The 113,114-nt window shown below is 40.2% G+C and overlaps 10 protein-coding genes and 2 long non-coding RNA genes across 21 annotated transcripts; 6 read left to right on the top strand and 6 right to left on the bottom strand.

The window, feature by feature from the left end:
* Positions 1-12,862: 12,862 nt before the first annotated feature.
* On the top strand, positions 12,863-14,370 carry LOC120288982. Its single transcript, XR_005546920.1, has 2 exons — positions 12,863-13,060; positions 13,979-14,370. It is a non-coding gene; the product is annotated as an uncharacterized LOC120288982 (long non-coding RNA).
* A 7,805-nt stretch (positions 14,371-22,175) lies between these two features.
* Positions 22,176-44,074, top strand: LOC104444630 (glucan endo-1,3-beta-glucosidase, acidic-like). Of its 3 annotated transcripts, none has more exons than XM_018877048.2 (2): positions 22,176-22,477; positions 42,979-44,074. In XM_018877048.2, the coding sequence occupies exons 1-2, from the start codon at positions 22,330-22,332 to the stop codon at positions 43,920-43,922; spliced, it is 1,092 nt and encodes a 363-aa protein (XP_018732593.1). In that variant the 5' UTR covers positions 22,176-22,329; the 3' UTR covers positions 43,923-44,074. The 3 variants fall into 3 exon arrangements, with proteins under 3 accessions (XP_018732593.1, XP_010056661.1, XP_010056651.1); XM_010058359.3 differs by lacking the exon at positions 42,979-44,074 and adding an exon at positions 23,364-24,448 and having other exon boundaries at positions 22,323-22,477; XM_010058349.3 differs by lacking the exon at positions 22,176-22,477 and adding an exon at positions 41,922-42,077.
* A 2,965-nt stretch (positions 44,075-47,039) lies between these two features.
* LOC104444620 (probable inactive purple acid phosphatase 16) lies at positions 47,040-49,755 on the bottom strand. Its single transcript, XM_010058341.3, has 5 exons — positions 49,447-49,755; positions 48,832-49,047; positions 48,233-48,503; positions 47,808-47,976; positions 47,040-47,364 (listed from the first exon to the last, which is right to left on the bottom strand). Exons 1-5 carry the CDS (start codon positions 49,700-49,702, stop codon positions 47,152-47,154), a joined length of 1,125 nt encoding a protein of 374 aa, XP_010056643.3. The 5' UTR covers positions 49,703-49,755; the 3' UTR covers positions 47,040-47,151.
* A 5,620-nt stretch (positions 49,756-55,375) lies between these two features.
* On the bottom strand, positions 55,376-58,376 carry LOC104444599 (probable inactive purple acid phosphatase 16). The gene is made up of 5 exons (XM_010058308.3): positions 57,985-58,376; positions 57,219-57,443; positions 56,617-56,887; positions 56,170-56,338; positions 55,376-55,729 (listed from the first exon to the last, which is right to left on the bottom strand). The coding sequence occupies exons 1-5, from the start codon at positions 58,238-58,240 to the stop codon at positions 55,517-55,519; spliced, it is 1,134 nt and encodes a 377-aa protein (XP_010056610.1). The 5' UTR covers positions 58,241-58,376; the 3' UTR covers positions 55,376-55,516.
* Positions 58,377-58,512: 136 nt separating this feature from the next.
* On the top strand, positions 58,513-59,413 carry LOC120294905. The gene is made up of 2 exons (XR_005552264.1): positions 58,513-58,896; positions 59,004-59,413. It is a non-coding gene; the product is annotated as an uncharacterized LOC120294905 (long non-coding RNA).
* LOC104444615 (probable inactive purple acid phosphatase 16) lies at positions 59,280-62,255 on the bottom strand. Its single transcript, XM_010058327.3, has 5 exons — positions 61,847-62,255; positions 61,157-61,381; positions 60,577-60,847; positions 60,121-60,289; positions 59,280-59,661 (listed from the first exon to the last, which is right to left on the bottom strand). The coding sequence occupies exons 1-5, from the start codon at positions 62,136-62,138 to the stop codon at positions 59,449-59,451; spliced, it is 1,170 nt and encodes a 389-aa protein (XP_010056629.2). The 5' UTR covers positions 62,139-62,255; the 3' UTR covers positions 59,280-59,448.
* Positions 62,256-63,184: 929 nt separating this feature from the next.
* Positions 63,185-67,563, top strand: LOC104444579 (U4/U6 small nuclear ribonucleoprotein PRP4-like protein). 3 transcript variants are annotated; one of them, XM_010058291.3, is made up of 7 exons: positions 63,190-63,345; positions 63,582-63,652; positions 63,735-64,629; positions 64,956-65,418; positions 65,522-65,719; positions 65,817-65,898; positions 67,168-67,563. In XM_010058291.3, exons 3-7 carry the CDS (start codon positions 63,740-63,742, stop codon positions 67,260-67,262), a joined length of 1,728 nt encoding a protein of 575 aa, XP_010056593.2. In that variant the 5' UTR covers positions 63,190-63,345; positions 63,582-63,652; positions 63,735-63,739; the 3' UTR covers positions 67,263-67,563. The 3 variants fall into 3 exon arrangements, with proteins under 3 accessions (XP_010056600.2, XP_010056593.2, XP_010056587.2); XM_010058285.2 differs by having other exon boundaries at positions 63,193-63,345; positions 63,551-63,652; XM_010058298.3 differs by lacking the exon at positions 63,582-63,652 and having other exon boundaries at positions 63,185-63,345.
* Positions 67,564-68,821: 1,258 nt separating this feature from the next.
* On the bottom strand, positions 68,822-73,865 carry LOC104444570 (UDP-N-acetylglucosamine--dolichyl-phosphate N-acetylglucosaminephosphotransferase). The gene is made up of 11 exons (XM_010058276.3): positions 73,418-73,865; positions 72,751-72,838; positions 72,101-72,192; positions 71,809-71,927; positions 71,242-71,357; positions 71,045-71,172; positions 70,863-70,949; positions 70,125-70,185; positions 70,000-70,040; positions 69,784-69,904; positions 68,822-69,353 (listed from the first exon to the last, which is right to left on the bottom strand). Exons 1-11 carry the CDS (start codon positions 73,786-73,788, stop codon positions 69,294-69,296), a joined length of 1,284 nt encoding a protein of 427 aa, XP_010056578.2. The 5' UTR covers positions 73,789-73,865; the 3' UTR covers positions 68,822-69,293.
* Positions 73,866-75,800: 1,935 nt separating this feature from the next.
* LOC104444562 (glycosyltransferase-like At2g41451) lies at positions 75,801-81,655 on the top strand. Its single transcript, XM_010058268.3, is given in 12 exon segments — positions 75,801-76,184; positions 76,186-76,290; positions 77,645-77,794; positions 77,929-77,981; positions 78,437-78,545; positions 78,653-78,787; positions 78,880-78,924; positions 79,354-79,541; positions 79,771-79,912; positions 80,099-80,145; positions 80,717-80,804; positions 80,920-81,655. Coding segments are annotated over 12 exon segments (1,599 nt in total). The 5' UTR covers positions 75,801-75,941; the 3' UTR covers positions 81,214-81,655.
* On the bottom strand, positions 81,500-93,034 carry LOC104444539 (folylpolyglutamate synthase). Of its 5 annotated transcripts, none has more exons than XM_039315153.1 (18): positions 92,638-93,034; positions 91,941-92,103; positions 90,697-90,905; positions 90,243-90,308; positions 89,860-89,969; positions 89,066-89,126; positions 88,546-88,629; positions 87,128-87,184; positions 86,871-86,931; positions 86,663-86,709; positions 86,432-86,509; positions 84,876-85,034; positions 84,164-84,523; positions 83,922-84,000; positions 83,209-83,367; positions 82,586-82,779; positions 82,194-82,249; positions 81,500-81,920 (listed from the first exon to the last, which is right to left on the bottom strand). In XM_039315153.1, exons 1-18 carry the CDS (start codon positions 92,926-92,928, stop codon positions 81,896-81,898), a joined length of 2,259 nt encoding a protein of 752 aa, XP_039171087.1. In that variant the 5' UTR covers positions 92,929-93,034; the 3' UTR covers positions 81,500-81,895. The 5 variants fall into 5 exon arrangements, with proteins under 5 accessions (XP_039171087.1, XP_039171086.1, XP_039171090.1 ...); XM_039315152.1 differs by having other exon boundaries at positions 84,164-84,529; positions 92,638-93,032; XM_039315156.1 differs by lacking the exon at positions 92,638-93,034 and adding an exon at positions 92,512-92,567 and having other exon boundaries at positions 84,164-84,529.
* A 5,360-nt stretch (positions 93,035-98,394) lies between these two features.
* On the bottom strand, positions 98,395-106,166 carry LOC104444532. 2 transcript variants are annotated; one of them, XM_039308388.1, is made up of 14 exons: positions 106,028-106,166; positions 105,802-105,903; positions 105,547-105,603; positions 105,364-105,452; positions 105,068-105,165; positions 104,820-104,871; positions 103,676-103,768; positions 102,952-103,062; positions 102,370-102,700; positions 101,540-102,021; positions 100,769-100,878; positions 99,808-99,866; positions 99,535-99,722; positions 98,395-98,727 (listed from the first exon to the last, which is right to left on the bottom strand). In XM_039308388.1, exons 1-14 carry the CDS (start codon positions 106,164-106,166, stop codon positions 98,530-98,532), a joined length of 2,109 nt encoding a protein of 702 aa, XP_039164322.1. In that variant the 3' UTR covers positions 98,395-98,529. The 2 variants fall into 2 exon arrangements, with proteins under 2 accessions (XP_039164322.1, XP_010056526.2); XM_010058224.3 differs by having other exon boundaries at positions 98,395-98,718.
* Positions 106,167-108,342: 2,176 nt separating this feature from the next.
* On the top strand, positions 108,343-111,786 carry LOC104444519 (GTP-binding protein BRASSINAZOLE INSENSITIVE PALE GREEN 2, chloroplastic). Its single transcript, XM_010058212.3, has 4 exons — positions 108,343-108,560; positions 108,680-110,013; positions 110,435-110,602; positions 111,110-111,786. The coding sequence occupies exons 1-4, from the start codon at positions 108,437-108,439 to the stop codon at positions 111,461-111,463; spliced, it is 1,980 nt and encodes a 659-aa protein (XP_010056514.2). The 5' UTR covers positions 108,343-108,436; the 3' UTR covers positions 111,464-111,786.
* The last annotated feature ends 1,328 nt before the right edge of the window (positions 111,787-113,114 follow it).

Genomic DNA, 113,114 nt, shown 5'->3' with positions numbered 1-113,114 from the left:
TATATGCAAATCTCTCAAGAATCATATCTTCCAACACTCCTCCTCAAGCTGGTGGCTTGTATATGTTCAAGACGCCTAGCTTGCTTAGAAGATATGTGTGTTGCCTTTGACAAAGAGGCTTGGTAAAAATGTCCGCGGGTTGCTCCGTGGTTCTGATTCCTCTTGTCTTGATGACTCCTTCTTGAATCTTCTCTCGAGTGAAGTGACAATCAACTTCTATGTGCTTTGTTCTCTCATGAACTATAGGATTTGCTGCAAGCTTGAGTGCTGAATCATTGTCACAGAATAATGTGGTTGGACCTTTAACTTCTGCCTCGAGATCTAGAAGTAAACCCCTTAACCAAACTATTTCACAAACTGTTTTGGCCATGGATCGATATTCGGCTTCTGCTGAGGATAAGGATACAGTGGATTGTTTTTTTGTTTTCCACGAAAGTAGTGATTCCCCGAATTTTATGCAGAAACCAGTAATAGATCTCTTGCTCATTGGACATGTAGCATAATCTGCATCACAATAAGCTATCATCTCCATGTTGCATATCCGGGAAAGAAGTATCCCTAATCCTGGACATGTCTTCAAATATCTCACAATTTTCATGGCCGCATTTAAATGTGACTGTTTATGGCTGTGCATAAATTGACTGAGAGTCTGAACTGCATAACAAATGTCTGGCCTAGTCATAGTGAGATATATGAGCTTCCCAACTAGTCTCTGATATCCAGATGGATCCTTTAACAATGGGTCATCAGAAGTAGATATGCCAGAATCATAATCAGCAGAAGTTAGCTTGGCATTCTGCTCGATGGGAATAATAGAAGGTTTGCAACCTGATAAACTTGCCTCTGAAATAATCTCCATTACGAACTTTCGCTGACTGAGTGAAATTCCCTGATTCGAACGAGCTATCTCAATTCCAAGAAAATACTTAGGTGGCCCTAAGTCTTTGATATGAAATGTGGAATGCAGATATTCTTTCAGCTTCTTCACAGCGGAATCATCATTTCCCATAATTAAGATGTCGTCAACATAAATCATTAGATAAATAGACGACATACCTTTCTTCCAAGTGAATAGTGCATAATCATACTTGGATTGTCTGAAGCCAGCAGCCGTAAGAGCACTCGTAAATTTGGCATACCATTGTCGAGATGCCTGTTTTAATCCATAAAGAGATTTACGGAGACGACATACCTTAGACTCCCCCTGTCTCCGTAATCCGGGTGGAAGATCCATGTATATTTCTTCGTCTAGATCACCATGCAGGAAAGCATTATGGACATCCATCTGGTGCAATGACCAATTACGAAAAGCAGCAACCGATAGAAAAGAACGAACTGTAACGTCCTTGGCTACTGGAGAAAATGTCTCATGATAGTCAAAACCTTTTCTTTGTGTAAATCCCTTGGCAACTAACCGGGCCTTGTACCTTTCTATAGAGCCATCTGCTCTATATTTTATTTTATATACCCATTTGCATCCAATTGGTTTGCGATGAGTGGGTAAAGGTATAACATCCCAAGTGTGATTATCTACAAGGGCTTTTAGTTCTGCCTCCATAGCCCGTTGCCAACGTGGGTCATGCATTGCTTCATTATAACTAGAAGGCTCATGCTCCTCAGAAATACGACTCATGCAACATAAATGCTCCGATGACAACCTATCGTATGAAACGTAGGAAGAGATAGGATAATGAGTACCTGATGACCCAGAAGATGCACAGACGTAGTCCTTTGTCCAAATTGGTGGACGACTAGCTCGACCAGATTGCCTTGGTTCTTCATGTTGAGTCAAGGAGGAGTTGTCAGTGTGACTTGGTTCTGAAGGAGCTGCTATTGGGGAATCCCTTTCTGTTGATGGTTCTTTAGGTGAAGTTGCCTGAACAACCTCATTGGAAATTGTAGTTGGTGCATTGGAGAATTCCTGAAGTCTTGGAGGAGGAACAACAATATAAGATCCTCTTGGAGAAAGATCATCTTCTGATAGAAAAGGCTATTTAGTTGTCCTCTCATCTTCAGAAGAATGATTCATGTCTTTGAATGGGAAAACATCTTCATGAAATATCACATCTCTGCTTATAAAGAATTCTCCTGAGGATGGCTCATATATCCTGTATCCTCGTTTCAGATTTGGATACCCCATAAATATACACTGGTGAGCACGAGGTCCCATTTTATCTCTGTGCCCTACTGTAGTCACGTAGCATAGACACCCAAGAACTCTGAGATGACTCAGATCCGGCTTCCTTCCATATAGTATTTCAAAAGGAGTTTTTCCTTTAAGAATACAGGACGGCATACGATTGATTAGATATGCTGCTGTGACCACGCAATCTCCCCAAAAATTTTCAGGGATAGATCCCTAAAACTTAAGAGCACATGCTACTTCAAGAAGGTGGCGGTGTTTCCGCTCAACAACTCCATTCTGCTGTGGTGTGTATGTGCAAGAGCTCTCATGTAAAATCCCATTCAATGTGAATAAAGAATTACATTCACTATTAAAAAATTCTCTACCATTATCAGTGCGAATGCGTTTAATGGATTTCCCAAATTGATTTTTAGATATGGCAAGAAAAGTCTTAATGTGAGAAAGAGCTTGATTTTTGGACTACATTAGGAATATCCATGTAGCTCGCGAAAAATCATCTACAATGGCGAGGAAAAATCGGGACCCATCATGATTCAAGGTATAATAAGGTCCCCAAACATCGATATGAAGTAATGAAAAAATTTCATCGACTTGAGAAGTACTGTTATGAAAAGAAGGACGTGTCTGCTTTGCTAATGGACAAATAGGACATTGTGGATAAGGGAATAAAGCAGAGTGACCTAGTCTTTGATGATTAAGAAAGATCTTATTATTGATAGCAGAGTTACACAAAGATTTATTGGAAAGAAATTTGAGACTCTGCGAAACATCCATCCAGAAATATAGCCTTTGGAATACTTTACCCAAGCCCATTAGTTTCCCAGTCGAAAGGGCCTGAAACAAACATTTATCATAATTGAATAAGATTTGACAGGAATTTTCTTCACAGGCTCGGGATACTGACACGAGATTGAAATGGAAATTAGGAATATAGAACACATTTTTAAGCACAATGAGTGGACTAAGGACTACTGTGCCTATCATTTCAACTTGTGTGGTATTTCCATTTGGGAGCTGCATTGATATGGAAGAGGATAATTTTTTAATAATTGAAAGTAAATTCTTATCACAAACAATGTGATCACTAGCACCTGAGTCAATAATCCATGCACTCCTTGAAATTGAATTCATCAAACAATAAGAAGTACCTGTGAAACCCTCAGTCTTGTCAGAAGTGTCCAGTTTCCTTAGTGTCTCCATCAGTTCTTGATATTGATCATGAGTAATTGTCTTGTCTGATGGTTGTCCTGACACCTGAAAAATGGTAGAAAATTTTCCTTTTTCCTTTTCTCTAGGTTTCCCATGTAGCTTCCAACAATTCTCTATTGTATGATGTGGGCGTTTACAATATTCGCAATACAGTTTACCTTTGCCTTTAGGATTAAAATTCCTCCCAGTCGAGATGGGCTTATTCATGGGCTGCAGGACTTGGGCCAGAGTTGGCCCATAGTTATTCTCCATTCCGCTTGCTGAATTTCTAGACAGAATATCCAGCCCATACGAATTGTTTCCGCGCGGCCCATTCGGCCCATGAAGAGCGTGGCGTCGTGAACCGTTGGATCCACTCGCTGCCAGCGACGAATGGAGACCATCGGATCGCCCTATAAAAGCCGAATTGCTAGGGTTTCCGTCGAGGAACCCTAGCTCTCCTTCTTGCTGTCCTCTGTTTCCTCCGTTCTTCGGCGGAGGTCGAATCTGCCTTCTTGTAGCCAGAGCGACTCCATCTCCCCCAGAAACCTTAAGATCCGCGGATCTTTGCTGATTCTCCTCTTGGATGGCAAGTTGGTAGATTCGATTGAGGCTCGGCATGGGTTCCATCGTTAGGATTTGAGAACAAAACGAGAGGTAAACCTCGTTGAGGATGAGCAGGAATCTCGTTGTCTTCTCCCTTTCTCGCATGGCTTTGTACTGCTGTAAAATTGGCTTCGGGCATTCGAATTTTTCCTCGGCTGCTTCGAGCTCGTTCCACAGAGCCGAGAGTTTGTTGTAGAGGGCTACTATGCTCATATTCGCTTGTTTTAATTCTGAGATTTGCTGTGTTATTGTAAAAATCTTCACCTGATCAAGTTTTCCAAACATTTCTTTAATGTTATCCCACATTTGCTTTGAATCCTCCGTCGGGGGGAGAGCAGCCGCGACTTCGGATGAGATGCAATTTCCTATCTAAGTCCTGGTGAGTTGGTTGCATTTTCTCCATAGTCGTGCCATCCTCTCGTCGGCAGGAATCGGGATTGTTCCGTCTAGAAAACCCTCTTTATCTTTTGTTACTAGCGTGCGCCGGAACTCGCGCGCCCAATTCGAGTAGTTGTTGGCACCAGTTAGCTCTCTGCTAATGAGTTTTAACTCTGGTCCGTCTACGTTTGTTGTGTGAAGTGGGTCGCCGGGCTCCGGTCGACCGCCGGTAGGAAAGATGTGATACGGAAAGAATCCAGGGTTGGGGTAAGGACTTCCTCCCATGCCTGAATTGTTCGGTCCTGTACCCTGGTTTGATTGCCCCGCATGACCCGTATTGAGATAGGTTGAGTGGGCATTTGATCCCACCCCGACTCCTATTGATCAGCCCGTCTGCTCTGGACTGATGGCAGAGTTTGCCCCATCGACGGTTGGCGGACCTCCATCAGTCCCAACGCTGCTCTGGTAGCTTCTTGATTGTGATGAATGGAACCATGGATATGGTATCCACTGGTATGGATGGCCCATGAAGGGCTGCCCCAGATTGAACTGAGCCGGGAACTGTTGCCATTGCATGTTTTGGGTTTGTGCCTGGCTGGATTGCTGTTGAGTAGCAGAAGTAACATTGGACAAATCCTGGATGCCTTGTTCTTCTGGCGTGATCTCTTCAGCAGGTTGGTTATTTGAGGTAGAGGTAGGATCTTGTGTTTTAGGCATGGTAAAAGTTTCTTCCCTCTATAATAACGATTCTTGTGGTAACTCTGTTTTGCAGATGCAGTTCCACGAGCAGCAATCGAGAAAAGAAGAGCGGAAGCGACTATAGAATCAGAATTTCGTCTGCTTTGATACCATGTCACGAAACTAGATTCAAAGATAAAGGGAAGAATTTCTGAGAGGAAAATTGTGCCTCTGTTTTCATTGATTGTAATATGATGTACAATGCTGTATATAATCACAAGAAGGGATGATAATAAAAGAAAGTGTACATTCCTGTAATCCCTCTATTCCTAAGATATAAACAATTTCATCTATTTATGATATATGCAAATCTCTCAAGAATCATATCTTCCAACAGAAACCTAAAGTGCCAAATCCACCGAGTTCACTAGTTGCTGGAAAACTTGGTGAAATCACTTGTGAGAGAAATGCCAAGCGTATTAAAGACAATAAAATTGCCATACTAAATTTTGTCGTCCGATATCAAGATATTGGAAATATTACTTGGTACTTGCAGCCTAGGCTAGCCAACTCTACGTCGGTCATTTAAAATGACCTGCTTACTTAAAAGCTCCTCATCTGCCATTTTTTCTGATCAATCTTTACTAGATTCAGCGGTGCCACTTTTTTATCTCTCTCTTTTGCCCAAGCTTCACCTTGCCAGAAAAACCATAGACATATTTGGGGTTAACGGGCTTGAGTAAGGAAGCTCGGCCCAAGAGAGAGAGAGGGGCAGGCCTACAAACGAAGAAAGCAGAGTCAGATGCAAATGGCAAAAAACACAAGACACGAGGATACGGGACTGATATTGAGATCCCATGTTTATGTTTCGAGTCCTTTCGTGGGTATACTCCAGCTCACCAGTTTCTCGTTTCAGCTTTGTGAGCTAGCATGCAACTCCTCTTAGGTTCACCATGACTCGCTAAAATTCACAGTCGCAGTCGCAGTCGCAGTCGCAGTTGCGGTCTTAACATGCACCCGAGCTTTAGTAGGTTCTTGCCGCCTGCAATGGGGTCTTTGAATAGCAGAAGAAATGTTCAAGTTTATAGGTGGGAGTGTCATTAGGATCGCGAGTAAACGACCCTTCATTGGACGCCTCGACCTTGGAGGAAAGGTAATGGCATTTTGGGAATTTTCATTGAGCTTTGTAGTTGGGTAGTAGATGAACGAACTTAAAGAAGCCGGAAGTTATAAAGACGTGTGTCGGTTTACTTCATCCTGTATTTGGTGCCTGCTCAAGATAAAACAAAGTTGTATATAAGAAAAATATAGCTCGGATAAAATTATTTCATGGAGAGGTGAGATAAAGATGGATAGTATTCTTAATATTAATAACGGGAAAGTTATTTTTCTCTAATAACAAATTTCTTAAATTAATAAAATTAAAATTATATTTCAATATAAATAACATTTGAATTCTAATATAAGAAATTCAAAATAATAAAATATAACAATAAAATATTTGTTAATTTAATCTTATTTTTTATTATATATTGGAATTTAATTCTATCTTATAATATAAATTCAATATATAAATATAAATATACAATTATATTTATCACATATTTTAGTATTTTAGGTATATTAGTACAATTTATTATTTAATTTTTATATTAGAGAATGACGGGGAAAGAAATAAAAAAGAGAGTAATTAAAAATGAGAGAAAAATAAAAACAAAAGTAGGCAAGAGTGTTGCGAACGATTTTTGTCATATTCATTTGTGTAAATTTTAAGTTCAATTATACAGATATGCTGTTTATATCAAATAATGTATATGATATAATATGAATATATTCAAATTTTTATGGATATAGCAAAATCTCTGAATTTCATATTTTATCATATTTAGTCATATCCTAATTAAAAATCCAAACAACCAAACATAACTTTAAAGTATTTTGTGGCATTGTTTTTGCTATAAGTTAATGCCTCAGATTCAAGAAGTGGAAAAGACAAAGGAGGGAATCAATGGAGTGGACCAATGGTTGAAGAAGTTATTTGATAAGGTCTATTCATGAAGATAAATTCTCTTGGTTAGAAGCAAAATTGAAGGCTCGCCGTGTCTTGGAAGGGAAATATGATTTCTTGATCAGTGTCATCATTAGTGTCATGTTTATTTTCCCAGTGATGGAATAATATCGTCATTTCTAAGACCAGCGTCCGCCAATTTTCCAAAGTCCTAAAGACTTCTATGCCACGATAGCTTGGAGTTCCACTCGGCAGTGGAATTCGTGGGGTCTTTGAATAGTCTTAGTCACTTGAGTGGAAATTTCCTTTCGACTTGATAGATGGAGAAAACTCCAACGTCTCGTTTGACTGTGCAAAGATCATCCAATGGCTTCATTTCGTCAGTGAGATGATGGCCCAAATCTATTTGCTTTTTAGTGGACTATAAAGCCTACTCATTTAATCTAATGATTCTGTGTGCGTGTTGTCGTGCTGTGTTTTCTTCTTCCACAACCAGGATATCTGAGGTAGCTAGATGAGTTATATGAGCAAGTTTTTTTTTTTTTTTGGTCGGACGATTATATTAGCAAGTTAGTCACTTACATAGATGGTGATATGCAGAGATTACACTGACCTGTTCTCTTGGTTTAGCAATTATAAGGGAAGCAATGCATCGCATCTTTCTTCACGGTTCACGATAGATTTTATGTGCTTAATATGTCATGCATATCTAAGTAGAATGGAGCCGAATCAACCCGCGGACGTACCTTGTGACCTTGAAATGGATTCTCATCAAGGTTGAAGACTGTAATCTTGGCATCACTAATGCAGATAAATTCAGTTTATCGAATATAAAACATGCATGGGACGGAATGGTATATAGATGGGCGTTGCCTATTCTACCCTTAGTCCAAAATTAAGAAAATTGCAAGGAAAATCCACGGAAGAATTTCTAGAATTGATGTCCTTCACAAAGTAAGATGTGTACTGCGGAAAATCTGTGGCCGCTCAAAAATTAGGCTTACCGGACTTTTTTGATTGACCATACCAGAAGTTGTAGCTGGTAAGGTCACAAAACTAAGCTTCTCATTAGATGTACAAGATATGAAACCTTGCACGTGAAGCAAGGGACTTCCAAGAGGCCTGGAAAGCCGATCGAAACTTACATATTTGTTACGTTCGATGAGAACAAGAAGAAGCCGGTGGAGCATGAGAAACACTGGGGCCTCTATTTCCCCAGTAAACCAACGGGTGCACATCGACTTTTATTAAGGAATAAGGGCACACCTATCTTGAGCTCAATGATCTTAAAATAAGAGAGTTGCTGCACTCTGTAACATACAAAAACAGGAAAGAAGAGGAAATGGCAATCACAATGAATAATGAAAATTTTCATATAATTTCTTCCGGTAATGCATATGACAGAGTGCTCAATTGAGTATTTAGTTAAGGAAGTTTATTCTCAGATGCCCATCACATATGATCAACTATTATTTAACAGATGAGTGTACATAATCATAAACTTCTATTTTGACGGAATCCAACCCCAAGAAATGAAATCTGATAATTGTTGGGCGGGTGTAATGCTTAGCATCTTGTTTCAGGACGACCGGTTGTTACAAGACTAAGAATAGCGGTTGATCTGTGGTCGTATAGCAATTCAGTTTGATAGTAGGAGTCCCCACATCATAGTGCAGCGAGCTAGATTTGTCCATTCATTGTCCTTATCTTGGAAAAGGCATCATTCTAGGTTTGTGAATGGAAATAAACTTGTCAAGTTGCATTGATGGAAATTAATTTTGTCATTTGATGAATCGATATTATACTTTGCTTGGAGGAGGTAGAACTCAGTTACAAATGATTGCAAGGATTTTACTCTTCGGGTATCAAAATGGGTTCGGTGTTATGATCGAGATTATCATGAATGGGTGACCTACACGATGTAATCAAGGATTTATAATACTGCATTCTTTATAAGAGCTTGAAAGAAGATGAAGAAGATGAGAGGAAGGAAAGCAAGAGGGGAAAATTTTCTATGTATTTCGGTATATTCATGTAATGTACAGAGCATGTCTATTATAATACATGTTGTATGTAAATAAAAGGAAACAATATTATATACAAAATCAGATTCGATATTAATTGATCTTGACTTGTGTAATGATATCTGAATGATTCGGATAAATATCCTTGCGTATCTTCAACACTCCCCCTCAAGCTGGTGGCTTATAAATGTCCAAGACGCCTAGCTTGTTCAAGAGATACGCATGTTGTCTCTGACATAAAGGTTTGGTGAAGACATCTGCTGGTTGTTCTTCTGTCCCAATCCCTTGTGTCTCGATCATCCCTTGTTGAATCTTTTCTCGTGTGAAGTGACAGTCCACTTCTATGTGCTTGGTTCTCTCATGCACAATAGGATTCGATGCAAGTTTGATGGCTGCATCATTGTCACAAAATAGTTTGGTCGGTCCTCTAACTTGTACTCCAAGATCTCGAAGCAATCCCCTTAACCATACTATTTCACAAGTTGTTTTGGCCATAGCACGATATTCTGCCTCTACTGAAGATAGTGAAACAGTCGGTTGCTTTTTTGTCTTCCATGAGAGTAAAGAGTCTCCCAATTTGATGCGGAAACCAGTTATGGATCTTCTGCTCATCGGACAGGTTGCATAATCCGCATCACAGTAAGCAGTCATCCTCATGTCGCATTTCCTGGAAAGAAGAATCCTGAGTCATGGACAACTCTTCAAGTATTTCACCACTTTAAGCGCTGCATTCATATGAGATTCCTTCGGTTGATGCATAAATTGATTGAGTGTCTGGACTGCATAACTTATATCTGGTCTGGTCATGGTCAAATATATGAGCTTTCCAATGAGCTTCTGATATCTCAATTGATCTTTGAGTATAGGATCAGTTTGTTGAGATAAACAAGCATCATAATTTGCCGTAGTCAATTTAACGTTCTGCTCGATTGGAATTACAGCTGGCTTACATCCTAATAGACCTGCTTCCGATATAATCTCCAATGCGAATTTCCTCTGACTGAGGGAAATCCCTTGGTCTGAGCGTGCGATTTCGATTCCAAGGAAGTACTTTGGTGATCTTAAATCCTTAATATGGAACGTTGAATGCAAATAGTCTTTGAATTCCTTGATAGCTACTTCATCATTGCCCATAATAAGTATATCATCTACATATATCATTAAGTAAATAGATGACATACCTCTAGTCCATGTGAAAACAGCATAATCAAACTTGGACTGTTGAAATCCGATAGCTATCAATGACTCAGCAAACTTCGCATACCACTGTCTTGAGGCTTGTTTGAGTCCATACAAGGATTTGCGGAGACGACAGACTTTATCCTCCCCCTATCTCCGTAAACCTGGTGGCACTTCCATATAAATCTCCTCATCTAAATCCCCATGCATAAATGCATTGTGCACATCCATCTGATGCAATGACCAGTCCCGAAAAGTCGCTACAGAAAGGAATGATCGAATAGTGACATATTTGGCCATGGGGGAAAAGGTTTCGTGGTAGTCAAAACCTTCCCATTGTGTGAAACCTTTTGCCACTAATCGAGCTTTGTATCTCTCAACAGACCCATCTGCACGATACTTGATCTTGTAAACCCATTTGCATCCAATTGCCTTGTGGTGTGCAGGTAGGGTAACAAGATCCCATGTCTGATTATCCATCAAGGCCATTAACTCTGCTTCAATGGCCTTCTGCCAACGCGGATCAGTGTGTGCCTCCTAAAAACTCGATGGTTCTCGCCCATCAGAAATGCGAGTAATACATCTATGTTCTGGAGAAAGTCTATCGAAAGAAACAAATGAGGCAACTGGAAACAGAATACCTGGTGATTTCTGGACTCCGCATATGTAGTCTTTGGTCCAGGTCGGCGGACGTGTGCTACGTCTAGATCGCCTTCGTACATGGTGCCTTGATGATGAATGATTATCATTTGAATCCCCAACAGTACTCGAAACTGGAGAAGTTACTTCCTCCTGGTGTGATGCTGTCACTTCAGTTGAGCACGTCATGTCCATAGGTGTCATAGTAGATGGCCTGATATTTGCTGATGGAGGAAGGAGAACATAGCTTGGATCTTCCATAGTCTCCTCCGTCTGAATAGTACGAAAAAGATCATTATGTTCTATATCTGATGCAGAGATGGCAAAAGGAAAAGAATTCTATTGGAACGAAACATCCTGACTAACTATGAATTCTCTTGTGGAAAGATCAAAAACCCTGTATCCCTTCTGTAGAGTGGGATATCCCATAAAGATGCATCGACGAGCACGAGGTCCCATTTTATCTCTAGGACCTACTATGGTGGCGTAGCAAAGACATCCAAAAATCTTCAAATGTCCCAGATCTGGTTTCTTTCCATAAAGCAGCTCAAAAGGTGTTCACCCGCCAAGAAGTTTACTTGGCATATGGTTGATTAAATAAGCTACAGTTAAAACACAATCGCCCCAAAAAGTGTCTGGAACAGAAGCTTGGAATTTCAAAGCTCGCGCCACTTCTAATAGATGACGATGTTTCCGTTCTACCACCCCATTTTGTTGTGGTGTATAAACACATGTGCTCTCATGTAGTATCCCATGTGACAAAAAAAGGGCAGTACATTCATGATTGAAAAACTCACTACCATTGTCTGTCCGTATTTTTTGAACATTTTTCCCAAATTGAGTTTTTGACAAGGAAAGAAAGGTCTTAAGATGAGACAGAACTTGACCCTTACTTTGCATGAGAAAAAGCCATGTGGCCCTGGAGTGATCATCTACGATGGTGAAAAAGAACCGAGACCCATCATGATTTAATGTATGGTATGGCCCCCAAACATCAACATGTAACAAAGAAAGAATGTCACTTGAGCAATGTTGACTTAGTGGAAAGGGTGTTCGCGACTGTTTCGCAAGTGGGCAAATAGGGCATTGAGGATAAGGAAAAGAAGAGCTGTGACCCAATCTGGAATGTAAAAGGAAATTCTTATCATTGGTAGTCAAATTACACAATAATTTATTACAAGAGAGTAAATCAAGATTTTTGGGTGAATTTCTCCAATAAAACAATCCTTCAGAGAGGTTACCCCAGCCCATCAGTTTCCCAGTCGAAATGGCCTGAAATAGACAGACATCAGCATTGAAAAATACTTGGCATGAATTTTCTTGACAGGCTTTGGACACTGAGATAAGATTGAATTGGAAATTTTGAACGTAAAGAACATTTTTTAGAGTAATTCGTGGGCTAAAAGTGACAGTCCCAGTTAGGGTGACACAAGTGATATTGCCATTTGGCAGTTGCACAGTAATAGGGTTAGTTGAATCTTCATGAATATCAGAAAATAGCCCTTTATTGCATGTAATATGATCACTCGCTCCAGAGTCAATAATCCAGGCATTTCTTGATATACTACTTGTCATGCAATAAGAAATACCTGTAAAACTGCTCCCCCTTTTTGGTACCTCCAATTTTTGCAAAGCCTGCAATAATTGTTGGTATTCTCCATGTGAGATTGGTTGATTTACATCTGTGGATGGAGTGGGCTGATAAGCTGCTGCTGAAATCTCATTCCCTTTCCTGTCAAACCTCCCATGTAATTTCCAGCAATTGTCAATTGTATTGTGGGGCCTTTTATAATAATCACAAAATAACTTCCCTCTATTTTTAAAATTCGGCCCATAATTTCTCGAATAATTTGGACCGTTGGATCCCTTTAAGCCGAGCGCATCTCCACCGTCGAGATCACCCAAGTGTCGCGCCCCTTTCTGACCGTCAGATCGCTGGAGTCGATCTTGGCCATCCATGGAGCCTTTAAAAAGGCCTTTTTGCTCTACAAACCCTAGCGCCCCCTTTGGCTCTTCGAACCCTAGCGATGTCGCCTCTCTTCTTTTGGCTAGGGTTTTCTGCCTCTTTTAGACTTTCGCCGCCAAGGCTAGGGTTTCGGTGGTTTTGGCCTCGGATGCAGTGAGCCTCTGGTTTTCCTCCTGTACCGTGAGCTGAAATATCCAGCCAAGGGGAGGAGCTGGTTCCATTGCCAAGATCTGCGATTTGAAATGAAGGTAAGAATCGTTGAGAATCAATAGAAAACGGGTCGCTTTTTCTCGATCCTTCATTGCTTTGTATTGCTGGAGTGTTGCCTCCGGTCCTTCGAGTCTCTCTTCTGCCACTTCTAGCTCGTTCCAGAGGGCGGAGAGCTTGTTGAAGCATGTTTCCCTGCTTGAGCTCGCTGAGGGCTTGATGTAGCGAGAAAATTTTTGCCCTATCGAGTTTTCTGTACATTTCTTGAATATTTTGCTAAATTGTTTTTGAATCCTCTGTGGGAGGTAAACCTGCTGCGATTTTGGGGCTGATGCAGTTACCTATCCACGTTCTTACCAATTGGTTGCATTTTTTCCATTGTCGCCCCATCTTCTCATCGGCCAGAATCGGAATAGTTCCGTCGATGAAACCTTCTTTATCTTTGGTGACGAACGCTCTCCGAAACTCTCGTGCCCAGTTCGAGTAGTTTTCGGGTCCTGTGAGAGGGTGACTAATAAGTCGCAACTCCAGCCCGTCGGAATTGGAAACATACAGGGCGTCACTAGGTTCTGGGCGACCCATGGTGGCTCCCAAGGAGATTGGTAGGAAACCAGGTGGAAAACCCGAGTAAGGGTTTGCTTGCTGACCCTGATTGAAAGTGCCCTGAGTCCTCGCATGCGAATCGCCTGGGTTTTCACCCGCATTAATCGACCCGATTGTTTCTGATTGGTCTGTCCCGCTCGCGGCTGGTGGACCATTCTAAGTCTGACTTCCAGAGAATGATACATTCGGATTTCCTCCATAGTATACTGGCATTGGCACCCACTGGTAGGAAGTCCCTGAATGAGGATACCCCAGACTGGGTTGCCAAGGAAAAAATTGCCCCATCGCGGGCTGATCAGACCGACCTATGATGTTATGCACTTGATCTTATGCTTCTAAGGTCGTTGTATCCACAGGTAATTGCCCCGATTGAGGTTGATTGTCAGCCATGACGGTATGGAGATCTCCCTCTCTTCCTTTTTCCTTCGTCTGTTTCAATGTGATTTCCTCAAGGTGCTGATTCTTGCGCCAGAGTGCTAATGCGTTTTGCAGGTTAGCTAGATTTTTTCGGTAGAAGATCAGAAGACCAGAAGAGGATGATCGAGGCGGAAGACGTGAGTTAAAGGTGCGTAACCCGCTCTGATACCATGAAAGAAGATGAAGAAGACGAGAGGAAGGAAAGCGAGAGGGGAAAATTTTCTTTGTATTTCGGTATATTCATGTAATGTATAGAGCATGTCTATTATAATACATGTTGTATGTAAATAAAAGGAAACAATATTATATACAAAATCAGATTCGATATTAATTGATCTTGACTTGTGTAATGATATCTGAATGATTCGGATAAATATCCTTGCGTATCTTCAACAGAGCTAGATACATCTGCCCATGATAACGCTATCCTTTATCATCTAGCATTTATTTTTCACCGTACATCGAAAGCTTTTAAGAACTCAAATCAACTACCCTGTATATATCGTGATTCTCCATCCTTGTCCAATACTTGATAGAGAAAGGTTGTTGATTTATCTCAACAATTCTCACGCCTTTAGCCCAAGTGCCATAGCCACGGTACCCAGTATGCCTGGCACAGCATAGCCACAGCTTGTTGTCGGGGCAGCACCAGGGGTTTCCGTGGTTGTGTTCGACAAATACTGCCTGCCATCATGACAAAAGATTACAATTTTAATCATAACGAAATGCTATATCGCAGAACTTATTGCAGGAAACTTGTGGCATATGCTTCCACCGGCAATTTTTCATGCCAAAGAAGTTTGAGAAGCAAGATTCCTTTCTTTCTTCTTTTTTCTCAAGAAAGCACTGGAGACCTTACCGGAGTAACTTGTACATAGCCACATGCATTTATACCTAGAGCAAGAATGTGCTGACCGGGGAAAAAAACTAAAGAAGAAACCAGGCAAGTCTTTGAAAGTGGTCGAAACATTTAGTGGTGCCGCTATTTATTTGTTTCAATGCCTATCTAGCTTAGAGATGATAACTGCATGCGGACAATGAAGAAACCAGATGATTGTCAAAGTAATAATAAAATTCATAAATTTCATATAATATCTTATCTAGATTAGAAATCCAGACGACCAAATGTGACCTTTCCAACTTTCGATGCCGGATATAAGTTTACATTAAGTGGGTTAACAAATAATAAGCTCTAAAAGACACTTGATAAGTAAGACTCCAAGGCAATGACGCTAATCAAGGTGCTTGAATCGGAATGTCGATGTACCATGAGGCTTGAACGTCAACCTTGGGATTCATGAATCTAGGCCCAATCTCAACAGCAAGATCAATCTCGATACCGGTATAATTTTATGACTTTGACTATTGTGGCAGCCTAAAATTCCGACCCTCCTAACAAGATTTTCCACAGGGAATCAATGGAGTGGGCGAACGGTCGAATAGGTTGTTTGATGAAGTCTATCCATGAAAATAAATTCTCTTGGTTAGGAGCAAAACTTTGAAAGCTATTAAATACACGCTTTTTCAAAATGTAAAACCCCCTGCAAGAAAACATCATGGAAAAGTATAACATGATTGTAAAATGTAATGAGTTAGATGGCTTTATGAAATTGAGATTCTCAATATGAATGTGTTTTCACATTCTAAAAGTTTAATAACCATAACAAACACCTCGAGTACAAGGAAAAAGTTATATTTTCGATGTGTATAAACATGTTTGAAGAGGGCGAGAATTGGTGGTTGACGTTAACAACCTCTCCTGGCATTACTTAGAGAATCTCACATTCGTTACAGAATTTGGTTTCCACGTGCAACTTTAAGGATGAGCTTGTGACCATCGCTCGACTACTATGTAAGCGTGCATAGAACCAAAGGCTCACCATGTCCCAGAAGGAAACATGATTTCACATCACTAGATCAACAAATGATCTGTTATTACTAATATAATCCTAATTCATGGGATCGCCAATCGCATGAATTGGGTTCCCATTGTTGTTGATTTTTCTCAACTAGCTTAAGTCCCATTCCCCTCGATGTATAGTCAGAGGATCAGCCGAATCCACTTTTGACTTTAAAAAATCAATAGACACAATTCCATTTTTAAACAATTGTTGTACTACATCACACCTCAATTATATGTGTTTCTTTTAGCCAATGAAAATATTGCCATGGCTATTGCCACTTGACAATCACAATGTCTAGATACAGAATGTGTCGGTTTCATTCTCAAAGGAATATTTGCTAAGAACTTTATTAACTATTTAGTCTCATTTCCAAATATGAGTTAGAGAAGAACTTTTTCTCTCCCAAAAACTTGAGCAGTTCTTGAATCACTAAAATAAATAATCTCTTCTCCTTCCTCTAATAAACTGTAGGAGGATAAAATATTTTCTTTGTGCATTTATGCTTGGTAGCGCCCAAGTCCACCATCTATTCTTTCACATTGGCCACAATATTAGCTTAAGGAATAATCTCAACAATTATGTCATCGGAATAATCTTCTTCACCCAAGTTGACTTTTGGGTTAACAGGACTGCTATTTCCCTCATAATTTTGTTTAGTTGATTTCTAAGATACAAGACTTCCACTTTGTGTGAAGACATATCCACCGGTGGATTTTGTCCCATCTGAATATAAGATCCAATTACCATCATTGTATCCTTTTAATACATCAAGAAATCCACTAAATAAATTGCTTTGTTTTCTTTATGCATTGTGCTGTATTCTTTGTCTCGGCTATTGTGTTACTACCAAACATCACTTTTTAATATAGGAATTCCATATGCAACATCATGTTCAACATGATCAATAAATGTGGCTACAATGTAAAGTGACTCAACAGTATTCGTAAAAAAAGTATGGGGGATGAAGTAATTCAATTTCAATGATGCACACGTAGACTCAATCGAGGATACATTATCAATATCACCTTGTAACAAGATTGAGTTTAAATTGGACTCAAATTTCATCACATGTAGTTAAATATGGTAGTGATTCTTTTCAATAACCATCCAAAGCTGATGTATACAAACATAGTAGTAAATAAAACTCAGAATATACTTGGATGCCAAATCAACTTAGGGACAAACATGAATCACGTAATGCCAAATTGACGGAAATTTTTGTTATTTCTTTTGATATCTAGCATGGACACATCACAAGAAAAACTAATTCGCATCAACTTTATTGGCTAATTACAAATAATCAAGAACTAAGAGATTAACATATCACGATTTCCAATATCTTCACTTGACAGTTAATACATGAAAGCGAATGATGACTTAACATATTCTTTTGTGTGTGTGTGTTTCCGCCCATGGTTTTGCTTGGGGAAAATTGTCCAAAAAGTCCTAAACCTATTGTAGTTTTGCTAATTCAGTCATAAACCTTTTAACTTTGTCAATTGAGTCCTAAATCTTTTCACTTCTTGCCGATTCAGTCCATTCGACCAATTATGGCCAGAAAATACTGATGTGGACGCCGGCGGTGCCATGTAGGATTGTCTATGCTGATGTGGACAATTTTTAATAATATTTTAATATTTAAAAAAATTGAATTTTCTATTTTTTCCTTTTTCTTATAATTCTTTTTGGATTTTTCCGATGGCCGACTAGCCTTGCACGCCACGGGCGAGGCCCGGCCCGGCGATGGCAACCCCGACGAGGGCACCACCGGCCCCGGTGAGGGCCGACCTCGCTAGATCTGGTGAGGGGAGCCCTCGCCGGGGGTTGCCCTCGCCCAGGTGAGCGTCGGCCTCGCGGTGGCTAGCCGACGCCCGGCCGGCCAAGGGCAACGCTCGCCCTGGGCAAGGGAGCCCTTGTCGGGGTCGTCCTCGCCCGGTGAGTGTCGCCCTCGCCCTTGGTCGGGCGGGCGACGGCGGCCACGAGCCACGAGCCGACACCCGGTTGGCTAGGGCGAGGCCGGCCTCGTCGGATCTCGGTGAGGGGAGCCCTCACCGAGGCTCGCCCTCGCCCGGGCGAGCGTCGGCCTCACCTGGACCAGATTTGTCGAGGCCGACCCTCGCCCCCGGCTAACCGAGCGTTGGCCTATGGCCGTGGCCAATCGTTGCCCCTTTGGCCGGGGTGAGGCCGACGCTCACCGGGCGAGGGCGACCCCGGGCAAGGGCTCCCCTCGCCGAGATCGGCAAGGTCGGCCCTCGCCGGGGTTCCGTCGCTGGCCAGGGCCTCACCAGTGGGCTGCCAAGGCCGGTCGGCCATTGCACTGTGGCCGATGGCGGCCATCGGAAAAAGCCAAAAAAATTTTAAAAAAAGAGAGGAAAAAAACAGAAAATAAAAAAAATAAAAAAATAAAAATATATTAAAATATTATTAAAAATTATCTACATCGGCGCCGACAGTCCTACGTGGCACTGCAACGTCCACGTCAGCATTTTCCGGCCAAAATTGGCCGAATGGACTGAATCGGTAAGAAGTGAAAATGTTTAGGACTTATTTGGCAAAGTTAAAAGGTTTATGACTGAATTGGCAAAATTGTAATAGGTTTAGGACTTTTTGGACGATTTTCCCGTTCTGCTTGAGAAGACACAGAAGCAAAATATAAAACCAAGGTAGTGGAGAGGATATCAACATAAAATTGATTCTAAAGTTCGATTAGAACATGAATGACATTATTATTGGGAATCCGAATTATCCTTAACATTGTCGGAAAATCTATTAGAAAAGATGAAAAAAACAAATAGACATTTGAGGCATGTAAACACCGTTTTAATTCCATCCTCAAAGATGAGAACTTGTGTATCCGATTCTTGCGGCTATCCTCCCGGGATGTAACAAATCTTCCTCTTTACTTCGCATAGAGTAATCGAGGGAGTAGAAACAACATCATATATGTAAAACCCAACAAATAAATAGAAAGAAAAGAGAGAATTTTTATTTTTGGTATATTTTTATTGTGATTTGGAGATTCTCTTTATAGACAAAAAAAGGAGAGGGTTCAAAAAAATAAATCAAATCAAACGTTACAAAGCTGCTGCAAGTTGATTGCAGTCATACTTTCCATTGAAGCCTTCACAAAGCAATTGCTTTGAACAATTCAAAACTGTCGGCATATCCAACAAAACTAATGAAGTAAAACAATCCCAATGATAAGCGCTAGGCATTCCTGGTATCAACTAAGGTAATTCATGTATCATCCTCCGAAATCTTATGACATCCGCCATGATATCAGCGAAGTGGTCGCAAAAATTGACACTTTTGTGTCTCAGCACTCTGGTATCGATCCATTGGCAATCCATGATATGGTTAAACAAGCTGTCTTGCTAAGACCACGTCCCAGAATATGTGGACATCGACCAAGACAAAAGCGTCGACCTTGACTTGGGATATCTCAATTCATTTCCTCATCATTAATGCTGGTGACCCACGAATAGCATGCGGATACCGTCGCTCGCTTCCACCGCTCGATCCGATGCACGGACGCGGGGAAAATAGTTCGATGTTGACGAGACTATAAGAGTGGGGCTTGTCTTAGAGACTCTGCCCCCCACCTCGAAGTTGCGATCGTGTGGGAAACGGAATGAACACGCAACCACAGACGCCTCATTTAGGTACATGTGAACAGGTGGAAAACGGGTGGTTTTAAGTCAGCTATCGCGTACAAACAAGAAGTTCACCAATCGCGTTGTCTGATGATTTCTGGAGCTGTGTGACAGGCTAGATGAGACGTCGAGATAAGGGCGGGAAGGAAGGGAGGCTCTGCGTTTTCTCCATGTTTGGCTCGTGGCCCATCCACCGTCCCTGGAGCAGAACTTATCATCATCGTCGTTGCTGAGGTTGAACGGTTCCAAATTCCATACAATTTTCATGTAAAACTTAGAACCTACTTGTTAAAATAAATCATTTATTTTTTGAAATCTAAAATCTACCTCGTATACCCTAGAAACAGATTCATCATTTTTTGGAAGCTGAAACTTACCATACATGCTCTAAAACTTGAAATTTATTTTGTTATAAGTACCGCAGTCAGTTCTAGAGTCTACTTAGGTTCCATCTATATTATTAATTAAACAATTATAATAAATTAAAATCTTTAATGACCACCACTTATCGTTTCAATTCACTAACCATAAAAACACATGGAATATATGAATATTAATAAAGCAAAAGTCTCAATTATAAAATGGAAATTCGGATTAGTACATCCAGATTATACAAGCATGGAATATCATAGGATAGTGTGAAGACATGAACCAAGAAAAATATTAAAACTTATTATAATTCTAAGTTACTGGTTATAGGTTCCAGGTTCTTCTAACTAAGAACCTACCTATCAAAATAGGTTTATCATTTTTTGGAACTTGGAACTTACATTGCATACCTTGAAACCTAAAACCTACAGATTCCCACCATTTCTATTTTTAGGTTTCAGGTTCTACTTTGAAATCATGCTTATCCTTAGTCATTGCGTTCCTTCCTTTTGCTAGAGTGAATGCTAATAGGTACGAAGTGGGGAAAAAAATAATTCAGGGGGGCTAAATGACGGTGATTTGGAGAAGGATGGGGACTTCTAATGCAACATGATGATCTTGATTAGTGTTGGGAACGGATTCCTAATAAAAATGGATACTCAAACTATCAAGTTATACTAAAATACAAATGCGGAAATGTGCGAGAGGATTCTTGTATCATCAATCATAAAGTACATCACCAAAACGGACATATTTTATTTTCCACAGATTAAATATTGATGCAGTCTTGAGAGGGAATGATCCTTTGATCGTCGATCGAAATCTCTTTTACTTCTTGAGTAAGAGAGTTCTTAGACTTGAAAGAGAGAATTCACAAAATACAAACTTGCAAAACATTGTCTTTCTTTTTTTTTTTTTCTTTTTTTTACTGCAGTTTCTTTAACACAAAAATAACTACATTCTCTTATGGCCCCCTTCTCTTTAGGAATTACAGGATGAGTTTGGCTCAACATCTTTTATAAAACTCATCAACTAGAAATAGGATGAGAATATACTATGGATAGTTTACTGTGTTAGGGCTTCTCTTGTTTCACGAAGAATAATTTTCAGCTTAATTTTTTTTTTGAATTTTCCAACTTTTGGTTCAAAAATTAGTTAGGGAAAACATTTTCTTTATCAATGTCATCATCAGCTAGGAAGTACCGACACTCTTCAGAAGCCTTTGTGCCGTATCGGATATTTCGACACGTGTCCAACACTTTCCGACATTCTCGTATACTCTCTGACACTCGGTTAACACATGTCGAAAAATTCGATAACTGGTAAATCTTTTTGACATTCAAGTCGGAATTCTAACTTGCTAGTTTCCGATACATGATTCCGACGTGCGAGATCAATTTTAAATTTTTTCAATAAATGAAGGGTCAAATATATGTAAAAAAAATAAAAATCTATAATAAAAATAGCAAATTATGAAAGAGAAAAAACCTAATATTTTATTATCTTCTCTTTTGACTCTCACTTTCCGTGATACACAATTTATCCTTAAATTTTTTTTTCCGACATGTCTGATATGCAAGTCTAGAATGCGAATTACTATTTATCCTCAATTTTTTTTTCCGACATGTCTGATATGCAAGTCTAGAATGCAAATTACTTTTATTTTTCTTTCAAATTTTTATGGATTTATTGAAATGAAGTTGAATTTGTCAAAATGAAACAATAAAGGATATTGACAAATGGTGGATTAATAATTTTTAGTGTAAATTTATTACTACGATTTTATTATTATTTATTTATTTGTAAATTTGAATTAGATTAATTTGATTGAAATAATCATAAAATAACAATTTATTATTTATATATAAAATATACATATAATATACAGTGTATCCCAACGTGTTGGAATTCTCTATTTTTTGAAAAATGACATGTCGGCATATCGTGTCGTGTCATGTTACGTATCGTGTGTCGGTGTTGGTGCTACTTAAACCATCAGTATCGTGTTTATTTTTTCCCAGTCGTGGAAGAATGTCCTGATTTCCAGTGCTAGCCTCCGCGCCAACTTTTCCAAGTCCTAAAGATATTCATGCCACGATAGCTTGCGGTACCACTGAGTAGTAGAACTCGTGGGATTTTGAATAGTCTCAGTCGCTTGAGTGGAAAATTTCACTCCGCTTACTAGAATACCTTATCATCTCGTTGGGCTGTACCTGAAGATGTCTTGGTTGGGACTGCGTCCTTGACCTGTCAGATGATGAAGTCTTGATCAGATGGACGTGAGAGAGAGAGAGGGAGAGAGGAAGACTGTGCTTAGTCTTCGCATGTCACTACTCAGACATCTGCATATGTAGTGATACAATAATGCACCTCTCCCTCTATAAAAAGGAGCCTCTTCCGGGATTGCAAAGTGCAACTTTCTCACTCCGTCCCCAAATGGCTTCGTTCATTTCTCCCGCATTCTCTGCGATGCTGGCACTGGCTCTTTTGGCAGCTAACTTTGATACATCAGGTATCCGGTATATTCATTTCGTCAGTAAGATGATGGATCAAATCTTTTTTCTTCTTGATGGACTAGAAGTCTACTCGTTCTTATCTTGTAATTCTGTGTGTGTGTTTTCTTTTTTCGCAACTGAGGATCTCCATGGTAGCTAGACGAGTTATATAAGCAAGTTAGTCACTCACGTACATGGTGACATGTAGATATTACACTGACTTGTTCTCTCGGTTGAGCAATTGTGAGGGAGAGTAATGCATGGCATCTTTCTTCATGGCTCACAATTGATTTACGTGCTCATTATTTTATGCATATCTAAGTGGAATGGAGCCGTACCAGAGCGCCGGTGTATCTTGACCTTTAAATGGTTTCTCCTCGTAGCTGAAGATTGTTATCTATGCATGAGTAATGCTGATAAATTCAGTTCATCATATATAAAACATGCATGGGATGGAATGATATACAGATGGCCATAGCCCTATTCTACCCTTAACCCAAAATAAAGAAAATTACAAGGAAAATGTTTGGAAAAATTTATAGAAATATGTCATTTACAAGGTAAGATGTGTACTGGGGAAATTCTGTGGAATCTCAAAATTTAGGCCTACCAAACTATTTTGATTGACCATGCCTGCAAGTTTTAGCTGGTGAGGTCACAAAACTAAGCTTCTCTTACACTAGGAGTGCAAACATGCTTTGACAGTACTAGGTACACAAATAATATTAATCTTATTTTTGGGCCAATCAATAATCATAAATTTGAAACCGCATGAAAGACCACTTTTCCTGTCAACAATTTTCATTCAACTGATGATGTTAGGTCTTGCAATCTTTTCATTCACATAATAAGAAGAGCCAAGAATTATGCTGAAGCAATAACTCTCCTGTCCATTCCATGCAGGTGCTCAAATAGGGGTTTGCTATGGAATGCTCGGCAGCAACTTGCCTTCGCGGGCAGATGTGGTTGCGCTCTACAACCAGCGCAATATCCGCAGGATGCGGCTCTATGGCCCGGACCAGCCCGCTCTCCAAGCCCTTAGGGGCACCAACATTGAGCTCATGCTGGGCCTCTCCAATGAGGACCTCCAGAGGATTGCCTCTAGCCAAGCCAACGCAAACACTTGGGTCCAAAACAATGTGAAGAACTATGGCAACGTCAAGTTCAGGTACATAGCAGTTGGCAATGAAGTGCAGCCTTCTTCTCAATATGCCCAGTTTCTCGTCCCTGCCATGCAAAACATCCAGACTGCCATCTCGAACGCCGGACTTGGGGGCCAGATCAAGGTCTCAACAGCTGTGGACACAGGAATCTTAGGAGAATCGTATCCTCCGTCGAAGGGCACACTTAAGGCCGATCATAGACCGCTCCTAGATCCTATAATCAGCTTCCTAGTCAACAACAAGTCCCCTTTGCTTGTCAACCTCTATCCATACTTCAGCTACAGCAACAATCCCCAGGAACGCCTCGACTATGCTCTGTTCACAGCGAACTCGGTCGTGGTGTCGGATGGATCACTCGGGTACCAGAACTTGTTCGACGCAATTCTAGACGCTGTTTACTCTGCACTAGAGAAAGCCGGTGGGGGGTCCCTAGAAGTGGTTGTGTCGGAGAGTGGTTGGCCATCTGCTGGCGGGAAGGGAACGTCCATTGAAAACGAGAGAATTTACAACTCGAATTTGATTCAGCACGTGAAGCAGGGGACTCCCAAGAAGCCCGGAAAGCCGATCGAAACTTACATATTTGCCATGTTCGACGAGGACCAGAAGAACCCGGAGTATGAGAAGCATTGGGGCCTCTTTTACCCCAATGGACAGCCAAAATTCCCTATTAATTTCAACTAATGGGTGCACACCGACTTGTATTAAGAAATAAGGGCACACCTGCTCAGTGATGTTAAAATAAGAGAGTTGCTGCACTATGTAACATGGAGAATCAGGAATGAAGAGGAATGGCAATCACAATAAATCACGAAAGTTCTCTTATAATTCTTCCTCTAACGCATATGACAGTGCTCATTCGAATATTTAGTTAAGAAAGTTTATCCTCAGACACCCATCACACACGATCAACTATTATTTAACATATGAATGTTCATAATCATAAGCTTCTATTTTGATAGATTCCAACCCTCAAAAATGTAATCCAATAACTTTTAGGAGGGTATAATGCTTAGCATCTTGTTTCAGGACGGACAGTTTTAAAAGACTAAGAATAGTGGTTGATATGTGGCTGCATGTAAGCTCAGTTTGATATTAGGAGTCCCCACATCACCATGCAGCAAGCTAGATTTTTCCTATCACCATCCTTATATTGGAAAAAGGCATCGTTCTAAAAGCTCGTAGGGTGTGCAAATGGAAACATACTTGCCTAGCTGCACTGATGGAAATTACTTCCACCGTTTGATGAATTGATATTATACTATGCTTGGAGGAGGTAGAGCTCATTTACAAATGATTGCAAGGATTTTGGGGAAAATACACTAGAAGTGTCAAAAGTTGTGTATGATGCTCACTTTAGTGTCAAAAGTTTCCGTCGAATAACTAAGGTGCCAAATTGGAGAGAGAAAGAGAGGCATTGAATGAGATGAAGGGATTAGTTGGGTGCCAGAGGGGCTATAAATATTTTGGAAGCTGCCAACTTCCTAAAACGGTCATTAATACGAGAGTGTACCCACGAAACGACTCGAAACATAAACATGGGATCTCAATCTCAGTCCCGTATCCTTGTGTCCTGTGTCCTTTGCCATTTGCATCTTGCCCTGCTTTCTTCATAAATTCCAAGGTTGAAGTTCAAGCCCCGTGGTCCATTGAAATTGCGATTCAAGCACTGTGATTAGTGTCACTGCCTTGGAGTTTTACAAATCAAGTGTCTTTTAGTGCTTATTATTGTTAACCCACTTAATGTAAACTTACGTCCAGCATAAAAAATTGGAAGCAATAAGGCCACGCTTGATCGTTTGGATTTCTAATCCGGATAAGATATGATATAAAATTTAGAGATTTTATTATTACTTTGACGATTATTTGGTGAGCTGCTTTTATCATGTAAAATTTTGGCTTTGTCCGCATGCAATTATCATCTCTAAGCTAGACGGGCATTGAATAAAAAAAAAAAGCGGCACCACTAAATGCTTCGACCACTTTCAAAGACTTGCCTGGTTTCTTCTTCAGTTTTTTTTTTTTTCCAGGGTCGGCGCATTCTTGCTCCAAGTATAAATGCATGTGACTATGTATAAGTTACTCCGGTATGGTCTCGAGTGCTTTCTTGCCAAAAAAAAGAGAAGGAATCTTGCTTGTCGAACTTCTTTCGCTCGAAAAATTGCCAGTGCAAGCATATGCCACAAGTTTCCTGCAATAAGTTCTAAGATATAGTATTTCGGTATGATTAAAATTGTAATTTTTTGTCATGATGGTAGGCAGTATTTGTTGGAGAGACGACCGGTGCTGCCCCCGACGACAAGCTGTGGCTATGCCATGCCAGGCATACTGGGTACGGTGGCTATGGCACTTGGGTTAAAGGCGCGAGAATTATTGAGATAAATCAACAACCATTCTCTATCAAGTCTTGGATAAGGACAGAGAATTACCATATACACAATAAAGTTGATTTGAGTTCCTAAAAGTTTTCGATGTACCATGAAAAATAAAAGCTAGATGATAAAGGACAGTGTTATCATGGACAAATGTATCTAGCTCTTATAAAGAATGCATAGTACCATAAATCGTTGATTATATCATGCTATTCACCCATTCATGATGATTCTCCTCCAAGTAAAGTATAATATCAATTCATCAAACGATAGAATTAATCTCCATCAGTGCAACTTGGCAAGTTTGTTTCCATTCACAAACTCAATGAGCTTTTAGAATGATGCCTTTTCCAATATAAGGACGGTGATTGGAAAAATCTAGCTTGCTACATTGTGATGTGGGGACACCTAGTATCAAACTAAGTTGCTATGCAACCACAAATCAACTGCTATTCTTAGTCTTGTAATAGCCAGTTGTCCTGAAAGAAGATGCTAAGCATTATACCCGCTAAAACAATTATCAGATTACGTATTTTGGGGTTAGAATCCATCAAAATAGAAGTTTATGATTATGTACATTCATCTAATAAATAATAGTTGATCATGTGTGATAGGTATCTGAGCATAAACTTCCTTAACTAAAAACTCAAATGAGCACTCTATTGTATGCGTTAAAGGAAGAAATCATATGAAAACTTTTGTCATTTATTGCAATTGCAATTGCCATTTCCTCTTCTTTCCTGGTTTTGTATTTTACGTAATGCAGTAACTCTCTTATTTTAACATCACTGAGCTCAAGATAGTTTTTTTTTTTTTTTTTTGGTGAAAGTAAGTGAGAGCTCAGGATAGTTGTGCCCTCATTCCTTAATGAAAGTCGGTGTGCACCCGTTAGTTGGAATTACTAAGGTATTTTGGCTGTCCATTGGGGGAAAAAGAGGCCCCGGTGTTTCTCATACAAGTCGGACGTGTTTCTCACGTCCGTCTAATCAAGACTTCCAACATCTGCCAGGTCAAGCACACAGTCCCAATGAAAACATCTTCAGGTACAGCCAAATGAGATGTAGAAGTTATCTCCATCTATCAACTATCGTGGCATGGAAGTCTTTAGGACTTTGGAAAATTGGTGGATGCTAGTGCTATAAATGAGGACATCATTCCAGCACTGGGAAAATAAACATGACATCTATAATGACACTAATCAAGAAATTATGTTTCCCTTCTAGGACACGGCAAGCCTTCGATTTTGCTTCTAACCAAGAGAATTTATCTTCATGGATAGACCTCGTCAAACAACATGTTCGACCATTGGCCCACTCCATTGATTCCCTCTTTAGTATTTTTCGCTACTCAAATTCGAGGCATTAACTCATAGCAAGAACAATTCCATGTAATACTTTAAAGTTACATTTAGTCATCTAGATTTCTAATCAAAATAGGACTAGTTATGATAGGATATGAAATCCAATGATTTTGCTATATCATATAAATTGTTTAGTGAATTATAGTAATAAATTCGAATGTATTCACATCATATTATCATGCACATTATTTAATATAAACAGCATATTAGTATAAATGAACTTAGAAGTTGCACAAATAGAAATGATAAAAGTCTCTCACAATACTCTTATTTACTTCTTTTTTTCCCTCTCTTTTTAAAATACTTTCCTTTTTGTTAAATAATAAAATATATTCATACATCTCATATACTAAAATACCTAAAATATGTAATAAACATAAATATACATTTATATTTGTATATTGAATTTATATTATGAGGTAGAATTAAATTCAAATATATAAATAAAAATAAGATTAAATCAAAAAACTAAATTGTTGTTATTTTTTGTTATTTTGAATTTCTTATCTTAGAATTCAAATGTTACGCATATTAAAATATAATTTTAATTTTATTAATTTAAGAAACTGTTATTTGAGAAAAATAACTTTCTTGTTATTAATATTAAAAATTGCATCCTTCTTTATCTCACATCTTTATGAAATAATTTTATCTGGATTATATTCTTTTTATATATGATTTTATTTTATTTCGAACGGACACCAGTTACGAGATGAAGCAAATTGGCACACACCTTTATTTTCTCCGTCTTCTTTAAGTTCGTTCATCTACTACTACAAAGCTCAATGAAAATTCCCGAAATGCCATTAAAGCACTGCTGGGAAGGAAAAAACCGACCTTTCCGTGTTGGCAGCTCCAAGGTCGAGGCGTCCGGTGAGGGGTCGCTTACTTGTGATCCCAATGACACTCCCACCTATAAACTTGACCATTTCTTCTGCTATTTAAAGACTCCATTGCAGGCGGCAAGGACCAACTAAAGCTCGAGTGCACGATACGACTGCGACTATGACTGGGACTGTGAATTTGAGCGAGCCATTAGCTCACAAAGCAGAAACGAGAAACTGGTGAGCTGGAGTCATGTAGAGATAGAGAGAGAGAGAGAGAGAGAGAGAGAGAGAGGCATTGAATGAGATGAAGGGATTAGTTGGGTGCCAGAGGGGCTATAAATATTTTGGAAGCTGCCAACTTCCTAAAACGGTCATTAATACGAGAGTGTACCCACGAAACGACTCGAAACATAAACATGGGATCTCAATCTCAGTCCCCTATCCTTGTGTCTTGTGTCCTTTGCCATTTGCATCTTGCCCTGCTTTCTTCGTTTGTTGCCCCCCCCCCACCTTCTCTCTCTCTCTCTCTATATCGGACCGAGCTTCCATACTCAAGCCCGTTCACCCCCAATATGTCTACGGTTTTTCTGGCAAGGTGAAGCTCGGGCAAAAAAGACCTGCACCTAGTCCTAAGACAGAGAACTAAAATGAGAGAATGAGGATCTGGAATTAAAAAGAGGCCATGATAGTTTTCCTACTAACATCCTTTGGTCGACCCAATCTGTGAGCTGGATCCGTCGCCTGCAAATCCAGTGTTGGATTCCAATCACTTTCATAAAATATGACCGTGTCAGCTGCTGTTAAGTTAATTCCCAGTCCACCAGCTCTGGTACTTAGTAAGAAGACAAAAATATCATTCCTGCAAGAGGAATAAAAGAATTTAACAATAGTGGTACTGCTTAATTTTCCAAAGAATAAGGAATCACCCACAAAACATCATTTTTATTGTAGACAAAGTGAGTCAGAACATCATTCTAAACGAAGAGGTGAAGGGTTCAAAACCCAGGGGAGGCGCTAGGTGTATTAAGTGTGACTCAGGGGTGGTGGGTCCTCCTGCTTAAGTGTCACTTGGGGGTTTACGGCGCAGCTATCGGCTGCAAGCCGGTTCCTCCAATACCAAAAAAAAAAAAAAAAAAAAAAAAAAACATCATTCTAAAGGCTCTACCGATGTTGAAAGTCTCTGACCATATCTCGTCAATCCATAACGGTGGAGGATCCATCCAACCTTAGGTACCTATTTTTTCTGTAATTCATAGAGTCCTGTAAAGATGTAGTATACCAGCTCGGGACAAATCTGATCAGTAGAAGTATCCACTCGCGATAAATATTGTTATATGAACATCAATCCATTTCTCCCTGTAATAAGAGAACGTTGACGCTATCGTGCACTTAAGCACCTAATTAAGCAAAGATAATAAGAAGAGCGGTGATGAAAATGAATCAATTACAAGTCGGACTAGCCTAGCTAGCCTTACTGATTCTAACAGAGTGTTGAAAGCAATAAGCAACATAGGGACGATTCCACAGATCCATGACTTGCCAGCATGTTTATGGAGTCAACCAAAATGTGAAATTCAACATAAACTTATTAACACACATAAAAGTTACCATTACTCATTGAAAGTATCGACCACAATTGAAAAATTTGCAATTTGAGTCAATGGATTTGAAGAACTTTTGCAAACCAGTGAGAAACTTGAAACCAATATTCACGAAATCAACAGGCTGAAAATAGCTTGCTCGAGAGGGAACGCAACTGCTGAATCTGCATAGTGCACTCATATTCCACTACCACCTCGCATCTCTTGGTGCCAAAGGACTACCATTGACAAAAGAGGTTTTTGAGAGAGAGAGAGGATGTAACACCCTTAGACTGTCACACTCTCCACCCTTTAGGAACCTCTCTGTGGCCCAGCCGCGGTCAGGAGTCGGCTTTGATACCAGTTGCTCCACCCTTTAGGAACCTCTTTGTGGCCCAGCCGCGGTCAGGAGTCGGCTTTGATACCAGTTGCTCCACCCTTTAGGAACCTCTTTGTGGCCCAGCCGCGGTCAGGAGTCGGCTTTGATACCAATTGTACCGCGGGAGTCGGCTTTGATATCAATTGTAACACCACGAGTCTCCACTATACATATATTGTCCGCTTTGAACATTAAATCCTCACCATTTTGTTCTTCTCAAGACAGTCCATTCTACCCCAAGAAAATGCGTGTGTATAATTAGAGGTCTCACTGCCTTATAAGGCAACCCAGAACTCCCTCCCTAGGCGATGTGGGACAAGAGACATGCCCCATCCCTATGCATGTCCAGGGGACGGAGGACACTGTGCTCATAAGGGATGGAGAGTGTAATAGCCCAAGCAGTGGTGCGCAAGGAGGAGGGATGGCAGTGCATCCGCGCCTCGGTCCTCAGACGTGTGCAGAGAGGGGGGGCATGTCTCTTGTCACACATCACCTAGGGAGGGAATTCCAGGCTGCCTTATAAAGCAATGGGATCTCTAATTGTAGACACGCGTTTTCTTAGGGTAGTATGACTTGCCCTGAGAAGAACAAAACTGTGAGAACTTAATATCTAAAGCAAACAATATGTGTACGCTTACATTAGTGCAAAATTTTATTTTGGATCACTTAAATGCTAAAAAGTTTGAAAAATGATCATTTCAGTACCAATGCCGATCTGATTGACTGGAAATCCGACGGCACACTTTTTTATTAATTTTTGAAGTTGACGTAACTCGTCGGAGAGTATAGTCGACATCCAAACAACAAAATGATACCGTTTGGTGTCTTTCCCCAAGTAAGAACCCTGCAAGGGCTTCCTTCTCGTCTTCTTCCCAAAGAACAACACTCGCAATAGCACCGGCACCAGCACCGCTCCGCCTCTGGTTCGTTCGACATTGTTGACAAACCCAAGCACTTGTCCTCCTTCTCCTCCTTCTCCTTTCTTCTTCAAAAGGACCCGTTTCAGCCGCTTCCTGAGCAGAGCCCAATCCACCATCTCCATCTGTGCCCTCCTTGTCTCCCTCACCCTCCTTATCTTTGCTCTCTCCACTGTCGAGCCCCCTTCTTCCTCCTCCTCCTCTGCCCTAGCCTCCTATTCTTCCCACCGCTTCTTACCCGAGCAACAACCTCAACCTCTCCTCGCTCACCTAGTTGAGCACTACAACGGTGGCTGAGTGACGGAGGTCAAGTGATGGCGGGTGAGCGACGGTGGTCGAGCGAGCTATGGTCAGCATTGGGTGAGGATCGGACAAAGAGCCCTAATTTTAGTCCCCATATGAGCTACGTGGCATTGTTTTTGTTAGGCCGTTCACGTATGATGGCAAAACGACGTTGTTTCTAAAGGAGGACAAAAAACGATGTCGTTTAAAAGCTACATCAACTTCTTTTTTTAATATAAAAGCCACATAACTAATTTTCATGCAGATGATTTATATGGTATGCACACGCTTCGGTATATCTATTCTAATCGAGATCTTTTCGTGCTGCACTAAGGCGAGCTGACTCTGACCATCTGTCGACTACAACCTCATAAGGAATCAATGCTCTTCCTGACTCCTTAATAAGTCTGTCATAACATTCCATCATGTTATACTTCCATTCCCACACGGGACTCTCTCAAGTGCTTGAAAAAGCTTTCCTGGCTTACATTGCCAAATTCTCGCTTACCGATATCTCCAACACTCACAACTTTATTGGCGATATCTATCGTCATACCGATCTACCAATCCCGATGATATAGATTCTGACTCATCTTCGCACTGTTTGGACAACGCTGAAGTTGCTATGATGAGCTTCCCATAAGATCTCTTCTTTAATCTCCGCATCATCAATTACACACAATCATCCTCAGAACCTTAGCGTTCTGTTATCAAAAATCTGAAAATCAACCTCTCTCATCTGCATTCTCTTATAGAATCTTCTGAATTTTTGAATCTATCCACTGAAGCGATTTGATTCTGATCTGAACTTTCGGCTCAATTCTGAGGGTAGTCTTAAGATTCAAAGATGGCCTACCTTAGATTTGAAAACCGAATTTCAAACTTTCTCAAATAAGATCCAATCCTTGAGTACCAACTGTGCAACTAAGGACTCTCAACTCAGTGCATCTGCGACTTTGCTCACCTTACCAGAGTGATACAAAATATCATAGTCATAATCCTTAATGAGTTCCATCCAGCGACGCTATCTCATTTTCAACTCCTTTTTGAGAGAATACGCACTTGAGATTTTGATGGTCGACGAAGATATGGAATCTTTCTTTATACCGATAGTGCCTCTAAATTTCCAGAACGAACCTAACTACTGCAATAACCCTATCATGCTGCATCAACAAGTAACCCAATCCTTTAAACGACGCGTCACTGTAGATCTCAACCCTCTTGGACTAGATGGAACAGTTAGCACATGTGCGGTAGTTAGCTCTTGCTTAAGCTCTTGAAAACTACACTTGTACTTACTTGTCCACACGAACTTTTCTTACTTCCTCAGTAGTCTTGTCAACGTCGATACTAACACTGAAAAACTCGTATACGAACTGTCTGTAATACTTTGCTAAACCCAGGATACTTATGATCTCTATCACTACAGTCAACATCGGCCAACTGATCACTGCTTCAATCTTGGATGGGGTCTACGGAGATTTCTTCGCCTGAAATCACGTGACCTAAGAGCGCAACACGAGTCATCCAAAACTCACATTTGTTAAACCTATCGTAAAATCCAAAAGTACTCAAAGTCTGAAGTATCATCCCCAAATGTCTCTCGTGCTCCTCAGCACTCTTTGAACACACCGGGATAACTTCACTGAGCACAATCACAACTGATTCAAGTACCCTCAAACATTCTGCTCATAAGACCCAAACAAACAACTAAGGTGTCCATCAAACCATACGGTATTACAGTGAACTCATAACTGCCGTATCGAATGCGATATGCTAACTTCAGTATGTCCCTTTTTCCTGATCCTCAACTAATGATACCTTGACCTCCAGTCGATCTTGAGGAATATTGACATACAAACACAACGAACCAACTTTCTTCTTCACAAATAGAACAAGTGCTCCCCAAGGTGATACACTGGACGTATGAATCCCCTATTCAACACTTCCTGCATCTGCACCTTCAGTTCTTTTAACCCAAGTAACACCATTCGGTAATGAGCTTTAAGGACTGGCTCTGTTCCAGGTGTTAATTCAATCATGAACTCAATTTCTCTTTCTGACAACAAACTTGACAATTCCCTAGAAAATGCCTTAGAAAACTCCTGTACCACGATTATAATCTCCATATTCGACTCCTCAACTGACGCATCCATTACAATTGCCATGTAAATTCGACAACCAACAATCTGAACTAGGTCATCTTCAACGACGAATAACAAAGATTGAAGTTCCTCTTCAACTTTAGTGATTCAAAACTTTCACACGCTAACTGAACAAACTAAATTATGTTATTACCATGATTCAAAACAACAGAAAGCTCCTTGGGCTAAACCCTTTCATAAATGACTTCCAAGTCATACTTAAGCAACCCTTCAAGTACAACTATAGTTAGAGACTCATCTTTCTATCACTTTATTACCACAACGAAAATCTTATAACCTTCACTGAAAATTCTGCTATACTACTCTGATAACAACATCTCAAAAATATTCTTCTTCTAATTGATGCACGGTCAATCCCTTCATGCTCCTCTAGCCATCCTAGCGGCGTCCAATCTGCAGTAACAGTGCTTACGCTCACCTGAACTTTCACAGTTAGTTCTCAACATGCCGGCTGTGCTGGCCATATTCAAATCATGCTCCCTTTTTACTCTGACACTAGGCTGACTCATGCCTCCTTTCCACTGACTCGGCACACAATCAGGGAGTCGTTTACCTCCTATCAAGGAATATCATGCACCCTTATTTGCACTGGGGTCTGTTCCAAGTACCCCATTAAATGTCCCGAAGCATGCTTCCTCTGTTCTGTCTCATCAACGGCGGTACAAAAACAGCTATGGTTCCATCCATCTATACGAGCCATCTTTGATCAAATGGCTTTACTGGCGACACTTATAACAAGTCATTTCCCTCTTCCAGCACGGAACGAATCCATGTCTTTTCTTACAGACACGACACGCATCGATCAAGTTGAGCACTAACTTTCCAACTCTACTCTTCTGGTTGGGTGAAACAGGGCATCTTTCTTCTGACATCGGCCTTTCTCTCCAACCGATTTTCATCTCTGTCTAAACTGAACCTTGACTCAGATACAGAGACTTGATCCTCGATCACAACTCCATATTAGGCCTCAACAGGCGCGGTAGTAACAACAGCGGTCACAACACTGGCAGCGGTAGAAACAACGGCAACAGCAACGGCTCAATCCTGAGCTTACTGACCCAACAAGCTTCCAAAGGACACTAGCGCCTGAACGATCTCAACGGACCTAAGATCGTTCGGTGCTGCTACACTTTAAGTACCGACTTGCAACGGTACTCTCACACTCGCGCTGGTCTAAGCCTGCGCTTTACCTCAGGTACCAACTCTTGTCAGCATCCTACCCTGAGGTACAGGTCTTATCGACCTCCTCCAAAGGAGTTGTTCTCCACTCCTGGTCACTCATCTTACAGGTTCCTTATAGAAACCTGTTTTCCGATTCCAACATCAGGTTGAAATTTGAGCGACCCCACAAACAAGCTACCAAACAGCTATCAACCACATGCATCAGCATATTAAAAGCCTTTCCTACTAACTATCCCATGACTCATCGCACCTTATTACTCCATACACAGACCATGCTTTGATACCACTTAAACGGGGATGTCACGCCCCGAACCCCGAGCGCGCGCACATCCCACTACGGTCGATCAAAAATGCGACATCCTAGGATATGTCGCCAACCCATTTATTTTATTACGCATGCGGAAGCGAAACAAATCCCCTGACAATAAAATACATGATAGAAAAGCAGGAAGCAAAACCACAACATAACACTTCCATAATTCAACAGAGTTACAAACAGAGGTCTACGGCCAAAAGTCTACAAAAGACCGGCTCTTAAAAATGAATTGTCCTACGACCTACCAGTCGAACACGTTCTCCAATCTTACGACTTCACATCTGCAACTCCTCAAGGCCAACCAAAGCTATCTGGCCACTCCGTCCACCGGGGACCTGAAATTTTAATCCCACAACCGGGATGAGACGATGTCTCAGCAAGTTCAACCCCCTAAACTCCTATTAGAAAGAAAATACACCCCGGGTGGCCTAGCCACATCACACAGAAGACTTACCTCGCCTCAGCCTTCATCTGCAGGTTAGCACAATTTATATAATTCAACCACGTACAATTATGATAACCAAACAACCGTGGCACAATCACATTATCAAAACAATTCAACCACTTGGATCGTCTCAGCGATCAATCGACTCGGCTGATTACATGTCATTCTAGCAAATCAATCATTGCTCTCAATCACGGCCCTATAGGAAGGTTTAACAATCAGTGGCAATCACGGTCCCACTCGACACGACCTCTCCTAGGTGGTACATCACGGCCTCACTGGGCACGACCTCTAATAGGTGGTCAATCACGGCCTCACTAGGCACGACCTCTCATAGGTGGTCAATCGCGGCCTCACTGGGCACGACCTCTCATAGGTGGTTCATCACGGCCTCACTCGGCACGACCTTTCCTAAGTGGTATGTCACGGCCTCACTGGGCACGACCTTTCCTAGGTGGTACATCACGGCCAATCTCCCATCAATTTCTACACTTAGGATTTATAAAGAATCCCTATTTATCACAATCACACTCCATTTGCCACAATCAATCATCAATTTCAAATTCTAAATACACAGCAGCGATCAACACGAAATTCTGAGAGAATAAGGTTCCAAACTAATTTTCAGAATTTATTAAATAATTAAATTTATTCCGAAAATTAATTAAATAATAATATTCATAGTTTTCGAAATCCACACTCAATTTATAATATCCAATCATCAATTTCAAAATCCAACTACATAGCAGCGATCGGCACGAAATTCTGAGCAACCGGGGTCAAAAATAATTTTTCCGTTTTTTTTTTTAAATTAATATTTTAATAATTTCGGAATATAATATAATATTATAAATTCCAGAATTCGAAATCATTAAATAATTCAAAAGTAAAACCCTATTATGTCACATCAAGGCTTTATATTAAAATAAATGTCGTGACCAATTTTTTTGGGTGTGAACCACCTAGAATTTGGCTAATGGATTATTAAGCCTAGACTTAATTCGGGCTCTCCCAAGCCCATACCAATTCGCGACTTAAGTTCAAGTTCTTAACATGCAATTGATTTTTTAATCAGGAGTCGCCACTAATCTATTTTTTGGTGGGTCGATTAGAAACCCAAATAAAGTAACGGGAATTTCACTTTACTCCTACGAACTGCAGACTATGGGCACGGGGACTTGATTACACTAGATTTCTCTAATGCCCTTTCGGTACTATTCTTTTATTTTCAAAAACGTTTTTGCAGCAAGCTTAAATTGATTTTAAATCTATTTCCTTAACATGTGAGGTGATCATGCAAGTGCGCAATCCACCAATTTAACACCCGAGATAAACAATAAATAAATTGCAAACACTTACCTCAAAGCAATGAAAGCATCTCGCAATGTTAAGTTAAAAACCACATCAACAACCCTAGATATGGTTTCTAATTAACACGCAATTTCTTTTTATTTGTTTTCACTTTTTAATGAAAATCATGCAATATGCAATGCAATATACAATGCAATATTAACTAAATGACCTAATTCTAATGACATGCAATTTCTAATTAAATAGGCTTAGCAAAAATACTAAATGACATGCATCCCAGTGAATCTAGCCCTAATGATGTGCATATGACATTTTTTTTCTTTTTCCTAAAAGAATGCATTTTATCATAATAAATCTAATTTAACCTATGCCATTTTTTGTATTTTTCAGGTAAAATGTGAAAATTACCTAATTAGATTAAGATCCTATTTAATTTATATTAGGAATTAGGTTGAGCCAAATCCTAATTTGAACTAAAATATTATCTTGACCTAAATAATCCTAAAATGCAATATATCTAAAAATGCCTAAACTTATAACAAATTAAAAAATCTAAATTAAACTAAGTGCAATTTAACCCTAATATGCAATGACATGCAAAATATGCTTTAACACTACATTGCATATGCATGATGATTTTTTGTTGTTTTTATTAATTTTCGAAATTAATAATTGCCAAATAATTAAAACATGCAACCTAAATTAAAATCTAGCAACCTAAATTGATTTTTTTGAATAAAATTCTCATTCTAAACATGTAAACCCTAAAACATGCAATATTCTAATTCGAACATATCTCGAGATAAATAAGGCAATTAAGACGAGACAATTCATTCAAAATCATCGAAATATCACACATCGTTCGAGATCAAGAGACAATATTTCGCTAATAAAATCAATAAATTGATCTTAAGCCTTAAAGATCAAAATATCAATTTTATTCCCGCTTAATTAATTATTTCATCTAAGGCCTTATAGATGAAATAAAAAATCTTGGCGCGATTGCGAATCCGGTAATATGTTGAATTTCCAATCATATACTAAAGACTAATTATACTAAAAAAAACAAGATAAAAGTAAAATAAATTAAATAAAATAAACTAAAGAAAACTACCTAATGTGTTTTCTCTTGTTTTTTTATTGGGCTTGGCAGCCGTGGGTGACGCTCGGACGGAGGACTCGGCAGCGGAGTGCGGCGGCGTCGGGCTCGTGGGTCGCGGCGGCAATAGTGAACGGTGAGAGCTCGGTTGTTGCGGAGCATAGTGGAGCGGAGCAGCCTCGGGTTTCGAGGTGCGGCGTCGGGTGTGCGAGCGCGGCGTCCGGTGAGCGGAGACGGGCGGCGAAGGCACCGGGTGCTTGGGCGAGGCGAGCGGCGCGGCGAGGTCGGAGAGCGGCGCAGATTTCGGAACTTCGACGTCGGGGCGGGGAGCGGGTCGCGATGGCCGGTGCGGGTTCTCGGTCGCTGCGGCGTCGCGGGGTCGTCGGGTGGTGTGCGCGAGTTCTTTGCGGGTCGCGAGTTGCTACGCGGCGAGGCTTGCGAGTGCTAGTGCGCGGCGATGACCGGCCGAACCGCGAACCGGCGGGTTGCGGGCGAAGCGGAGGGACTCGCTTTGCAGCGTCGGTGGCGGTGCGGAGGCGCGGTAGAGCTCGGAGATCGACAGGCGGCGTCGCGGCGGGCGGGTGTTGCGGTGGCGCGGCGTCGGCGAGGGCGGGAGCGCGGTCGTCGTGGGTGGTGCTGGTGCAAAGTGCTCACGGACAGAGGAGGTGCGACGCGAGCATGGGCGGGGGCTTCCACGCGAAGAAGACGAACAGTAGCTCCCTACCGCTTTTTTTCTTTTCTTTTTTTCTTTCTGGCCACACGTCACTTCTGCACTCTTTCTCTTTCTTTTCTTCTGCAGCTGCTGACTTCTTTCTTTTCCTCTGCAGTTTGTCAGAGGGGAAAAGAAAAAAAAGACTTCTTGGACGACAAAAGGGAGGAGGCCTTTCTCTTCTTTTTTGGTATTTTTCTTTCCTCTCTTCTCTCACGATCGTGTTTCTTTCTTCACGAAATTCTTTACGAACTTTTCTCTCCAATTTTTTCCAATCTGAAAATTTTTCTGAATTTGCCGCCCCGAATACCGTGCGGGTCAACCCCTTTTATAGTGATTCCGATCGGCCGCTTTCTATGGAAAAGTTTAAACTTCCATCTTCTCGTTGCATTAAATCATGGATGCAAATCGGAGCATGATTTCGCAATCGCCTCGATTTTGTATCGATTCCTTCCATTTTATCAAAATCCTTGCCATTTGTTCACACTGATTTTAAAATTGTTGCTGCATTTAATAAAACCCGGACATCCGTCGGAATTCCATATTTCCTTGCATACTTCAATCAAATCAATTTTTCCCTTTTTTTATTTTTTCTTTTCATTTGTCTAAAAATGCAATTTTTATTTTCCTTATTTTCCTAGATTTGCTAAAAATAGGTGTCAACAATAAACATACTTAACTTTAAACTAAACAGACTTTAACTTAATTAAGCATCTTAATATAATTCTCAACCAAATAAGCTAATCTAACCACCTAAACTTATTTAACTTAGACTAAGCACACTTAGGACATCATTAACCATCTAATCAAGGTTTAGTGAGTTAAACTCACCGGATTAACGAGCCGAGCGGACCAAAACGACGAGGGCGACGCGAGGATCGACTTTCCTCAAAACGGGCCGAGAATCCGGGCTCGGGAAGGCGGCCAAAACGGCCCACGAAGGGGCTGCCATACCCATTTTCTTGGTTGCTGTCCACTGCGATTTGAGGCCGAGGAAGGGCGGATCCGGGGCCGGCTTAGGTCGGAAACGGGCGGAGGAGCTGCGGCGGTGCTGCACGGCCAATGGCGGGGCCTCACGGTGGCCGGAGGTGAGCTGGACGGCTCCGGCTGAGCTTCCCCAGATCTGGAATCGCTGCTGGACTCGCGGAACAGCAGGGACGAGCAAGCGCACGGTTGCTGGCTTCGTCTGCATGCGACGGCGACTTCGGCCGCTCCGGGGACAGGACGGCGGACGGCGACGGACGAGGCTTCTCTGGTTCGCTGCTGGGTGCGCCGAGCTGCAGCGGAGATGGAGAAGAGAGGGCGACGGTGGCGCGGGCTAAGCGACGGCGAGCGGGTGGAGGGGCGGAGCAGCTCGCGTGCGGACGGGCGGCGACGGCGAACGGCGGAGGCGTGCGACGACGGCTGCTGCTTCTTCTGGTCTTTGGTCTCCATGGAACCGAGCAGCCGAAGAAGGAAGATGGGGTTCGGTCGATGGAGGAGAGAGGGGAGGAAGAAGAGAGGGAGGAGAGAGAAGAAGGGGGGCTTTTTCTTTTCTTTTTGCCTTTCTTTAATCTAACAAATTGGCCCACCAAGTGATGTCATGTTCCACTAACTTCAAATCTCTCCCCACAACAATCTTCAATGGGTCCAATTTATTTTTCCGCCAGGGCATAAAATCTTGCATAGCCAATTCTTCAATTCCACTTGATTCTCTTCCAATTAAATCAAATTGAAGTCCATAAAATTAATTCAATATTACCACACTTCAATTCACATCTTCACTTATCCATAAAACCAACTTAAGTTCCAAAAGCACGACCAAAGACGGGCCTACTAATTTCTCGAGCCAAAATAACCATTCTCTGATTTAATTTCTGAAAATTCTGATTATATGAAAAATCTTCCGAAGATGAGTCAATATTCCTAAAATGATTTGTGACACACCCAGACTTCCAATTTCTGAATTCGATCTCAATTCCACGGTTAATTTCACTTTGGCACGATACTAGCGCGGCCCAACCTACCGGGTAGCTTTTAGAAATTTTCATGCATTTGACCTGTGGTTGATCATCTCAAGCCACAATGTACATCTTTGAAACATTGGCGACTTTCGGTTGTCGGGGTAATCTCAAGGTTTCAAATACGAACACTGAGGTACCCAATCGATAGTATAGTCGGTCCAAAGTGTCGATCGACATGAATTGTGCGATCCGGTGGAATCACCCACACTGATCACATGCCTCGTCGAGTCGACCTATCTCCAATCTTTAATCGATTTTAATTGTGCCGTAATGACCCTTGCAGACTAGCTCGGTCGAAAGGTCACTTCCTGGTCAAATTCTCGAGTTTGATGCATTAGAAACTCTTAACAGCTTCACCCGATAGACTCGTTTCCACATGAGTGGCCAACTCAAGGAAAAGAACTATATGCGTGCCAACGAAATGTCCGTCTCAATTTATTGAACATAGAATCGGAAAATCGGGATGTCACAAATCTCGACAGCAAGATCAATCCCAGTAATGGTATAATTTTACGGCTTTGACTATTGTGGCAGGCCTAAAATTCCTACCGTCCAAACAAGATTTTCCACTCAGACCAAAAAAAAAAAAAAAAAAAAACAAGATTTTCCACAGGGAATTAAGTGAACGGTCGAATAGGCCGTTTGATGAGGTCTATCCATGAAAATAAATTCTCTTGGTTAGAAGCAAAAGTTTGGAAGCTATTAAATACACCTCGTTTCAAAATGTAAAACCCTTTCCAAGAAAATATAATGGAAAAGTCTAATATGATTTTAAAATGTTGTGAGTTAGATGGCTTTATGAAATTGAAATTCTCTATACGAATGTGTTTTCACATTCTAGAAGTTTAAAAGAAAGTCCAAAGGTTAACCATAACAAACCCCTCGAGTACAAGGAGCCTGCAAAGAGTTATCTTTTCGGCGTGTGTATATACACATGCGAAGAGGGCGAGAATTGGCACCCGACGTTAACAACTCTCTAAGCATTACCCAGCGAACACAAAACTGAAGGGTCGCCATGTCCCGGAAGGAAAACATGATATCTTAGTCAGTGTTATTATCAGTGTCGTGTTTATCTTCCCAGTTGTGGAAGAATGTCCTGATTTCTAGCAACTAGCCTCCGCCAACTTTTCAAAGTCCTAAAGATATCCATGCCACGATAGCTTGGAGTTCCACATGGTAGTAGAAGTCGTGGAACTTTCGAATAGTCTTGGTCGCTTGTGGAAAATGAATGGTTCATTGGGACTGCGTACTTGACCCGGCAGATGATGAAGTCTTGATCGGATGGATGAGGGAGGGGGAGAAAGAGAGACTGTGCTTAGTCTTCGCAAGTCATTACTCGAAACCTGCACCAATTAGTGATACAATTCACATCTCCCCCTACAAAAGGGAGCCCCTTCCGGGATTGCAAAGTGCAACTTTCTCACTCCGTCCCAAATGGCTTCTTTCATTTCTTCCCTATTCTCTGCGATGCTGATACTGGCTCTTTTAGCAGCTAAATTTGATACAACAGGTATCCAATTGTTTCATCTCGTCATCAGTAAGATGATGGATCACATCTCTTTTACTTCTTGATGGACTAGAAAGTTCTACTCGTTCTTATCTTGTAATTCCATGTGTGTTTTTTCTTAATTCGCAACTAGGATCTCCAGGTGGCTTACTTAGTTATATAAGCAAGTTAGTCGCTCGCATACATGGTGACATGCAGAGATTACACTGATTTGTTCTCTCGGTTGAGCAAATTATAAGGAGAAGTAAACTATGACATCTTTCTTCATGGTTCACGATAGGTTTGCTTGCTTAATATGTTATGCATATCTAAGTAGAATGGAGCCATACCAACCCGCCGATGCATCATTGACCTTTAAATGAATCTCATCGTAGCTGCAGATTGTTATATATGCATCAGTAATGCTGATAAATTCAGTTCATCATATATAAAACATGCATGGGATAGAATGGTATATAGATGGTCATTGCCCTGTTCTACCCTTTACCAAAAATCAAGAAAATTACAAGGAAAATGTACGGAAGATTTTCTAGAAATGATGTCATTTATAAGGTAAGATGCGTGCTGGGGAAAATCTGTGGCCTCTCAAAAGTTAGACTTACCAAACTATTTTGATTGATCATGCCTAAATTTACAGCTGGTGAGGTCACAAAACTAAGCTTCTTTTATATTAGCAGTACAAGATGTTAAATCTGCTATGACATTACAAGGTACACAAATGATAATCTTTGATCTTCTTTTAGGCCAACCAATTATCATAAATTTGAAACCGCATGAAAGACCACCTTTCCTTCAACAATTTTCCTTCAACCGATGATGTTAGATCTTGCAATCTTTTCATTCACATATTAAGAAGAGTCAAGAATTATGTTGAAGCAATAACTCTCCTGTCCCTTCCATTCAGGTGCTCAAATAGGGGTTTGCTATGGAATGATCGGCAGTGACTTGCCTTCACGGCCAGATGTGGTTGCGCTCTACAACCAGCACAATATCCGCAGGATGCGGCTCTATGACCCAGACCAGCTTGCTCTCCAAGCCCTTAGAGGCACCAGCATTGAGCTCATGCTGGGCGTTGGCAATGGGGACCTCCAAAGGATTGCCTCTAGCCAAGCCGAAGCAGACACTTGGGTCCAAAACAATGTGAAGAACTATGGCGACGTCAAGTTCAGGTACATAGCAGTTGGCAATGAAGTGCAGCCTTCTTCTCAATTTGCCCAGTTTCTCGTCCCCGCCATGCGAAACATCCAGACTGCCATCTCAAATGCCAGACTCGGGACCCAAATCAAGGTCTCAACAGCTGTGGACACGGGCATCTTAGGAGAATCGTCTCCTCCATCGAAGGGCACACTTAAGCCTGATCACAGACCGCTTCTAGATCCTATAATCAGCTTCCTAGTCAATAACAAGTCTCCTTTGCTTGTCAACCTCTATCCGTACATCAGCTACAGCGACAATCCACAGGAACACCTCGACTATGCTCTGTTCACGGCAAACTCGGTCGTGGTGCCGGATGCACCACTCGGGTACCAGAACTTGTTTGACGCAATTCTAGATGCTGTTTACTCTGCACTAGAGAAATCCGGTGGGGGGTCCCTAGAAGTGGTTGTGTCGGAGAGCGGCTGGCCATCTGCTGGCGGGAAGGGAACATCCATTGACAATGCGAAAGTGTACAACTCGAATTTGATTCAGCACGTGAAGCAAGGGACTCCCAAGAGGCCCGGAAAACCGATCGAAACTTACATATTTGCTATGTTCGACGAGAACCAGAAGAAGCCGCCGGAGTATGAGAAACACTGGGGCCTCTTTTTCCCCAATAGAAAGCCAAAATACCCCATTGATTTCAACTAATGGGTGCACACCGACTTGTAGTAAGGAATAAGGGCACCCATATCTTGAGCTCAATGATGTTAAAATAAGAGAGTTGCTGCACTATGTAACATGCAAAACCAGGAAAGAAGATGAAATTGCAATTACAATAAATCACGGAATTTTTCAAATAATATTTTCTTTAATGCATATGATAGAGTGCTCATTTAACGATATGACATTCAAGTGAGAAAAAAAAAATTGGCACTCAAATGAACGCAGTTCGAAAGTTTTGGACACTTCTAATATTTTTACCCCTTAAAGGCTCATCTACCATTTTTTTCTAATCAATCTTTACTAGATTCAGCGGTGCCACTTTTTTGTCTCTCTCTTTTGCCCGAGCTTTACCTTGCCAGAAAAACCGTGGACATATTGGGGGTTGACGGGCTTGAGTAAGGAAGCTCAGCCCGAGAGAGAGAGGGGCAGGCCAACAAATGAAGAAAGCAGGGCAAGGTGCAAATGGCAAAGGACACAAGACACGAGGATGCGGGACTGAGATTGAGACCCCATCTTATGTTTCGAGTCCTTTCGTGGGTACTCTCTCGAATTAATGACCGTTTTGGGAAGGTAGCAGCTTCCAAAACATTTATGGCCCCTTCGCATCCAACGCTCACGCTGTACACCCAACTAAAGCATTCATCTCATTCAATGCCCCCCTCTCTCTCTCTACATGACTCCAGCTCACCAGTTTCACGTTTCAGCTTTGCGGGCGAGCATGCGACTCCTCTTGGGTCCGCCGTGACTCGCTCAAATTCGCAGTCGCAGTCGTGGTCGCGGTCTTAACATGCACCCCGAGCTTTAGTTGGTTCTTGCCCCCTGCATTGGAGTCTTTGAATGAACATAAGCGATGGCCAAGTTTATAAGTGGGAGTGTCATTAGGATCACAAGTAAACGACCCTTCACTGGACGCCTCGGCTTTGGAGTTACCGACTCGGAAAGCTCAGTTTTTACCTTCCCAGCAGTACTTTAATGGCATTTTGGGAATTTTGATTGAGCTTTGTAGTTGGGTAGTAGATGAACGAACTTAAGAACTAAGAAGACGGACATAATAAAGGCGTGTGGCATTTCACTTCATCTACTGAGACGATGGACTCGAGCTACTTAGATTGCGTTTGGTAGTCAGATTAAAATTCAAAATGTATTTGGTACCTACTTAAGACTGGATAAAGTTAGATATAAGAAAGATATAACCTGATAAAATTATCCTACGAGAATGTGTGATAAAGGTGAATAGGATTTCTATATCCATAATAATAAAGTTTTTTTTTTCGAATAACAAACTTCTTAAATTAATAAAATCAAAATTATATTTCAATATAAATAATATTTGAATTCTAAGATAAGAATTTCAAAATAAAAAAAAAATTACAACAATTTATTTTTTTATTAAATTTATTTTTATTTATATATTCAAATTTAATTCTATCTTATACTATAAATTCAATATATAATTATAAGCGTATATTTATTTTTATTACATATTTTAGGTATGTTATTACAATTTATTATTTAATAAAATTTTATTAGAGAATGATGGGAAAAAGAAACAAAAACGAAAGTAATTAAAAAAAGAGGAAAGTAAAAAAAAAAAAAATGAAGTAGGCACTAGTGTTACAAGAGATTTTTTCTATCTCCATTTGTGTAACTTTTAGATTCATTTATATTGATATGTTATTTATATTAAGTAATGCATATGATATAATATGAATATATTCGAATTTATTATTATAATTCACCAAGCGATGGATATGTTATAATAAAATTCATAAATTTCATATCTTATCGTATCTGATCATATTATAATTAAAAATCTAAATGACCAGATGTGACTTTAAAGTATTATGTGAAATTGTTCTTGCTGTAAGTTAATGCCTCGAATTCGAGTCTCGGAAAAGACAAACCAGGGAATCAGTGGAGTGGGCCAATGGTCGAACAGGTTGTTTGACGGGGTCTATCCATTAGAAGCAAAACCGAAGGCTCACCGTGTCCCAGAAGGAAAACATGATTTCTTGATCGGCGTCATTATCGGTGTTGTGCTTATTTTCCCAGTTGTGGAATAATGTCCTCATTTCTAGCATTAGCGTCCGCCAATTTTTCGAAGTCCTGAAGACTTCCATGGCTCGATAGCTTGGAGTTCCGGTCAGCGGTGGAACTCTGGGGTCTTTGAATAGTCTGAGTCGCTTGAGTGGAAATTTCCATTCAACTTGATAGATGGAGATAACTTCAACATCTCGTTTGACTGTAGCTGAAGATGTTTTCATTGGGACTCTGCTTGACCTGGTAGATGATGGAAGTCTTGATCGATGGACGTGAGAAACACGTCCGACTTGTATGAGAAACACTGGGGCCTCTTTTTCCCCAATAGACAGCCAAAATACCCTATTAATTTCAACTAACGTGTGCTCACCGATTATTCAGGAATAAGGGCACACCTATCTTGAGCCCAATGATGTTAAAATAAGAGAGTTGCTGCACTGTGTAACATGCAAAAACAGGAAAGAAGAGGAAATGGCAATCACAATGAATGACGAAAGTTTTCATATAATTTCTTCCTCTAACGCATATGATAGAATGCTCAATTGAGTATCTAGTTAAGGAAGTTTATTCTCAGATATCCATCATATATGATCAACTATTCTTTAACAAATGAATGTTCATAATCATAAACTTCCATTTTGATGGATTCCAACCCCAAAACAGGTAATTTGACAACTGTTAACTAGATATAATGCTTAGCATCTTCTTTCAACACGACCAGTTGTTACAGGACTAAGAGTAGCAGTTGATCTGTGGCTGCATAACAACCCAATTTGATATTAGGAGTCCCCACATCACAGTGCAGCAAGTTAGATTTTTCCATTCACTGTCCTTATATTGGAAAAGGCATCGTTCAAAAAGCTCATAAGAGTGTGCGAATGGAAATTAACTTGCCAGGTTGCACCGATGGAAATTGTTCTACCGTTTGATGAATTGATATTATTCTTTGTTTGGAGGAGGTAGAACTCAGTTACAAATGATTGCAAAGATTTTACTCTTCAGGCGTTGAAATGGGTTCGGTATTGTGATCGAGATTATCATGAATGGGTGAACAACACGATATAATCAACGATTTATAATATTATGCATTCTTTATAAGAGCTAGATACATTTGCCATTGATAACAGCATCCTTTTTTATCTAGCTTTTATTTTTCACCGTACATCGAAAACTTTTAAGAACTCAAATCAACTTCACTGTGTATTTCGTGATTCTCCATCCTTATCCAAGACTTGATAGAGAAAGGTTGTTGATTTATCTCAATAATTCTCGCGCCTTTCTCCCGAGTACCATAGCCACCGTACCCAGTATGCCTGGCATAGCATAGCCACAGCTTGTTGTCGGGGCAGCACCAGTCGTTTCCGTGGTTGTGGCCAACAAATACTGCCTGCCATCATAACAAAAAATTACAATTTTAATCATACCGAAATACTATGTCTCAGAACTTATTGCAAGAAACTTGTGGCATATGCTTCCGCTGGCAGTTTTTCATGCGAAAGAAGTTCGACAAGCAAGATTCCTTTTTTATTTTATTTTTTTCAAGAAAGCACTCGAGACCATACCGGAATAACTTGTACATAGCCACATTTATTTATACCTGGAGCACGAATGTGCCGACCGGGGAAAAAAACCTAAAGAAGAAACCAGGCAAGTCTTTGAAAGGGGTCGAAGCATTTAGTGGTGCCGTCTTTTCTTTTTTTTTGGGTTTTAATGCCTATCTAGCTTAGAGATGATACTGGCATGTTGACAGCCAAAATCCCAGCTGATAAAAGCAGCTCACCAGACGATGGTCAAAGTATCAATGGATAAACCAATTTGTTGCATTATTACCTTGACAGAAGGCCGGCTCGCAAGAATGTCCATGATCCCTGTCTCAGCTTCTTGAGAAGCAACTTTGTCGTCGTTGATTGAGCCCACACAAGGCTGAGGTACACCACCGCCTGGAGCCACCTTTTCGTAAGCTTTACTAGGTATGTGCCAAAATATCAACTCTGGTACCCTGCGCCATACGATAAGATTGTTCTTCACAAGAAAACTGGAGAAAGAGTTTATAGATATTCTAATCAACGTAGAATTGCTTTCTCATTACATATTTCTTTCAACTTTTTATCAAGAAAATAGGAAAAAGAACATGATTATTTGTGTTTGTGATTGCTTCTTCCAGGAGAACAGGGCAAAAGAAATGGAGAAGTTCATCAGTGATAGTTACAGGTGCATGCAAAATGGATTAAAGTTGTACAGTCATTTCTTTGTACCTTGAATCTGGGTTGATCTCTAGAGATCGGGTTTTGAACCATTCAGATTGGGCGTTTGATATTACTTCTGGATAGGATCCACCGCCAGAATCGAGAAAGTAAAGGAACGCTATAGGGGACTGAGGATTATCTGTCGGCGAGATCTGAAGGACGTAATTGGATACGCTTGGCCACAGATCCTGTGGACCCTCAAAAGAGTGGGACAGTGCATTCTGCCCTATCTCATTCTTCATGAGCTGCAAACGATGTGTTCCTCTGAAGCTGCAATCTCCTAATCACACATTGACAAATCATGGATAGATAAGATCCAATGCATAAATCACGTATCTCTACGACAAGATCATCTTTCGAGTTAATTCGACTCCAAGAGCGTAGGCACTGTGCAACTCTGTTGATCAATTATTTACTGATTAGCATTTCTTTCTGCTTCTTTTGTTCATGTCAGATACAAGTCTAACGATGACTCCATCAAAACTGACAATCACATCCGTGTGAAGATATCCTAGTCCTTGATCTAGTGTTCCAGCTAGTAGAAACATTTGCAGCTTAAATGTGAGCATCGTCAAATTTAACTTAAGTAGGCAAGGCTTAATGTTTACCTGAAGATTCAGCAGGGCAGCGAACCGGAGGAATGCCTGGGGCTGAAAACCACTCCAATGGCCACTCGAAGGGAGCATCGTCATGGTTTCCAAAGACACTGGCGAAGGGAATGCCCCTCGATTTTGTTGGAGAGAGAGCTTGATCCCAGTACAAGCTTGCATTTTCTACTGCGAAGTTATTCGCCGTAAGGACATCTCCAAGATACACCACGAAATCTGCAATGCAATTGGATGTGTCTCGTCAGAATGTGGATCGGACGAAAGACAGGTCACTCTTTCAAAGAGCTTCCCGGGCAAAGTAGCAAGCGAGTATGCCACAAAACGCACGAATTAAAGACCTCAAGACCCTGCACTAAACTCAGCAGGTTTGAAGCCGATTCACAGAAATAGCAGCAGCATGAGCTAAAATTTGAAGACCTTAAGGCCTGTGAATTATTAGCAGAGTCCTAGTTTTTCCAAAAGATGGAAGAATCGTTTCCAACTCCGGTCCAGATCACCACGAACGCGCATAAACCCCATGTCATTCGAGACACCCGCCAAACGACTGGCACGAGTGAAGCACGAAGCAAAACGCACACTAGAAGAAACCGAACGCAATTCAAACAAGCGATTCACCAGGTTTTTCATCGTCGAGCAGGGTGGACATGACATTGACGGAGCTCACGTCGTGGCTGGGCCCCCAGTCGGACCACGCGTTCTCTCCGAAGTGCAAATCAGCGAACAGAGCGATCTTGAATGGAGACCCCGGCTTCACCAGAAGGGAAGCTCGGGGATCGAGTCCAACCGCCACCGGCCATATCGGGTGCAGCTTCAGCAACAGAACAGTGAGGAAGAGGATTGCCGAGGGAGCCGCCGACCATAACACAGCCATTGAGCTGTCGGCGACAGAAGAAAAGCAGGGGTGTCTCCGCTCTCTCCACTTTGCCAACTGAATATATAGTGTCTGGATAGTCCTAGTCGCTTGGGTGGAAATTTCCATTCGACTTGACAGATGGAGATAACTTCAACATCTCGTATGACTGGAGCTGAAGACGTCTTCATTGGGACTGCGTGCTTGACCTGGCAGATGATGGAAGACTTGATCAGCTGGATGACAGAGAGGAAGAGACGGAGACTGCTTAGTCTTCGCATGTCACTTCTCGGAAACCCGCACAGGTTCTGATACAAATCAACGCTGGTCAAGTGATTGACGTCCCCCGTCGCTGTCCCTTATGGAAAGGACAGAACTGCTAATCCTCCAAGTCAAGCTAAAAGAGTAGGCCAACGTGGGCGGCGAGAGTTTCCAATTTCTGCCGTGGAATATCCGGGCATGGCCGTGGGTATCCCGACAAAAGAAGATCAAGTCGGGATAAACGGTCAGAGAACGGGGGTTGAAACTTTCAGATTGGACGTTTGATATTTGCCGCTGGATAGGATCCACTGTCAGAATCGAGAAAGTAAAAGGTACACAGCAGGGGACTGAGGATTGTTCGTCGGACAGCGCGTTCTGCTCTATCTCATTCTTCATGAACTGCAAACATTGTTTTCCTTTGAAGCTGCAATCCCCGAATCATACATTGATACATCATGTATAGATAACACCCAAACACATCAATCGCGAATCTGTAACACAAGATCGTTTTTGAGTTTATTCACTCCAAGAATGTAGGTGATGCGCCACTTTATTTATCAATTATTTGTTAGCAAATCTCTTATGATATCACAGAATAAATAAAAAGCTATTAACTTGTTTAATGATTGAGTAATTATGAAAAAAATCACAAGCCGCTATAGAGATGATAGAATATGTAAAGGACATTATTAAGGATTATACTTGAAAAAATCAGAGCACGTAGACTTTAAGGATGAAAATATTTAGACTTAGGTTCAATTATAAAATCTACTTTAGATGGAACAAGTGCAAAATGTGACGGGTCCAAAACATAGTTCAGAATGTGATCCAAAACGTAACAAGTTCAGAAACATAAGTTCGAAATGTAGCGGGTTTAAAAGGAAACAACTTGACAGAATATGACATAAGCTTAATATGTATAACGGCTAGTGATCTAGTTTAGATTGTACATCAAGATAGATTTGATTGACTATTGGATCCTGAAGACAAGAACTTTCTAATCAGAGAAGCTCTACTTATGAAAACTAAATTTCTGTTTATATGGGCGACCAGAATTAACTGGGAATTCTATTTTTGTCACTCAACGACTATCTAATATTCTCAATACAGTTATGTCTAATGGGTAAATTGGAAGACAATCCTCCAGATACTATTCAACAGTTAGTTTGGAAGTAAAGGAGTATTCAAGTAATAAGAAGCAAGTGAAAGATGAAGCATAAAATCTAGAATTCCAAAGTCTGAGTGAACTTCGATTATACACTTGTCTTTCATGAGTTTAAATTTTTGTAATTGTGAGAAAAATATCAAAAAAGTGATTTAGCGAGTTAGTGTAATCCACCACTAAGTATTTACACTTAAAGTTGTGATTTTTTTGTTTTTGTAAAGTGTGATATCTTATTGATTATATAGTAGAATCCAACCAGTAGGCTCTATACATAGGAAATTGGATGTATACTTGATTTAAGCAGAATCACTATAAAATATGTATGAAATTTTTTGTCTCTTATCTCTTTACTTAGGTCTATCGCACTATTACAAATTATCTCAGAAGTCCATTCTATCGCATAACAGATTTTGAACATTTACTAGAAATCTGTCTCTTAATCAAACTTAGAATTTTAAATATTTCATTCCACTTTAAATTTATTTTTGAAACTATTTTATCACATATTCACTCTCTTCTAGGTGATCTTACTAGCATTATCATTATTTACTGACAATATAATAACTGTTACATGGGTGAAATCCTTAGTATCCTGTTTTAGGACGACCTTCTATTACAAGACTAAGAATAGTGGCTGATCTATGACTGCTTAGAAACTCAATTTGATAATTAGGCGTCCACACCACCACAGTGCAGCAGGCTAGATTTGCCGTCCTTACATTGGAAAAGGCGCCGTTCCAAAAGCTTGTAGGTGTATGAATGGAAACAAAATTGCCTAGCTACACTGATGGAAATCAATCTGCGGTTTGATGAATTCATATTATGCTATACTTTGAGGAGCTAGAACTTAGTTATGAATGATTGCAAGGATTTTACTCTTTAGGCGTCGCGATGGGTTTGGTGTTGTGACCGAGATTATCATGAATAGGTGACCAGCATTGAATTGCTTTCTCATTATATAGTTCCTCCAAGTTTTTACCAAAAAAAAAAAAGAAGGAAAAAGAACATGATTATCAGTGTTGTGATTGCTTCTTCCTGGAAAATAGGGCAAAAGAAATATCTGTCGATCTGCATGACTCCAGCTCACCAGTTTCTCGTTTCAACTTCAAAAGAAAACTGGAGAAAGAGTACAGATATTCTAACCAACATTGAATTGCTTTCTCATTATATAGTTCCTCCGAGTTTTTATCAAGAAAAAAGGAAAAAGAACATGATTATCAGTGTTTGTGATTGCTTCTTCCTGGAAAACAAGGCAAACGAAATAGAGAAGTTCAGTTTATTAGTTGATCTGCATGACTCCAGCTCCCCAGTTTCTCGTTTCAGCTTTGCGAGCTAACATGCAACTCCTCTTGGGTTCACAATGACTCGCACATATTCAGAGTCGCAGTCGCAGTCTTAGTCATGCGCTTAAGCTTTAGTTGGTTCTTAACGCCTGCAATGGAGTCTTTGAATAAACAGAAGAAATTGTCAAGTTTATAAGGTGGGAGGGTCATTAGGATCACAAGTGAACGACCCTTCACTGGACGCCTCGAGCTTTGAGTTACCAAGCCGAAAAGGTCGGTTTTTTTCCTTCCCAACAGTACTCTAATGGCATTTTGCGAATTTTAATTGAGCTTTGTAGATGGGTAGATGAACGATGCTCAGAAGACGGAGATAACAAAGGCGTGTGACAATTGCTTCATTTGCGGAGAGACAATGGACTCAACCTACTTAGGCTGTGTATGCAGTAAGAATAAAATTCACGACAAGATTTAGTCTATCCTGGAATTGGTGTCTACTCAAAACAAGTTGAAGTCAAATATAAGAGAAATATAGCCTAAATAAAATTATTTCATGCAGAGGTGAGACAAACATAGATAGGATTTTTAATTATCTATAATAAGAATTAATTTTTCTCGAATGACAAATTTCTTAAATTCATAAAATTAAAACTATATTTCAATATAAATAATATTTGAATTCTAATATAAGAAATTCAAAATAACAAAAGTAACTACAATTTTGCATTTATATATTTGAATGTAATTCTATCTTATAATATAAATTCAATATATAAATATAAATGTATATTTATGTTCATTACATATTTTAGGTATATTAGTACAGTTTATTATTTAATAAAATTTTATTAGAGAATGATGGGGGAAAATAAACCCAAAAAAAAAGTAATTAAAAAAGAGAGGAAAAAATAAATAAAAAATAAAAATAATGTAGGCAATAGTGTCTTGAAAGATTTTACCACTTTATTCAACTTTTAGGTTCATTTACACCGATATATCATTTATATCAAATAATGTACATGGTATAATGTGAATATATTCAAATTTATTACTATGATTCATCAAGCAATGGATATGATATAGTAAAAACCCTATATTTTACATTCTCTTGTATCTAATCCTATGCGAATTAATGTATTACGTGGAATTGTTCTTGCTATATAATTTAATGCCTCGAATTCAAGTAGTGGAAAAGACGAGGGAATCAATGGAGTGGGCCAATGGTCGAATAGGTTGTTTGACGAGATCTATCCATGAAGATAAATTCTCTTAGTTAAAAGGAAAAGCTTAGAATCTATTAAATACACCCCGTTCAAAATGGAAAACCCCTTCCAAAAGTCTAATACCATTTTAAAATGTTAGGAGTTAGATGGCTTTATAAAATTGAGATTCTCTAAATGAATGTATATTCACATTTTAACAGTTTATAAGAAAATTTACCATACCAAACACCTCGAGTACAAGAAGCCTACAAAGAGTTCCCTTTTTGGCGCGTGTATATTTATGCGTCAAGAGGGGGAGAATTGGCGATTGACGTTAGCAACCTCTCCAAGCATTATTCAGAGAGTCTCACGTCCATTATGGAATTCCGTTTTCACATGCAATTGTAAAAATGGAGCTGGTTACCGTCGCCTAACTACTGTGTAAGTATGCGCAAAGCTGAAGGCTCGCCGTGTCCCGAAAGGGAAACATGATTTCTTGATCAGCGTCATTATCAGTGTCGTGTTTATTTTTCCAGTGGTGGAATAATGTCCTCATTCCTAGCACTAGCGTCCACCAATTTTGCAAAGTCCAAGAGACTTTAATGCCACGATAGCTTGGAGTTCCACTCAGCAGCGGAACTCGTGGGGTCTTTGAATAGTCTAAGTCGCTCGAGTGGAAATTTCCATTCGACTTGATAGATGGAGAACACTTCAACATCTCGTTTGACTGCAGCTGAAGATGTTTTCATTGGGACTGTGTGCTTGACCTGGCAGACGATGGAAGTCTTGATCAGTGGACGTGAGAAACACGTCCGACTTGTATGAGAAACAACGGGGCCTCTTTTTCCCCAATAGACAGCCAAAATACCCCATTAATTTCAACTAACGGGTGCACACCTACTTGTATTAAGGACTAAGGGCACACCTATCTTGAGCTTAGTGATGTTAAAATAAGAGAGTCGCTGCACTGCGCATCATGCAAAAACAGGAAAGAAGAGGAAATGGCAATCACAATAACAAAAGTTTTCATATAATTTCTTCCTCTAATGCATATGACAGAGTGCTCCATTGAGTATTTAGTTAAGGAAGTTTATCCACAGATACCCATCATACATGTTAAGGATAAAAACGTATGACTCGTTCAAATTCAAAGATTTTGAATTAGATAATGCTTTTCTTATTTAGTTATTACTGTAACGGATTAATTCAAAATTCAAAATATTTTGAATTAGTTCATGTAATTACTGTAACAGTTAGTAGATAAACTCCATCGCTTTCCTAGAGTTAAAAGGATAAGCGAAACTCATCCTCAAACTTAGAATCCATTTTTACAACACATATTCAACTATTATTTAATGGATGAATGTTCATAATTATAAGCTTCTATATTGAAGGATTCCAACCCCAAAAAATGTAATGTGATAACTGTCACGCGGGTATAATGCTTAGCGTCTTGTTTCGAGTCGACAGGCTATTACAAGACTAAGAATAGTAGTTGATCTGGGGCTGCATAGCAACTCAGTTTGATATTAAGAGTCCACACATCACAGTGTACTGGGCTAGATTTTTCTTACCACCGTCCTTCTATTAGAAAAAGGCATTGTTCTAAAAGCTCGTAGGGTGTGCGAATGGAAACAAAATTTGCCTAGTTACACTGATGGAAACTAATTATGCGGTTTGATGAATTGATATTATACTATGCATGGAGGAGATAGAACTCAGTTACAAATGATTGCAAGGATTTTACTCTTCAGGCATTGAAATGGGTTGGGTATTGTGATCAAGATTATCATGAATGGGTAATCAGCACAATATAATCAACTATTTATAATTCGATGCATTCTCTATAAGAGCTAGATACATTTGTCCATGAGAACACTGTCCTTTATCATGTGGCCTTCTTTTCTTCACTGGACATCAAACGCTTTTAAGAACTCAAATCAACTTGACTGTGTACATCGTGATTCTCCATCCTTATCCAAGACTTGATAGAGAAAGGGTGTTGATTTATCTCAATAATTCTCGCGCCTCTAGCCCAAGTGCCATAGCCACCGTACCCAGTATGTCTGGCATAGCATAGCCACAGCTTGTTGTCGGGGCAGCACCAGTCCAGTCCATGGTTGTGTCCAACAAATACTGCCTGCCATTATGACAAAAAATTACAATTTTGATCATACCGAAATACTGTGATACCAATATCTCAAAACTTATTGCAAGAAACTTGTGGCATATGCTTCCAGTGGCAATTTTTTATGAGAAAGAAGTTTGACAAGCAAGATTCCTTATTTCTTTTCCTTTTCAAGAAAGCACTCAAGACCAAACCGGAGTATCTTGCATATAGCCACATGCATTTATACGTGGAGCAAGGTTGTGCCGACCGGGGGAAAGAGCTAAAGAAGAAACCATGATAGTCTTTGAAAGTGGTGGAAGCATTTAGTGGTGCCGCTTTTTCGTTTCAATGCCTGTCTAGCTTAGAGATGATACTTGCATGTTGACAAAGCTAAAATCCCAGATGATAAAAGCAGCTCACCAGATGATCGTCAAAGTATCAATGGACAAACCAATTTGTGGCATTAGTACCTTGACAGAAGTCCGGTTCGCAAGAATGTCCATGATCCCTGTCTCAGCTTTTTGAGAAGCAACTGTCTCCTTGTTGATTGAACCCACACAAGGCTTAGGTACACCACTGCTTGGAGCCACCTTTTCATAAGCTTTACTAGGTATGTGCCAAAATATCAACTCTGGTACCCTGCGCCGTACGATAAAATTGTTCTTCACAAGAAAACTGGAGAAAGAGTTTATAGATATTCTAACCAACATCAAATTGATCTCTCATTATATAGCCCCTCCAACTTTTTATCAAGAAAAAGGGAAAAAAGGTGTCATTGTAACAGAAACATGATTATCAGTGTTTATGATTGCTTCTTCCTGGAAAACAGGGCAAAGGAAATGGATAAGTTCAGTTTATCAGTGATAGTTATAGGTGCATGCAAAATGGATAAAAGTTGTGCTGTTATTTCTTTGTACCTTGAATCTGGGTTGATCTCTAGAGATCGGGTTTTGAACCATTCAGATTGGGCGTTTGATATTACTTCTGGATAGGATCCACCGCCAGAATCGAGAAAGTAAAGGTATGCTACAGGGGACCGAGAATTATTCGTTGGCGAGATCGGAAGAACGTAATTGGATATGCTTGGCCAAAGGTCTACTGGACCCTTACTAGAGAAGGACTGCGCATTCTGCTCTATCTCATTCTTCATGAGCTCCAAACGCTGTATTCCTCTGAAGCTGCAATCTCCTAATCACACATTGACAAATCATGATGAATAGATAAGATCCAATGCATAAATCACGTATCTGTAAGACAAGATCTTTTTTCGAGCTAATTCGACTCCAAGAGTCTAGGGACAGTGCAACTTCGTTGATCAATTATTTACTAATTAGCATTTCCTTCCGATTCTTTTGTTCATGTCAGATACAAGTCTAACAATGACTCCATCAAACTGACAATCACATCTGTGTGAAGATATCCTAGTACTTGATCTTGTGTTCCAGCTCGTAGAAACATTTGCAGCTTAAATGTGAGCATTGTCAAATTTTAACTTAAGTAGGCAAAGCTTAATGTTTACCTGAAAATGATGAATTTGCAACAGGGCAGTGAACCGGAGGAATGCCTGGGGCTGAAAACCACTCCAATGGCCACTCGAATGGGGCATCGTCATGGTTTCCAAAGACACTAGCGAAGGGAATGCCCCTTGATATTGTTGGAGAGAGAGCTTGATCCCAGTACAAGCTTGCATTTGCTATTGGAATGTTATTCGCCGTTATGACATCTCCAAGATACACAACAAAATCTGCAATGCAATACAATGTGGATCAGACGAACGACAGGTCCCTCTTTCAGAGAGCTTCCTGGGCAAAGAAGCTAGCATGTCTCAAAATGCACAAAGTAAAGCCCTACACTAAAATTCGCAGGGTCGAAGCTGATTCACAGAAACAGCAGCAGCATCAGCCAAAATCGGAAGACCTTAAGGCCTATGAATTGCTAGCAGAGTCCTTGTTTTTTCAAAAGGTGAAAAACTATTTCCCCCTCTCTCCATCGTCTCCAACTCCAGTCCAGATCACCGTGGACGCGCATAAACCACAGGTCATTCGCAATTCACCCAATAATGCCCTCTTCTGCAATATTTGATCTCCTTACCACCTGAAGTCTACTAATTCGAGCTCACCCACCACAGCACACTCACGTTTTGAAGGCACAAGTACAACAGTCTATTCTTGCAATTTCTGGGATCTAGGCGGGTCCAATACACCCGCCAATTCACTGGCGCTAGCGGAGCATGAAGCGAAACGCACACTAGAAGAAAATGAACACAATTCAAACAAGCAATTCACCAGGAGTTTCATCGTCAAGCACGGTGGACATAACATTCACGGAGCTCACGTCCTGGCGGGGCCCCCAGTCGGTCCACGCATTCTCTCCGAAGTGCAAATCGGCGAACAGAGCGATCTTGAATGGATACCCTGGCCTCGCTGGAAGGGAAACTTGGGGATCAGATCCGACTGTCGCCGGCCATATCGAGTGCGGCCTCAGAAGCAGAAACGTGAGGAAAAGGATTGCCAAGGGAGCCGCCGACAATAACACGGTCATTGAGCCGTCGGAGACAGAAGAAAAGCAGGGTGTCTCCGCTCTCTCCTCTTTGCCAACTGAATGTCTAGAGAAACGAAACAGAAAATTAAAAAATGCCGTTTCAGTGGTTCACGTACCAAACAACAGAATATGCTAAACCTCCTAGGAGTATCTAAGTTCAATATCTTTCACGTCCCCCGTCGCTGTTGCGTCCCATGATGTTTTTGCCCCCACCCCTGTCGCTATCCCTTATGGAAAAGACAGAATTGCTTATCTTCCAAGCCAAGCTAAAAGGGCAGAGTAAGCAGCGAGAGTTTCCATTTCCGCTACGGAATATGCAGGCATGGCCGTTGGTCTACCATCAACATCTTTCTGAGGAGACACCACAGAACCAGAAACTTGAGGATTTTCGATCATCGCAGGGTATTCCAGCAAAAGAAGATCGAGTCGGAATATACGGTTGAAGGACGGGCTTAGAACCTTTGAGATTGGGCGTTTGATATTACTGCTCGGAAGGATCCACCGCCAGAATCGAGAAAGCAAGAGGTACGCTACAGTGGACTGAGGATTGTCCATCGGACAACGCGTTCTGCTCTATCTCATTCTGCACGAGCTGCAAACGCTGTGTCCCTCTAAAGCTGCAATTCCGGAATCACACAATGACACGTCATGCATTGGTAAGATCCAACACATCAATCACGTATCTATAAGACAAGATTGTTTTTTGAGTTCATTCGACTCCAATAACTGTTACATGAGTGTAATCCTTAGCAACTTGTTTCAGGACGACGTGCTGTAATCCAATGGTGGCTGATCCGTGGCTGCTTATAGAAACTCAGTTTGATACTTAGGAGTCCACACTCCTCCACAATGCAGCAGGCTAGATTTTTCCGATCATAGTCCTTACATTGGAAAAAGCGGCATTCCAAAAGCCTGAAAGGTGTGTGAATGGAAACAAAATTGCCTAGCTGCACCAATGGAAATTAGCTTTGCAGTTTGATGAAGTGATATTATACTATGCTTCGAGGAGCTAGAACTCAGTTTCAAATGATTGCAAGGATTTTACTCTTCAAGCAAGCATTGTGATCGAGATTATCATGAATGGGTTACCAGCATGATATAATCAACAAATTATTCTATACATTCTCTACGAGAGCTAGATACATGTGTAAATGACAACACTGCCCTTTATCATCTGGCTACTTTTTTTCACTGTACATCGAAAGCTTTTAAGAACTCAAATCAACTTCACTGTGTACATCGTGATTCTCCATCCTTATCCAAGACTTGATAGAGAAAGGGTGTTGACTTATCTCAATAATTCTCGCGCCTCTAGCCCAATTACCATAGCCACCATACCCAGTATGCCTGGCAAAGCATAGCCACAGCTTCTTGTAGGGGCAGCACCAATCCAATCCGTGGTTGTGTCCAACAAATACTGCCTGCCATCGTGACAAAAAAATTACCCTTTTAATCATATCAAATTGAAGTAGCGAATGTTTATCTGAAATTCAAGTATCTCAAACTTATCGCAGGAAAGTGGTGGAATATGCTTCCACTGGTGATTTTTCATGTTATAGGAGTTTGACAAGCGAGTGTCCCTTTTTCTTAAGACAGCACTCAAGAACAAACCAGATTAACTTGTATATATTGCCACATGCAGTTATAACTGGAGCAAGAATGTGCAGACCGGGAAATAGATGTAAAGAAGAAACCAGGAAAGTCTTGGAAAGTGGTTGAAGCTTTTAGTGTTGCTGCTTTTTTTTTTTTTTTTTCAATGCCTGTCTAGCTTAAAGATAATACTTGCACGTTGACAAAGCCTAAAACCCAAGCTAATAAAAGCAGCTCAGCAGATGATCATCAAAGTATCAATGAACAAACCAATGTGTGGCACTAATTACCTTGACAGAAGGCCGATTTTGAAGAATTTCCATGATCCCTGTTTCAGCTTCTTGAGAAGCAACGGTCTCCATGTTGATCGAGCCCACACAAGGCCTACGTACACCGATCCATGGAGCCACCTTTTCATAAGCTTTACTAGGTATATGCCAAAATATCAACTCTGGTACCCTGCACCACGCGATAAATTGCTTTTCACAGGAAAACTGGAGAAAGAGTTTATAGATATTCTAACCAACATTGAATTGCTCACTCGTTATACAGTTTTTCCATCTTTTTATCCAGAAAAAAGGGAAAGAAAAAAATTCTTTGCATCAGATATATGATTATCAGTGTTCGCAACTGCTTCTTCCTGGAAACCAGGGAAAATTAACTGGGTAGGTTCAGTTTATGAGTAATAGTTATAGGTGCATACAAAATAAAATAAAATAAAATTTTCTGCTGTCACTTCTTTGTACCTTGAATCTTGGTTGATCTGTAGCGATTGGTTTTTGAACCATTCAGATTGGGCATTTGATATTACTTCTGGATAAGATCCACCACCAGAATCGAGAAAGTAAAGGTATGCTAGAGGGGACTGAGGATTATCCGTCGGCGAGATCTGAAGGACATAATTGGATATGCTTGGCCACAGATCCTTTGGACCCTCACTCGAGTAGGACAGTGCATTCTGCTCTACGTCATTCTTCATGAGCTGCAAACGCTGGGTTCCTCTGAAGCTGCAATCTCCTAATCACACATGGACAGATCATGTATAAATAAGACCAACACAAAAATCATGTATCCACAAGACGAGATCATTCTTCGAGTTAATTCGACTCCAAGAATGTAGGCGATGTGCAACTTTATATTCAATTCTTTACTATACTAGCAATTTTTTCTGCTTCTTTAGTTCCTGTGATGACTCCATCAAGCTGGCTATCACATCCATGCAAAGATATCCTAGACTATGTTCTTGCGTTCTGGCTATTAGAAACATTTGCAGTTTAATGTGAGGGTTGCCGAATTCAACATAAGTAAGCAAACCTTAATGTTTACCTGAAAATGATGAATTTGCAACAGGGCATTGAACCAGAGGAATGCCCGGGGCGGAAAACCACTCCAATGGCCACACAAATGGTGCATCGTCATGGTTTCCAAAGATACTAGCATAGGGTATGCCCCTCGATCTTGTTGGAGATAGAGCTTGATCCCAGTACGAGCTTGCATTTGCTATTGGAATGTTATTCGCCGTAATGACATCTCCAAGATATACAACGAAATCTGCAATGCAATTCGATGAGTCTCATCAGAATGTGAATGAGACAAAAGACAGGTCTCTATTTCAAAGAGCTTCCGGGCAAAGTAGCAAGCGAGTGTGTCGCAAAACCCACGAATTAAAGCCCCGCACTAAACTTAGCAGGTAGGAAGCGGATTCACGGAAATAGCAGCAGCATGAGCAAAAATTTGAAGATTTTAAGGCCTATGAATATCAACAGCAGTCCTAATTTTCCCAAAAGATGAACAACCTTTTCCCCTTCTATCCATCGTTTCCTACTACAGTCCAGACCACCGTCAACGCGCATAAACCACAGCACACTCAAATTCTCTCAAGGCACGAGTCCAAAAACCTATCCTCGCAATTTCCGGGATCCGGGCGGTCCACTGCGCTCGCCAAATCACTGGCCGAGCTAAGCACGAAGCGAAACGCACTGGAAGAAAACGAACCCAATCCGAACGAGCACTCACCGGGAGCTTCATCGTCGAGCACAGTGGACATGACCTTGACGGAGTTGACGTCCTGGCGGGGCCCCCAGTCCGTCCACGCGTTCTCCCCGAAGTGCAAATCGGCGAACAGAGCGATCTTGAACGGCGACCCCGGCCTCGCCGGGAGGCTCTTCTCCGGCGGCGACGCCCGGCGCTGGAACTTCTCCCCGCGATACTCACCGCCGGCACAGCCGCGCGCGATCAGATGCAGGTTCAGAAACAGAAATGCGAAGGAGAGGGTTGCGAAGCGAGCGGCCGATGGTGACGCCGCCATTTGGGCCGTCGAAGAGAGAAGTGAAGCAGGAGTCGCCGGCGATGGTCGGCGAGTGGAATACGCAAATGGCCGTTTGGAGAGGTTGACGTACGAAATAAATAGCAGAATATGCTAAGCCTTCCAGGAGTATCTAAGCTTAGATTTTCGACTTCTTTTATGTCGTTTCATGTCCTCCGATGTCGTTTCGTCCTAGAATGTTTTTTTTTCCCTGTCGCTGTTTCTACGGAATGCAGAGTTTCTTTTAGAGGCGACGACCGACGCGAGCAACGAGAGTACCATGCCAGGTATGGAATATCCGATCAGAGGGATGGCCATTCATCATGCTCTCTTAATTTCTCTAACACATGCGTCCGATTTCTCGATTTGACCAATCATTACTAATGCACTGAAAATTACCTTTGTTCACGTGACATCAGGTGTACAAATGCTTACTATTACTCGAAATGGAAGTCGTTGCGATTTAAATATGAAATTCACTTATTCTGAACCAATCACGTAATTCCACGTATTGTCTTTATATCTATTGAACCTTGTGCAAAGCTCATGTCATATGATCCGGTGGCTTTATATTAAGAAAATGACACCAAAATAGTTAATGAATTTTGAACGAATATGCAATGTCATCCCAAAGTTTTTAGTTTATTCGATGTAATTCCTAAATTTTTATATACGCTTATTATAATCATTAAATCACATTAATCGTTTTCATAAAATTCGAGGATTAAATTGAATATGTAACAAAAATTTAGTTTATGAACCATATTGAATAAATAAAAATTTCATAGTAATGTTGAGCCAAAATTAATGAATTATTTGTGTAATTTTCCGGTTTATGTTCTTGCGATTCCCACGAGTCAGGTGCAGGCAAATGCTGCTTGCTTTAATGGGCCTGACCCGACCTCGACAGGCCCGTACAAGCCGGATCCACATGTTTGTTTTGAGTAGATAGAGTTTATCAAACTCGAGCCCCCCCATTGGCCCGGCCCGGCCCGTCCCGGGCCGAACCATAACCCGCATAACCCTCGGCCCGAGCCCGCCATCCGATGATCCTTCGCGGAGGAGGCGCAGCAGCCCGGGGTCGTCGGAGGTTGGAGAAAGCTCCGTCGTCCTCGTTTCTCCTGCACTGCTACTGCACTGCGCTCTCGGCGCCCTCCAAACGACCGAGGAAAGCTTCAGCTGAAAAAAGCTTCGGCTACAATCCCTTCAGGTTCCCTCTCTCTCTCTCTCTCTCTCTCTCTAGAAGCAGGGCATTTTGTTGCTGCGCGAGGATTCCCTTGAATCTTCGCGTGCTCCTCCTGTGTGTTTGCAGTTTCTGCTTTCTGGCCGATTCTCTCTTGAAAAAGACTGGTTTTTGGCTGAATCCCTCGTTAGCTCCTGCGCCATTGTTGAAGACGTCGCGTGTTTTTGCTTAGGTTCTGCTTGATATATATGGTTTTCTGCTAGCGACGCGCGCCTGGAGTGTTGATTCGAGTAGGACCCGTATCGCGTCGATTGCCTAGCGTTCCGTCAATTCGGTACGGCCACTCCACAAACCCTCGAAGCGGCAGCCTTGGTGTTTTTCTCTCTGTCTCGTTTTGAACCTTTGTCTTTTCTCAGCCGTCATGGGTGTTGAAGAGGATCTCGAAGATTTGAATGCCCTCGCGGAGTCTACCGATGCCGCCGTCGATGGCCAGGCGGCTCTGGCTTCCGCCGTCGATAGCGTTACCCTTCAGCCGGCCCCGCCAATACTTCCCCCCGTAATCCCTCCTCCCGCCGTGCCTGTGGTTGCTCCCATTCCGACAATTCCTCCGGTCCTTCGACCTCTGGCTCCTCTACCCATCCGCCCTCCCGTTTTGAGGCCTCCCGCACCCAAAAGAGATGAGGCTGGAAGTAGCGACTCGGATTCAGACCATGATGGTACCGCTGCCGGGTCGACTGCGGAGTATGAGATTACGGAAGAGAGTAGGCTGGTGCGGGAGCGGCATGAAAAGGCGATGCAGGATCTGATGATGAAGCGGCGCGGTGCTGCTCTGGCGGTGCCCACTAATGATAAGGCTGTGCGTGCCCGTCTTCGTCGGCTCGGAGAACCTATGACCCTCTTTGGGGAAAGAGAGATGGAGAGGCGGGACCGGCTGCGGATGCTTATGGCTAAATTAGATGCGGAAGGACAGCTCGAGAAGCTCATGAAAGCCCACGAGGATGAGGAGGCTGCTGCTTCCGCTGCACCGGAGGATGTCGAGGAAGAGATGCTTCAGTATCCATTCTATACTGAAGGATCGAAAGCTCTTTTCAATGCTAGAATAGATATTGCAAAATTTTCGATCACAAGGGCTGCACTCCGTCTTGAACGTGCAAGAAGGAGAAGGGATGACCCTGATGAGGATGTGGATGCAGAGATAGATTGGGCATTGAAAAAGGCAGAGAGCTTGTCCTTGCATTGCAGTGAGATTGGCGATGATCGACCACTTTCAGGCTGCTCTTTCTCCCACGATGGAAAGTTGCTTGCCACATGGTAATTCACTTACTCTCTCCTTGATGCATGCGTGTTAGAGTGCATGAGTGCTTATTTGAATCTTGGAAGCTCTTTGTCCACCCGACAAAGCCACATTTCAACCAACCAAATTGCCTCTCGAGGGATGAAATCTCATTGACTTTATGTCCTAGCTGTACGCCCAGATCATGCTGAGTAGTGTCAAGCATGACTTCATTGTGCATTTTCATTATGAATTAGGAATCAGGCTTTCCAAATAATATTTCATGAGTAGACATGAACGTTAGCGATTTTGACTTTGCAATTGTATGAGAATCACTTAGCTTAGTCTTTTCTGCTTGTGCTAGTTCCATGAGTGGAGTTGCTAAGTTATGGGACACATGTCGCATGCCTCAAGTGAATAGAGTGTTGACATTGAAGGGTCACACAGAACGTGCTACTGATGTGGCCTTTTCTCCGGTGCAAAATCATATAGCAACTGCTTCTGCTGACCGGACTGCAAAGTTATGGAATACTGAAGGAACTATCTTGAAGACTTTTGAGGGGCATCTGGATCGCCTTGGTCGTATTGCATTTCATCCATCAGGGAAGTACCTGGGTACGACTAGCTTTGACAAGACATGGAGGTTGTGGGATATAGAAAGTGGTGAGGAACTACTTCTTCAAGAAGGCCATAGCAGAAGTATCTATGGGATAGACTTCCACCGGGATGGATCCTTAGTGGCATCTTGCGGACTGGATGCTCTTGCACGTGTTTGGGACCTCCGCACCGGTAGAAGCATCCTTGCTTTGGAAGGACATGTTAAGCCGGTGAGTCTCTAGAGTTGCACACTTCCCTTTGTTGTTACTGACTTATGCTTGGCTGCCAATATATTATCTGTTGATTTTTATACCTCTTCCATACACTTTCCAGGTTCTGGGAGTCAGCTTTTCACCCAATGGATATCATTTAGCCACCGGTGGTGAAGATAATACCTGTCGTATTTGGGATTTAAGAAAGAAAAAGTCATTGTATACTATTCCAGCTCATGCAAATCTTATATCAGAAGTGAAATTTGAGCCTCAAGAAGGATATTTTCTGGTGACTGCATCATATGATACTACGGCAAAGGTATTCGTTTTACTATATTGGCTTTCCGCCTTAAAATTATATTGTTGTAGAAAAATCTGTTCTTGTTTTATTACATCTGGCGTCTGCATGTGATTAGGTCTGGTCGGCCCGGGACTTTAAGCCAGTGAAAACTTTGTCAGTGCATGAAGCCAAAATAACATCAGTGGATATCACTGCGGGTAAGTTTCTTCACTCTTATGCAAGCATAACATAGTTATGATTCTCTTGGATTTATGGTTTTGAGGGTAGATGATGAAAAACTTTGTGCAATATGATTAGTGCTCTACTCACTTAGTAGTAGGGAAAGTTTTGTTGTGGCTGAGCATGGAAGATATGTGCCATAAGATGAACCAAGCCTCTGTATGGTTCCATAGTATTCTCTCTGTCAATTTGAGCATACTTACTTTCAGGACAATCTTTCTGGAAGTAAATTGAATTGTCCAGTTTTTATATGTATCTTTAGCAAATGGGTTCTTTAACATTCTGATGGTTGCAATCCCAAGAAAACAATTGCAAAGCACTAAGTTTCAAGAGATGAAGTGGGTGGGATGGGAGCAATATGCAACAACTATGGTAATTGGTGGTTATTGGTCAGTCTATACAATTTTTTAGTGCATACCCAGTACCCACACCCAGATAAAAAGAAATAAAATGTTTATACGATGGCCAGACTAGATGTTATGAGGTGATGGTGGTTGGGCATGACATAGCAACATTTGGGGGATGGCACTGTATATTGTTCATTTTGACTGGTGTTTGAAGTTTAAGTAACCAAATTGATAGGTTAGGTGGCTCTGAAACCCCTGTGGTTTCAGAGAAAAATGCATGTTATATTCTGTTGTGACTTACTTTTGATTCTTGTGATAGAGTGTTCTTTTGCAATTTCATAAATTGGCCAGTAATGCATGATTATGATCCTTGAAATTTGATCAGCCCTGGTGACGTGGGAACCAAATATTTGGCTTTATTGTCATGTGGGTACCTATGAGCTGGTGATTAGGTAAATCTGTTCAAAAGCAGATAGCACGATCATGTGGATTGCGGGGTGACATTGGTGACTATTGTGATCTAGAAATACTGTCAAATGCATCTGTGAGAACTCTGATTGCTCAGTTGTTACAAAGCCTTTTGGAACTTACTGTAAATGCAGATGTCTCTTAAACTGTTACTCCATAGTATTCAGAAATTTGCATCGGGAAATTCTTGGTATTGTGATGACAAACTGATTAATCCCCCCAAGAATAGAGGAAAACAGAGCATTTCACTGTTGAATTATGTTACTTGACATTGTAAAGCATGAAAGAGTAATGACAAACTGATTAATCCCACAAGAATAGAGGAAAACAGAGCATTTCACTGTTGAATAATGTCAGCTGACATGGTATTTCTTCCCTCGATATGGATTCCTCTCGACCTGCTAACTGCTCATGAATGTGCTTTTTGTGCAGATGCAAGTCATATAGTTACAGTGTCGCATGACAGAACAATTAAGCTCTGGACTAGTAACGACGACGTGAAGGAACAGGCCATGGATGTTGACTGAATTCAATTTTTGTTAGCATGTGCTGTTTTAGCGGGAGCACGGAAGTTGATCCTGTCAAGCGTTTGTAAACATTTTGGCAGATCTTTCCCCGTTTAAAAGCGTTTCTAGCTTGCTTGTACTATAGTTTTTCAATTGGCTGCCCGGAAGGTATTCAAAAGTACCAAACCATCCTAGCAGTAGTTTTTGCCCTTGACATGTTTTGGCCTGTGATCCAAGGAAAGTTCTGATGTGGAGTGTCTTACGTCTTACGAACAAGGAGAGGACACTTTATGAGGTATCGCTTCCTCATTTTTCATATCTATCGTTATTGCCATTAGAATCAAAGCCCATTTGCTTGAAGAGGTGGCGAGCAGCTTTAGACAAGAGCTACTCTCGCATTTGAAATATGAAATACTCACTTACATATCATAGTGCATTGATCATTGGAACTTAATTAGGAAACTTGGTTTGTTAAATATTCCAGATTTGCTTGCGCTCCTTCAGTTCTGCATATTGAAATATGAAATACCCTTTGCCTGGCGACATTAAAAGGAGTTTTGTTATTGCGAAAAAACTATACCGACTTGTAGATTGAATGCAGCAATAGACGAGAATTGAAGAAATAAAATGTGCGTTGAATACATAATGGATAAGTAATTGTGATGCACACTGTTCTTTCTTGTTGGACTTAACATTAGTTATCTTATATAATATCATATCTCTCAAATAATTTAAAAGTCGAGCAATATAAAGCAATTGAAAATGCAATTGTTCTTTAGTTAGGTTTACCACAATGCTCATTGTAAGGAGGTTAATACTTTTCTTTGAAAAAATTGAATAATTCATCAAAATTTTAATTTTGAACTCATCAGCCAGTACATCAATTCTAAGATAAAATGTTGTCTTTTGAATGACAATTTTATACATCGATTGACAGAATCATGTCGTGTTAAAATCACATATCATGTGACGACCAAAAAAAAAAAAAATCACATATCATGTGTATATAGTTGCAATTGATTAAACTAAATCAATTCTAGGACGTGCTGCATACTATCCAGAATAAAATTTGAGTGTCGCACAATCATCATTTTTAAATTTATTTTTTAAAGCAAATCATGTCTAATTCTTTGATCGTTTGGTGCAAGAATATTCAAGACATTAGTCTTGAAGAACATATAAGAATCAAAATTTCAATCTTAATTTCAAAATTGACAGAAAAACAATAACAACAACAACAAGAGTTGAATTCACAATATTGTTTACCAATTGGACCAAAAATAATCTAAGAAAATCACTCACCACCGCTAATATAAAAAAGAAAACACAAAAACTATAGAAAGATCTCACCTACCAACGCTCAACCAAAATGAGAAAATAAAAAGAAGCAGGAACGAAATTGTGGATTAAGCCGCATCACCCAAATACCGGTCCCCCACCCATTTTCTTCATTACATATGGATATATACACACACACACGCAAAAGCCATTGAGTTCATCCTTATGATACATGGGATTTAGTATATAAGTATAATTGGTTTTGGTAAAATTTGGACGGAGCACAATGAATTGAACCCATCTTAGTAGCTATCCTCGCTAAATTACAAGACAGTTTCTCCGTCAAAATACTAAGACGTTTCTGCCAGAATCCCCCGCCAAAATCTTACATTTGTCTGATCACATACCTCAGACATCGCTTTGACAAAGAAAGTTAAGAGAACTAATCAGTATCTTCAACTTTAAAAGTGAGCTGTAAAAGCATGGTTACAGACGGCTCAAGAATTGCAAAAACTTTTCAACTTTGCACTCATGTTAAACAACTAAACAAAACTAATACAGAACATGCTGGTCAGAGAGCACACTTTTTAACTATCTCGTGTCAAAATCAAAACTCCATCGAAGCTACAATCTCTGGCATCTCTCCAAAACATCTGCGCGCCCTGAAGGGGTGAAGTTACTCTGTGATTGAAGTTCAAACACATACAACATGTGCCGCCATCTAGAGGCAAAGCTCCACAAATTCATGAGCAGAACCAGTAACGCACTACCACTCTACTTGTACCATCCGGCAAGTAACCACCTCAACAAGAAACAGAAGCCGCATGCCATAGCCTGTCGGAAGTTAAACATATACCAATTTGTGACTATCCTGAAGAATGGCTAAGCAGAGAAATGAAAAATAAGATGATGCATGGTGATACCAATTATATGTGATGTCCATTTGAGGCAAGAATAGATGCTTCTATCAAAAAGGAAAATAAAAACTTATAATAGATATAACTATTGGTCTCTAAAACAGGGAAAAGGTGAACCATCTAGCAGCCCTGATGAATGGTCATCCGAAGAACCCACTAAAATTCCCACTAGGGCAAGATGTTGCAGAACAGCACCTTTTAGTCCAGACAAAACTCATTAATGGGCAGGACCTATAAAGAGCAATAATGGGAAATCTTTCTTGCCCATTATGATTCAGAGAACCAAGAGTGCTAATTTTATTATTTTTCCTTCATCTAGTAAAGAATCAGAGCAAGATGAAGAAAACCTGGAACAGGAGAAGAAGGATGCAAAGTGACTTTTCTGTTTTCTGGCCGAATGCTCTGAGAAAGAAATTGACTAGTGTCCCATCGTTGGTGCCAGTCAGTAGTCCACTCTGGGGATCAAACCTGAAATTCGTCAACATAAAGTCATCAGGTCATCAAATTACATAGATTATTATTACCATAGTGAAAGCCTAAAAATTTGAGGTAAATAATACTACCTAGGTAAACGATGCCTTGGACATTTCACAAATCCCGCTAGCTGCAAAAAGAAGCTTGAGTTGATAAAAAACCGACACTAATAATACACGGAATTGAGAGAGAGAGAGAGAGAGAGAGAGAGAACCTGAGGAAGTGAAAGTAAAAAGTTCAGAATTTGCGGGAGGAAGAAGATCAGCAATGTTTCACTGAACCATATTGAATAGAAATGGAAAAATAATTAGCTCCAAAGCATTGTCAAGAATTCAGCTGCAATAGCAAATGCAACCGTGCAGATTGATGACCAGGAGAAAAAAAAACTGTGGAAACTTGCAATTTTGGGACCGAGTGGAAGCTTCACCTAAGCTAAAAATTGGAACCCACATGATAACAACATAACTAATGACTTTTATGGTATCATTTTAAAACAGCAGCTCTCATTTTCCATAGATAATTTAACAGCTAATTGTGCATACGTAAAGGGGAATATCACCATCAGGGGACAAGTTCAAAAGACATGTAATTAACCATCAAGTCTTCAAAGGACTTATGTGCAGAGCCCCATGACATTTCACTTTTCTAGAGTCTAAAAAGCTAGTCACATGGTTTAATTCATTCAGTTTGGAATACGATCTACGAAGTTTAACTTGCTGTAAATCATTTAAAAACAAAGTATGGGCAGCATATACTAGTTTTCTAACTGGTGCAGAATAACTAGAATAATTCTTGTACTTCAGCTGATAAAACAGCAGATGCAGGTAAGACAGATTAAAAAACTGAAAAAAGATAGAAGCACTTTCGCTTATGCCTGCACTTAATAGTTAATATCTCCTTAAACAGTGAAAGTGCATCTCTAAGATGTGGAAGGCCACAAGAAAGGGCCTACCTGTAATGTCCTAGAATCCCAACCACTGCCATTGTCATCCCAGCAAAATAAGTGTACGTATCTCCAACAAAAACTGAAGATGGATACCTAAATTGGGCAGAGACATGAGTATTATCAGATGTTGGTTCTCCACATAGTAATAATAAATTCGAAATACCGAGAATAGACATTCATTAGATTACCAATTGTATGAAAGTAAAGCCAAGGATGTGGCTAACATCGGTTGAACAAGATAAATAGAAAATGCATGAGCCTGCATGTACTCGGGATCTTTCGATGCTCCAATTTGGATAATGTTGTGTAGCAGAATCTGTAAATGGATTAAATGTGTCAGATTCTTATATAACAGGATGCTAAAGACTCACAAATTTGTGCTTACCGCAGCTGCAATGACAACTGTTTGCCCCACTTCAAGACCATTTAAGCCAGCATGAATGTTGATGGAGTTTGTGCAAAAAACCGCCAAAAGTCCCATGTATAACTTATAAATCCATCCTGTCCACATCATAATTAGATTTGCGACATAGAGGATATGCAACTCAATGGTCAAGACAACAATAAATATCTTGGTGATTGCCCATATTCAATCCTCTCCTTATGTCCAACATTACTTACACCATCCATTATGAGTTTCCAGCCAGCGCATGAATCAAAATTAGGTTTTTACACACTTTTTTACTTAGGTCAGTAACAAAAAGATAGGTAGCTCAATCTATGTTATCCCAGTAGGCCAACATACTAACGCTCCAACGGGACATTTTGGAGAACAGATATAAGGTTATCTACATCAACATGCATGTCCACTCTAAATATCGTGTCCAGCTGTACACAATTTCCGAAAATAGATCACCTTGAGGGTGTGCAAGATATAGAAAAATACATGGAAACAAAAGCTTTGAATGCATTCACTGCTTAGAGACTTTTGAACTATGATCCTAAAACATACCTAAGTCCAATATCTCCATACCAACGTATGGAGTTAGAGGCTTTGGTATGATAATAGTTGTATGTCCAGCATAGGCCATCAGCAATGGAAGAGCAGCAAATGATGGTAGGATTAACTTCCTGTTCTTGCAGATTAGAAGGAAATCCAGAATAGAGTCAGTTCCATCTCATAATTTGTTCACATAAAACATGTGATGAATGGTTGAGCTTCTTATAACAACACGAGTTTTCTCATACTATCGAAGTAAATTCTCATATCATCTGGAAAAGATGGAGGATTGACAGATACTTACACTCTCCAGGGAACATCAAGGACATCATCCGTAAAACCAAGCAAAATCATGAAGCAAATTGATGCTAAGGCCGCATTATACTCAACAAGCCACTGCACAAAGTAAATAACAGAATTTTAATTTTCAATTAGCAAAGGAGGAGCTCAGAGTTGAAAAATACACGGGGGGAAGAACTTCATAAATCCAGTGTTACCAATGCTTTAGACGTAATCTGATAACACCGACAGCTATTTACTGGAGAAGTTAAGATGGAGAAAGGATGCACCAGATGGAAATTGGCATGACTCGACCAAAGCATTTAGAAAATAAATAACCAGAAGGAACTATTCCCTATGCATTTTTAAGACGGGTTCGGGATGGTGGCAGGATTCATGACATGAAGTTGAGGCCTTGTGTTATAAAGAATAGGGTGCGAGAATCACGTTGACAGCTCAAGTTCCAGTATAAGAAATTTTATGACCTCAAAAAGGGAGCAAAAAAGAAACGTAGAATAGTTAAGAAAAGTGCAGCATGCCAACAGTTTGAAATTAGGAAGAAACTAAAGAAGTTCTCGTTGAGGCTCAATTGACTACCAAAATTCAGCTACGCCACAAAACAACAACAGCCAACCAATAATCACGCTCGCCAACCATTCAAACAAAAGAACTTACATTTGAATCTGCTGTAAAATTGAAATACTGGAACACAATTGCCAAGACCAAGTATACAATCCCAACAGCAATTCCCAGTGACTCTGGCCTGCATATCAACAAGTATCATCACTACATTTGCCAAAGAAGAGCCACAAAATTGGAAACCAACATATTTTCTGACTAATCCAACTACATATGGAAACCTGAGTTTACACCTTCCGTAATCACATGCAGGTGAACAAAATATTAATCCAATGATTCCAAATAAGCAACAAACAACTCTCCTATATGACAACAAAACACAAAATTCCAATACCTAGGGTCTGGGATATAACTTAAATCTGCAGCCTAATGAGACAAGACCACATCATTTGAAGCTGTAGCGTCCCACTCCCAAACCACAGCTTCTAATTCAAGCCATTGCAATTCTTCACTCCATAATGTAGGAAATGAAAATGCAAATGCAAATCACGTTACCGAAAACCACAAATAACTACATCAGAAATGCAACAGGTCCTAAAATTAGTATTAGCGACTTCGTCTCATGGAGCCAAGTGAATTCCACTCCTATCTAGCTCAATGCAGCATATAAAACGCAGCAGAAAACCAGCTAATTCTATCCACAACCCCGACAAAAGATCGAAATATTCCCCTAAAATCGTGGAAATTCGCGCGAAATACTCACACTTTCACGGTCCCCTGGGGAGTCCCCTTCTTGTTGATGTCGTATCCGAACAGGTTCCGCCGCAGGACGTATCTGGAAGCGACGGGGATCAGCTTCACCGTGGCGAAGAACCCCGCGAGGCTGAGGCCGGCGTTGATGAGGATCGACCTCCTGAGCTCCCGATCGATGTCGAAGTGGCGTAGGATCAAGTAGAGGTACGGGGCCAGGAAGAGAGCCGAGAGCTTGAGGATGAAGCCGAGCTTCGGCGGGGCGATCGGGGGATCGATCGGCGCGGCCTCCGCGGGTTTGGGCTCGGCCTTGACGGCCTCCTCGTTCCGCGGCGGCTTTGCGGAGGCGTCCGAGGAAGCGGAAGCTCTCTTGCGAGCTGCCATGGCTGAATCGTGGGAGTCGCTCAGTGAAGAGGAGAAGAAATAAAAACCGAGTCTTGATTTTCAGCGAACCTTCTCTGTTTCTCTCTCTCTCTGTCTCTCTCGGTCGACCTGAACTTCGCTTTGGAGCCACGTCGGATTCACACGCGTCACGGTCCCTAATCGGATTACGCCACGTGTCTCGACGTGTCCAATCTAGTCACGTTCCGCCACGTGTCTCGACGCGTTTAGTCTAGTCCCATTCTGCCACGTGTGTGTGAACCTATTTGTCGATGAAAAGTGAATTGAATGATATCCACATTGAATTCTTGAAAGACATCGAGATGTTTTTGCCATTGTCTTTTTGGCCAGACATGAACCATGCACTAAAGTGTTTTTTTTTTAACTCATTCATTTTTATTTTTTTTAAGGCGTTATGGAAATGGTTCAATTTGTGATTACTGAAAAAATCCACGATACAATACATAACTCTCCACCCGATCTCAATTTACTAAGTTTTTCCATCTATAACATCTTAGACGTATTTCTACTAACATGTACCATTTGGAACGTTTAATTACTTTAAAGGAATCAAAAATAAAAAAAAAGTACTTCAAAAGGGGTTCATCTAAGATGCAATAAAAGTTTTTGTTCAAGGGAATGCAAACAGAGCACAAAGGACAAAAGGGCGTAAAAGATGTGTCAATTGCGCTAGTTAGGGATATTAACATTTTGGTGAAACTAGTACCATCCATCTATTCCAAAAGCGTCACTTTAGCTCTTTTCTTGAGATTAGCAAAGATCTAGATCTAATGCAATCACGTGAAATAGATGCTTATGAACAAATTTGACTTTCTCAAAACAACGCGTAATAAATGTGGACTACAAATGTCCATAATCAACAATACAATACTTTCTCAAAACAATCGTAATAAGTATGGACTACAAATGTCCATAATCGACAACACAATATTTTCTCAAAACAACGCATAATAAGCGTGGATTACAATTGTTTATATTCGACAACACAATACTTTCTCAAAACAACGTGTAATAAGTATGGACTACAAATGTTCATATTTGACAACACAATTTTAGGTGATGTGATCAAATCTTCATAATGAATTGGAAAACGGAGGCTATGCATGGAATTAACACCTTAATTAGTTACACACACAAGAATGCACAATAGGAATCTACTTGTCTATCCCAAAAGATGCGACCCTTAAAAATTAGAACTATACTCTAAGCTTATTTCTAGCAACATCGAGATTATCATAGTCCTATTTTTGTTTCCACAATTTAGAAATGCTTTAATAGATAAAGGAAAATAATTCAAAAACGGACGGTTATCATTGAATAAAATCTTCACTAAAGCAATAGATGTAGCCGATATTAATTGCAATTTTTTGTCATAAAAAGTCAATTTCATGTTCCGGTCCATACGCTCCCGTTTGTGACCTTTTGAAGTGTGAATTCTAGAAATCTATATCACGTTTTCTATCAGTTGACTTGTCTTATATATTGCCAAATCTCAAATTTCACTTAATTTTTCCTCTTTCCTTTTTTAAATGCATTTTGTGGTTTTTCTCTTTCTACAGTTTTGAAAATCATCGTGAAAGAAAGAGAGAGAAGTAAGAGAAGACAAAAAGCAATTCAAAGGAAAAATGAAATAAATATTTTTGAATTTTGATTCATGTAACATGATTTATGAATTATAATCTAACGTGCAATATAATTCATGAATTTTTAATTTGTTAAATGTGATACATAAAAATATTCAACTTTATCCCTAAATTTGAATTAATGGAATGACGGTGTGCATCATTTCTATATAATTCAGGAATTAAAGTTTGAGCATCTATAAAAAAATTCAAGAACTATGGTAAAAGTTTATAGTATATTAAATTATTAATCCCATCATCCCCGCACTGAGAAAGAAAGGGAAAAAGGAAAGGGAATTAAAAACACCGCCAACGACAAAAAACAAAAACAAAACGGCTCCTCCGGGGCGTACACATTGCTTTCCTCTTCTTTCCTCCTCCTCCTCCGCCTGCAGTTTCAATCTCTCTCTCTCTCTCTCTCTCTCTCTTCACATAACGCTTAGGAGAGAGTTGATATAAGTCGATGCACCGGTCGTCCATCTCTCTCCCTCTCCTCCTCCTCCTCCTCCTCCAATGGCGGGCCACCACTCCTCGGCATCGCCGCACCAGGCCTTCGCCTCCCGCCTCCTCCTCCTCCTCACCGTCCTCCCGCTGACCCTCGCCTGCTTCGCCTTCCTCCTCCAGTGGCGCGGCGGCCTCAACGATCCCGTCACCCGCTGGTCCCCCGACCGCCTCGAGTTCCCCGGCATGGAGGACGACACCGCCGCCGCCGGCTCCAATGTGCCCTCCCGCGGCGATCGCTCCGGCTCCGGCTCCGGCGGCCGGCTCCGGCTGCGTCGACGTCCTCGGCCGGAGCCGGACGGCGTCGTTCCCGTACTACCGCGATTGGAAGTTCGATCTCGGATCGGATCTGCGGCCTCAGGTGAGCTCGGTTCTCTGGTCGGGTTGCGGTGCGTTCCTGATTGAGCGCGCCGTGGTTTTTTTTTTGCTGATCGGAGCTCGACGCTAGGAGAGACGCGTCGCGTGTCTACGTGAAGGAACGCGTTGATGATCGTGTGCGGACTCTTTACTGTTGTATGCTTGCGCAGCGTGCGAAACGCGTTGTGACTTACGGACCTGTGAGATCGCGATTTTTCCTGAGATGGAGTTGGATTTTGAGTGAGCTGCTCGAGTTGACATTTTGAATTTTTCCTTTTTATTTCAATCTCCAGTTTGCGTGTCGGCCGTGTTCGATATGTGGACTAGTGAATTTAGCCCTCGCATTTGCATGACCCAATCACAACACTACCGCCAGAAATGCACGGTATATTTAGGATGACGTAAACAGCTCCCATGTGTATGAATTGAGTCTGTCTCTCTATCATACCGAGCAAGGATCAGTGAGTTAACGAACTTACTCCATAAGAAAAGCGAACTTCTTGTCATGTGGTTTGCTAACTATGAAGATGGACCAACCAGTACGGTGTTGGTTTCATTAGTCAGAAGAAAATGTATTAGTATTACGTATGGAACATTGTGCAGTATGTACGAGTGGAAGGATGAGTTGTCAAACTGGTCAGAGTCTATCAGTTAGATCATTCACTCTGGTGGTAAACTCTGTCAAGTCATACTCTATATAATCGATATATATTTTTAACCAAAAAAAAAAAAATTTGATATATACTAATAGCTTAGTTAAGCCTTGAGAAAAGGTGGCCTTTTTCTTTTCTTTTTTTCATGAGTTGCATACTATGTCTTGGCATTTCAAGATGACCTTGCGCTTTGTGGTAATAGAGTAGGGATTTTCATTTGACCGAGGAAATGCCTTTCCATCCACAGTGCAGAGTTGGAGAACCCTGTTGTGCCGTCTCTTATAACATGAGTACCAGACCTCTGTCATCTAATTTTATCCGATATGTTAATTTTTTTTATCCTGCCTAACAACGAATTTTGGGGAAGATTATCTCAACTGGCAGGTTCACATTAATAAAATCCTAGCCTTTTCACACAGCCAGTGGAATGATATTAGTTCATCTTAATATATTGAGGGTGATTTCTACTTATGTTCTCTTGAATGAGTTTTGCTTCTCAAAATGGCAAGTTTTAGGATGATATTTCATTTCATTCCTTTCCTTGCCTCCCTTCCTCTTCCGACCAAAAAAGAAAAGAATTCTCATCTAATTATTCGTGAGATTTCATAAGGTAGATAGTTGTTTTGTTTGCATATGACAACCTTTGTTCTATTTCCTGCTAAAGTGATGTACAGGTGACTTGATATGTCTATTGTATTTTTTCAGATATGCATTACGACCAGCACGTCTGCGGGCCTAGAACAGATACTACCATGGATATTTTATCATAAGGTTATTGGAGTATCAACTTTCTTCCTTTTCGTGGAAGGAAAGGCTGCCTCGCCTGACGTGTCTAAAGTTTTGGAATCCATTCCTGTGAGTTGAAATTATATGTTTTCTCTTAATTATATAGACAGGAGCCCACATGTTCTGCAGTGATTTCTCTTGTTGTTTCCCATCAAATTTTGATCCATGATTATTTTATAATTTGCTGAGGATTTCATTTTCAGGGGGTCAAGGTCATATACAGGACGAGAGAATTAGAGGAACAGCAAGCAAAAAGGTTTGTATGATCCGTATGTTAGGAAAGTCATCTATTTATAATAGTGTTCTGATGCTTCCCTATTTGAACATATGATGATACTTCAATCAATTTAAGACGTGATACAATGCAGAGATTCTTGACAAAAGTAATTAGGTGTAGAAGTACAATCAACATATGCAATCATTGATATTACATGCAAACCTACTACAACAATGATTGAACCATTTCCTACTCCCATTTCTTTTCCTTTTTGGCTAAGTGCCGTTTCCTACTTAAATAGGATCAGCTGAGTGGATCCTGATGATCATGCCAGCTTTTCAACTGTGCTAGCTCACCACAATGTGATCAGTTGAAAAGAACAAGGAAATCTGAAGTTGTTCTATATGTCTGACCAGCAACTATTTTTGCATCTTGCTCGACTTCTCCGATTTTGATGAATTTATTTTGATTTTCGTATTTTACGTCATGTTCAGCCGTATCTGGAATGAGACTTGGTTGGCAAGCTTCTTCTACAAGCCATGCAACTATGAGCTATTTGTGAAGCAATCCCTAAATATGGAAATGGCTATTGTCATGGCAAGGGTATGTAGAATATTTTGGTTAATTCTATCATCCAAAATTTATTTTTAAATTGTTTAGAGAGACATTTGAATCCTTATTAGTAACTTAACATCTTCTTTCGATTTTAGGATGCAGGGATGGATTGGATCATTCATCTTGACACTGACGAGCTCATATATCCAGCAGGAAATCGTGAGTATTCAGTGAGACAGCTGCTAGCTGATGTGCCTGGAAATGTTGATATGGTCATTTTTCCAAATTATGTGAGTGAAATGTCTTTAGCATTTGGAAATGAATGCTGTGTCTACCCTACAATATCCTGATCATCCACTAATGTGCGATCATTTTATATCAGGAAAGCAGTGTGGAGAGAGATGATGTTAAAGAGCCCTTTAGTGAGGTAAGGTTTTTGATCATTTTGTCATCAATCCTTCAGCTGATTTTAGTAGTAATGAATATAACTTAAGTGGCTGAAAAATCAGAAGTTTTCAACGTCAGCATAATTCGGTGCACAATCACTTTGACAAGGTTAAAAGGCATGATTAATTTTGAAGCTTTCCGATAGATCTGTCAACTTGGTTAAATATAAAGCAGCTCATGTTTTACTTATATAACATCAAACTTTCTGAGGGACATTCTGCTATTTTTACTGGAAGAACATCAATCGATATCTTGCACGCGTTCTGTTCTTGGTCCTTACGCTGCATTGGATAATTTAGAGACACATATTCTACTCTACATCATCATTTAATATCTATGTTGAGTTTTGGATCAATCTATGTCTTCACCATTACTCTTTATATCAATCTAATTGTTAAGTCTCTTACAGGTGTCAATGTTTAAAAAGAACTATGACCATTTAACAAAAGATGTATACTTTGGCAATTACAAAGATGCAACCCGTGGTAATCCAAATTACTTTCTGACTTATGGAAATGGGAAGGCTGCTGCTCGTATTCAAGATCATCTTCGTCCCAATGGTGCTCACAGATGGCACAACTACATGAAAACCCCAAAGTATGGCTGTGGTTCTATCCTTGTTTACTTGACTTTTGGCTGATGATATAGAGATGCCATGTCTACATAATCGTGTAGTTAGGTGTTCCAAACGTTTCGCCTTTGTTTAGAAAGTGTTTATGGGGTCTCATCTTGTGCAACACACGCATTTTTGGCCATGTCTTTTGTTTGAAGTTGATGTCACCTCATTTCATACTGCTGACTCATTATTGTGTGTGATCTGTTGTAGTGAGATTAAATTGGAAGAGGCTGCTGTTCTGCATTACACATATCCAAAGTTTTCAGATTTGACATCAAGACGTGATCGGTGTGGCTGCAAGCCTACTAAGGAGGATGTGAAAAGATGCTTTATGTTGGAGTTTGACCGAGCAGTACGTATACTTTTCCTTCCCACCAGGGCTTTCATCACCAGCTCCTAGCAACAGGACAGAATTTTTTGGAAATTTTTGGAATTCCTTTTCCATTTGACTGGCAACTAAAATTATAATTGAAGAAGCAAGATTTTTTTTCCACATTATGAATATGCATATTTTTAACGGTTAAAAGTATATTTGTAGGCTTTCATTATTGCATCGACTGCAACAGAGGAGGAAATGCTTCGCTGGTAAATACATTTCACCATCATTCTATCTTCCAAGACTCAAGTATCTTTTACAGTGTTAATTTTTGGGTCCTTCTGATTGGAACAAGGAACGAAAATCCCTACTAACTGGGTGGTACTATTGGTTCCATTTGCATATTAGGAATGAAAATTGGTGGTATTGATTTGACCTAAGTTTAAACAATTTACTCTTTTTCAAGTCATCGGATAAAAATATGGCTATTTACATGTACTTATATTCTTCATGTGGCGTATGATCATTAATGAGAATGACGTTGCTGTGCATTTGGAGCTAGACTGCCATCATGTTAGGTCTTAGACTATCATATCTCTGTCCTGGGTCTTACGTTTTGAAACTCCCTTAACTGAGAGTAGAGACACAGCCATCAGTCACCCTAGGGTCTAGCATGTATGACAGGATCTTGAGAATGGTATCTGTGTACTCATTTACATTTCTAAAAAGATGTGATGTTTTTTGATCCGGATCAGTTCTCAGAAGTAATCTTTGTCATTATGGCAATGCATTTGAATTTTGAAGTTATCTCGTGTGCATTTCTTTCTTTTTTCCCTTCAGGTATCGAGAACGAGTCGTATGGACTGACAAGACTGTGAATCTTAAACTTCTCAGGAGAGGCATTTTGACTCGCATTTATGCTCCTACGGTAAGTTCTAATTTAGGTGTATCTTTAAATTGTACAGTAAGCAGGTTTATGGTAGTGAGATACTTTTATAAGATTGAAGAAAATCAATTTTAGCGTTTCCTTTCCAACTTTACAGGTTATTGTGCAAGGATTAAGGGAAACTGGTGTTTTCAGCTCTGTTATTGCATCAGCACAGACGACTCTCTCGAAGGACAAGGTTGTGTCCATTGAGAGCAAAAACTCTTCTAGGAAACTTGAATCTGGAGAAGTTTCCTCAAGAAAGATAGGTACCAACAGAGAGTCTCAAGTAATCGCAAGAAGAGTATTGGAAAGTACTGAGAGCGACATTCACCCTTCAGCAGTCCCACCATTACCTCCTCCTGGTGCGGATGACTCTCACTTATTGTCCGATGAATTCAGGATACAGTGACTGTTGCCTCCTTATAACCGGTTTTGTTTGAAGAAACGCACAAGATTTACACGTGTGCCAAAGTGGAATGTGCCTGATGAGAGAGATTGGAGCAGATCTAGCCAGCATTGGACGTTCAGTTCCAGTTTTAGGGTTCTTCCCGATCACTACCCAAGCGTTGATGTACATTTCGGGATTTCGAGCATAGAGCACTGACTTGGAGGGATTTTTTTTTTTTTTCCTACATCGGGCCAATCTTTTCTGCATTTGCCCCATCCTCCTTCTGGTTGTCTTGGGTCTCTCCCAGGAATGCCAATCTTCTTATATTTTATTCATAAACTCAAACATTTTTTTCACTGGGGGTGGTGGATTTACTTTTCACCCCCATTTACATACAAATAGTCACTTTAGGAAGATTTTACATTGCATTTCCACTCGTGTTCAAAACTATCTTCAGTCTAAACTTCACATGTCGTAGCAATTACAGGCTACAAAATGCTTGTACGTTGGCATATCGGCAGTCCTCTTTGCTGCTGCCCTGTCATGGATGTTTATTCTTCAGAGATATTACATCCAAGATTATTTTATCTGAACCGTAACCAGGAACTGCTAGAACTGTGTTTCAGAGCGACAACTTGTCCTTCAAATCGTACGGAGCTACATTCCAACTCCAGGAGTAGGTAATGACCCAGTTGCAGGAAACTCAATCGTCAATTTGGCTCTGTGTGCTATAATTAATCCAAAGAATGAATACATGTCAATACTAATGTTACAACGAGATAGTTTTACACAAGTAAGAATGAAAGACGGCAAATGCCCCCCAATTCCTGGGGTAGAAGGAAAAAACCCAAATACAAATGGAAAAGAGGGGCAAAGACGGCATTATTTGCTTAAATGAACAACAAAACATGGCCTCAGCAATTATGCGGAGGAAAGGGACAAGTAAATTGCATGGGGTGTGTATAAGTTCTAAACAAGAATGTCTTCCCTATCTGCATCACCTCCTCAATAGCTTGAGCACATCCCCTACCAGATGCAGCGAACCGGTGACTAGTACCTGTGCAGTGTATATCCACCAATAAGATAGATAACATGACCAATGGTCCAATATACGAGCATGTAAACCACCATATACACATCTTCTGTCCCTATTTTTCACTGAAAGGTTGATATTGTGTATCATGCTGCTAAGAACCGACAGCAAGGTGAAGGTTAAAAAAAAAAAATCTCCGACAACCAGATTCATCGAGAGGACCATGTCTGCTTTCAAATTCAGAATCTCTTTTGCACTCAAGTAGAAACACATGTATTTTCCATTTGGCCTCACAAGTAGTTTGGCAAAACTCTTCTAGTAGCAACCTATGGACATCACGTTAATGACAGAAAGGTTTACCTGAAGGCGTAAAGAAGGGTTTTCCTTAACACAGTCCCTTAGCCACTTTATTGTCAATGGCAACGAAGGCATCACCGCACTGCAAGCGAAATTCCGATCTGCCGGATTGCAATTGGAAACGTCTTCGTAAAGAAACTTGTGAGGGGGCAAGAAGTCTACACCATCCGTCTTGGAACTCTTGTCATGGGAAACATCTGCTCATGTTTAAAGGAAGTGTCACAAGCTCAAGTGAAACTTCAACATTTTCCCATACATTAATCAGTAAACTTATTGTGGTGGAAGCATATTTTCAATTTAGTGGCGACTGGCAACATCAACCTAAATTCAGCAGAGGCGGTATGGTTTGACCGATTAGATAACAACTATGAACTACCCCATTGTTACAGCTTCCTGTGAACTCCAACTAACATTACCAGAAGCATGTGGAGGAGTGAAGCTAATACCACAATTAATAGCAACAGCGACAAACTGTAAGGGAAAGGATTGACATGATATACTAGTTTGAGGCCGCCTCTAAAACTATGGTTCTGGGACTAACAAGGACCCCATTCGTGGTACTCAAACAGGCTGCAGTTCATTTACACTATTTTTTGTAAGTTTGCTTTTTTTGCGAGTAGACAAACCTTTGCCATGTATAATCTTCTCCCAAATCCTTTGGAGGTTATACTGCCATGACAAGTCCCTGTTGGTAGGGACATCTGATGTAATAACCGAAGTACCAGAAGTGACTTTACTATATGTTGACATGCTAGGGACAAACAAAGCCTTTGAGAAATGGGTCCCTGCACAAGATTAGAACAAAACTCTTAACCACTCATCTGCAAGCCTTACAAAATGACATATAGTTTGACTAGTCTACCGGTAATGCTCAAATCTGAACAACCAACATTGCATCCACTGAACCAGCAGCAACAGAAACTTGTATCACCTCACTTATGATAAGTGCTTAAAATTATTTCCAGGATAAAGCTGATGCACTAATTTCTACATAAAGATAACATACCCCTTTTTTATTAAACAATTATTACACAAGGTGTTACTGATGGGTAAGAAGAACACAGCTAACTGGAAAAATATGCTTTGATAACAGAGTGAGGTGAAGTCATCCTGAAGACCCTGATCACCATCAGACATTAGAAGCATACAACAAAGAGAACTGAGGCATCAATGCACACATGATAACATTGATAAAGCAGGGAATGAGAATGACAGCCATCAAGAGAAATATCTTGCAAATCAATTAGCAAATCAAATGCCTTCACGCATTAAATGTCAGGATGCAAAAAGAAATATCTTGCATCATGAAGAGTGCATATTTCTTTTGAAGTGGATATACCTGATGAACCACAAATATTCACAAGTCGCGGGAGCAGAATTTGAGGGTCTCTAACATCCATGCAATTGAATAATAGAATCTGCCAAATACAAAACAAGCAAGGTATCAAAAGCCCATTTATCAAGCAAAACTGAACTTCTTAAATGACAAAAAATGTGTCTTGTCTTTGCAAAAATATACCTGATAGAAGCAATTCAAAATACTTACACCTCAAAAGAAATTCAATCTATGAGTACCTTTACCTGCTTTGACATCTTATTAGATGAATTCACACAATCCTTTTCATAATTGAGGCAGCCATTTCCCCAGAATGACTTCATATTGCGAACATCAAAAGAAGTAGATGGTGGTGATGACAATGGCAATAATGTTTTGTTTGCTTTAGCAGCACCAGAGAACCATCTGGCACAAGCCTCCATGCTCTCAGGACTATGAGCTCCGTCCAAGTAGAAAGTCAACTCTCCTGAATTTTCCGAAGTATCTGCTGAGCCATTCAACATCAAAGGAGTATCATGGACAATCTGTGCCCTTCCAGAAAGGCGTGCTGTTGAGAGACCTCTGACAAATGCAGGAGGCAGTTCTGATCCCACCACCTCCTCATCCTGCTTCTGACACCAGCAGATTAGGATGTCAGAATGATGTGGTTGCCAGATTCAAATAATAATGATATACTTATAACACAAAAAAATTAGACAGGAGCACCATTACCTTGACATTTAAGGGAAAATAAATAATGGATATTCACTGACACTACAGTACTTTGCCGCTCAGTTATAAATTAACATTGAGATGTACAATGCTATTGTGCATAAGGTTTGTCATCCAAGTGTAGTCTCATCACTTTAACCCAAATTGTTGAACCATTTCTACACATATTAGGGGCTTAAGTCTGCAGGTTTGTCCATTTAAGTTCTGTTAAAAATTCAAGAGAAGCCCACAGGAATACAAAGTAACCTTTTCGAGTAGTTTTTCCCAGTTTCCGGTTCTCTGAAGCCAGCATTTGCAGAGTGAAACAGCAAGCCCAGCATTGACAAGCTGGTGATCACCAGACAGGCTAAGTGTTTCTCCGCCCCACCTTTGAATATCAAGCGGTACAGCTACTTGCAATGGAACCTATAAGAAAAGGCTTGTGGGCTTCAGCTACTACCAGCAGAAGTTCAAGGTTTCTGTGTGGTGACAGTAACTTCAACCCCTCCAATAAATTACAGCCACTAATAGCAATAATGTGCATATGAATGAGGCAGGAACCATATGTAATAGCCATCTGAAATATTTCAGTCTCTCCTGGGTCCTTATAACTGTGAAGTATTCAAGGATGACATATAGAGAAGACAAGCTCTTTACACATCAAATAAGTGAGCTAGATTTTTTGCTATTGAATCGTATAATCCCAAAAAAATCCAAACAGCCGATAAGAGAAGAAATACCACTTGATATTGAGAATTAGAATGTCATAAGATCTCCAACTTCAATACACAATATTTACCAATTTAACAGCCCATTAATTTGTTAAAGACGTGTAGACAATAAAAAAAGAAAGATCCCTTAACCCATCTATATTCAAACTAGCAGCACTAGAACCAAACAGCTTTAAGGTTATCTTGTCCATCCAAAAGTTAATAGGTCTAGTTTGGTAATTCCATCAGGATTTGATTCAGGTTCAAGGTAACATTTGCTCGCAAGTTGCATGCACTACAGCATGGGCCCAGTGTGGGTTTGATATTACAACTTCTGTTCACTTCTTTCTCTCCTGATTGGCTCACAAAATGTTTCTTTTAGATCAAGAAGAGTTATTTCTAAATGATTTATTCACTGACAGTGAGTAACAATTAATGCAGAGGATAAAAAACATAAATACAAAGCAACGGCCAGGACACTGTTCATTTATTATAGGATTTTCTCCAACTTGGTGCTATGTAAAAGAATTTTGAGAAAGGGAAGGGTAAGATACTCTCTTGCTTGATTCTGGTTTTAGGGTACTCCTAACCCCAATAGCAAGCCATGCCTACTTTTGAAAGTTTACACAATCATTAATAATGTCCATCTGCAAAAATATATCCAAACTACTCGCACATTTGACTCCTATAAGAAGAAAGAACTATCAACTCATTGGAAAAATGCCTGCTTCGCTGCTAAAACCAATCCTCCAATTTAATTAACAAGTAGGCAGGTTTATACTTGATAACTTAAGATTGGCAGCATACGTAGCAACTGCTACTAAACTTCAGGAAAAAGAAAAGGTAGTCTAACTACCACTTGAGAAATGAGCTGATCACTGTTAAGAAAAACGATCAGTGTATCATGATTAACAGGGAAAACAATGAGTCCTCCAATTTAAATAAACAAGTAGGTAGGTTTATAATCGATAACTTAAGATTGGCTACAAAACATAGCAACTGCTACTAAACTTTAGGAAAAGGCAAAGGTAGTCTAACTACCACTTGAGAAATGAGCTGATCATTGCTGAGAAAAACAATCAGTCTATCATGATTAACAGAAAAAATAATTACCGTTAGTCCACCCGCTGTCTCCTCAAGAACATCCATTGCCTCAGATAGTTGGGGAACAGTGAATGCTGGTATTTGAGGCTTCAGGAGCAAGGAAGTCACGAAATTCAAAATAGATACTCAAATTTCAAACAACATATGTTGCTTTTATGATAAAGGAAATGCTGCAATAAATAAACTTTGTTAAAGGACAATGCTATGCTGAATTTAAGCCTGTTAGCAAGAGCCTTACACCTTGAAAATCCCAGCCTTATGAGAAGCAATCTGCCCTAGGGTGTCTCCTGCATAGCACAAGACATGTTAAGCTTGATTTGTTGACCCTCCTTTTGGACATGATTGACGTAGGCACATCTAAAACCAATTAAGCAGTGATACCAATGGTTGGGGCTTAAGAATTAAAGCAAATTCAAGTTGTCGAGGGAGACATGAAAAATAAACACACCCAGAGATTCTGTATGATCCATCCCAAGGGAAGTAATGCCACAAACAACAGGCTCTTTTATCTGCACAGTAGCACCAAAAACAGTGAACATTGACTGCCTTATCATCTTGACATTCAAGGTTGTTCATGGGAGAGGAGAAAGAGATATTGGTATAAGGTTTCTCGCTGGAATGCTTTCCATAATTAAATTAAAGGAAACGCACATGAACAGTTTTATAATTGGAAAAATAGTTCAAAATTAGCGTAGGTGTATATACCACATTTGTTGAGTCCTTTGTACCTCCAAGACCCACCTCAATTATTGCCACATCAACCTATTGAAAAAACAATTCTGTCAAGTGGCACTGACCAAAATCCTTGGAGACACTGATTAACTGAGTAGCCACCAGATACATTGACATTTAAATTCACCATGGACAACCAATACAGGATAATATACAGGAACGTTAAACTGCACCAACAACTATATTTTGCAGAGAGACAGCATAGGTATCAAAAAGCAAATGACTGTACTTCTATAACAAAGGAAAATGTTATAACTCAACTTTCCTTACTATAATCTTGGAAGAGCTACTTAAATCAACCATGAAATACCAGAAGATGAGAAAATCTTACATAATTAGCATTGCAGTTTTACCTTATGAGCATGCATGACATCTCTCTCTCCCCCTCCCTCCCTCCCTCCCTCCCTCTTTCTTGGCTACTCAACTTTCCTTACTTATAATCTTGGAAGTGCAACTTAAGTCAATCATGAAGCACAAGACAACCGAGAATGCGTTATATAATTAGCATCGGAATCTTACCTTATGAGTATGCATGACAACTCACCTCCCCCCACCAAAAAAAAAAAAAAAGAACCCCAATTTCCACACAAAACTGAACGTTAAGCATAGACTTAGGAGGCAAAAACAAAAAATTAAAATAGAACTACATTTTTCCCCTACTCATGTTTGCAAATGAAGAACATGGAAAAGAGGCTGGGAAATGTGAAAAATCAAAATCCTCATTCATATCTAAAAATTTGACTATATTTTCATCTAGAATTTGCATACATTCTCCATTAAATACAAAGTCATGAACTCTTGCATTGTCACTTTGACAAAAACCACAAACCCAGCAAAGAAGCTTTAGAAAAATGTAAACAACTCTTTGAAACATGGTGTTATTAGGTGGATTAACAGATAATGCCTCTGGCATAAACAAACTATGTTGCAGGATATTTATGCTTGGACAAAATCTTTATGATTGGAACTACATAAAACTAAAGAAAAAGTACATAGGCTCTTTGGAAAGTGTTTCCCATATAAGATCCGGAAGTATTAAGCCAGTTTCATGGGTTAGCTCAGACTGCCTCAGAGCCTTGTATCTGCTTTCCTCAAATTAATCTCTAGAAAGTCTCATTAAACATAGATCCAACACCCAAACAAGCCTTTAATCTCGTCAAGTTGCAATATGAACCAGGGATATATTACTTCAGCAAACAAATCAATCAACACTATCATAAGTATCAACATTATTCTGAGACCTATCTTCTGCCATCATCCAGTTGGCAGGCCAAGACAGACTCTAATTAAGTGAAGTAAAGAGATCAAAGCAACTCTTGCTGCAACCAATTCAAACAAAGAGGCATCATTATGTATGGAACTATGTAAGCAAGAAACAAATCACAGCATACCTGTTCAGATATGAACATGTTAAAAGCCAGTATCGTGAGAAATTGGAATAATGGTGGCATTGGTAGATCTTCCGAAACATTTTCCTGTAAATCAAAATCTCCGAATTAAAAGTACAGTCTATGCAAATCATCTCCCCGAATAAAGTATCAGATTACTCAAGCACATTCATGAATCATCAAGACGACAATTTGAGCACAGAGCCACAAACTCAAGAGCAAGTGTCGTCAGTAAATTCAAAGTTCACTTAAAGAGAAAATGATGTTTGAGATGCTTCCAGAAAAGAAGTTGCAGATTTAGAGAAGAACGAGGTAATTGATGCTTTAATATATTCCAATGTATTAACTTGGCTGTCAAAGCTGCAAAAGGCAGGGACCTAATCAAGGAGTGTGGTTGTTAACGCCACAAACAGGAAGCTCCCAGTTCCTCATTCAAAACATAAAACCCAGTGGTCATTACTTGTGCCTATCAAGAGCCAAAGTTGGTATGACCAAACCAATCCACAAAGAGACGACATATTACCTTCAGTTGACTCCAGCAATCCCAAAAATATAGCAGGAACTTATCCTCAGACACGTCCAACCTAAACAAAGTACATTCAATCAGAATCAAGAGATGTTGACAGTGCATTTCATTCAATTATAGTCGGTACAATCATAGTTAAAAACAATACAGACTCAGTTTCTGCTCTTTAATAAAGCCTGCCAGACATCGACACTTTCACACATAGACTGATGGTTAGAAGATTCATCAGCCTGGTGCATATGTAAACAGTCACCATCCGAGTGCAAAGCTCTCATATGACAGAATCATTAGCTGCCTCATGTATGTGTTGTAGAAAAACTTATGGGGTTTCAATAATGACTTAAGTTATTGTCACCACAAAAATTCACTTTACTCCATCAAGTCAAAAAATCATCTGCTCCCTGGTTATAAAAATTAATAGATGAATGGCCATGCGACATTAGCCATGGCTGAGTAGCCATCTCGAAAATTCTTGAATTTCAAGGTGGGAGTGTACTTGTAACACATCTAATCAGTCAGATGACTCAGAAACAAAGTCGATTATCTATTTCTTGACAGTGGGGTAAACTACAATATGAATTGCCATCATAGTGCTAGCATACTTGATGTGCAAACAGATAAATCTCAATTTCCTCCACTTCTAATTACAGAAAATATGAAGCCATCAGTTATTCAACATCAAACATCACCCATAATGATTCATCACATTAATATAACGCCATCTGACACCAGAGAAATAGGTTTAATAATCTATAGGCTGTAACAAAAACACAAGTTGAGAAGGTGCTGACCCATCCAAACGGAACCTTTCCCTCACATCAATTAGGTGAGGAGATGTGAACAGTCCAGTCCTAAATCCACACTCTCGCAAAATAGCCTCACAGAAAGCACATGTCGAACCCTGCAATATAAATCAGAAAATGTATGTAAGAAGACACGAAAAACTGTCAAGAACACTGTTATTCTGAAGAAATGTTTACATTATATTACGACACTGTAGACCATAGAGACATGCAAAGGCAACATTTGATTTCTAGTGAAGAAATCAACAATAACTTCCATTTAAAATAACCTGTAATAGGAGATAAGGGGATTTTTTACAGGTTGAATTAACATCTGTTGAGGTGGCAAACGAGTCCAATAGAGACGGCAAAACAGAAGAACTTAAAATTACCTTCCCTTTAGTTCCAGCAACATGTATTATTTTAAGCCCAGCAATCTTTTCCTCCAACCCGAGTATCTACGAAGATAGCCAAACAATTGAGTTAGTAGACAAAGCCCACGTTTTCATTATGTTAACCATTAAAGGCCAGAGGAGCTAGGCAAAGCTCATACTGCATATAATAGCAAGAATAATAACAAAAGCAAGAATACTGCATAACTAATATGCAAAGGCACTTGATAATTAGAAAAAAATAGTTTTTACTGCATTATCGCATTACTTGCCTAGGTCAAAAGTTGATGCAGTAGCATGTGAAAAGACTTCTACTCATAATTGCCATACCTCAAAATGCATGGAGTTGATTAAAAGAGATGTTCCTACTCTATTTAAGCATGACTGCTAAGTTCCAATGTAAAACCATGAAGTCAGTCCATATACATTCATATCTGAATGACTGGAATTATACCCTGAGATACATTGACATTCTTTCCAGTTTCCCAAACTTTCCACCAACAGGTGTTCGGTCTCCACGTTTCTGACGTGTTATGAGCGAGGAAAGTGCTTCCATTGCAGCTTCATAAGAAGATGAAAGAGGCAGATCTTGATTGCGCTTAAAAGCTAGATCGTTCTCCATTTTCTCTATTACTTGCAATGACATTTTCGTGTATCTAGACCCTGAAGCAATAAGGTGAAATAAGGCACCAGAGTCAGTCAAAGATTGATTCTCTAAATTCCCAAAATGCTTCCCATATATTAATATGACTACATGATTTGAGTAGCCTTCACAAATAAACCTCTTTCACATTACGAAGACACCTACTATATAATTCAATCCAATTGATGAAAGAAGGAAAGAAAAGAAATTGATGAAAGCAGAATATAATCTTCAATCAAATTCTATAGGTGCCACCATGCTACCTGAGTAGACACAGAGCAGGAAGCAACTCAAGAATGAGGCAGGACTATGGGGTATGAAGAGAGAGAGAGAGAGAGAGACGAACTAGCCAGAAACAAAATGCATTTCCCAGAATTCTCACCCAAAAAAAAAAAAGAAAGAAAATAAATCAATCAAAGCAGTACTTGGACAAATAATGATCACATGCCTGAAGGAGCATGCCCAAATGACACAGATAGAGAAACCCTAATCAGGTTACCAGACATGAAAAATCTCACCAAAACTTTATGAATGCTGAAATACTATTGGAGGGGTTGCAGGAAGCCACAACACTTTGGGTTGGCCAGCAACCGTTTGGTTCCCCTGTACGTACTATTCAAAATCTCTCTCCTTTCCAACTGTCCCATATGATCATTTCAGAAATGCCATCCCCCCATCTTAAAAGTATTACAAGTTAATTCAGAAACTTTCACCATTCAGACTGCTATAAACTGTCGGTATATAATAACCAAAATAGTTGCAAGCCTAATACCAAAGCAATAAGGGACGAGCAGTGTACAAGATAATGCTAAAGTTGGAGTCCAACAGTATAATCTCCATCACTAGTCATCACTCCACCGCTCCCACGCACTCCCATAAAACAAAGCAAACACAAACCAGCTTCTGCTAGAATTTGCCAGAATTCTACTAACTCTGAATTCCTTACTTAACTAGAAATACTTGGACAACAGAGCATCAGTAATTATTTCCTTGTCATTAAAAACTTCATGTATTTAGTTAGAACAATCAAGGACTTGCTTCAAAGTAAAACTTACTTGGCACTTTGAGATTCTGAGAGAGACCAGATGCCGGAAAGTCAGAAAGGCGCCATGCTGCTTTTCCTGATAACAGATGGCTCTCCCTACGGAAGTGTGAAAAACCAAATATCCCACACTTCAGATAAACCACCGTATGTGCGAGCATTAGAGAATGCCAACCCTGCCCAAGGAAATTAATTATATAAACAATGGAGGCAGTTCGGATACGACTGAGCTGAGTTTGACTTTCAGAACACAAAGGAAAGCCCGGACACGAAAAGCCAACAACACCACTTGCAGACCGCATCGTTTATCAAATTCTAAGATTCAATTACGAAAACAGCGCAGAAGAATCCTTCTTTCAAATACTAATCTTATCCCCTCAATCAAACAAAGCACCAACCACGACTCCCATCCCACAAAAGTCAAACCTTTCTCTTCTCTTCTTCTTCTACACGCCATCCCAAGACAACCCTTTTGCCAACACCAATCCTAACAAACTCCCCGACCCAGATAGCAAACACCCCACCAGTCGGCTCAATGAAACAGCACCACGTAAAAGAAACACCCGCGCGTCCCAGAAGGGTACCCGGCGAGACCCATGTCCGACATGAACCTCTTCAGTCATAACAGCAAATAAAAAAAGCAAAAGAAGAGAGAGAGAGAGAGAGAGAGAGAGAGGTGGAAGGATAGCGTTAAATCGAAGGGAACTCACTCGTGAAGCATTATCTCGGAAGCTTGGCTCGCCAACTTTTGGGCGCCACTTCTTGTTACGGGTCTTGTCCCCTCCCGTTCCACGCCCTGTGGCGTGAACTGCCTCGCCGTATAAATACGGCTGGGAATGCAAGAACCCGACGTGATGATTCGTCGTCCGGCCCCGAGTTGATTGGCTCGAGTGCGATTCACGCGACAAGGACCGGCCTCTAGGGTTATAGGGAGGACCCCACCACCCCATCTCGCCTAGTTTAGTAGGAAACATCGTCGCCGTCTCCTGCTCCTTCTCCATGAATTCCTCCGACGACGATGGCCATCGTCATCATCCGATGTCTGCCGCCTGCGTTGATCACTGGCGGCATGAACAATATTCTCCCGCAGCTGCTCCTTGTTTTCCCGGTCAAATTCACTGTAGCTCTCAATTCTTTTTCTTCTTCTTTTTTTCTCCATTCGAAAAATAAATCGTCACGTCACTTAAGAAAATAAATAAATAAATAAATAAAATATTATTATTATCTATGAAAATATTTAAATATAAATTATTATCAATAGTAAAGATATTTTTTATAATACAAGTAATTATTCTTAAAAAAAAAAAATTTCAAATCATTCATTTTCTACAAATTAAATAAAGACTTAAGATAATATTTTTTCCTCTTACCATATGTGAAGTACTTTTTTTATATCATGACGTGCGTTTGTATCCTTGCCAATAACAATATGCCAATTAAATACCTTTACATAGCCATTTTTTCTTGGCGAAACATCCCTTTTGGCATCTTGAGTTCTTTGTTTCTCATGATTCGTAATTTTTCATAAGAAGTAATAACATATCCAGAAAAAAAAAAAAAGGAATTTGTCTTATTATCACTTTAATATCTAACGAAGCTTATTAACTTTCTTTTACAGTCCGTAAATTTGTTTGACCCTCAAGTTTATAATTCTCCTTAATCAAATGTAAGTTGATTACTTTTGTGTTGTAAGTTTTATTTTATTTTTTTAAAATCAGTAAGTTACGAATTAAAGTCAATCTCTCTTGTAACATTTTCCGCTTATTAAAGCGCTCCACAAGTTATGATTCGAAATCAATTTTTCAGGCAATATGTACTGCAGGACCGGTCTCGTATATTCTACCGGGGGACCATAGAATGTCCAGTTAGGAAATGGCTACCAAATCTACGAAGCTAGACCATCGCAGGTTCAAAGAAACGTTAATGCTTGCCGTCATTCTTGGCCTAAAAACGAGATTGTGGTCATACACTCACAAAATGCCTTGGCCTCGGAGGGTGAGCTGTTGCTTTCATGGCTTTCAAAAAGCTCCTCAGATCACGCTTTTGATAAGGCCCTCTTAGAGTTTTTTGTACACTCTACAGTGACGCCCCCTTTTATATTTCAAAGGGTTCAACCAATTGCCCACTCAAGCAATGTGAGGATTTAATACATCAATTTGTGTTGGAAAAATGTTATAATACATAATAATAATAATAATAATTGTTGGAAATACATTGTAAAACATCAAAAAAATAAAAACAAATGTCTGAAACGTGTAAGTCTTGTCCTTAAGGATAATTCCGCCCATAACCCACCAAAAAGAAAATGAAAGATATGAGAACATAGTGCGTCTTCTAAGATTGTGATTTGAAGTTTAATTTATATTTAAATAAGAGAAAGAGACAGACGTAGGAATTCATCATAAATCAATTGGTAATTAAAAAGATAACCGTTATAAAATAATGAAGAGTTTATGACGTAATAAATCAAAAGTTATAAAGGACCGGTCGGCGTTAGAAAGCCGTTATAAAAATGATAATTTTAATGATGATCATAATTTCTAATAAATATTAACGATTATTAGAAAACCATTACAAAAATGATTACTTTAATGATGATCATAATTTCTAATAAATATTTCTAAAATATCCAACAATTCATCTCTTTTGAAACTGTTGACAACTAAAAGTGCTTGATATTCAATTATTGTGCGATGATCGTTTAGAAAAAATAAAAGTGAACTCGACAACCTCATATACAACGGTCAAAAGTAGCGGTGAAAAGATAAAAGAGGGAGAATATACTATCCAAGCATATTTGATCATCTACGGAAGAAGTTAATTTTAATGGATTGAATATTGATCAATATTATCTATTTGGTGACTTGAATGTAAATGTTGACACATACTGATAAGTGGCAAATGCTTGCGAATTATTTTAACAAGGTTGTCGATGAGCATGGAGCAAGGTGATTGATTAAAAGGATTGCATCAATGCTCTAGCATGTACACCTACTAGTAGAGATCGTGGAGAACGGTTATGATGGGAATTGAACATGGAAAACCGAGGCTGGTACATTGCACCGAGGCTCAATTTGAAGAACAGTTACAAAAGCATGTGTAAACCTGGAGAATAGTCAAACCGTTGGAGAAGGTGGAGGACTATTTCAAAGGAGCTTCGAAGAAGACTTGCCGACATGGGTTGAGGGGACTATTTCAAAGGAACTTCGAAGAAGACTCGACGATGTGGGTTAAGGATTATTTCAAAGGAGCTTCGAAGAAGACTTGCCGACATGGGTTGGGGGACTATTTCAAAGGAACTTCGAAGAAGACTCGACGATGTGGTTTAAGGATTATTTCAAAGGAGCTTCAAAGAAGACTTGTTGACTTCGGAACATGAGACTGAAATTTCAGAAGAAACTACTCCCAAACAGTTGTAATACAATGCCTGTAAAAACCAAGTTCTTATCAACTAGAAAAACCCCATCGATAATCAAAATATGTAATCTTTTATTATCTTTACTTTCCTGCACTTTATTTTTTTCCTTAGTTATAGCTTTTCAATTCGTGTCGTCGATTAAATTCCGACATGTATCTTTATCCTGATACTTTGTCATCGATTAAATTCAGGTGTGCATCTCTATCATGGGTGTCACGCCATTGATTAAATTCCGACATTACATCTTTGCTAGTTCTCTAGCTTTGTCGTCGATTAAATTCCAACACAATTCGTGCACATGTATTACTGTGGAAATGATTGTATTTTCGAGCCTTGTTGTTAATTGAATTATGGCATAGTTTGTATATACAATTTGTTTCGAAGTTTGAAATAAAGGTTTGCCATTATTCCTTATCCGCGTGAATATTTCCTGTCTGGAGTCGTCATAGAACCCGTCTCCTCTCACCAAAAGCCGAAGAACGACTTTTGAAAAGATGTTTCATCGTCGATTAGATTCTAAAGAAACAGGAACTATGGAGAGAGTAGAGGAAGAGGTCCCTTCTATTTTAGTGGGGAGACATGTTTTATCCTACGTTTGGTAATCATGCTAAAATTTAGGATAGGATAGGACGATTTTATTATATGTTTGATTTATGCCCAAAATAGAATAAAGTCATATAGAAAGGGATTATAGTTCAAATAAAATTATCATATTTCTAATATCCATAATACAAAAGTTATTTTTTCTTGGATAACAATCCTCTTTCATGATTATACATTCATATATGATAATTGACATATCCTCGATTGATATGTTAAACATGTTTGGGAGATTAACCATATTTTTTTTAATTCTCCACATGCATTTATCTCACTTGATTGTCATTGATATTGTAATGTATCATTACTATATACTTTTCAACTTGATATTAGAGTTAGGTTCCGTCTTGTTTATTTCACCCGTGCAGCTCCACATACATCGAATTTCACGTCTTCTTAATTCAACTTACACGTGAGAAGTGATGTTAAAAGCATTTCATATTATTTATTTACGAAATTTAGATGCTCTTTATTTATAAGTAATCTCCCTCTCTATTATCTCAAATTTTTGAGTTGGACTCTCTAACGTCTTTAATATGAACTTTTATCCTCAATTTTCTCTCCCTAGTGTATCATTCAGTGGTCAACTCTAAGATAATGAGGCCCATATTGAACTACCTAGGCGGACAGATGAGCATTGCCGAGGAGCCTCTCGGTCCTAACTCTATCCCACCAACCGGATAACCTTCGATTTGAGCAAGCCCCAGCTGGTTCTCCCTCTCACGGGATTGAACATTGGAGCAATTAGGCATTCTAGCTAAGCAGATACGCGCAATTGCGGCCCCGCCGTCCTCTTCTGCGACTTAACCTCAGTTATGCCCTAACAATTCCTAGCCTTCATACTCGATTCAGACTTGAAAAGTTGTCGGGACCATGCATTACTCATAAAGGTGGCAAAATGGGTCTTAGACCCATATATGACTCATTTAAATTATAAATTGATCGTATATAGGTCACTTATTTTTTAAAGAAATTAATTAAATGAATTTAAAAATTGAAAGTTTAAAATAAATGGGTCTTAAATTGGTTGGACTTAGATCCCATTTTCAACTAAAGCCTCACAATCTCTCTTTTCCCTATTTAACTTTATAAAAATATTTTTTAATAAAAATAGAATTTATAATTATTTTTAATATTTCAATTTTCTTTTCTTTCTTTTTCTTTTTTCTTTCCCTTATTTTTTCCTTTCTTCTTCCTCCTTCTTTATCCAACGTCCGGCACGGCGATGGTCGACTCTAGACAGGCGAGGCTTAAGCTCACCGGCGTCGGGCAAGCTCAAGTTAACCGAATCCGAAGAGGCGGAGGCCTTGTTGACATCCGGTGAGACTTAAGTCTTGCCAATTTGATGAGACTCGATCTCGACAAAGCATCGGGCGAGGCTCGAGCCTTGCAAGTCTGGCGAGCCTTGAGCTCGCCAGCATCAAGCGAGCCCGACAAGCTGGAGGCTCGCCTATGGCCAATCGTTGGCCGGCGGCCGGTTGAAGAAAAAGAAAAAGAAAAAAGAAAAAAGAAAAATTATATTCTTAAAAAATAAAAAAAATAATTAAAATTTCGATTTTTAAAAATTGTCCATTAAATTTGTATTGCATAAAAGTATTTTAGCAATACCATTTTTTATTTAAAAAAACATAAGAAATAAGATTTCTTAAGTTTAATTAAATTAGTCGAGTATTGATCAAGTATGGGTCGAATCAGGTATGGTCAAAAAATTTGCACTACCATAAATGGGTCATAAATAGATTAAATGAGTTAATTTGGGTTGGACTATTTATGATCCAATCCATCCATTTAATAGGTCTAATTACTCATAAATTGAGTTACACACCGGATCCTGGGAACATTCAGCGTCTGCCCTCAAGCAAAAGGGAGGAAAAGACACGGAGGTATGAAATTCTAGAACGTCAGAGCACATCTTGGCCATCCGATAGGCCCGCCCATCAAATGGACGGGCTTGGTCGGAAAAAAACAGGCCTGAATGGGCGCGCGTCAAGTATTTTTAAGTGCCTAATTCCCAGTAAAACCGTACTCCCATGGGAGAATTTAGATCGTAGATCTTCTATCATGTGATTTGTCCTAAGGAAGCTTCACCGTGAGAAGTAGGAATCAGGGAATAGGTCAAGAGCTTGCATATTGAAATGCCTTCTGCTTCAGTAGACATTTATCTAAACCTACAGTTGGAAGCAAGAGGATGGCCTAAACTGTGGCACGAAATTAAGGAATAAAAAACGATGGAGCATCAAATCCAGCGTTCAGAGAATGGGCGGCACCGTCAATTCACATGCACTAGGAATACGATCTCGGATACATAAAACGGCTATCTAGTCCAGTCGCAAAGAAAACAACCTGCAGCAAAAGGAATTTTCCCGGTATACTTATGGGAAGATTTTGAATTTTTGAACCACCCGAACATCGATTTGGACGGTGTCCTTCATCAGACAATGTACAGGCGGATGAAAAGATTTTCCATGATCATGGCAGTTATTTATAACTATGGGGCTGTCGGTCCTGTACATTGCATGCCAAAAAGAAAAAGACATTTACATCTCTAATCGTAGTTGTAGGATTTCATTTCATCGACATGTTCTTATAGAGACTCTGCAAACTGTGGCTCCTCCAAGTCAAGCTGTTGTCTCATGATGCAATTCATGAACCAGTCACTGCTGAATGTCCATGCTCCCTTCTTTGCAGCCACCAATGCCTCCTCCATATCTTCCTCACATGCTATGAAAATTGTCTTTGATGGATCATTCACTTTGTCCAGTCGACGAATGATCTGAATTTTCTCCATGGAAAGAAATAGATATTGAGCATCAATAATATGGTATTATATAGAGAAAAAATACAAGCATGTTCAAATTTTCCGGCTTCGTTATATCTTGCTAGAATAGAGATATCAAAGCATAAACGTACAGGTGATTTACGAATATAGGAAATATAAAATGGATTCTATGTCCTCCAAGAAACTAAGGATGTTTTCTACCTTTTAGACATGACAGTAAGCTTCACTAATTCCTCTTGTAGCAGAAATCAGAAAAGTATCACCATAACTAGACAGAATGCTATTAGCTGGTACAGGATCAATGAGGTTGCGTCATTGTCTGATTTCAGCTGCTTTTCTCAACAGATGATTTTGAATAGATTTTTTCGGCATACCCTACCAGACAACACTTGTTTGACTTTTTTCCTTTAATATATTGCTAAGCATCATGATGGAAAGAATTGTTCATGTCCGTGAATGTTATAGGATTGCAAAAGAGATAGAGAGAAAACAACAAAAGACTATCTTTTATCGATTGATTTGCTGAAAGATTACAACAAAAAATCCAATTGTTTATTGAACATAAAGAGACTCACAAAACAATAACCCTTAAACAACTAATTTTTAAACTACCAAATATAATTCAACAACTTCCTCATGCATGAATTATGTAATTCATATGAAACGGTGTCCCTAATAGAGAATGCCAATTATATATTAGCCTGGTGCAAATAGTAATAGGGAACACTGTTTGTAGCTTGATGCAATTCTCATTGCCACTTCAGGCACAATCAAGAAAAATTAGAGCTTCAGGAGATTCTTTACACTTACTGTTCCACCAGCGGCAATTACAATGGCTGTCATAGTCTTAATGGGGGGTTGAACATGAGCCGAGATGCATACATTATACCCTTCAAGTAGAGCCCTTGGTCTAGCTTTTCCTCTGAGAACTGCACCTTTTAACTCAGATCTATACTTCAGGGAATAGTCTTTGTCATCTAATATATATGGCAGTTCATCTGTAACAAATCAACAGAAGAGGAGATAAGGTAAGACAGTTAAGCAAGTGAAATAACAGAGACTATATCATTACTTTTGACCCACCCACGAATCTGCCTTCACGAAAGCTCTGTTTCAACCAAAGGGGCGAAAGTATCCAAGCTCTGCACAATGACGCAAGCACAATGATATAAATAAGCAAACATAAGCAATGTAGAGGTATACCATATCTGTAAGAAAAATAACCAAAGCATACTGGCACATCAATTATTAGAAATAATTGGACGGAATACTGGCCTTAGATTTAGACGAAAGGATAAAAGAAAGGCCAATTTACATATTTGATGTTGCTATAATGCTAGCATTATCAACAATCTTTGATAGCTCATTTTGTTTATCAGGCCAAGAAAATGAATTCATTTAAATACTATACATTTCAAGGTACGCAAGGAAAAGGCATAAGTCATATGTACACAATTTCCAATGCTACCATGAGTCATCACTGAAAGCTGGAAAGTCAATTATGTCACAATAATAATTTGTAATCCTACGATACATACTTTCTGCAATTTAAACTTTGGCAATTAGGATCAAGGATAACAACTACAACTTTGAAATCACATAGACCCTTAGGAGTGTTCACCAAACAAAGTCTCACATGCTTATCTTGGAATTCAAATTATTTTTGGAGCACTCAAATATTAAAAGTGTGTTCTGTCTCACATCATTCATAATCCAGAAACAGACTCACAGTTGACTGTAAGTCAGGGAACTGGAGAATCCTCACTTTGGATGAAACAATGAAACGATGAAAAATCCCCAACAGAAATTTAACCTAAATGAAAACATCACGATAGGTCATTCATTGGGCCAAAACCTGAAAAGGAACACCTCCGTGTTCAATCTACTTGTCAACAAAAATCATGCCAGCTGTATTTAGGATGCCAATCCAGAAACTCGAAGCAAATACTTAAACCAGCTGCAGATGCAACATTACATTACATGCTATAACATGTTGAACCTAATAATAGAAGAATATAATTTCATGTCCTGAGAAATTCAATACCCTGAGCAGAGGGCAGTGCAGAAATTCAGAGTCCTCCTGACTTTCCCAGTTACGATGTGTGTGCTTGTGCTTCCATCCGAAGCTACAACACCCCCAAGTCCTTCAATTACCTACAAAACAAATGACCATTCATAGATTAAAATGGTTGTGCAATTCCAAGTTTTTTGTACGCATCAAGATGTATATCGCACTCAAGTTATGAGAGAAATGAAGGAAAAACAAGAAGGAAATTGAAAGGAAAGAAGAGAAAGATAAACGTCACTTCTCTTCTTGTTCGGATGAGTTTGGAAGGCTAAAAAAGTGGGACAAATGAAGTTAGTTAACACAGTGATGGGTAGTATTGGAGCAACTGCCATGGAACTTTCAAGCTATGTCCTTCAAATTCTGAGAAGAAATTCAGACAAATTGTTTCCCTCTTATTTTACCTATTCCAAACAATTTCCCTCCTCTTTTCTCTGTTATTATTTGTTTTCACTTTGCTTCCCCTTTCATTCATCCCAAATATAGCAGTAGGCATAACTCCAGTCTTTTTCTGTGTGATCTCTGTTTGTCATTGTAACTTCAACAACGGGTCTTTTAAAATCACACTTAAATGGCAGAAACTATCCCATGAATCAAAATCTTTCGATAAATTCATGACCTGACAGCAATTTTGCAGCAATTTAAAATCCTAACATAGGCACACTATGCGTTCTCTGAAGTGAAACTTACAAAAAACTACTACAACGCACATATGTGTCAGGTGAAGGTAAAAGGGCAAAGTGGATATACCTTTGTGAGATGGGCTTTCTTAGTATCTTCAGCTATGTCCATCAGCATGATTCTGAAGCATGCTTCTCCGGAATGAACTTCATTTTGGGGGGGCGCTGTTGATGCTGTGTCTAATGAGGTCCATTTTTTAGCATTCTTTTCCTCACGGTTGCTAGGAATAGCTTCCCCTAGGAAATTATTTCTTGGAAATCCAGACAAGCATCCTTCAGAATGAGAATCATTTCGTTCACTTTCTAAAACTGGATTCCCATCACAACATAACTGGCAATCAGCTTGTTGGCTTCCCTTCACTTTTTTGGACTTCAATGAGGATAACGTAGCTTCCCATACTATCCTCTTTTTGCCATGTCCAGAGCAATGACAGCGATCTACATTATCATGGGCTCCACAGTCAGAAAGTTTAGCACTGTATTCTTTGTTCTGGTAGTCCATTTTGTTGGAAGGAACCTTGTCCTTACCACTGCCATGATTTTGAGAAGTTCCTGAAAGAAAGAAGTGGGACCACTGAGCTACGACAAGACTATGAAATTTTCCGATCATAAGGAGTATGGATGCAGACACTGCTTCAGTCCTTGTTTTGGCCATAATTACAGAAGCAGTGAGACCAGGATAGTAAAGAGCACATGTATTGGTAATATCCTGAAGGGACTCCCATCTAAGTCAATTCTCATAGCAGAAAATTGTATTTAATGTGATGCAGGAGAGCTATGTCAGTTCTTACATATTTGTAAACCTCAATTGTTTTTATTTGCTTTTGCGAGAACAGGTGGAGATGCAATGTAGGTGTATTTTGGCAAATAGTCAAACAAAAAGAATAATCCGTGTCTTACCCTCCACCTTCTCAGCTTCTCTTGTGATCCCATCCATCAGCAATTCTTCAGGTTGGCAGTTCTCTGTCCTGCTCGTCATTGCCAGAGTAGCACAATTTTCTCCTGAGGGACCAAGCCCCTGGATTTTAACACAAGCAAACGAGGAGAACATCTTGCTTTGTCTTATAGACAATTTCAGTGAATCTGAAGGATCAACTGAAATATCCTTGCTAAGATGAGAAACCATGAGTGTTGAACCACCTGGAAAGCATAATGCTTTTCGAATGTCAGCCTTGATTGGAAGCCTGCGAGCTCTACCCTTGCTGTCAACCTCTGCAACTGATACAAAGCCCTGCAACGTTGATCAACCATCAGAAAGGAATCTAATGGTGAGAACTAAATAATTCCTATCTAAAATCTTTGAAAAATGCCTCCTCTGTGACATATTTAGTAGTAATATGGAAAATATAGATACTTAGATGAGATTTCTTTGATGTAATGACTATATAGGGCAGATAACAAATTGAGAAATGGAGGGAAAAAATTAACTAACACGACCATGCGATGCTCTTCAGTACCATTAGAAAAAAGTTTCAAAATTACCATCTTAAACCAAAACTCTTCAGATTCCTTGTCTCCCCAGCAAAATATTGCACAGATACCAACACTCTGAAGTCTATTTCTCAGTTCCGTGAACAAGAGGCGGCCTATGCCCTGAAAAAAGGGAGAAAAGTAAGTAATAAATAAATGCAGTTCAAGATTAGCTCTGTTAACTATACTTTAGCTCAAAATGTTAGATGCTGTTTATATAATTAATCCTGAATAGAAAAATGCAGTTGTTCAAATTTTAGAATGCGTTTGTCTGTAGAAATTACAAGCATATGGCAGTAGCATAAACAATAAGAGATGGCATCACAAGGAGAAAGGGCACTTTCATAATTACTTAAGCTTTCCTTTTTGTCCTTAAATGGCAATTTATTTACGAAGAGCTAGCCTAAATTGAGTGAATATGGTTTACAAGGAACAAAATGCTAAGTTCTGGACATACACTTGAAATTACTTCACATAATCATGAATATCAACGAAGAATTCTAGATTTCTAGGATTAAGGACTAATTTATCACATTTGACTGGCTCTCATAATTGTGAAATGTGTTGGCTTTTTAGTTTTCAGCACATTCCCAGAAATAAAGAAACTATTTTTGAGGTCATAGGCAGCACCACATTTAGTGAAAGAACAGGAGACAGGACCAGAGTGACAGCATCCCCCATATCAAGCTACGTTCATGAAATTGAGGCAATAAGACAAAATGAGATAAAAATTAACCTTATGTTGGTAAATTGCACTAACAGCGGCAAGAGGGATTTCAGCATAATTTGTGTCGGCAGGCACTATTTGATAAGTAATTGCAGCCAAAACCTGCGTGAATGAGATGAGAGTAGTTATTAATTAGTACAGCCAAGTTAATTTTGTGTCTCTGGGCATCTCATTTCTTCATCAAACTGTTGAATGCATTGGCATGACCAAGAAGTATAATATAGCACTATCAAAGAAAAACTTCATCATGTCTCAAAGATTGTAGATCGACATCAGAACAAAATCAATCAACAAAGACTGAGAGACATCTGCCAACCTGAAGACTCTTGAGGTTGTACAGTGCCTAGGGGTTTATAGCAAGGTTATGGTGTCCATAGACCTTTCCCCTATGTACATATAGTGGAAAGGGAAGGGTGGAAGGATGATTAATAACCTTGTATACTTCAGAATCCTAATATTGCTTTACAAAATACGCATGCAATAGACTGGTGGAACACCATATCAAATTATAATGATTTGGTAGAATAAAAGAGTTCGTGACACAAATGACAGAGTTGCAGAGTGTTGCAGAGTCTATCATGGTGCACAGTAGATGGGCCTTCCAGGTAGAACATTCTTATCAATCCAATGACTGTGATCTAAAGCTGTAATTCAAGCAACGAAGCATCACTAATGACTGCACTGCATGTGAGAAATGGCTGGAGCATTCTATGGATACCAGACTTTGAGTGTGAATCTCAAGAATTTCCAGCAGGCAGATTACATTTTGCAAAATATGGCTTCCAAAAGTATGAATATATATAGAAAGCTAAACATTTTCTTCTATAGCAGTCTGGTTTCTGCTGAGCAGCAAGTGGTGTGGAAGAATATTAGCATAAGGCTGATAAATGAAATGGCCAACAGTCAGATGATTGCCCATTAACCATATTATCATCTGTTGGTTGGCCATGTAGATCAGGATTAGGCCATTATGTCCACATTACCATTGCATGACCCACAAATTTGGTGCCAAGTGCCAACTCCACACGGAAACCAAATCAACCACTATCGCATACATGTGCTGCAGCTCAAGGTAGATTCTTAGCAGGACGCCATGGCATCATGCAGGGTGTAAAAATAATTTTTTTGAAGAGAAGGTAAACGCTGTGACTACCTCCTCAAGACCGTCCAAAGATTTTCTTTTCAAAATCAGTGTGCGGTATTTCCTGCAGTAAATACAAAGATAAGGTCATAACTGATGATAGTAGTTTATTGAAAACCCCAAAAATAAAAAATGAAGAGTCATTGGTTCAATAAAAAGTGCAGTATCTGAAATTCTAATAGGAATAAAGAATGGAAAAACCGTCAAATTTAGCTACGGTTAGAATGAGATCAAGAAACGGAAAAGGAAAAGCACCATACCCGTTGGCTACGCATCGCTCAAGGAACATCGACTCCTTCCCTGTGTTAGCAGCATAATTCATTGCAGGCAGTTCTTTTGAATACAGTTTTAGCACTTCCTGCGTGCATATATGCTCTTAGTTAGGTCTAGTGAAATGATCCAATAGGACTGATCAATATAGTGCTGCTGGAAACTGATTAAAAACCATATGATCAGATATGCTGAACAAGGAATTGTAAGAAATTAGCACCCGAATTAGCACCCAAATGATGCATCCGGTCCAATGACACATAGAGGCCAAAGAAAAAGAAGAGACCTGAATCAGTGATTTGCAACGGGAATCAGCATCTTTCGGATTAACCAAGACGAAATAGTATTCATCGCCTGAGAACACGAGCTCCTTGCCTGAGCCAAAACATGTTCAGAAAAGTAAACAAAATGTCAGACGAGCCGGTTATGCCTAGCCGAGCATATGGAGAAGGGGACGGCGCTAGTTCACCTTTACATTCCGCGAGCCTATTTCCATCGTCGCTGGCCCTACTCCCATCTCCTTTCACTGCCAAAATCACCATTCAGAACGATCGTGTGCAAAACAATAATCAGCGAGCGTTTGAAGGTAATTAACTAGGCGTGTCGTGCGGGCGTGAACACGATCGCACCAGAGAGAGAGAGAAAAAAAAAAAAAGAGCAAGCGCGCGCGAACGAACGAACGGAGACGCGACACGCATTCCGACCTCCCGCGATTCATCGGTACCTGCGATCTTGATCTGCGCCTTCCTGGAGACGGATATGCTGAGGCAGTTCGGGTCGGATTCCAGCGCGAACTTCTTGGATTCGATCGTCACTTCGCAATCGCCTGCGAGGAAGACGACACGGGGAAAAAAAAAAAAACTCAGCTCGATTGACGCCGGGGAGTCGTCGTCGGAGAAGTAGATAGTGAGAGGGCGAGGTTGAGGCAGTCGGGGTTCCAGATGGCTCACCGATGGCGATCGGAGATGGAGGAGCCGGAGTTCCGGCCGGCGTCGTCGCCATGAGAGAGATGCGAACGGAGCTTCTGGAGTTTCCACGGCGCTGCTGGCGTCGTCGTTTGGGCTTCGCAAAGTGTGTCGAGCAAGTCATTTAAGCGGGCGGGAAAACGATCATTTCAGACGCGCTCGCGCGATCTTTTGTTGTACTTGCTTGAAATGATGGCGTGGGAAGCCCTGGACTTTTCCGATATTTGTGATATCGCCCTTGGACTTCTCTTCTTTTTGCAATCAAATCCCCGAACTATATGTCTGTTTATTCACCTTCGTCCCTCCATCAATAAAGACTCGATTGAGGTGGCTGTTTAGTGCCTCGTGAGCACCTTACGTGGCGCCTACATAATCACCGGAGATGTAAAAAAAAAAAATATATATATATAGAAAAAAAATCACGATCCTAGAGAGAGGGGAAGATGAAGGAGTGATTGGGGGTGGCAATACTACTTAGCCATTAGTTTGGGTCCACTGAGGTAACAATCGACAATTGGGCACTAGCTAGCCACCACCTAATCACCGTAGACACAGCTGCAAGGAATCCAGTATGTGGTCAATTTGAGATTGAGGATGCACATTTCAACATGTTTAGACAGTGAATTATCATATAGTTTGTGGCGTAATGTCATTTTAATGTATTAAGGTTTCAAGTTGGACTTGGAAGTACACTTTCTTCTTGGGGAATAGCACCACACAGTGAAATAAAAGTTGATATTCGATTTTTATAAAATTGAGTCCCATGGCATTTTAGACAAGAAGTAACATGCATAATGAAGAAGTGCTCTATAGGAAGGTATATGTAGGAACTAAAAAGATAAATTTATAATTTTTTTTTTTGTCAGTTCCACTCTATTCCTACACTACACTCACTCTCAGATTTTTACTCTACCTCTTGCAGGGTGTAGGAATCGAAACCCACTTATGAAACTTACGCGTCACCATCACATCCCCTAAAAAGATGGAGATTTGAATCCCTCACATTTCCCTTCCATGTAGGAATAGTGGCCACTGGGGCGAATCTCAGTGGTTGATAAACCCATAAATAGAATGTAACGGCTCTTAAGTAATTTATATTCAAATTACAATTTACAACTACATTTTCACGATTTTAGGTTCCATAATCACCTTCCATGATTATATGCCTACCTTATTCGTAAGTGATTACAATTTAAGTTGTGAATGGACTCGAATGTATTTTTAATGATTTTAGACTCCATAATCACTATTTATGATTGCATCTATCAATCTTATGTGCAAGCCATTTATGACTTTTCAATCGTCAATAGATCTAATTGTCAATCGACTTCTTTATTGTCTTCAATTTCCACTTCAACACTTATCTAAATTCATCCTAGCGTTAGTCGTTAACCCAATTATTATCATACATCAATGATCGTACTGTGGTCATTAGGCTCCTCTGTTGTCAACAACCCTTCGATAGTTTAACCACTTAACATCAAACTCTTGTATTGGGCATTGATGAGCTTCTCTACTATCGACAATTTGTCAATTGTATAATCGTTTAACAAAAATAATAGCCTAGATAAAGCGAAAAGTATAATATTTTTGTTCCAAAACTTTTTTTCTATTCTAGACTTGTTTTTAGAACATAAATTCATTTGATAAAATCATTTCATTTTATTTATTTATGGAATAGATTTTTACTTCATAAATAGGTTTGGAACTTCTTGTTTTTCTATTTCTATAATATAAATAAAAAATAAAAACCCTTATTATTATTCATCCTCGCTACTAGCTAATTGTCCATCCGTCTCTGTCTGCCTTTACCACTCCTTGGCTATCACCTATCATTGCCGCTGGTCGCCACAGCCGATTGTCGACCGCTACCATTGTTGCTCGTCATTGCTAGTCATCGGTTGTCAGCCTGCTAGCAATCGTTGACTATCGCCGTTATCAATCATCGTTGTCGGGAGATAAAAAATTTGTATCATTAATAAACGAATTTCTATTTCAAGAATAAAAGTTTTATGTTGTTACTAAATGCTTATTTTTACTTAAAAACTCATGAAAAATTAGGAATATAAATTTTTTTTTCTCTTATAGAAATTAATTTCAGACTAAAAAATGATTATTATTCGTGTTCTAAGTCATTATGTCAAGAAAAGAATGTAAATAAATGAATGGAGAAATTAATGGGGCAAAATCGAGATATTTTTTACATACGAGGGAGAAAAAGGGAGATTTTAAAGGGCAAATAAAAGGCCAAATGAGATGAAATTGATCGATGGATAAACCAGGTGTATAATAGTACAAAGCATAAACAAATTAAACGAAAAATCATCAACGAAGTCACGCTCTGTAATCTGTATCCGCGGCACCAAGCTCCATCGCCGCCGGGGCCTGACGAAAATGGCGGCGACGGCGCTACCTTCGCCGCCTCTCTCTCGAATACCGATCGCACTCAAGGCTCTCAACGGCAACGTCGTTGCGGCATTCCCGGCAACGACGAGAAGGCGACCTCGTCTCTTCTCAAGTAAGTCCATTTTCTTCCGCCCCTCGTCGAATTTCCACCGATTACGAGTAGAAGGAGGGGAAGAAGAAGAGGATATCATGACCCGTGCGTAGATGAAGGAACGCCGCTGTCATGCTCAGGCGGCGACAAAGGCGAGAGCTTTTCGCTCGTGGCTTCGGCTGCGAAGAACCATTCGGCGGCGGGAACGACCAAGAAAGGCGAGGGCAAGGCTGCGCGTAGGAAGAGCGGTAGGAGTCCTCCGGTTCTGAGCGAAGGGAGGGACGAGGATGAGGAGCGCGGGCAGATTTGTCCCGGGTGCGGAGTCTTCATGCAGGACGAGGACCCCGGCCTTCCCGGGTATTACCAGAAGCGGAAGGTCAGCGAGGGAGAAGCGTCGGGAGATGAGGATGAGGATGGGGATGATGATGGTGTCGTGGAGGACCTTTTTGAAGAAGAAATTGGGGAGCTTGCGGATGTTGCCGAGGGTCGAGTAGGGATAGATGGTGAGGTGGGAGGTGAGTTTGATTGGGAGAGTGATGAGTGGGAGGAAAAGTTTTTGGGGGAAGGCGATTCGGAGGATTTGGAAGTCGATGGTTTCACACCTGCTGGAGTTGGGTATGGCAACATCACAGAGGAGATTGTGGAGCGACGAGAGCAGAAGAAGAAAGAGAAGTTGTCGAAAGCTGAAAGAAAGAGATTGGCTAGAGAGGCTCAGAAGGAGGTAGAGAAGGTCACTGTGTGCGCTCGATGCCATTCGTTGAGGAACTACGGGCATGTGAAAAACCAAGCAGCAGAGAACTTGATACCCGATTTCGATTTCGATAGGCTAATCACCACCCGTTTGATGAAGCCCACCGGAAACGCAAATTCTACCGTCGTGGTTATGGTGGTTGATTGTGTTGATTTCGATGGGTCTTTCCCAAAAAGAGCAGCAAAGACCTTGTTTGAGGCACTGGAAGGAACTAAAAATGACCTGAAGCTTAATAAGAAGTTGCCCAAGCTTGTTCTTGTGGCTACAAAGGTGGATCTGCTCCCGTCTCAAATTTCGCCCTCAAGGCTAGATAGTTGGGTCCGGCACCGTGCTAAGGCAGGAGGAGCACCAAAGCTAAGCGGGGTTTATATGGTTAGTTCTCGTAAGGATTTGGGAGTGAGGAATTTGTTGGCATTCATCAAGGAACTGGCAGGTCCAAGAGGAAATGTGTGGGTAGTAGGGGCACAAAATGCTGGAAAATCTACTCTAATTAATGTTACGGCAAAGAAGGAAGGAGCGAAAATCTCAAAACTGACGGAAGCTCCCATTCCTGGGACGACACTAGGTATTTTGAGGATTAGAGGGATTCTGTCAGCCAAGGCAAAGATGTTCGACACACCAGGGCTTCTTCATCCATACTTGATGTCTATGAGACTGAACAGGGATGAGCAGAAAATGATCGAAATAAGAAAAGAACTACAACCTCGGACTTACAGAGTGAAGGCAAGCTTCTCACCGACAAATTCTTTTACATAATTTTTCATCGATAGTGATACCATATCATGATAAACGGTTCGATATATTCCTCTCTACCACTGACATGGGGCAAAGAATTGAACCTGACGTGCTTAAGATTCTGTGCACTAGCATTACCTTTTAAAGGTATAAATTGTCTCTTTATAGCTAACGTTGTGATTAAAGGATCTCAAAAAACATGTTTATTGAGATGAGTTTTTTCCCTCTTCCCCTAGAAGCATTATAGATGGCTCTGGCAGAAAGCCGGAGGATATGTGCCCATATAGACTTTTAATAATTCACACTACACGGATGTTGGGCATTTCTAAACTTTGTGTAGGTACATTCCTGCAATGGTAGCGTGATTCAGTTGTGCCATAGGGTCTAATTCTTTCTTGTGCTTTTATAGGCTGGGCAGGCTGTGCATGTTGGTGGCTTAGCGAGATTAGACCTTAATCAAGCTTCTGTAGAGACAATTTATGTCACAATCTGCGCATCTCCAAGCGTCTCTCTACATTTAGGGAAAATTGAAAATGCTGAAGAGATTTGGAGAAACCATGTTGGCATAAGGTTGCAGGTAAGTGCTTGCCCAATTTTCTGTAAGCTTTACTACGAGTAACATGGGGTTCCTAGTTAATCAATAAAAAAGATGGAGTTCCTAGTCTGGCTTATATATATATATATTGTTGTTCTGGTTTGATACTGTATATGTGTATTTCCGTGCTTGTTTCCCACTTAGTCATAATGAGCATATTGTAGCTGAAAATGCCCAAGCTTGTCCTTAGCTGTTCAGTTTCTCTCCACATACATTCTGTGTCCGTAAGTTCTGGAGCTGAAAGAACATTTCAAATTTGAGATGTAATCATATCTGCAGGTGTCTGTTTTAGCTTATTGAGTCTCAATGTTCCTTCGTGTTTCCTTTTCTCATGGGAAGGTGCACTTTAAAACTTGACCAATTAAGATCTGAAATGTTGGCGAATTTTGTGATGGGTGTGTCCACATGGTCACCTGACAAAATGAATTTGTCCGAACTAAATTCAGTGTTTCTTGTGACAATGATTCTGAGTTCTCTTTTTTTTCTCAGCCTCCAGTTGGAAAAGAAAGAGCCTCTGAATTAGGCAAATGGGAGGAAAGGGAAATGAAAGTTTCCGGGACCAGTTGGGATGTGAATAGTTTGGACATCGCAATAGCTGGACTGGGTTGGTTTTCTATAGGTCTCAAGGGCGAAGCAACCCTTTCACTGTGGACATACAACGGCATTGAAGTTACTTTACGAGAACCTTTGGTTCTAGATCGGGCTCCTTTCCTTGAAAGACCTGGGTTCTGGCTGCCGAAAGCTATATCTGATGCCATTGGCAATCAAAACAAACTTGAATCCAAGAGAAAGAAGGAACTCCAAGAGGAGACTGATGATTTGCTTTCTCAGGTCTCTGTTTGAAGCATGAACTCCCTTTTGACGACCTCATTGAGCATTAAGGTCTGCGGCAGAGGTTACAGGCCACGGAGAAAGATGCAGCCTTTTTGAGCCGAGTGCTTGGTTCATGCACCCATAGGCAGCTTGCACTTTTTGTTCGCTTTTTTTCAAACACCAATTTTGGATTCAGGAAGTAGGGGAGGTGCAAATGGATCAGTGTGAGGACCGTTGCTGCTACAACGACGTCCGAATGTCATCAATTGTTAGATGATTGTAGAACGATTCAAGCTAAATGTACAACTAGTTTTCTATTCAAGGGGTTGAATAAAGTGCATATGTTGATATTATTCATGAGGCGTGCTGCTGTCGAAGTCTTGCTTTGCTCGGTGGCATGATCTACTTCCTGAGACAGCATTACTTCAACTACCGTCCCATTTTTTACTCCGTTATAGTTCTAGTTGTGTCTTAATCTGCTCGAGGTCAACATTGTTTCTGCGGAGGTACGATAACGGGGAAAATAACAGGTAGGTGGCGCTTTGGTGGGGGATAACAACGTCCAATCTTATAATTGTCGATGCAAAAATTAAGACAAATGGCTGACCCTCTGGTTTACATCCATAATTTTTTGAGAATGTTATGGGATGTAATGCTTGGCAAAATCCCAGGTAAGTACATTATCAGTGTCAAAACTTGTGTACGGTGCTTACTTTTGTACCAAAAAATTCTGTTGGATCATTTAAGTGCCAAATCAATTAATTGCGTGCCTTTTATATTTAAAAAAAAAAAAAATTGCAATGGCCTTAAACGACATTGTTTTTATCTTCCTCAAGAAATGACGTTGTTTTACCGTTATACATGAACATCCCTCACAAAAATGATGCCGTATAACTCATGGGGATTGAAATTAGGTTTTTGTTCGCTCGGCCACCATCGTTCGCCTGCCAGGTGAGCAATGAGAGTCTGAGATTGTTGCTCAAGCAAGAAGTGGCAGAAAGAATAGGAGACAAGGGCAGAGAAGGAGGAGAAAGATGAGGGGTCGAAGGTGCTGTCGGTGCACTGCAAAGGCGAAGGAGGAGAAGGAAGAAGAGCCACTGTTGCTCAGCCTCCATTATAATTGCTCGACCAGGTGAGCAAGGAGAGACTGAGATTGTTGCTCAAGTAAAAAGTGGCAGGAAGAATAGGAGGCAAGGGCAAGGGCAGAGGAGGAGGAAGAAGATGAGGGGTCAAAGGTGCCGTCGGTGCACTGCAAGGGCGGAGGAAGAGGAAGAAGAGAGGTCGAAGGTGCCGTTGGTGTGTTGTGAGGGCAGTAGAGGAGGAAGAAGAGGAGTCGAAGGTGCGATTGGAGGAGGAAGAAGAGGGGTCAGGTGCCACTAGTTTGTTGTGAGGGCAGGGGAGGAGGAGGAAGAAGAGGAGTCGAAGGTGCGACTAGTGCACTGTTGGTGGTGGTGGTGGTCTTCGACAAGAAGAAGAGGACATGCCTTTCTCTCTTTCAATTTGAGGATAAAGTTTCACCTTGATAAAAGGGGATTTAAAGTTTCAACTTGATAAAAAGACACCAAACGACGTCGTTTTACGATGTCAGATTTTCAGTCAATCTAATGGAAGTTGACATTAAAATGATTGTTTTTCAATTTTTATTTTTATTTTTTGTTAAGGAACCCGTGAGTTAATAAAT

This window comes from Eucalyptus grandis, chromosome 1, assembly GCF_016545825.1.
Source record: "Eucalyptus grandis isolate ANBG69807.140 chromosome 1, ASM1654582v1, whole genome shotgun sequence".
Taxonomy (NCBI): domain Eukaryota; kingdom Viridiplantae; phylum Streptophyta; class Magnoliopsida; order Myrtales; family Myrtaceae; genus Eucalyptus; species Eucalyptus grandis.
The sequence above is the reverse complement of the archived record's forward strand: the minus strand, read 5'-3'. Positions and strand labels throughout refer to the sequence as shown.

Coding starts and splice junctions, on each gene's coding strand:
- LOC104444630 (XM_018877048.2), top strand. CDS start 22,330: ATGCACCTCTCCCTCTATAAAAAGGAGCCTCTTCCGGGATTGCAAAGT. Junction 22,478..42,978: donor AGCTAACTTTGATACATCAG/GTATCCGGTATA, acceptor CCTTCCATTCAG/GTGCTCAAATAGGGGTTTGC.
- LOC104444620 (XM_010058341.3), bottom strand. CDS start 49,702: ATGGCTGTGTTATGGTCGGCGGCTCCCTCGGCAATCCTCTTCCTCACT. Junction 49,048..49,446: donor GCTCGACGATGAAAAACCTG/GTGAATCGCTTG, acceptor ATTGCATTGCAG/ATTTCGTGGTGTATCTTGGA. Junction 47,977..48,232: donor GAGATCAACCCAGATTCAAG/GTACAAAGAAAT, acceptor CGTATGGCGCAG/GGTACCAGAGTTGATATTTT.
- LOC104444599 (XM_010058308.3), bottom strand. CDS start 58,240: ATGACCGTGTTATTGTCGGCGGCTCCCTTGGCAATCCTTTTCCTCACG. Junction 57,444..57,984: donor GCTTGACGATGAAACTCCTG/GTGAATTGCTTG, acceptor ATTGCATTGCAG/ATTTTGTTGTGTATCTTGGA. Junction 56,339..56,616: donor GAGATCAACCCAGATTCAAG/GTACAAAGAAAT, acceptor CGTACGGCGCAG/GGTACCAGAGTTGATATTTT.
- LOC104444615 (XM_010058327.3), bottom strand. CDS start 62,138: ATGGCGGCGTCACCATCGGCCGCTCGCTTCGCAACCCTCTCCTTCGCA. Junction 60,848..61,156: donor TGCAAATTCATCATTTTCAG/GTAAACATTAAG, acceptor ATGTGTGATTAG/GAGATTGCAGCTTCAGAGGA. Junction 59,662..60,120: donor AAAATCGGCCTTCTGTCAAG/GTAATTAGTGCC, acceptor TCACGATGGCAG/GCAGTATTTGTTGGACACAA.
- LOC104444579 (XM_010058298.3), top strand. CDS start 63,740: ATGGGTGTTGAAGAGGATCTCGAAGATTTGAATGCCCTCGCGGAGTCT. Junction 64,630..64,955: donor GGAAAGTTGCTTGCCACATG/GTAATTCACTTA, acceptor TGCTTGTGCTAG/TTCCATGAGTGGAGTTGCTA. Junction 65,899..67,167: donor ATCAGTGGATATCACTGCGG/GTAAGTTTCTTC, acceptor CTTTTTGTGCAG/ATGCAAGTCATATAGTTACA.
- LOC104444570 (XM_010058276.3), bottom strand. CDS start 73,788: ATGGCAGCTCGCAAGAGAGCTTCCGCTTCCTCGGACGCCTCCGCAAAG. Junction 71,928..72,100: donor CTTGATGTTCCCTGGAGAGT/GTAAGTATCTGT, acceptor CTGCAAGAACAG/GAAGTTAATCCTACCATCAT. Junction 70,041..70,124: donor TTTTACTTTCACTTCCTCAG/GTTCTCTCTCTC, acceptor TTCTTTTTGCAG/CTAGCGGGATTTGTGAAATG.
- LOC104444539 (XM_039315152.1), bottom strand. CDS start 92,928: ATGGAGAAGGAGCAGGAGACGGCGACGATGTTTCCTACTAAACTAGGC. Junction 89,970..90,242: donor TTGCTGGAACTAAAGGGAAG/GTAATTTTAAGT, acceptor TTTATATTGCAG/GGTTCGACATGTGCTTTCTG. Junction 85,035..86,431: donor AGACAGCGGGTGGACTAACG/GTAATTATTTTT, acceptor CTTTTCTTATAG/GTTCCATTGCAAGTAGCTGT.
- LOC104444532 (XM_039308388.1), bottom strand. CDS start 106,166: ATGACTTGCTCGACACACTTTGCGAAGCCCAAACGACGACGCCAGCAG. Junction 105,904..106,027: donor TCCATCTCCGATCGCCATCG/GTGAGCCATCTG, acceptor TCTTCCTCGCAG/GCGATTGCGAAGTGACGATC. Junction 103,769..104,819: donor CTTTGGACGGTCTTGAGGAG/GTAGTCACAGCG, acceptor TCATTCACGCAG/GTTTTGGCTGCAATTACTTA.
- LOC104444519 (XM_010058212.3), top strand. CDS start 108,437: ATGGCGGCGACGGCGCTACCTTCGCCGCCTCTCTCTCGAATACCGATC. Junction 110,014..110,434: donor CTCGGACTTACAGAGTGAAG/GCAAGCTTCTCA, acceptor GTGCTTTTATAG/GCTGGGCAGGCTGTGCATGT. Junction 110,603..111,109: donor ATGTTGGCATAAGGTTGCAG/GTAAGTGCTTGC, acceptor TTTTTTTCTCAG/CCTCCAGTTGGAAAAGAAAG.